Source organism: Pelodiscus sinensis, chromosome 4 (assembly GCF_052426305.1).
Source record: "Pelodiscus sinensis isolate ZL-2025 chromosome 4, ASM5242630v1, whole genome shotgun sequence".
Classification (NCBI taxonomy): Eukaryota; Metazoa; Chordata; order Testudines; family Trionychidae; genus Pelodiscus; species Pelodiscus sinensis.
This window is the reverse complement of record NC_143055.1, coordinates 65261013-65405191: the sequence shown is the minus strand read 5'-3', so window position 1 is coordinate 65405191 and position 144179 is coordinate 65261013.

The following is a 144179-nucleotide window of genomic DNA, read 5'->3' as shown; positions in this document are numbered from 1 at the left end:
TCAAACCTTTCTTTGGGAAAGGCATCCTCAGAATTTTTGCTGAAAAATGTCATTGGAAGCATCAAATAAAATGTTTAAACAATGTTGTAGCCTCAAATCAGTGTTAGTAATAAACACATTGCTGAGTACAATGTTTTCAGTGTCCATCAGGACAGCCCAAAACTTTACTTCAAAATGTACACAAGGAGATATTTTATCCTCAAATCATGGGTCAGAAAGTACTAGTGGCATATTAAACTTATGTATTCCAGTTCAAGACCTGTTCTCTATGCTCATAGCCACTCAGCATCTGCCCACTGAATCCCCAGTGACTGCATACATATTTAGTGATCAGATTTTCATAATAGTCTGTAAACATTACTTTTCAAATTCCTACCTCAAACTATAACTAAGCATAGAGTATAGTTTGAATGGTCACAAGCTGGTCATGAGTGGTTAGATATAGTGATCAGAAAAGGAGTTTGGTCAAATCATGGTCAGAGTTCCAGACAGACCAGAAGTTAAACCAGGAAGCATGAAGCAGGAAGTACACAGTGATAAATGTGGGATCTGAGAGCACACTCAAGTTTGAAGCCATGCAGAAAAGCCTGTATTGTTGCTCAGACAACTCCTTGTTATGGCTCTCTAGCTTAAGGACCAGTGTCAGCCAATCACCAGGCTGTGAGGAGCTGTCATTTAAGTCCTACTGGGTGGTGCTTCTTCCTGGGCCCAGTCCTTCTGCAGGAGCATCGGGGAAGTATCCTGTGGCAATGTGGACACACTGCCAACTTATAACACTAGTTCCTGGTTCTGGCCTTAACAGGTTCCCAGTGAGGTGTGGGAAACTTTCTGAATCCCTCTAGGGCTCAAGGAGGAGGCTCAGACTCGTAGCTCAGACTTGTCAGGACTGTTTTGTTCATGTCCATCACTGGGAATTTAGGTGCCTACAGAATTAGGCAGCAGCTGAGCAAGGGTTTTGCAAATGCAAATAGTGCCTAAGTGGTGGACTCCAGCACCTAAGGATGCAATTAGACACCTAAGTCTTTATGAGTCTAGTCTAAGGCAGCTTCTGTTTTGAAAGTTCAGATCCACATCTGTCTCTTGGTATCTTCAGAATGATACATTTTTCATGACAGTTTTAATTTGGTCATATTTTGGCTTTGTCTACTGTTTTTCCCTCAGGCACAATATTTATTTTAGTAAACTCTGATTAAAAAAAGGCCTCAATGTGATGTTTATGCAACTTCTATTTCTGTCTTAATCATGTTCCAACAGTGCTGTTACACTTTGCACTACTTGAGTACAGGATTATGAATTCTTGGTTTCTGGCATTTCTCTTTAGCTATTTGACATTAAGAAGAAGGAAGGGGGAAAAAAAAACCCAAGCAGAGACTCTGGAGAAGGTCAACAGTTTACAACTTTTTATATTGTTTGACAATAATGGGTTTATAGTTTTGACTAAGTTTAACTGGTCTGAGGAGCATTTTCCTTTCACTAAATCGATCAGAAAACTAAAAAGGGATATATAATTTAGGAAACTTTATCAATGTTTATGGAAAATAATTGTGCAGATCTCATGTTTGCTCACATTATCCATGTTAGGTACTTAGTTGATTATGAAATAATTATCACTATTTATATACTATATAAGAGTATACGGGATACTTGTGTCCAGTCATAAAAATTAAGCAAAGGAAAAAGAAAGAGTCAGAAAATAGTGTCCAAAGGTTGCCCTCTTCTCAATGTCTCTGTATTGCTGCTCTGCTGGAAGAAGACAGTAGAATCAAGTGTTTCTTCTACTATATATTTGCGAAAGTCTGTCTGTGAGCAAGTGCGTGAGTCTGTCAGTCCATCTTTTTGTTCAATAACTCCTTCCAAACAGTAAGAGCCAGGACCACCAAATTTGGTATGCATCTTCCTTTTATCATAACTTCAAGAACAATAAGGGTTTGGTTGTGCATGGGCGAATAGGGAGACTGAAGCTCCCCCCACCATATGAATTCGTGGCCACATAAAACCATACATAAAAGAAAATAAGAGGTTGGCTGGAGGTGCACCTCCCTTATCTGGGACTGCCTGAACCCCGAGTCTCCCCCCCATTTATATGGGAACATTGCTGTCTGTTTTCCCTTCATCAGGGAGCAAAGGGAAAATGAACAGTTTGCTGCATTCCTCACTCTGGCTGGGGAATGCCGGGGGCAGACGAACATAGACCTGCCCCAGCTGGGGGACATGCATCCTTCCCCTGGCTGTGCCCATTGAAACTGCAACAACCATGGAGAGGTGCTTCTCATGCAGCCCCAAGCTGCTGCAGTGAGAGAGAGGGCTGAGGTAGTTCTCTGTCCTCGGGGCAGCCTGCATACTGCACCCCTCATCCCCAGTCCCACTCCAGACCAATGATTTAAATGAAGAAAAAAAAACTTGAGACACTTCCAATAGCTTCATAAAGTTTTAGGCCAGAAGGGATGATTAGATCATCCAGTCTGACCTCCTGTATATCACAGGCCATTACATTTTATCCTATTACCTCAAATTGCCTACTCCTTCTGATACATCCAACAAATGCATTAGCCATTTTTGCCACAGCATTCCACTGATCCCTCATATTCAGTTGTTTGCCCAATATGACCCATAAACTCTTTCCTAAGTCAGTGCTTTCCAGGATTCTGTCCTCCCCGCCTTTCTTGTAGGTCTGGCCAAAATTGCAGAGGAACCTCACTGAGCATATTTTCTATAATGAGTTTGGATTTTTCTTAGGTGTGTGTTTCCCGGCTGCCCTTTGGTGTTTGGAATACTATGATGACAAATCAGTTATACATTTTCTGCAGAATTATACATGCTATTTTGGGATAACATGAAAGCATGGATTATATATGGTAACTCACCTGGCAAAGAGGGTAACTGCATCGCAGCTCACTTTATTATATCATCCTAGTTACCAATAATAACACAATTAGCTCATGCCACCAGTGGATTCCATCTCTCTAATTACCTATATAATGCTTCCCATACCCGACTGGACTCTAGACAACTGGCAAGTGTTACACACAGCTCTGAAATAAACTTCCCTGTTTATGAAAATGCATTGAAAGGGAGAAGTTATGAATTGTGGAGATTAAAACTTAAGTTTCCAGCTTTCCAGACAAGGGATTAGTTAAGAGCAAAATGAACAGTTCCACTAGTTCAAGCCAGCAGTGACTTCTTTATACTTGACTCACAAGTTTAACTGCTAACAGCAGTGTAGTTGGTATGCAGTACATGAAAACAAACAAAACCCTGGAATGCATGAAATAGGATTTGGGTTGAAAATACATAATCAAACATACTAGCTTGTAATAAAAAAAATTGAATGAACACCACTGACATGGGGGTGTGACCCAAGCAGCTGTAAAAAAATAAATCAATCTGTGGCTTACTTCTCAGAGTATTGATAGGGCCTCATCTTGTGAGGTGCTGACCTTGAATTCTCAAAAGTACCTTAGGAAGATAGGCACTTAGCTCCCCTGAACTTTAAGTGGCATTAAGTACTTAACTCACTTAGGTGCTTTTCAAAATCCTCACCTGAGCACTTTTGTGGGGTGCTGACCTAACAACATCAATGGTCACTCACCCCACTGAAGACTAAGCACCTTCCAGGATCTGCCGTGAAGAGATGATCAACTGAAACTAGCTAACATCCAGGCATGCTTACAAAAGAATGTTTAATATATATTACACCTTGACTTCATGAAAGCTAATACGCCCTGTGGAGTGCTTTTTCTAGGAACTGTTTATAGAAGTTGACCTGCCAGTTACCTTTTCTCTAAATGTAACTAATGTAGGTGCCCAGAAATACACCATAGAAAAGCCAAGCAAAGTGATCTTCTTGTTCAAGTAGTTAGAACAGCATTAAATGGGAACATCAAAAGGCGAAATTAGAACAAAGGTAATTTTCAGAATGCTACAGAACTTTTCATCTCTCTTCTTATGCTAATAACATTGAGATATATCTGGAATCTGACACATAATTAAATCTTTGATGGATAAATTATATTTTCTGCAGTTCTGAGTTTTATTTTATTAAACTTTTGCCAGCATCCTCATCTCATTTTACCTTTTTAATCTTCTTTAAGCATGTGTTCTTGGATTTCTACTGTTGTGATTTTTTCCTCCGATAAGCCTTTTTCATTACAAGGTAGTATTAAAGGCTTTACTCTACAAAACATGTACCTGTGATACAACCTTCTCATAATATCTTTTCTGTGAGTGCTGAAGATTTCTTTTTCATGCACCTGCCTTCTAACTGTTGAGTCAATTAAACATAATTTTATTTCAGTAATCATTGCTGCGTTTGTGCTGACTTCACTGCCTATTCTGCACAATGTAAACAGTTGCTACCTAAAAGATCTAATAATATTGAATTCCTGGCAGTTAGCTCTGTATTGCTAAGTGCTAGGCAAGCAGATCAGTAAATTGAAGCATCCTGCAAAACTGCTGCTTTTTTCTCAAGCATTTTCATATTCAAGAGGAATATTTCAAGAGATGGGAAAGACTTAAAAATAAATATAAATAAATACCACCATAAGATTTTATCCAAAATGTGGACTCAGAGATGATGTAGCAGACGCTGTCATGCGAATAGGTGCTAATCCTGCCCTTTGAAAGTAGTTATAAAAGATTAAAATGTAGTAATGTGCATAATCAATTAACAGTGATGGAAAGAATATGCGATTAACTGCATTATTCTAAGATGTTACAATTATACTGCAGCATAGAGATTTCCTGAAAAACAACATGGGAAATATAAAAAAATAAAATAAAGTACGAATGTGCCCATGATTTTCAAAGTTAGAAGAGATTTAAAGCTAATGTAAATTCTCCCTAATGTAGAAAAATTCATCCTCAAACTCCAAGTTAGAACTCTCAGAGAAACATTTTCCACACTGGACCAGGTAGTGAGAGGCTAATGTGTGAGATAGAAGTGGGGCTTGGAGAGCTCACAAGCAGGCTGCCAGAATGGCCTAAACAGCAGCATGTTATAACAGGGGTCAAAGAGAAACATTTTAATGGATGGTGCAGCTTGCACAGGTACCAATCACTTCTTGAGGCACAGTCCCACCTGAGTAACTTATGGTCTATACAGTTCTGCACCCACCAACCCACTCTCTAGCAGCCAATGGTCAAATGCCACATTGTATCCCAGTGGATAAAGGTTCTGTGGTTGTGCATAGACGGTGAAGTGGCCTCTGTGCTGCTAACTAGACCGTCTTCAACCTAGTGGCATGGCTCCCTGGTATTTATTTGCCTGCTGCAATTGACTGCACACTTCTCTACAAAGGGGGCTAATTGCTTCAAAAGGGACATCCAAAATGCAATTTCTTGAAAATTTTAAATTGGATTGGATAGACACAGTAATGTGAACTGTAAAAAAGGTTAATTCTAATTGACATGATTTGAGAGAAGGCATCTGGGGAAGTATTGCAGAGATCAGCATTAGGTCTTGTAGGCAAAATGTTCTTAGGCTCTCTCTCCTTTTTACAAATTAGGGATCGAGGCACATGGATTAGGAACCGACTCCACTGCCCGTTGCAGTCAACAGAAAAGATCCATTGACTCCAAGGCCTTTGGATCGAGCTGTGAGGAATTGGTGGAAGTTCATATTGGAAATTGATAGCAATATCTGGAACTGAACCCACATGTTGCTAATCCCAGTCTAGTTGGTTGACCACAAAACCATTTTGTCATAAAGACTTCTTTTCTTTCAGGCACTATAAAATATTTTAAAATGTATAGATTGGGCTATTATGACATTGTAACCACAAGCCCTTCCTTCTTGTAAAGTATGTAGACTGGTAAAGTTTCCCCAGTTTTATCAAGGGAGAATATATTTTTCTTATTTTGACAAATCCTCGTGTTTTAAAAATACCTTTATTATAAAATTTCATGGCAATGCCTTGTAATTCTGTTGTAAATATTTGTTTAACTTCTGTGCAATGAGAGAGCATTTACTCATATCTACCAGTAATGTCATTTGAAGTATTTTAAATTCACCTCCTAAGACCTTTTGCAGAATGTAACTCAAATGAAATGGAAAGTCAAGAAACTTGGAAGGTGCACAAGACCTTGGATTTCACAACTTTAATATATACTAACTCAACATCTAATTCTAAGAGAAAGAGACAGACCAGAAATGCCTCCAAAAGTTTCAGATGCTTTGCAGCAACATGACACAGAGAAATTTTTTAACCCTCCCCCTAAAAACAACAATTCATGGTGTCTTTCTCTCTGGCTAAGATGGAAAGTCAGAGGAGAGAGACTGAAGAGGAAAAAGTTGGCAATGATGGGCCCTGGCTGAAATTAGTAAAACTGAACCTTCTTCCTTGCATACTTCTTCATTTATAGAGGTTTTCACTCGCACTTGGTTTTGCTGCCAGCTGGATGGAAAACAGTGCTACAAAACTACTTGCTCTCAAAAACAAATGAGATTTCATTGAAGGACAAAGAGCAAAAGAGAGATTTGTCTGTCTGGCAATTCACTTGATTAGCTGAATGAAATACATTTTGTCACGTTTTTCTTACATTTTTTTCTGTACCTCCTTTCAGATCTTGTATCTTTTGTTCCAGATGTTTCTCATTGTCATCGCTCCCTTATGAACAAAAAGGGTTGCCCATGACAACTTGAGTTTATTCATTTATTTTGCTGGTACATTTTATATTAGTCTGTTCATGTATTTACATATGCTTTTTTCCCAGTGCACACTGGAAAATATCAGTGATCCATTCCTGCCCACTGCTAAGTGTAACCGCCAACAATTCTAAATTACAATTTGATAGCTAGAATGAGAAAAAGACCAAGTGAGACATTTGAGAGAAGACTTACTAGGAGTGCCAGTACAGATAACAGTCACCCAGAGGGGATACGGTATTTATCTGCATGCTTGTCATTGTACAGAGAGCTAAGATTTCAAGAAAAAGTGCTCTGGTCTTCACATATTGTTAGGATTAGTGTTTATTTCCACCAGCAGTTCCATTTAATTTTCACCCCACTTTACTGCATTGAAGTCAGTGGGATTTTTACACCTTAATTCAATGAGATAAGGATTTGATACCCTGATCTGGATTGTGTTATTTGTATTGACTTAAAGGCTAAGTACTGCAAAGATTGCTATGAGTAGTGCTGACTCCCTTGAAAACATCCCAGCACTTTGTGAATAGTGCAAGTAGCACATCTGTGAACAAAAATAACAATCTAAGTACTAATTCTGGCAGAGAGAGTTTGTAAGATTAGGTCCTCAATCATATGCAAATGTAATTTTCCTGGTTTCAACAGGAGTGAGAATTTTTCGCACAGTTCTAGAGGTGCTAACAAGGCTAGGTCTATACTGCTGCTTTTTTCGGAAAAAGCTACGCAAAATGCGCTCCCTCCAGTATCCCAGAAAAACTGCGTAGTCTAGACGTAGCATGAGAGAAATCTCCCAACTCAAGATGTATGCAATTTATTCACAAACCTATTTATAATCTTGCTGTTGAATGTTTGAAGATCATTTGGTACATCTGGTTTGTGAACTTCCAGGAATACAGTACAATAAATACAAAACAAAATGGATCATTGAAACACCTTTGCTAATATTCACATCAAGTTGCTTTGCTATATAGTAAGTAACTGCAGTAATTCTTTAAACCATTTGCAAAAATTTTAAAAATGCAAAAGTCTAACCTTTTGGAATCACAAACCTTTTATTTTAAATCACAAGTTAGAGAATTTTAAAGTCCAGTGGTGCATTTAAAAATGGCATTAGCACTTATCTCATTACAAACATACTTCCTGTTTTTGATAAACGTAGGCTAAAAATTATTCTCAAATTGATCATGGACCACTGACTTTGCAAATAGAGCTAGCAAGTCATCTAGTAATGGCTCACTTCAGCCTGGAATTTAAAAAAGTAAAATAAAAAACAATCAGAGACATGTAGGGCTAGAAAGGACCTTGAAAGGTCATCTACACTATCCACCTCTGTTGAGGCAGATTCAATTATACTTAGTCCATCCTTGACGGGGATTGTGTAACCTGCTATTAAAAAACCTCCAGTAATGGAAATTTGGTAACCTGGAAGTCTGTTTCAGTGTGTAACCACCTTTATAGTTAAAAAGGTTTCCCTAATATCTCACTGAAATCTCCCTTGCTGCAGAGTAAGCCCATTACGACTTGAACTACGTCTACACTGCTCCTTCTTGCAAACCCCCCCCCCCCTTGCACAAGAGCCATTCTGCCTGAAAATAAGCAGCAGAACGGCTCTTGCACAAGAGGGGAGTTTTGTGCAAGAAGGAGCAGTGTAGACAGGTTCTTCTTGCGCAAAAGCCCCTTGTGCAAAAATGGGGGTTCATTAAGTATGCAAATGAGGCATGTATCAGCTGATGGTCAGGGCAGTGTGTGTGTGTTACACCCAAGTCTTCAACTGCTGGGACGCAAGATCCCATCGCAGTGGGCAGCCTAGGGAGGCTGACAGGTGCCCTGCGAAGTTTAACAACTGTGTCTTTGACCGCTAGGACCAGGTCCCTTTGCGGTGGGCAGCCAATAGGCTGACAAATGCCCCAGAGTTTACAGGGAGCGCTTATTACACCTCAGACTTTGACTGCTAGGATACAGGATCCCTTCACAGTGGGCAGCCTAGGGAAGGCTGAGAGACTCCCCTACGAATCTGTCCTCTAGAAGCAACACAATCCAAATGCCCAGCTCTGCCTGTATCTGTCCCTTATGACCGGCTGGAGTTTTTTAAAATTGTGCTTTGTTCTGTTACAGCAACTGAAGGAGTCAGGTTAAAGCTTAAACAGTTACAGGTTTATTAAAGAAGCTTATAAATCATATGGTTACGGCTATTTCTCTATTTCTTAACTGCTAGCAAATATAGATCTTAAAAATGGTTACAAAGAAAATAAAGATAGAAAATAGAAATAATGGTACCAAGTAACAGCGTAATCTTTAAAGAGCTCTAAGTCTATGTGTACACTTAAGACAAAGGACACATACAGGTACATTTTTTACTCCCTTCTGTGCCTCTCGACTCCAGTGTGTCAGGCCAGGGCCGGTCCCTCAATTCCTAGGAAAGATGAATACGAGGTGGGCGTCCCTGTGGTACCTCGGGAGGCCAATCACCTAACCCGACCAGCAGATAGATGGTAGATTGATGCTTAGAGTAAGTGTGCTGCTGGACCCATCTTTATACCCATAGGGGCCCGTATTCTCTTTCTTATCTAAGATGCCAAATTGTGTTGGTCCGTCTTTGTGACGCCAGTTCTTACAGGGAGTTTCAACTTAATTTACACTTGCAAGAGAGAGAACTAAATTGTGAGTACTGGACATTTTTTTACTGGTCAGGAGATTTCTCCCCCTCCCCAACGGACGAGTGTGTTCGTATCAATATAGGTTTCAGTCAAGGGCACTCCTCGGCAGCCTCGAGGTCAACAATTGGCGTATCTCTGCTTACAGCCATCCAAGGTCACAGCAGCCAGCATATCTGGGCCTTCAGTCAAGGTATCAAAGACTATGCTGATTTTACTGCTCTGTCTATGCCCTGTGTGCTCCAGGCAAGCAAAGATGGATGTTACGGGGGGGGGGGGGAAAGAGGGGCGATTCCTGTCTGGCTACAGCATGGCGATATTCATCACCATGCCTCATTTGCATAAGTACTTGCACAAAAGAGCGCAATGTAGATATAGCCTCATTGTTTTTGTTCCTCTACTCTGGACACTCTCAAATTTGTCTACATCTTAAAGTATGGCACCTGCCACTAGATTCACTACTCCAACTGGGACCTCACCTATTACAGAATAATATGACAGTTTTCTTATACATCCCGCCATATGAGCCTGTTCTGCAACTGCATCACATTATTGGTTCATATTCAGTTTATGATACATTATAGCCTCCATATTTTTTCTGCAGTTCTACTGTCTAGTTAGTCATTTCTCATCTTGTATTTCTGGAGCTGATGTTTCCTTCCGAAGTGTAGTACTTTGCACATGTCTTTAATGAACTTCAACTTATTGATTTCAGATAAATTGGAGAATTATTCAAGGTAATTTTAAATTTTAATCCTGTTCTACAAAGTTCTAACAATGCTTCCACAAATGTATTTCCACAAAAGTACACTCAATATTCCTTTGTCTAAGTGATTTATGAAAGTGTTCAATAGTAGTCGACTCAGGATAGAATACTGCTGGACTCCACTAGATACACCCACCTAGTCTGAGAATGAACCATTGATGTATAGTTCCTCAGCCATTTGGGCATCTACTTTATAGTAATTTCATCCATATCACATTTCCCTCGTTTGCTTATGAGACTCACAGAAGTGTAGGACTGGAAGACACCGTGAGATGTCATCTAATCCAATCCCCTGCACTCAACCCAGAACTATGTAATACATTAAAACATTCTTGACAAGTGTTTATCTAACCGTTTCTTAAAAAGCTTCAATGATGGAGATTCCACAACCTCCCTAGGTGCTTTATTCTAGTTCATAACTACACTGACAGTTAAGCAAGTTTTCCTAATACCCATCATAAACTTCCCTTGCTGTATTACAAGCCCATTGCTTCTTGTCCTGAAATGTGCCACTCAGAACTGCACACAACACTCCAGCTGAGCCCTAATCAGTGCTGAATAGAGTAGAATTACCTCGTGTGTCTTGCTTGCAACATTTTTGTAAGTGTTATATCACTGTGCTCATGTTTAATTTGAGATCCACTATAAACCCCAGTTTTCTTCCTATAATACTCCTTCATAGGCAATCATTTCCCACGTTGTATGTGTGCAACTGATAATTCCTTCCTAAATGGAGTACTTTACATATTTCTTTATTAAATTTCATCCTATTTACTTCAGACCATTCCTCCTGTTTGTCTAGATCATTTTGAATTATAATCCTATCCTCCAAAACACTTGCAACCCTGCTTTCCTCAGTATTATCAAATAACTTTAAAAGTGTACTCACTATGTTCCTATCTAAATCACTAATGAAGATACTGAGCAGAACTGGACCCAGAATTGATATCTGTAGGACCACACTTTATATGCCCTTACTGTTTGACTCTGGACCACTGATAACTATGCTCTGAGAACACTTTTCCAATTATTTATGCAACCTTCTTATAGTGGTTCCATCTAGGTTGCGTTCTCCTAGGGTACGTCTACACTTGCCCCCTACTTCGAAGTAGGGAGGCAAATGAAGCATACCGAAGTTGCAAATCAAGCCTGGGATTTAAATATCCCGCGCTTGATGTGCATGTTCCTGGCCGGTCGCCATTTTAGAAATTCACTAGCCCGGAGTAACTGCCCGCGTCTACACGCGGCAGTGAAACGGGAGTCTGATTTAAAGTCCTAACTTGAATTAGCTGGCATTCCTCCTGCAATGAGGTTTACCAGCTAATTCAAATTAGGGGCTTTAAATCGGACTCCCGTTTCACCGCTGCATGTAGACGTGGGCAGTTACTCCGGGTCAGAGAATTTCTAAAATGGCGACCAACCGGGAACATGCAAATCAAGCGTAGGATATTTAAATCCCAGGCTTGATTTGCAACTTCGGTATGCTTCATTTGCCTCTCTACTTCGAAGTAGGGGGCAAGTGTAGACGCACCCCTAGTTTGTTTATAAAAGTAATGTAAGACAGTTTCAAAAGCCTTACTAAATGCTATCAGTTCTAAGGACAGAGGGGCCATTGTGATTGTCTAGTTCAATTTCCTGTATAACACAGTCCATAGAACTTCCCCAAAATAATTCCTACTATTAATTATTTTAAATTAATAAAATAATCCATCTTTTATTAAAATATCTTATCTAGAATTAAAAAGTTTATACTGATATAGATTCCACCCCATAAATAATTTATTCCAATGCTTAATTACTGCCATTGGATGATGTTATTCTTATCTTTAACAGATTGGAAACACAATTATTAAATATTTGTTCCCCAAGTAGATACTGTACAACCTGCTGAAACACACTTGACATGTCTACACTAGGACATTATTTCAAAATAACTTATTTTGAAATAATTTCTCCCAAAGTAATTATTTTGAAATAGCTTGTCTACACTACAGGCAGTCCCTGGATTATGTACAAGATAGGGACTGTAGGTTTGTTCTTAAGTTGAATTTGTATGTAAGTCGGAACTGGTACATATTGTAGGGGAAACTCTAGCCAAACATTTCCCCAGAGCTCAGTTTTATTCTCCCACACCTCACTTCCCTCAGTCCTTTATTCTCAAGCTGAGGTGTCTGCTGAGAAAAGCCGCTCCGTGTCTCCCTGGTCTGCTGGGGGGAAGCAGCTAGTGTGAGGTTGCCTCACCCCGTTTGTAAGTAGGGATCCGACGTAAGTCAGATCCATGTAACCCGGGGACTGCCTGTATAAGGAAGCCTCAAAATTAATTCGAGGGAGGCTCCCTTAGGCTATGCCTATACCACCAGGTTATTTCAAAAGAAGTTATTTCGAAATAACTCCAGAAATAATTATTTTGAAATAAGCGTATTCCTCTTCACAAGCAGGAGTTATCATTTCAAAATAACAAGCCCATTATTTCTAAATAACAGGTTTGGTAGCATGGGTGCTCTGCTTGTTATTTTGAAATAAGGGGAGTTATTTTAAGCCACATTATTTTAAGCTACATTAAGCCAGTGTAGGACAGGGCCTAATTATAACGAACTTTGGGATATAATGAACCCTGTTTCTGGATCTCATCTTGAACTCTTCAGCTCTGTCGAGGCTAGCAGTTCCTCCTCCACACCACACTCTCCCCATAGTGGGACTCTTTTGCTATAATGAACCCCTTGCTATAATGAATAAATGGCTTGGATTCTGAAGGTTTCATTATAGCAAGTGGGGATTTTTTCTACTCACAGACTGTAATCAAGTCAAGTCACCCTTTAATCTTTTCCATGTTAAGGTAATTAGATTGAGCTCCTTGAGTGTTTCTAATCATTCCTGTGGCTCTTCTTTGAGCCCTCTTCGATTTATCAATGTCCTTTTTGAATTGTGAAAAGCTGAACTGGACATAATATTCCAGCAGCAGTGCCAAATACAGAAGTAAAATAACCTCTCCACATCTACTTAAGATTATCCTGTCCACGTTGCCAAACACTGTATTTGCTCCTTTAACCACAGCCTTGCTCTTGGAGCTCACGTTCAACTGGTGTCAGTGCTCCTCCCGCATATTTTCCATCATTGCTTTTCAGAATGAAGTCTCCCATTCTGGAAGTGCATCCTACATTCATTGTTCCTACATGCATACATTTACATTTCACCATACTGAAATACGTGTTATTTTCTTGCACCCTGCTTCCTAAACAATCTAGATTGACCTGTCCCCTTCATTATTTACCACTCTCCCAATTTTGCATTGTCTACAAATTTTATCATGATGGTTTTATTTTTTTCTTGCAGGTCATTAAAATAAATGTTCAGTTGAATAGTGCTAAGAATGAATCCTTGCAGGACCTCACTATAAATTCCCCATTAACTTACATTTTGAAAACAATCAACTAGCTAGGTTGTAATCTATTTCATGTGTGCTACATTAGTTTTATATTTAATCATAATGTTGTTTCATACCAAGTGAAATGCTTTAAAGAAGTCTAATAACATATTACCTCAATGCTATTACTATTACCAGCTAAAATTATAATTTCATCAAAGAAAGATATCAAATTATTTCACAGGATCTATTTTCCTTTAACCCATTTTAATTGACATTAATTATTTTGCCCTCTTTTAATTCTTCATTAGTTGAGTCCCATATCAGGCACTCCACTCTCATGCCAAGGACTGATGTGAGACTGACAAGCCTATAATTATCTGGGCCAGCCTGTCTGTATCCTTTTAATTATTGGCACAAAATTAGTTTTATTCAAGTCCCCTGGAACTTTTCCAAAGATCCAATACTTATTGAAGAAGAATCAACATTAATGGGACAGCAAGCTCCTCAACCAGTTCTTTAAAACTTTTGGATATAAGCTGTCTAGACCTGCTTATTTTAAAATGTCTGGCTTTAGCAGCAGCTGCTGAAGAGCCTCCTGGGATTTTTGATGGAATGAAGAGAGTGTTATCAACCTATTGTATAACTACATCATCTGTTTCCCCCCAAATATAGACAAGAAACATTTATTGAATGATTCTGAATTATTATTTCTATTTCTATCATTTTAGTCTAGTAACAGAGCAATACCATTTTTAGGATTCCTTCTCCCTCATCCTCAATATACTTAGAAAATACCCCTTCTTTATTGTCCTTAACTCTGCTGGCTACAGATTTCTCCATGTGTCCTTTTGCTTCCTTTATCATTTTTCTATAACTCATAGCTTCTGGTTGCTGCTACTCAATTTCCTTTTTCTTCCAGTTGTGTTTTTTTTTTCTAATTTCAATATCACTTTTTCTCTAAACCAGATCACTTTTAAAACAATATGGCCTTCTTCCCAATTTTTGTTTCTTTTTTGGGGGGGAGGGGGGAGGGTAGGAGGTTCTTAAACAATTTGCAATTATCATTCACATATTTTTCATTAAATTCTTCTTCCAAGCTGATAGAGATCGTGATTGTTTTAAGCTTTCTGAAACTGGCCCTTTTACAGCAACAAGTACATGTTTCACAGTTATGGACTTAATTTTGTCCGTACCTCATGAATGTGTTCAGGCAATAATCACTTATACCATCAATTTTTAAAACAAGGCCTCTCATAGAATTTCCCTGTGCTGGCTGCAATACTTTTTGAGTTAGGATATTGTCATCTATAATATATTAAAATTCAAAAGATGTTTTAGTCCTGATAGCCTGAGACTTCCAGCACGTGTCATGATTATGCAGCTTTTCCTCTACACATTACAGTTGTGTGTTCAATGAGCTAGTCATCCTGTTTCTTAGTCTGATTTCATTGTCTATGTCAAACATCAACCAATACCCCATCGTTTTATGTTTTTACCTCTAAATGAGGTAAAACATCCATAAACATTTCCTTTTGAGTTACCATTTTTTATACAGAGTACAACTCACTGATCAATCCTTCCTAAATACAGGCAGTCCCCGGGTTACATGGATCTGACTTACATCGGATCCCTACTTACAAACGGGGTGAGGCAACCCCGCACTAGCTGCTTCCCCCCAGGAGACCAGGGAGACGCGGAGCGGCTTTTCTCAGCAGACACCTCAGCTTGAGAATAAAGGACTGAGGGAAGTGAGGTGTGGGAGAATAAAATTGAGCTCTGGAGAAATGTTTGGCTAGAGTTTCCCCTACAATATGTACCAGTTCCAACTTACATACAAATTCAACTTAAGAACAAACCTACAGTCCCTATCTTGTACGTAACCCGGAGACTGCCTGTAGTTTATAACTATTGATTTTAACATTCTAGTCATGGGACTCATCTCACCAGATTTCAGTAATATAAGCTAGATAGAATTTATTCTAATAGCTGAGCAACTTCAGTTTCTTTTGATTGTCACTCAGACTCCTAGTATTGGTATGTTGTAAATTAAAGAATTTCTTCTCTTCATGGTCGTTGGTTCTTTAATTTTATGCCACTAAGTAGTCATATCTTCCCTCTTTTTACCCTTTCTTTTTGTAATTGGTTAATTACCTCCTGACTACTTTAGCCACCCTCCCTGAAGTAGATTGGCAGGCCTCCACCTCAGTAGAAGGGTGACCAAACACCATAGTTCCCTCTCCCAATGGGTGGTGGACAATGTTGTACAAAACCAAACCCTTCCATTCTTCTGGAAGCATGTTTTTGAGGTCCCATATTTGCTGCCCTCCCTATCTATTAGGTCAGTAATCCAGTCAGGGAAGGAAATTAGGTTGATTTGGCATGATTTGTTCTTGAGAAATCCATGTTGGCTATTACTTATCTCCGTATTATCCTCTAGGTGCTTACAAATAGATAGTTTAATAATTTTGCCTAGTATGTTTCTGGGTACAAAAGTTCGGCTGACTAGTTTATAATTCTTGAGTCCTCTTTGTTCTCCCTTTTAATGATAGTTTCTATGTTTTCACTTCATCAGTCTTCTAGGATTTCACCTGTCTTCCATGAATTCCTGAAGATATTTTCTAGTGATTCTAAGATTGCTTCAGCTAGTTCTTTAAGAACCATGAGGTGAAGTCAGTCAGCCCCTGCCTACTTGAATACATCTAACTTATCTAAATATTCTTTAACTTGTTCTTTCTCTGTTCTGGCTTGTCTTTCGTCTCAATTGTTAATATTGTGCGAAGCATCTGGTCACAGCTAAATTTTTAAATGAACACCTCAGCTTTTTTAGCTTTATTCATTATTAATTCTTCTCCAATAAGCAGAAGAGCTACATTTCCCCTTAGTTTTTTTCTAGCTTCTAATGAATTTACAGAATTCCTTACTACCTTTTATGTCCCTTGTTACATGTAACTTATATTGTACCTTAACCTTTCTGATTTTGTCCCTAGAATGATTCTGCCATTCTTTTGTACTCATCCTTAGACATTTGTCCACATTTCTACTTTTTGCAGGATTCCTTTCTGATTTCAGTTCATTAAATTGGTGTCTAAAATGAGTCATTAACACTAGTGGCTTGTCTATAATTAGAAAATTAATTCAGAATCAGGTAGCGTGTGAATTTAAACCACAACAGCTATGCCCGACTAACCCAATAGGTGGACATTTTTTTTTCTGGAATAAGTTTGTCTACACAAAGAGTTATTCAGGGATAGCATTTCCATAATAGCTATTTCTAAACAGCTATTATAGAGTCACTTCACACTGCCAAAGTAGAGTAAAGGAGCCTTTCTACAAAAGACAATTTGTCCTATTTAGTTTAGTGGAAGCAGCTGGGTGCTCAGCACTTGAAAACCAGGCCATTTGTTTAGATACCTATATATAAATTTAAGAGCCTAAATAGATGCATGTGTTTTGAATTTTTGGCATATAATACTTTCCTGATATCACTTTTCTATATAAGCAGTTCCAGTATTTACCACAGGGATGCTCTTCAATTGCCATGAGGAGGGATGTGGTTTGTGCAATTATGAATATGAGATTTACAAGCAAATCTTTCTATTAAGATGTGGTCCATGCTATAAAAAAGTTTGAGGACTTCTGATATACAAGCTGGAATATAATAAGAAAAGTGATAGGGCAAATAAACAGAAGCAAGCCCACAAAGGACCTTGTTGATTAGTATAGAAAGCTTATAGAGAGCTAATTAGCTAAATAAAGATGAATGAGGATGAGTTTTTGTTTTTAGAGCAGTTTGATATGATTAACCTTACTAAACATTTATTAAATGCATATTTTGAGAGACCAAGCATTGAGGCATGAAATTTAATCCATCAAGTGAAAACACTGACGAAACATGGCAATATTGTTGATGAACAAAAAATTAGGTGCTATAGAAATACAACTAAGATAGACTCACAATGTGTCAGATGACCTAAGGATATCACCAGTCACTGTTTCAGCTGTGATGTTAAAGGAAGATATAACTAACTCCCAATTTTCTGATATTAGACTCAATAGGTGTATCACAGGGGTGGTCCTTTCAGGCTCCACTGAAGGGACTAAGACAGTCCAGGTCCATTTAATTGACTATATAGCTGGATGGCAGATAAGCAAGTAAAGAAAACCTAGACTTAATAACAAGCTCAGGAGAACTTGCTGGAAATTCTCCTGAGAAAGAAGGAAGATCCAGAGAAGGGGAGCATCCCAGAAACCTGACCTTCAAGAGTTCCCTAGGTAGAGAGGCCTGGGAAATACCTTGAGTAAACAGGGGAAGACTGCAGAACAATTCAGGCTGTGGAGAAACCTAGGGCCTTACATAAGAAATAGCTACTGCTGGAAATTAAAGACATTTGTTTGAGGATTCTCTTCTATAAGCTAGGTTCCCTCATCTGACTGCATCTGCCATGATTCACCACAGCTGGGCACTTCCAGATGCAACTGCCCTTCCTCTTCTTAAAGAGGGAATCATGTTGCATCATGGGAGATGTAGTCAGACAAGAGAATTTCTAATAGGGGGAGAATTAGACACCTAACATACAACTCTCAAGAGTCACCACCAGGCATTTCATAATGTTGTGGCCAAAAAGATAAAGTTATTTTTATTTATTTAATTTTTTCATAGGGTGGAAAAACCCAACAAACCCTTTTTGCCTACCAGTTCTAGTTTGGAGTATGTTATTTTATGATCCATAGTGTTAGTGATGTAGCTGCCTGAGACTGAACAGTAGTTTTAAAAAATGTTATATACTTAAGGGCATAGTTTGATTGTAGTGTCACTAACATTTTTCATCAGACCCAGATGGTGCAGCCTCATCTTAATCAGTAAAAGCGGCGAGGAGTCCTGTGGCACCTTATAGGCTAACCGAAGTGTTAGAGCATAAGCTTTCATGGGCAAAGACCCACTTCGTCAGATGCATGGGTCTTTGCCCACAAAAGCTTATGCTCCAACACTTCGGTTAGTCTATAAGGTGCCACAGGACTCCTCGCAGCTCTTGCAGATTCAGACTAACACAGCTACCCCTCTGATCTTAATCAGTATGTCACGGACACTAAGGCCTGGATGAGGGCTAATTAGTTGAAGCTCAATTTTGATGATACAGTAGCGGTGCTATTTGGCTGAGGAAATTACCTGGATGACAACATTCACAATCTAAGGTTCTGATTTGACTTTCAATTATCAGTAATGTATGGTTGGCAAAAAGAGGGGGAAACTTCCCTCTTGAAGGTTCATAAAGGTGGGTGAATAATATAAAATTATTCATGCATATTTTAATAAATGAACATAGAGACTTTGTCTTGCTGATCATGAAGTCAGTTTTTTCACTATTTGAAGAACTTGGAAAACCACTAATGAATTTGTGAAAATGCAATAATTATCCCTGCCTAAATTACTGCAGAGTGGAATACTGCAATTTGATCTGCACTAGTAGAAAACATTGTTCCATGTTTACTCTGTACAAGTGTTTTGTGCTGGATGTCATTACATTAGTGCACTACAGGATGACCTAATTAATCATTTGCTTCCAGATGAAATTCAAATTTAATTGATTAACCCCACTGGTTCTCTCAGAAACAACTTCTGTGCTTTGGTTCCAATCTGGTGCTTGAGATCAGAAGCCTACTGCCTGAAATTGCTCCCAATTAAATCCCAAAGTTCATCTCAAGACATACAAAGAAAAGCTGTTGGAGATTGCATTTTAGGTAAGTTATCAAGCCCATTAGTGACATTTTGTCCCTTCTGTTCATGAATAAATGTGGTTCTATATTATATATAAACATGAAATAGCAACATTTCAAAATCTTTAGGTTGAATATCAGGCAAATCCTACTGACTAGATGTGTTATTCTGGTATAGTCTTCCAAGAGGATGATGGAAGGCCTGTGCTTTAGCTTTTGAAAATTATATGGCACTAAACAAATTTCCCCAAATGCATTGTAGGGAACATTATCAATTCATTATCCAATGGGTTATTTCCACCTCTAACATCTGTGATTCTAGGAATTTGTAAACTTTCAGGCTAGAATTTTTGCAGAAGTAGAAGCAAAATCTCTACCAGTTTCTTCTATCCAAGCTAACATTTGGGGACTGGTGTTTTCTCTTTGGATGGAATTGAAAAATTATGGAAGTGTTTCTGCACTTTCTGTAGCACTACAGCTGAAGTAGTGGACAGAAGGCTGAAGATAATTAAATAGAATAAATTGAGAGACTCAGACTATATTTCTTCCCTATTTTGAATCCATTTTAAATGAAATGTCACTAATTTGATATTAGACTGTCTCTTTCATCTGGATATTTTTAATATGCATTGGATTATGGCTATGAAACATATAGACTACGACAACAGTGAATGTAATGCATGGAAAAACAGAATCAGTACATGTTATTAAACAACCAAGAAGGAGAGCAAGATAGGATATTTTTCATCTTTGCTTATGACCTTGCCAAAAACTAATTAAAATAATAAATTGCTTCCCACTGGATTAACTAAAATATTTACAGCAACATGATAATGCATATCTCATCTTAACTTAGCCTTTGCTACTGTATTTATGTCTAAACTTTAAAAATGTAAATATTAGGACAGAGTAGCACGACTCCCATTGTCCTGAGTAGGACAATTAGGCAGGAAACAGAAAACAAGTTAGTTAAAATATTTCCATTAATAGGGAAACAAAAGTTCTTGAACTTCAGAGTTGCTAATCCTCGCCTAAAGACAGCCCTGCCCCAATTTAAGCAAATCCTTTCCAGTAGCCACACATCATGCCACAGATATGTTCTCTCAGGAACCTATTCCTGCAAAAAAACCCATTGCCAACTCTGTCCACATATCAATACGAGCGACACCATCACAGGACCTAACCACATAAGCCACAATATCAGGAGCTGTCATGAACAGAGGGAGTGCTGACCAGCACCTAGTGACTAAGGGGCTAACTCAGGTACCTAGCAAAAGTGTCAAGATAGAGAACCAGTCAAGATAGAGAGTTGAAATATGAATTGCATAAAGGTTCCCTCCCTGCTTTCTTTGTGTGGGAGAGTTGCACCAGGAGTTGAGACACACCAAATCATTTAAACCCAGGCAGGACTACTATGCCCCTCCTTCCCCATGGAATTCAGGGCATGGGAGTGGATTGAACAAAGAGAAAATTGGAAGTGAGTACCAGGGAAATGTGAATCCAGTGGCGTTCAGGGTAATTTTTCCTTATTTTGTGGTTTGGTTTGAATTGCTCTGGGTGAATCTATGCTTCCCCTCCCCATTTACTACCATCGAAGCTTTGTGCCGAGACTTTTCTCTGTTTTTTAAAATTTGTTTTCCTTGGTTGCTCTGTAACATCTAGCAACCAAGTATACTGTATCAAGTTTATCTTTTGTTTTATAATAAAAATCACTTCTTTTAAAGTGATGATTTGATTCTTGTGTCCTGGAAGGTCTGTATCTGCATGCCTCTGAATGAGGGGTCAGCTACCAGAAACTGCAGGCTGTTATTCTCTTTTCTTTTCAAACTCTTTTGGGGCAAAAGAGCTTGGAATATCCATGGGGGTGGTTTCAAGTGTTCACCCCTGTGTTTTAGGGATCAAAAAGCACTTGATGGTGGCAGCAAATTCCCCAAAATCTGTGTATTAGGTTTCTGGGGGAAAGTTTTTGTAACCAGTGCCTATAGAGGCAAGGTTCTGAAGCTCTCTTGTGGGGTCCCACCTTCTGCATTCAGGAGTTCCAAAACAGGGAACAGACTTGACAGGGGCTCATACATCTGCATATGCACTAATGTGATCTATGCTACCAAGTGCCAGCAATGACTTTCTGCCACGTATACTGGCCAAACCGGACATTCTCTACACCAAACGATAAATAGGTACAAATCAGACATCAGAAATGGTGACACACACAAACTTGTAGGGGAACATTTTAACCTCCCTGGACATTCAATAATGGATTTAAAAGTTGCCATTCATCTACAAAAGAATTTTATCACCTGATTATAGTCTGATGGGGGGGGGGGGACGACATCTGAACTGGAGTTGATTTACAAGTTCAACACTATCAATTTAGGCTTGAATGAAGTTTTTAAGTAGTTAATGCATTACAAAAAGCAACTTCCCTGCCTTTGATATTTGCATTTTCAAATCACATGCTATGAATGTGACACATCTAGCCTGACTTAATTAGCTTCATTAACACAGGTCCTACAATTGATAGGTGACTTCTCTTGCTGTGGTATTCTGGATTCTGTAATTTCCACTCCAACTCATCTGAGAAAGTGGGTTCTACCTACAAAAGCTCATGACCTAATACATTTGTTAGTGTCTAAAGTGCTACAGGACTGCTCATTGTTTTTAAAGTTACAGACTAACATGGCCATCCCTTTGATACAGATTCAGTTTAAGTAAAGTTTCTGGTACAGCGTATGAACTAAAGTCAGTTTGTAACTTGAGTAGATGAATAATTTATTTTCTGTTCACTATCAATTTAAAAAAAAAAATCGGGAAAGGTTTACTTTGGGTTGAACCAAATTGAAAAAACTTTGAACTATTTAGAAACATCATTCTTATAACTTTCAGCCAAGTGGATAAGGCTGAAAGATGTAGAAGATCCAAGTTCAAATCCCCAGTCTGCAGCAGAGATCTGAACCCAACTCATCTTCTTCCAAAGTGACTGTCCTTACTACTCTGCTAGTCTGGGGTCTCTCTCAGTCTTTCCTGTTGATGTATTTCTTTCCTGCATAAATAATTAAGCATTCACTAAAACAGGGATTCGTATGTAATTACCCCACATCACAGCTCAGTGCCTATAGCACCACACCAGGCAATCATTCTCAGGCCCATGATGACTTATTGTATGTTCTGTTAAGGCAGTAGTTAAATATTAGAAATTGACAGTGTCGTTACTCTTGAATCTGGAATGGCATTAAAGTAAAATTTGACCCATTTTGGTATGGTGCATTTATGCTTTTTGAAAGTTAAAAGAAGCAACTATGCTCAGACATAGTTTATACAGTAACTGAACCTACCAGTCAAAATCACATTTTTAAGAATACTGGACAGTGCTCAAATAGATGCCACTAATACTTAAAATCATGATCCAAAGTGTACACAACTGTTGGTTCTTACAATGATTTTCATGAGCCGGAGGGGATTGAATAGGAGTTAGGTTATCTAAACAGAACTGTTACTTTAGCACGGTTCACTAAATCACTCACCATGACTCTTTAAAGCGCACAGACTCCTCCAAGGCGTTTCATTTTTGGCACTGACACAGATTTGTGTACATCTTAATAAAAGTATGTGATGCTGGGGTGAAGATTTGGTCCCAATGATGTCAATGGAAAAACTCCCATCAACTTCAGCAGGCCCAGGATTTCTCTTTAATAGACAATTTGTAAAAACAGTCACATAAGAAATGTAGAATGTAAATTCTCATCTACATAATTCTAAATAAAAGGTGCATAACGTGCAAACTGCAGCTGCTATCATTCGATTACCATTTTCTGCGACTGGGGGATAAAGGACAATTTTGCCTTAATAGAATAGAATGCATTTGTCATGGACAAAACAACCCATGTGGTGATCAGGCCAGTCATTATCCTGCTCATGCACATTCTGCCCTCCCTTTGTTCCTGGAATAACACACGTGTTGAAAGCAAACAGTCTGCATACATTTTAAACTCCCCTTTTCAAGCACAATTACAACTTTTTCTATGTCCTGTATTGTCACATTGTCATTTGCTATGATGGGCTTGAGTATGACATCTGAATTGAAAGCCATGTTGGTATTGTGAAATCTGAGAAAAATTTCAGTTTCATAACCTTCATAATACATGTCACCTAATCAAAGGAAAAAGTAAGCTGGTGTGACCCGGTGAGGTGCGCTGGTAAGAAAGTCACTGGCTGGTTTTGGGGCTCTAATCTAGCCCCCTTACCCTTGTTCACCCTTTCCCTCCCCCTGCCCAGAACTGAGGCTGGGAGCAAAGCCCTGGATGCAAGTAGCTAGCAGCTGGGACTCCAGCATGCAGGGCCATCAGGAAAGCTCTGGGTGCATGGGGCCAGCAGCAGAGCCCCAAGCACATGGAGCCAGAAGCCAGGATCCTAGCATGTGCAGGGGCCCAGGGTTGTGCAGCACACGCTGCATTCTTAGTTCCCTTCCTGTGGCTATGGGCACTGCTGCTCCCATAGCTCCCATTTGGCTAGAAACAGGAGCAGCATGGGGCAGAGCCTCCAACTGGGACTGCCCCAGTACTGAATCCCCCCAACCTACACTCCACCCTACAAACTTGAACCCCCCACAGCTCCATTCGCCTTCCCTGATGCCTGTATCCCCCACATCCTTCCTTGAGACCTGCACAGTCTCAGCCTCCTGCCCTGAGCATCCACACACCCTCCAACCCCCTGCCCTAATCCTACCCTGCACTCAATCCCACAATTAAATTTCTTACAGGTATTGTCATATGGAAACCTCTCAGCCCCCTACCTTGAGCCTCCCCACAAGGGAAGTGGGTTGCAGTATAACAGTACCTATAATACTTTCATCCCTGAGAATAACTGATCTTAGTTGTGTGCCACTTGGCTGTGCAGGTCAGAAAAGGGAGGGGTTCAATAGTGTGTGTCAATTTTGGAAAGCCCAGATTCCTGAAACATGACATCCAAGTGTTGACTGGGCGACCGTCTCAAATTTCAGTTTTCTAAATCCCATCAAATGAGTGCCATGCAATTAATTCTATGTCTGTGGGATGAGACATTAAAAACAGAAATCCTGTCTAGTTTTGGTTAACTGGTGGGGGCTGGAGCAGGCAGTGCTTCTCTGCAGGCAGGAGCAGGCCCAGCCCCAGTTGATCTCGCCAGCTAAAGCAGTCCCAGCCTGTGGAGGGGGACTGCTTCAGCCTGGCTGTGATGAGCAGGGGCCACTCCAGCCCAGTCAGGTTGGAGCAGCCCCCCCACCCTCCACTTGAAACACTGTGTTTAACTGGTTAATCAATTTAATGGAATTTTACACCCTGTGATGGACAGGAGGAGTGCTGGTCAGCACTCAGTGACTAAAGGGTTTAACTCAGGTAGCAAGCAAGGATATTGGCAGGGGGCCAAAAGAACCAAGGGGATACAGTGCTAAAATCTGAATTGGATATAGATACCTGGTCTGCCCTTCTTTTGTGAAAATCCTAAGTTAAGGGCTGTGGTACCACTCTGGATGTAACAAGTGCTTTGTTCCTGGGTTCAAGAAGAAAGGGGTTTTTCTTTTGTTTCACTTGGTAGTGGCAGCTACCTCCACCCCCCCAAAAGTCAGTGAATCTGTGACTCTGGGGAATTTTTGTAAGCAAAACCTATAGAGGCAAAGCCTATAAAGTCTCTTGCAGGCCCCCATCTTCTGCGCTCGGAGTGCCAGAGTGGGAAACAGCCCTGACACACCCCTAGCCCTGTCTTTTCTCAACAAAGATCCCATTTTTCTTGGCCTCTCCTATTTGAACTCACTGTGGAGCCATTCATACAACTGGGGATTGAAGAAATTCTGGCTACATACCTTCCCTCAGGCACACCTCCAATGCACACTGCACCCGGTAGGAACTCCCCCATGATGGAATGATGCAAAGGGATCAAAATGTGGTGCAGTATTTAAAATAGAGAACATTAGTTAAAATGTAACTGATCCCTGCTCTAATTACAATGTATATAACATTCATAAAGGACCTCTGATTGCTATTATACAAGTGTATTGGTAATAGTATTCTTTTATCTGTTGCTTCACCTTAGCACTTATTCCAGTAATCCATTTTTTCCTCGAAACAAGAATAATGTAGCACAATTTTAACCACTGCATAAAGTTAAGAATTAGATTGTATACTGTAATTGTGAATAGGAGGGACCTTTCGAAGATCTTAGTGTCATTCAGATCTGTCAAATAATTCTGTAGTGCACATTAATATAAAAACACTATGAAACCATGATAAGATAATGCAATTACTGTTAGTCCAGTACATCATACATAAAGGAGGTAATGTGTGTTATATTACTCAAAATGACAAGATAATAAATATCTTTTAAATGGATTGATCAGATTAGGTATAAATCGACACTTTTCAGAGTTAACTGAGGTGTCCATGATTATAGAATCAGAGAACTGGAAGGGACCTCGAGAGGTCATCGAATCCAGTCCCCTGCCCTCACGGCAGGACCAAACACTGTCTAGATCATCCCTAATAGATGTGTGTACAACCTGCTCTTAAATATCTCCAGTGATGGAGATTCCAACTCCCCGCCCCCGAGGCAATTTATTCCAGTGTTAACTGCCGTGACAGTTAGGAACTTTTTCCTAATGTCCAACCTAAACCTCCCTTGCTGCAGTTTAAGCCCATTGCTTCTTGTCCTATCAGCAGAGACCAAGGAGAACAATTTCCCCCCCCCCCCTCTCTGTCATACTCTTTAAGATACTTGAAAACTGCTATCATGCCCCCTCTCAATCTTCTCTTTTCCAAACTAAACCAGCCTAATTCCTAATTACATTGCCATTTTTAGCACATTAGCTCAAGCAAAGCAAGTGCGGGGAGTCATAAGCTGTGAGTCGTATCTCAGAGTTCAAGTTTAGATGAACTTTGTCTTGATGTTGAGAGAAGTTTTGTGCAGAGATGCAAAGAGTGAGGCTATAGGAAAATTTATGGCCCTTCAGTTATGTGATCGCTACAATTAACCTGGATGATGGTCATCCAGATGTTCAAGCTGAGGATTCAGGGTAGCCTACCTAAGATTTGCAAAGCCCTGCTTGCACTATTGTGTCCTCACTGTTTCTGCACTTGCCTGTGGTGTGTCAGGGGACATAGTACATGATTCTTTATGCTGAGGTTCCCTAGTATATTTTCCTCAGTCAGTTGGGAAGAATAAGTCCAACTCACAGGGGGAATTGTGGGAAAGGCACCAAACGACTGTCAACATTCGTGTGATTTTGCCTGCATCTTTGCTGCATAGTTATTGGGTTCCAACCTGTTAGAAACAGGGCCCAGGCACTAACCCAGAGTCCATTTGTACAATCTTGCCCTTCAGATTTGGGTTAGAGATTTTTTTGGGTGGATGGTAAAGAGTTTGTGACTAAAACCCAGCAAGAGCCCCAGTTAGCTGTGCAATGGAAACATACTCTTAAAAATAATGTCTGTGTACAATAAGGATGCTTTCTGATACTGAAATGGTGCTGACTGAAAAACTGGAGTTGTATAGAATTCTGGTAGAGTAAAAAGCAAGGATTTTCTCTGCCAACTCTAAATAAATGGAATAAAGATTACCATCTTGATTTCTGAGAGAACAGGTCATCATCTGCTTACTGTTTTTAGCCACCGAACTGCAGATTATTTATCTGTATTTATTTATTTAAAGCTTTAAGATAAAAAATGTATTCAAAACTCTAGGTGCTAAGTTTTAAAGATATTTATGAGCCTAAAGATGTCGATAGGTTCTTATGGGGATCCTTAAAGTTCATGGGATTTAGGAGCCTAGGCACTTTTGAAAATCCTACTAGACATCTACTTACACCATTAGGCACCTAATAATTTAAGAATCTGTCCCTCTTTTCTCCATCACTTATAATATATATAGCACCTTAAAGAATCTCAGTCAGCTGAACCATTTGAATAATACATATGCAAGATACTACCCTATTCTGCTTCAGACTCACTCCCATCTGCTGTATGTTCCCATACTTCTCTAAACTCTCAGTATATAGATTGGTCCCAAATAAACAGAATGTGCTGCCCTTGAAGGCACATTGCAAGGCTTAAGAGGGAGTCCTTCATGAGGATCCCACAACTTCAAAGCACTCTCCCCGCAGCCTTCCCATATCTAACTACTAGGAAACTCCAGCTGAAGTACCTCCATTGAGTGCATCACTGACAGTGTAGTACAGGCAGTCCCCGGGTTACATGGATCCGACTTATATCGGATCCCTACTTACAAACGGGGTGAGGCAAACCCCACACTAGCTGCTTCCCCCCAGCAGACCAGGGAGACGCGAAGCTAGTGCTCCTCTCTCCCCCAGCAGACCAGGGAGACGCGGAGCGGCTTTTCTCAGCAGACACCTCAGCTTGAGAATAAAGGACTGAGGGAAGTAAGGTGTGGGAGAATAAAACTGAGCTCTGGAGAAATGTTTGGCTAGAGTTTCCCCTACAATATGTACCAGTTCCGACTTACATACAAATTCAACTTAAGAACAAACCTACAGTCCCTATCTTGTACGTAACCCGGGGACTGCCTGTACAGAAACAATGTGGTCTTTAAGCAACCAGGCCCCAGATCAGGTCATCTGGATAAGAGTCCAGATCCAAAACTTATAGTTATTCTTCAAAGCTGAAAGAAAGCTGTTGTACTGATCTCTGTCCCATGAACATTATCTTCATCCCAAGTGCAACAGCAGAAACTTCACTAGTTCCTACCAAAAGAGATGCTGGACATACATTAGGGCTGTCAAGGGATTTAAAAATTAATTGCAATTAATCACATGATTAAACACACTGTTGAATAATAATAAAATACCATTAATTTAAATAGTTTTGGATGTTTTCTACTTTTTTCAAATACATTGATTTCAATTGCAACACAAAATAGAAAGAGTACAATGTTCACTTTATATTTTATTTTGTATTACAAATATTTGTACTGTAAAAAATGAAACAATATTTTTCAATTCACCTAATGCAAATACTGTATTTTTCAATTCACCTACTGCAAATCTCTTTACCATGAAAACTGAACTTTCAAATGCAGAATTATGTAAAAATAAGTATTCAAAAATACAACCATGTAAAACTTTAGTGCCTAAAAGTCCACTCAGTCATACTTCTTATTCACCCAAATCATTCAAACAAGTTTGTTTAAATTTACAGGAGAAAATGCTGCCTACTTCTGGTTTACAATATCACCTGAAGTATGCCCATTAATATTTTGAGCACCTTTCTAGAGGACACACATCCATGTTCATGCTGGATTCTGCTCAATAAAGATCCAAACCATTGAGGACTAATGTTCTTGTCATTTTCATCATCTGAGTCATATGCCATCAGCAGACAATATGCCAGTGCAGACAATAGAGTTTATTCAGCCTCAATTATGCACTGTGCAAACAAATTATAAAATAAATTATATCTTAATTTATTTGTCCTATTTCTTGTGAAAGGAAGCAGCTTGATGTGCAGGCACAAATTCCCATATAAATGTATGGACATTTCCATTTATTCTCTCTGATGCCAGTCCAGGTGAGCACTTCAGCATATATTTTACTTTAAGGATATGAGTAAGCCACATGCAATCCATGGGGGCTACTTACATGCTTTAAGTTAATTGCATACCTAAGTGCTTAGCTGGATCAGTGCTTAATGATCCTGCAACAGTTCAATGTGGGAAAATCTCTGCTCTCACATGGAGTGTCTGTATAATTATTAGGGATCAGAGTCGCTCTTCAACAAACGAAATTGGCAATTGTTATATCCTGATAATCAGGAACATCATTTCAAAAAGATTTGGTGGAGAGGGGTTCTATCATCAGAGAATCATATATAATCATATATAATTCTCTCAGTCCTACAAAGTTGGGGGACAGGGAGAAAACAAGAGAAAGACATAATGGAGCATATGGATGTATGAAAAGTTGGGGGAGAAGGGAACTTTCCCTCTTGTACCACAGCCAACGATGTTCTAGCTGACTACTGTTGAAAACTGATTTAGTATTTAGTCTCTGCTGAACAGTTAGAAACTAGGCAGCTGGCTTTGGAAAGTATACATGCATGTGTGATTTTGACAAGCCAAAAAGTCTGGTAATCCAAATAAGAAAATAGCAAGCTTGTGTCTATGGGTGCACTAAATATTGTTCCACATTTAAATAACTCAAGATGCTGCTTAAAATATTTAGATATACTTTCCCAAACTTGTCCAGGAACCATCATCTTACATTTCATTTAGAACCCTTCACTGCTGGTATTAAAAATAAAGCTTTCAAACTACACACTCAGACTTCCAAATCTCCATATTTTTAAATAGGATTATTTTACAAATAGAGTGCCTGTAAGCAATCACTTTTAAAAGTTTCCAAGACTTCAATAAGAAGGAAATACTCACTATTGGAAAATTATGATCTATTGTACTAAGAACAAAATTCTTTTAAAGTTTGCATCACTTCTTAGGAGTTTTGGCAAACTACAACTATGTTTAGTTCATTTATGCTTACTTCTAAGTTCCAAAATATGCTATATTTTCAACACAGATATCACAATAAATTGTTACCAAGCCAAAAAAAACCAAATATGTAAAACTATTAGGTTCAACATCCTAGGTAGGGTATCAAAGTAGGGTACCAGAACATGACAGTGACACTAAACCTTAGAAGAGGAAGATTTCAATAAAACTAGATGTTAAATCAAAAGTGTCCTAAAGTAAAAGTCAACAGCAGAAAAATTGTTGGAAGTGTTACGGATAATATTTTTGAAGTAGAGTCTCTGAAGCCATACATACCACTGATTAGACATTAGAAGGGCCAAAATTGATTTAAAACAACAAATAACTAAAGGTGTAAAAACAAGCCAGCGATCCTTTAAGAGTATAAAGGATCAGAGTATAAAGGATTCAGCCGCCTTGAATATTTTATATAGAAAGGCGGGATAAAAATATTTAAATAAGTAAATATAAAATAAATAACTATAAGTAGAAGAAATTGTTTGAAAGATTAAATGGGCCTGCTGAATCACTATGGGTTAAAATAAGCTATTAAAGAAGAAAAATACATTGATGAGAAGCTAAGTGATTTCTCGGATCAATCTTCATTTCCAAGGATGTTAGAAAAATTCCTGCCCCAGACCTTCTCTGTCTAGGAATAATGAAGTTTACTCCAAGACTGAACTACCAGATGAAGAGTTTTTGGAGCAAAAAGATAATTTAAAATGCATTAAGTTACCAGGCCTAGAGTTCTGAAGAACTTCAAGTATGAAGTAAGTGACTGAGATGCTAACAAAAACATGCAATCTCATTAAAAACAGCTGTGGTTCCAGTTGGTTGGAGGTTAGCAAATATATTGATATTTTCAAAAGGTTCTCAAGGTGATTCAGACCTGTAAAAATCTGTACTTAGAAAATTGGTTGAAATGATAATTAAAATAGAATTAAAAAAGCATCTGGAAGATCATGATCTGATAGGATCTAATCAACTTGGTTTCTACAAAGCAAAATTGTGTCTCACTTATCTTTGAGCACTCAGCATAATAGTGGATAAAGGAGAAACAGTTGTCCTAATTTATGTAGATTTTTAAAAGGACTTTGACAAATGTTCCATACAAGAGCTAAGTAGTCAAAGGGTACAGATTAAAGTATCAACACTAATCAAAATATGGCTAAGACATTGAAAGCAAAGAGGAGGATTAAATGGTTCATTTTCATGGCAAAAGGTTAAAGTCAGGTGTCCCAACATTCTATTCGAGGTCCAGTATTTATATGTATTAATGATTTGGAAAGACATGGTTACTAGAAGAATGGCAAATTTTGCAGATGACAAGGTTATTTAGGTCAGGACAAAAGAGCACTGAAGAACTTCAGCAACACACAACAGAAGAAGGGGACAGTCAGTGATGCAGAAAGGCACCAATTTTAAAACTGCATAATTAGATCATGGAATGGACTGTCATAGGAAATTTAGGTCAAGCACTTAGCAAGATTCAGAAAGGGATTAGATATTTTTATGGGTGTCAAGAGGGGAAGGGATATTATGCTTCACGGTTGAATTGAATTGCTAGCAGGGGGAGAAGTGGGGTGTAGGAGGTACAGATTTTCCAACACATGATGTTCTTCTATAGTTCTCTGAAGCATCTGGAACTGGGCACTGTCACAGACAGGATATAGGATTAGACAGACCTTGGATCTGATCCAGAATGTCAATTCCTAACTTCCTATTACATAACTTATACAAGGAACACATTTCACAAGTATCAGTGAGTATGATTCACTTTTACATAGCTTCCCATTCTGTCACCTGCACTTACCATACAGATCTCTCTGTAGATTCAAGTCTCTGCACCATCCTATGTAGAACCAGTGCTTTTTTTGTGATGGTACTGCCCAGTATACAGTACCAGCACCTCCAGATGCAGTACTAGCACCTCCAGTCAGAGCTCAACAATTTTTCCCCTGGAGTACTGGCACTTTTTTTTTTTTTTTTTTTACAAAAAAAGGACCATGTAAAATCAACACAGTAAGTCTAATGGAGGCTAAGGCAATGGGCCACAGAATCCACAATTTTAAAGAACCAGTAGCCTCCAACACACTGGACAACTGTCATGGATTGGGCAACGCAATTATTCCAGCCCAGAGGTTCATTAACCTGTGGTTGGGATGTGCATGCATTTTACTTCACTTAGTCTAGGTATCCAGAACCAGTGCAAGCAGAGAGGATTTCAGACTAATTGAATAAAACAACACAGTTTATAAGGAAAATGCTAACTAAACTCCTGCATTTACTCCAGAATTTTTTCCCTAGAAACCTATGAAATATTCTTCGTTATGTTAGTTGAGCCTATTAGCTTATTTTGTGTAGAATTTCTACCCTACGTCTGCCCCAAATGTGACTTAAATTGTATAGTATATTATGGTATTTGCAAGACAAAGAATTGCAGCATCAAATTTGTCTTTGAAAGCTCTCTTCATTTCGCCTGTGGGACTATGTGGCTGGGTAAAGATCTGGGAAAATAAGGATGTTGCTTCCTTCAGTGTTTTCACTTTTCCTCCCATTGTGTCTGCTGCTAAGAGTCTCTTAATGTGATTTAAAATTGTAGCAATAAATTGTATTTCATATTTTGTTCATTTTAGTTGACCCTTTGGCAAGACTCCTGCATTTATTCACATGTACAAAGATTATCAGCTACTTCTAAATCTAACATGGAGGAAATAATTTACTACAGGAAAGCTGTGAACTCAGATTATTCTCCTCCTTTAAAGACTCTGAATATCTAGATATTTTTGGCTTGGATTTGGTTTTCCATCATACCTATCAGCCTGCCTGATACTGTATTATATTTTATAAATGCCAGTTTAAATTGTTTCCATTCACTGGGAAGGCATAACTTTCCACTTTATTCATCTGCTGCTTCACTTGGTTATACATCCATCCAGAGAATGTGTTATTGTAGGTAAAGTCTCAAGTTTGTATTCCAACAAAGTAGAAATCTGTTTAAAGGCTTCCTGTTTTGGTACATGTACTGACTTAAAAGTATGGAGCTTTCCCAGCAAGAGATGCAGAACAAGATGGCTGTAGGATTTTTTTCATGAGTATATGAACACCGCCTGAGATTTCAAAAAAATTGCCCATCCCAAATTAGGACAAAGTTGAAATCTCAATTTTTTACAAACAGAAAATCTGAAAAAAAAATCAATTGAAACATTTTGTTTCAATAATTTCAACATTTCAATTTTTGATCATTTTTAATTTTTAAAAACATGTATTTAGTTTATATGTTGAAATGAAAAGCAATTTAAGATTGGAGAACCAGATTTTTTTATTTAGAAAATATCCAAATATTTCATTCTAACAATTTCAATTTTTTTCAACCCTACCTCCTCCCCCAAAAAACACCCCTTTAACAACAAAACTAAACCTTTCTGACAGACAGTTTTGATTTTCACGCAGGCATTTTCCAATGGAAAAATGTGTAATCAGAAAATTTAAAATTACCTCCAATTATGAACTTGTAATCAGGAATATTCTTGCTGGTAGTCTGAGTTTATGAGTTATCCTTATCCACTGAGAGAACAGAAACATACCATTTGACCTGCACCGCCAATCAACATAAAACAGCTTGATTTCAAATACCCAAATATTCATAGTGAACTGCTCACAAATAATTATTAATATAAGAATAAGAATTATTAGAAGAAATTGTCTTGTGAATTTTGAATACAGACTAAATACTAAATACTCAAAGTTCACAGTGTCTTTGAGAACTAGAAAAGGGATTGAATTAATAGATTTATTTACTTAGATTTATGGTGCTAGATACATAGGTGTGCAAAAGCAATATTCTAGTGCATCTATAGATAGGAATGAAGCAGAATTATTTTACTTTTACACAATTCCAAATTACAAGGATAATGGAGCTGAATGGCTCCTGATGTAAGGCAGATAACACACCCCCTCTCTGTTGGACATACTGAGCTCTGGCTTTGCCCTGGAATGTTTCACATACTGAGGGGAAGGCCAAGAGAAGATGGCATGGGGGAATCCTCTAATATAGGCTCTAGAAGTGCCCACAGGATTATGGATCTGACCCTATTTGCTTACATCTAATGAATACTATTATATATTTCTGCAATAATTGGGTAATTACCTTTTTGTGGTCTACTATAAACATTATGCAATCTGCCCAAGTTCATAATATGGAAAAAATTATGGGCAGGCCTATTTAAGTAATTCTAGAGCAAAGGAGTTTCCTATTAAAGTCAATGAACTCATAAGGACTGTACGAGCCATCATGTCATTAAATCGTAGTCAGTATGTACGTATAATACCAAATTTCCATAACATCGGGCTCACCACTTAAGGTTAATCATTACTAAGTGATTAAAGAATCAATAGTTCTTGTATCACTATGTTGTAAGTGATGAGTACACTTCATAAGACAGCATCCCTGTGAGGGAAAGCAGTTCACTGAGGCCTTATCTATGCCAGAAAATTTAATATTCCAACAATGGGCAACAACTGTACAGTTGCATTAGTGGTTTTTGGACTGTTTCAGCAGTAGCCAGTAGCATTGTTAGAATACAGGTACAATTTTTTTCTAATGAAGATTCATCTTTTACGTGAACATGTTCATGTAGATTAACTAGAACTATTGCATACAATTTATTAAAAGTGCAACTGATGCACTAAGGTATAAGATTATCTTCTACTTGGTATCAGCATGAGCCAGTGTATCTAATCCAAAAATTTGGAACTATACCCCAGAGCAATGGCAACAGAGTCTACACTACCTTGAACTGTATCTAAGATTTTCCTCCACATATAGAGTGTGATCTCAAGGAGAAAAAAAAAGAGAGAGAAGGTTGTAGTGGCAAGTGGACCAGAAAAATGTGTAAAAACATTTTGAAAGAGACCACATACGTGAGGTAGTATCACTTACTGGATCAAATACTGTTAGTGGAAGATCTGACCTGAAGAAGAGATGTCCCTTGCACCAATAGAAGTTGGCTCAGTAAAAGATATTACGTTGCTGAACTTGTCTTTCATATCCAGTGACCAACAAAGCTATTACAGCAACACTAAAAGACATACAGCCGGTCCCTGAGGTACGAACGCATCGACTTACAACCGTTCGTATTTATGACCAGTCTCCTATATAGCCGGTCCCCGAGTTACAAATGAAATCCACACTTATGAACAGAAAGGCCGTACGTAAGCGAATGTAATCCAACTTACAAACAGATCGAGTTACGACCTATTGTGTGGTACATAACTCATTCGTAAGTCGGAGACCGGCTGTATTGGTTGTCTTCCGTACAAACTGCAGCCTCTGAAAGTGTAAGCAGAAACTCACATGCTATCAATCTCCTTTGCGTCTTCTTTATTGTATGTCTGGCCTACAAGTTCTATACTTACCACTGATACTCTTTTGACAGGTTATACCATTAAAATAATTAGATTTTACCTTCAAACGAAAAAAAAATAACCCTGCATTCTCTGCACTTTATTCTTAGCACAGGTTCTCCACTCTGGCACTCAGAGTGCAAAAATGGGGGCCTGCAAGGGATCTTAAATACCTTGCCTCTATAGGCTCTGCTTACAAAAACTCCCCAGAGTCACAGATTTATCGACTTTGGGGGGCAGCTGCTACTATCAAATGATTTAACCCTGAAAAAACAGGAACACTTGAATTCCTTCCCCAGGGGTACCCTAAGCTCTTTTGCCCCAAAAGAGCTCGAAAAAAGAAGCAAAAAAACACTGAAAAACAAACTGTATCTCTGATAGCTGACTTCCAAGGCTAGACAGAAACACATAGGCCTCCTGTTACCTTCCAGGATACAAGAATCAAATCATTGCCTTCAAAAAGATGATTTTTTTAACAAAACAAAAAGATATGCTTGGTAAAGCATACTTGGTTGCTAGGTGTTACAGAACAACCAAGAAAGAAGCAGATCAAAGCCACAAAGAATTATAGTTCGTCGCTCTGTAACTTAAATGGTGAGCGGGGGAGGGAAGGCATAGATTCACACAGAGAAAAGTTTAACCAAACTACCAAAATAAAGAAAAATACCCTGATCGCGACTAAATATACATTATCCCTCTACTCACGATCCATGCTGATCTGTATTTCAAGGCTTAGTTCACTGCCATGTCCAATATTTCTTATAGGCATGGTAATTCTGATTACTTCATCTGCTTCCTCAAGCCCTAAACTTAGAATTTTTTCACAAAGAGAGCAGGCAAGGTATCTAACTACAATTCAGATTTCAGCACTATATCCCCATTGGTACTTCTGGCCTCCTGCCAACACGCTTACTAACTACTTGAGTTTAACCTCTTAGTCACTGGGTGTTGGTTAGCACTCCTCCTATCCATCACAACAGGTAATATCACAGCTGTGACCCAATTTTGCGAAGTGCTGAGGAAACCACAGTGTATCAAGCAGATTTACTCACAAACTTTCTGAATTCACTTTTTAAGTGCAAAGTCCAAATTACAATAGTCTAGAAAAATGTGATGTCAATATCATCTTTGTCCTCTCTTTTTGCTTTTATGCTACTTACTCACCTTTCTCTGACAGTTCCATTTTATATGACGAAATACATGATCATGTTAGTAAATGGGCGATAGCTTTGGAATCAATGCTGTAGATTACTGACAGCCAACATTTCAGAGTTATGAGTGACTGTGATGTGCACACCATGGGAAAATTGTGCCCCATTAAGGCACCCAAAATCAATAGGCACTTGAAAATTTGGCCTATATCTGTGTGCACTGTATTGCCTAAACAAGGTAGCAAAAATAGGCAAAACAGTTTTTAATGGACAGACTACGCCAAAGTCTGCAATTTAAATTCCTTGATGATTTAGACCAAATGCTTTCAGTCCCCTCATTGGTGGAAAGGTGATGAATAAATTAAAGAAATGGAGACTCCAATGGTTCAGAATTATATGAGATATAGTGAAAACCAAGTGTTTGCTGAAACAGGCTACTGCTTTCATCTATGTATGCTAAGTAAGAAATAATACAATAGTTTTAAAATCTATAATGCTTTTTTTCACAACTCACATTTGCCAAAAATATTATGAATTTGACAACAGACTTTGTAGCTCTTAAGTCTTCAGTCTTTTTAGGTAGCTAAAGAATTAAAATTTTGAAAGATGTTAATGGTCATACAGTCAAAATAAATTAGCTTTTTATTTTCTTGAACAACTTTTTGTTGTCCATTGCCTTTCATGAGTTCTAGAACCGTAAAAAAGAAGGCTGACTCAAATGATGGGCAGTTGAAGGGAAATTAATGCACTGTGTAACTGACAAGAAAAATAACAACAGCACTTCTAAGGCATATCTGCAGTTGCCAAATCACTGTTATATTTCATTGTGATTAATCATGAATGCCTCTTTCTATAGGCTTAGGCATCAGTTACAAACGCAAAAAAAAAAAAAAAGTTTTGAATAAGCACTCTTTTCCAAACTATTATTTAAATAGTCATTGTAAATCACATTCCACATCAAAAAACGGAAAACACACATTGATTACCACTTCCCACAGACAGTGGGGTTATATGTCACATTCCATAAAAAATTATACTTTTATGAACAACCTGATGAGATTGTCAGCTGGTGACAATAAGCATAGAGCCTTGGTAGTCACTGGAGCTATATCTGCTTATACCAACTGAGAATTTAGTCATATCCGTCTCCACACTTTGAGGACATACGCTCACTGAATTTCTATTTGTTTAAATTGCATAGAAGAAAGAGAAGTGTCCATATAGTTGTAAATAGAACAAAACTCCCCTACTCTTTTCTCTTTCCCAGTGCTGAAAAAGTTGATAAAGCCCTTCAACACTTCCAAGAACAATTAACAAACACCCCACAGAATCAACTGCAATAGATATGGTACTTCTACCACTAGATGGAGTTTGACATTGCATGTGTTAGGCAGATTGGTTGAAAACTTTGTAGGGCCATGTCATTTACAATCATTGAAATGAAAAGAAATGGGAATGTTTTGAGGCAACTCGAACAGATTGTTGGACCCAGTTGCTAAAGAAGCATTGTTTTAAGTAGGAAGTTACATATAACTATGAATAATGGAGGGTGTACAGTGAAAATAGACAACTTTACAATATTTTCTTTTGTCAGTAATATATTTGAAGAAAAGCCCTGCCTGGCAATGTAATCTGGCTTTTCTGGGTTAGAAACTAATTTTATTCATTTTGCTTGATTGCCATCTCTGAACTATTCTATTTGTAAATTTAATATACAAATTGTATATTAAAGAAAACGTAAAGTTTTCAAAGGAATTATTTTTTCCTTTGTACCTGGATTTGTTTCTAAAAAGCAAATAAATATAATTATATGCATAAAATACTCAGACCCAGTGTGTGATGCAGTCAGGTCCTGATTCTTCAGCAAGCTCTGGTTGGGCACAATTCTGTAAGCATTGCAAAAGTAGGCCTTATTACAGCATTTGAGTTACTAGCAAATAATAAGGAATGCAGCCTTCCACCCCATTGTCTGACATTTAGGCTGTGTCTAGACTACATGCCTCTGTCGCCAGAGGCATGTAGATTAGACACATAGGCAAAGGCAAATGAAGCCGCATTTTAAATGATCGCGGCTTCATTTACATTTACATGGCTGCCGCGCTGAGCTGACAAACAGCTGATCAGCTGTTTGTCCGCTCAGCGCGCTAGTCTTGACGCTCCCCTGCTGACATCAAAGCCCCTTGTCGGCAGCCCCGTTATTCCTCGTGGGATGAGGTTTACCAGGGCTGCCAACAAGGGGCTTTGATGTCGGCAGGGGAGCGTCCAGACTAGCTGATCAGCTGTTTGTCGGCTCAGCGCGGCAGCCATGTAAATGTAAATGAAGCTGCGATCATTTAAATCGCGGCTTCATTTGCCTTTGCCAAAACAACAAATCTACATGGCTCCGTCGATGGAGCCATGTAGTTTAGACATACCCCTAATGTTATATGTTTGTGTGCAGGTATATTAAACAGGTTTAACTGTTGATTTAAATAATTTCTTAGCCATGGGTACAAAAAATATCTATGTAATTCTGATTGGTTAATACTTTCCCTTGTAATAGACTTGGTACTGAATGTGAAATTTAGCCCAGTTTTGGAAAATTTACTCTTATTTGAGGAGAAGTACAATCATTTTCACCAATTTAATGAAGTCTTGATGTTTCTGTAAAGGGTTTTCCCTGCCTTTAAATTGTCTTTCATTAGTAGTAATAAGCTATTGTGAAACTGCACTCATGAAAGAAAAAAAATTATATGAATTTCACTTAGGAAACTTTTTTAATATCTCTATTTACGAGGGAGAGTAGTACAATGCCAAGGTCAGGGCTGGTATATGAACTCTCTAGTCAGAAGGAACAGTTTTGGTGCCTGTACTTAGCTACCATAGGTTCCCACACAGCTCTACTTCTGAGTCCTGGATGTTAACTTTTTAATAATATTCTTTTAATCTAGGAGTTTTCAGGGGAATAGTCATAACTACATTTGAAAGTGCTATCTAAATATGAATTCCACAGCACTTACTTTTGAAAATTTTGTCTGAAGTAAATTATGATTCTGGTTCTCAATTGCTTTCTGGTGGTATGTTTAATGATACATTTTGTGAACCAGGCAGTGGGGGACTGGAGTGTTAGAAGGGAGTCACTCCATGGAAAGATCTCTCCTATGGATTGGTTCACAGAATGGAACAGCTGGCTATTTACCTTATTCAGTAACTAAAGTTCAAGATGTGTGGTCCCTATGTATATTCCATACGAGATGTGTATGTGCTGCCTGCATCTGAGACCAGAAGATTTTTCAGTAGCAGCATCCATTTGTTCCACTTCTGTGTCCTTTTGTTCTAAACTGAGGGTATAAAAAGCAGTACAAACTGCATTGTCAGTCCCTCCTCTTCCATAAATTATCTTCAGAAATATCTGTAGCAGTGGAGAAGTAAGGTGGGTAATGGAATAAAGTACCACACACTGAAGAACAACTCCAGTTATTATGCAAGTTTTCTTCTTAGGATGATGGTCCTTATATGTATTCTTCTCAAAGTGACTCATAAGCAGTAATTATTGAGAGGGGAGGGTGAGAGGAACACTTCTGTTCCACAGATGCTGCTGAAGGATTCATTTGTTGAAGAAGTTTGTACTATAGCTTAATGTCTTGTAAAGGTGTGTTCAGAGCCCTATGCTGCCACTCTACAGACCTGTAGAAGAGGACATCTTGATGTGAAGCTACTGATGTGTCCTGGGCTCTGGTCAAGAGGGCTTCACACTTTAGAAAAGAGGGGTTGCTGTTCATTCATAATACAGCAGGATGCAACCTTAAATCCATTTGGAAAGTCTCCTTGAATAGATTGCTGAAGGCATGTGTCATGGCTCAATTCCACAACTTGGCACTTTGAGGAAGATATGGGGGAGCTGGCTACCAGAATAAACTTTGTAAGAACCTGTCTCTATAACTTCCAGAGACAAAAGTGTCCAGTCTCAGTTTCTCTGAGACCCAAAAGAGAGACAATCGGTCACTGCCACCACCCAAGTGAAGTTGAAAAAAATATAAAACAAACCCTTTTCTAGGGAAGAGATCACTTGGGAATCCCCTCCCTAAGGCAAAACTCTCCCCCCTGCTGCCCTAACCTCCATTTTGCTTAGAGTTGGGAAAACAAACAGAGGGTATCTGCAGAGAACAATGGGGCTTTGCTCCTCCCAGGTAACTTAGGCACCTAGGCTTAAGGACAAAACAATCACCAATACTGTTTAATCAAAACAAAAAGGAAAATACTTTTATTATCAAAACAAAACTACTGTTGCAAGCATAGTAAATGACTGGGTGTTAAAAGCCATGGCCTGAAACAGACCATGGGGAAATCCCTGGGTTGTAATCCTTAGTTACAAAAGAGAAAAACAATTAACCAGCTCAGACATGATTTCCAAACCCCCAAACAAGGAAAACAATAAAATCTGATGGACTATCTAAACTTTTCCCTACTTATACATTTCAAGGAGTCCAACTCCCTCGTTACCTGAGAAAACTGCTCTCAGAGCAAAGGGAGAGAGGAAAAAAAACCTCTCTCTCTCTCTCGCTCTCTCTCTCGCTCTCTCTCTCTCTCTCTCTCGGTTTGAAATTCCTATCTTCATTTCATTAGCTGAATGCCCAAAGACCCCTCCCTCAGGTGTATCTCCAGTTTCTTAACCCTTTACTCACTCTCCAGGTAAATCAGACTCTCTTTAGCAGCTCCTCTTCATGACAGCAGGAGAGGGAAGCAAAGGAGACAAACAATTTGGTAGATTTCCTCAAGGGTTTTGTCCTCTGCAGGTAACATGCTAAGGATCAATGGATATCCAGAGAGTGTAATTTCCTGTCTTCCCCAGTGGCATGTGGTTTCAGATAGAAGGTATAAAGTGCATTTTCTGGCTCAGGTGGATTTCTGAGATTTTTTTCTGGGCCGGTTTTGGGGTGTATCTTCAAGGAAATCTTGTCTTTATCGAAGGCATTGTAAGGTGGATCTTCCATTAGGTCATCTAGCTCACCTACTCTTCTGCCTGTGATGGCTACAATTTCAATCCGGAACTAAGAAACAAAAGCTGCAATATGTCTGGCAGTGTTTGGAAGTGGTTTCAAAGGCTAAACACTAAATTCTCCCAGTATAGTGGAAGTCTATAAATACATTATGTAGCATGCGTTCAACTCCATTTTAAAACTCTTTCAGTGTAGGTGAAATTTACCCACTGCAAACGACCAGTGCAAGCCCAGTACAGCACCTAAGGCAAACTGATGCTCTCAGAATACAGCCTGAGTGGTACTTAAGTAGTGCATAAGGTCTGTGTTTCCTCACCACACAGAGTGAATTTTACGCTACAAGTTTCTTTAGAGTTAATTCTGTGCCCCATGTGCACATTCATAAAATATTCATTAATGGTATACACAAATATTCTATAATGTGATATTATCTGTTAAGCTTCCATCAGCTTGTTGCAAAGAACAAGCTTGCAATTGAAATAAGATTAATAAAGTCATGACTGCTTATCCAATTGCAGTATCTTAACCATTTTAGAAATCTCCCAAACACAATATAAACTACACAGGAAATTGAACTGAACAGGAAAAGAAAGTGAGGAAGAAACACAGTTGACAGATTAATATAATCTAGCTTTTGACTATTTTTGCTCATTTTTCACATAATATTGATTTTATACTTTATAAACAGGAGATCTAAATGTTTACTTCTTGGCTCCATCCAACACTAGGATTACAGGGAATGGGTTACTTGGCAAAAGAATTCTGTTATAATTTATCCTTCATATTCAGCTGTATTATGCTGAAAACAGAAAGTATGTTCACATACAATTTAAATAAGTACTAGATATGTTACAGAAAAATCAGCTCTGAGCCTCAAGAGTTTTGAGTGTGTGTACAATATTTCATCAGAGACTGCAATTTGTCTCAAAGTCACTACTTTAAGACAAGGCAACTGTAACAAACACTATCCAACAAAATGTATGTCATTAAGTTAACACTTCATAGCTTCACACTTGAGAAAACAACTGATTTGTTCAAGTTTTATTTTGCACTGAGTGTGCAGCAGCCACAATGGACATTTTTCCTCTTAGTATTCTTCATTTAATCATATAACCCACATCTGGTGGTTTGACTTTGGGATCTGTGCCATTGTACTGCTATATCTATTACTGCTTTCTTGGCAAAAGCCTTCCTTTCTACCATCTTTCAAAAATGGAGTGCATGATTTTTATACATTGTGATAAATATGCACTTTAACTCCTGATCTATGCCAAGAGGAAAAGACATGTTAACTATTCTTATGGTTTCTTTACCTCTGAATAAAATGCTCACCATCCAAGAATGTTATTGAACTTGGTTTCCAGGGAAATGCAACAAGAATTGAATGAAATATTTTGAAAGCTCAATCTGGATTGTTTTATGCAATACACAAACAGAGGGGCATTGGACATTGCATATTACAGTTTGCATGCATTCTATTGATAACTTGCAAATGTACAAAATTCAGTTTCCACTTATATGTTATATATAATAAATATTTCAAAGAGGAAACCATTTAAAATGGGGTGGAAAAAAGTTGGGCCCAGTTCTCCTTGAATCTTCTTTTCTAATTATTTACTCCTGTGTAAATTGAATCCAAAATACTACTGTTCTAATATGTAATGGTTAAACTCTTGACTTCATTGAGTCAGTGGCATGACTCCCCATTGACCTCGATGGGACCAGGATTTCACGTTTGTATTTATGTATATATTACAGGAGCACCTACAGCCCTGAACTGATATCAGCACCCCACTGTACGTACACACACACACACACACACACACACACATAGAAAGAGATGGCTCTCAACCTCAATTGTCTTACACTAAATAGATAAAACAGACAGAGTGGGAGAAAAGAGAGGCAATGAGGTGCAGTGAGATTAGGTGCTTTGTCCAAAGTCATATACAAAGTCTGTGGCAAAGTCTGGAACTGAGTCCAGATCTCCAGCCCTGAGTCTTACTCACAAGGCCATACCGAATACCCTCTTTGCATAATGCACCAAGCAGTGAGAATCAAGTCCATTATGTTTACTATGCCTTTTTAAAAACTAGATGATTAAAATAGCCTTTTCACATTCTCCCTGTATGGAGCTATACAGCTTTAGTGCCAACTGTCAAATGTAACAGGTCACAAATACATTTCTCCTTAGTTTTAGGCATGAGTTCATTTACATACTTAAATTCTGAGTTAGAGCCCTACTGAGATCAGTGACGCTACTTGTCTGCGGTTGGCATTCAGGATTCACTGAAGGGCTTTGCTGCATCAGTACTTGAGTGCTAATGGAACAATAAAATGGGCAGCACTAGGAAATGAATGCTACATAAAGAGAAGCAGTCAGAGGAGCCAATAGCCATGCCATGAATCTGGGCAAGATGGGCTGGAGGGGGCAGGGATAGTGAGCATGCCATCTCCTCCCCCGCCCCAGGTCTCAGCCCTGCCTGGAGTGTGGTGTCCTCCCCCCTCTCCGAGTTCTTAGAGCTTCTGGAGTGGCCACACGGCACACAGCATACTGGTGGTTATTTAAAGGGCCCTTTAACAGTAGCAGCTGTGGTGGCCAGAGCATCAGGCCTTTTAGAATCACCAAGCCCCAAGGGAATTGCGCCCTTTACTCCCCCCACTGGTGGGCCTGGAAGCAGTACAGGCTCCCAGGCACTGTTGGAAAAAATGCCTTTTTCTTCTAGACAGATAACCTTTTACCTATTAAGGGAAATTTTGTCTTTTCTATACACGTTAAGTTTGTGTGTGAGTACCAAGAAGTGTGTGTGTGTGTGTGTGTGTGAACCTATGTCAATGATCACAGAAAATAAGAATTTCTGTCCTGCAGACAATTCAATATCTTGACATTTGTTTTCATTTTGATTTGGGATGGAAAGTTAATTTTTTTTTCCAAAAATGGAAAATTCCAAGAAATTTCTAATTGGAAATACTAAAATGTTTTATTTGACATCATTTGAATACAATTATATATTTCAATATTTCTGTAATCAAGAAGTTTCATTTCACTTTGGTTTCACATTGTGCTACATCTGCCTGAACTGCAATGGAGCCTTATATCCCCAGTTTGTTCTATGACAACATTCCCATAATGCACATGGTCATGACTCCCATGATGTATTTCACTATAAATATAAAAGAGACTACAATGCATTGTCAGAGATCTTATTCAGTCAAGGAACCTTGCTCATGGATGAGAATGGGGGCAACTACAACTGCCAATAAGCACTGTAGCATCTCACAGGGACACAGATTATTGATGAACGAACTTGAAACCAAAACATTTTTGGTCAGGAGAACCTGAATCAAAATGAAATATTTCATTTTTCTTTTCTAAAGAGAAATCAGGTCTTTTTTTTTTCTAGTTATGTGACTAAATATGGCTTTAGAGACCAAACTTTAACCACCTCGCTTTGAAAATGTTATCTTTGTTCTTTTTGGATACAGCTATGGATACAGCTAATCAAAGTTTCAGCCACAGCCTCATATTTTATAAATACAAAATTTAAACACTAGTAACCTAGACAGATTTAAGCACTGATATAGAAATGAAATATAGCATGTCCCAATATTAATACTGTGAGCAACCTATGGTATTATTATTAAATACTTAAATTGCAGTATTCCCCTGAAAGAGCACATTATGCTAGATGCTGCACAAACACATAAAATAATACAATCCTTGCTCTGAGGAGCTCTTCTCCTATGTTTTATTATTTTGGATGTGTTAAATTTTCTCTCAGCCTTCCATTATCCTTCAAATGTGTCTATGTAGTTGCAAATGCAGCTCCTTCATTTCCATGTATGATGTGGATTTAGGTACACTAGGTGCATAATTGCTACATTTGTTTCAGTCTTTGTTAATGCAGACTATAGAGCATACTTTGGTGTAGATATAATTTTGTATTTATAAAATATAAGGCTGTGGCTGAAACTTTGATTAGCTGTATCCATAGCTGTATCCAAAAAGAACATTTTCAAAGCAAGGTGGTTAAAGTTTGGTCTCTAAAGCCATATTTAGTCATATAACTAGAAAAAAAAAGACTTGATTTTTTCAAGCTCCTAAGCAACCCAGAACTTCTACTGGCATCGATCACAGTTCCTTTGAAAGTCAAGTCACTGAAGTTGTAGGTTATCTATTGTGTTCAGACACAAGGGTTTTGTTTGTGAAAGAGGGTACATGATGCCCCACATAATTTCTTGTTCACAGCTGTTCTCTTCCTTATCACTATGTTATTTAGTGTGATGCTAAGAAAAATAATGTGTTAGGTGATGGCTTAATGTTCCATGGAACTGTTATAACTGTGCTTGATGTTTAATTGCTAATGTTTAACAGAGAGAATGGAAGATAATCGGTTATACTTTTTGTTTACTTAGCAGCTTTATCATTTAACAAAACAGTAATGGGCTATAATTGCTACACAAAAAGACAGAAAAAATGTTAGGCAAGAAACAATTTTTCAGGGAGACTTTTCTTTGCCCTTTAAAAAATATTAATGTAATGTTGCAAGCAAATGCATTCCACATGCAGCTTTTCAAGGGAAAACAAATATTTGGTGTATTTAGAAGAGATTTTCCATGGGCAAATCTCCTTTTTTCCTTGTATATGTTCCAGTGAAGTAATAGTTTACAGTGCAGTGATCTACTTATGTCACTATTTTCTTCTGTCTCTATGTTATAAATGGGCACTCATCTCTCGAGCAGCTCCTGGTGGGCTAGTGTGGAACTGTATGTACATCCCAGCCTTAGTTTTCAGTGAGTTTCATGATTTTTTTCTATAGAGAACAGTAGTCTTTCAGAATCTAAATGCATTAACCCAATGCCAAATGTGGTACATAAGGAAGCCTTTCTGCTGTGCCCTAGCTGGTAGATGGAAAAGTTAATCTTAGTTTGTTCCTGCTTAAGGCCATCTCTCTCTTCCACCCAGGCTTTTTACTAATAAGATCCTCTTAATCTTCTTTTGTAGTCAGACCTCCTTCTGTCACCTAGAGTGGGTTCCATCTCTAGACTCAAGGACCCTTCAGTGTCAAATTGCTGTGGACCTTCTCTGGGGTACCATGTAATTCTCTAGTAACCTGGATTTCTTTTTGCTCCCTGATAAGATTGTTAAACTGGGACTTTCTAAGGCTTTGACATTTGTAGCCCTTTTGGAACCTGGTTTCTCCATGAACACATTATCTAGGCCCCCTTTCCTGGTGAGCCCTCTAACCAGCTCCCTTTAGAAGTCTCCTGCTTCAAGAAACAAGAGCTTCCTCTCTGTTTTTAGGGGCCTCCTGACTGAAGCCTCATAACTTGTTATTAGGCCCAGCTGTTCCTTAGCTAATTAACTGCTATCCCACTAGCTAGGTAATTTAATTGCTCATATATGGATTGGATTGGCTCATTCTCCTCAGCACCTCTTCTGACACCTCAGAAACCAGCTACTCTAAGGGTATGTCTACACTGCCACCATAGTTAGAACTAGAGTTAAACCTCCTTGCAGGAGGAATAATGGTAATTCGAATTAGGAGCTTTAATTCGAACTACCTAGTCCATGCCACGTGTAGCCGCTGGCAGGTAGTTCAAACTATGGGGCATTTAAAAATGGCGGCGCCCGAGAACACACAAATGAAGCCCGGGATATTTAAATCCCTGGCTTCATTTGCAAGTTCAAATGCCTACTTTAGCCACCCTAGTTCGAACTAGGGTGACAGTGCAGACATACCCTAAGATACTGTACCACAACTACACTTAAATTACATTATACAGCTCATCTAAAAATTAGTTCCAAATAAAGTATAAGAATGAACAGCAACAACTCCACAGAGTTTTAACCCAGCACAAGGATGTATGTGCTCCATTCTACTCAAAGACAGAACTAGGGTTCTGTGTCTATGTTAACAAATACTCTGTGCAAGGACTTCTGTCTCCAAAAAGTTATTATACACCCACACGTAAATTCCTTGCCAAGTTATCTTGAATCGGAGTCATATATTTGGATTTAGTTCTATTTTTTATATTAAGTGTACAATCCTGACCTCAGTGAAATAAATGGTGAAAGCCCTGTTGATTTCAGTGAGCCAAGATTTTGCCATACTTATGCCAGGTTTCCCTTCCCCCGTGAGCGATAGAGGCAAAACACTTTCCTCAAAAACATTACCATCACATAATGTTCATGATAATTCAATATAATGACTCTCCTTTAAACAAGAACATCTTAAACACATAAAATAATTTCCCCCCTCTGCTTTCTTGTGGATGCAGCGAATGAGTACCCCCATGAATAAGGAGTACATTACCAGTTTATTTAGGTACTGTGTGGGGAGTAATTATAATAATTGTACTTCCAATTCAGAACAAAGCTGCCCTGCTTTGAAGCAAATTATTTTCTATTTCACTAATAGGTGCTAATCATAACATAACCAGATCCAGGGTACTGTAGTAATCTAATCTCAGATGTAAAGTGACATTTGTGACATTAATTGATTCACTATGTAAACAACTGAGATCCTGTGGCTTTCTAATGTAAATAAAAGAAAAGCCACAATAATCCTTATGGTTTGTGCTGCAGGGTTGTGGATATATATTGCATGTGTGCCATGAAATTTACCGATGAATTCATAGAAAAAGAGTTTGGTATTGTTTAACTATAATCCAACACAACAGGTAGCTCCTGTTATTTGCAAAGGCCATATTAAAAACCATGCACATGTCACATTACTCATTCATTAGATGCATTGGCTGCAGCAGCAATGTGGCTTCAGATGTTTGGACTTTGTTAGTAGCCATGAGATGCCTGCTGAATGTCACAAATATCTTTACTTTGTTAAATAATAAAATATATTATAACAAATTAAGCCAAATTAAATAGATTCTTCATTATCTTCAAGACACATGGATTAGCCTCTCATGTGAGCAAATAATTACATTGTCAAACTTTTCCCTCCCACATCCTTCCCTGAGTTGCTGTCTCCTGGTTTTACTTGTTTCAATTCAGATTGTAAACATGCCATGTAGGGAATATGTCTTTAAAATACAGAAAATGCTGTATGCGCATTCAGTGAATAAAACCAAGTAATTATTATGATTATTAATACCTGAAGCTGAGGCAAGAAGTAGTATGGTATGTAAGTCAGTGAAAAGCCTTTATACAAGTAATAGCAAAATCACTCAAGGAAGCATCTTAGCAATACATACAAAAAGCTATCAGTGTTACTGTGCTAGTTGATGGATGCAGTGACAGATCTGTAGTGAAGCAAGAGGAAATGTATGTCAGATTTGAGCAGCATGGGAAACCTTGCACTCTGTTTGCTGACATACAGAGTTGGATTTCTGGACAGCTGATGGAATCAGATGGGAGAATAAATAAAACAGGTTTTGAAGTTGTGGAGATGAAAATGAGAGGTAAAAGCAAAACTTGTTGGTGTAGTTTTAGATTTAGCAGAATAGAACGTGGGCAGTTCAGGTATATGGCCAATTTAGGTACATGGTCACGTAGAGACAAGATATTTCTCTTCTTGTTTTTATATACTGCATCAGCCACAAACATGGGCTTGCTGGATCTCAGGAAATATTATTCCTGAATTGAAAAATTATGACTTAATTTGAGAATTTCCTATTTAAATCCCAGAAGACAATGGCAACTGTCAGTTCTTGTTGATGCCTTTGAGCAACATTGAATCATTTTGAAGGAGTCAACTTCATACACTGAAGACAATGTACAGGGCACTGAAAGAAATGACCATGATAATCCCTGTATCACGCTTTGCAATGTGTTACAGAAACTAAGTGAAGGGCTGATGCTGGCAATGTTAGCAGCATTCCTAAGGAAATCAGTACAGACAAACTACTAGGCAAAATGTATTTCATGAACTTATCACTATTATGATTGAAGTCTCTCAATTTTGGCGACTTTTTGCCATATGAATCTTTGCAAAAAGCTAAAAATATTTAGATAGAACTCATAGCAATGAAAGTCAATCCTGGGCTTCACATCCAAAAACTTACCCTTACCGAGGACATATTTGAAGGAGTAAACATTCATTTATCTTTAAAATTAAGCCACAGAAAGTTATCTCCTCAAAACTTCTACTGAACCTGCAAGCATTACTTTCACCAGGCTCACATAACTAACATTGTGCGAGGTTTCAATTCTTTTGACTCTAGTGATAAAAAAGAATGAGCCAAATTAGAAGAATATTCAATCTGCTAAACTCCTTTATATAGGTTTTGAGTGAGAAGGAGAAGAAAACGGCTACATCTCTATCACTATTTAAGAGGCTACTTCTGAAATCACACTGGAGTGCCATCAAATCTACAACAAAAGACAGTGTACATGCATACTTAAAGTTGTAGCAGCAACAACAGGCAGCACTACAGAAGAAGGTGATTGCTTCACAGGTGATATCAGATTTCAAACCAGATTGATAGTATTCATAATAATATTAGTATAACTTTATTTGAATTTTTAAAAAATGATTGTATAGTCTCAGTTCTGACTCAGACTGCAAGTGGTCAGGAAAGTGACATTTTAAATCATCCTAAAGGGAGAATAGCTAAACATTTAAGACCATACGACTGACACATTTAAGGAAGATAAAAATGAGAAACCCTGTCATAATCGCCAAAATCAGAACAAGAATGCAAAAAGAAAGTGCTTTTCAGCCACAGCAACAACAATCTCTCGTTATAATTTGCTCAATAAAATGAGAAACCTGGGAGAAACCTGTGGACTGATCCCCTAGAAAACTGTCTTCTGCACAGCCTGACCCTTATTGTTGAAAGCTCATTGTGCCAGAGGAGTGGAGTTGTCAACCACAGCCTTCATCCCGTAGCTTGAGGAGACATGCCTCACCTTTAAGATAAGGACCACTTCATCTTGAAGATGAGGACAGAGACTTTGAATGTGATGATATTCTATGGGAAGCTAGCATAAAGCGTAGAGAAGGTGTGATGTGCTCATAGTAACTTGTGTTGCTAAGGCCACAAGCTGCAGAGTTCTGTATTTGTTGGAATTTCCAAAGGGCAGATGACATTATGAGCAGGTATACTGCATTGCTATACCAGACAGGAGATGATAAAGACATACATCATTGAAGACAGGCCAGTATCCACCAGGATGTAGTAGAGTCTCCTAGGGTATGTCTAGAATACATGGCTCTGTCGACAGAGCTATGTAGATTAGGTTTCTAGACATAGGGAAATGAAGCAGTGATTTAAATAATTGCCGCTTCATTTACATCAAAATGGATGCCACGCTGTGCTGATCAGTTGTTTGGTGGCACAGCGCAGTAGTCTGGATGCTCCACGGTCAACAAGGGAAGCCCTTGTCGATCACCTCATTATGCCTCATGGAATGAGGTTTACCGGGGCGGTCAACAAGGGCTTCCCCTTGTCGACCGCGGAGCGTCCAGACTACCGCGCTGTGCTGCCAAACAGCTGATCGGCACAGCGCGACAGCCATTTTGAAGTAAATGAAGAGGCGATTATTTAAATTGTTGCTTCATTTCCCTTTTTCGAATACACTAATCTACATGGCTCTGTCAATGGAGCCATGTAGTTTAGACGTACCCCTCGTCATCCAGAGATGACAGAAAGTGTTACTGGTGAATGGTGCTATATGTTATCTTAGCATAAGTTAAAAATCTAGGACTCTGAAACTGCGGACTGTGGTGGTAAGTCTAAATAGCATTACTAGGACAAATTACTTTGATTATCACAGATGAGATATTCACTATTCAGTACAAAAAGCACAGAAAATAAAGTAGCTAAGTTGTTGTACTTTTCATGGGTGATCTTCAGAAATGTGTCTTTTTAATGTAACAGTTTCTTGCATAGAACTTGTAGGACAGTTATTAGGATGTTATATTTTTATCTTTCTGGGAAAGTCACCATACTGAATCATCTAGCAGACCAGGGGACTACCACGCCAATAACTCTAGTTTCTTTTATATTCTGTCATAAAATTTCTCTGAAGCATTGAATGGCTGATAGATTCTAAAATCTGTACTGTCTTCTTTTCTTGTACAACTTAGTGCTGTTCTGTGAGCCAGTCCTTTGTTATGATCTGAACTAAACTGACATTTATTTATCCAGAAATCTGATACTATTTTTCTGATATAAAAAAGGACAAAACCCTCAAAAGACACAATATACTTTCTATCATATGCCTGTGCAGCAGAGCAAGATAATCTGTTTTGCTGTTCCTAATGTTACAAAAGGTACCTACACCACCTGCAGGCCCAACAAAAAAAGGAAAAATATTAAAAGCAGGTTCTGTATTTTCCTTACTCTGGACTGTACTTGCTGCTATACCTTTCCAGTAAATTCTTGCAACTATGTTTTAAAATACCATATTTGCAGATTAATTATGTAATGTATCCTCCCTCCTCTGTTTGCTGTTTCCCCTCCCAAGGATATTCTATCTTCAGACTCAGTTGTTTTATTTTTCTTCATTGTGGAAATATGATAGAGCATTTTGTTATGTCTGGATTCTAACTTTCACTTTTCTGCTAGTGTAAGTCCAAAAAACATAACACAATCCTTTCCTAACTAAGGTGACTTCCGCATTTATGTTAACAAGCAAAAAGACATTTCTACACTTAATATTAGAGCTCTGAAACTCAATATTTTTCCTGTCTATGTTTATCTTGATTTTATTTAAAATATTGAACATGATTATTGAAAAGCCATATAGCTTCTGAACATTTCTCTTGCCAGTGGATTTTGACATAATTGTAGACTGTATTAAAATAAACATCTTGGCATTTAAAAGCCAATGGTCTGCTGTCTCTGAAAGGAGACATTTTCACTTTGTCAGTTTTTTTTTAATTGTACTTAGTTTTCTGAGAATGCAATTTTGACAAAGGTTAACATAGTATTTTTTTTTCCAGGAAAATAATGTTGTTACATGTATTATGAGAATGCCCTGACTTGTAATTTTCCCAAAGTTCTATTCTCCAGCAGCCACTGTGCTCCCATAAATTCAATCTGCTGCAATGGATTGCAGAAGCAGAGAAAGACTAAGACAATTAGACTCCAAGCCAGTATTTTAAGAATTATATTCAAGATGTTGATTTGTATACTGGGGTGGGAAAGATGAAACAATGGAAGGAACAGAGTGATGGGCTACTGCATATTGAATGAGCTGTTGCAGCCACAAAGCCTTAATAAATATTGCAGTAGTAATGTACTATAGTAGGCTGGTAATGACAAAAGGGTGAATCATGGGGCTGTGTCCTCATCAAAAGGAATGGGCAAAATCTCCTGGCCAGTTGACGATGGAGAGTGTCTAGAGTCCTGTGACAACAAATGACTGTGAGTCTTCAGAGTTAGGGGTACAGAGAATTTTGCAGGATTGCACTCTAAATATTTGCCCAATCTCTAGCCATATATTAAATTCTGTTGGGATTTTTTTTTTGTCTAAAACCCATAACCCCACTGTCATCTTAGTGCAGAATCAGGTGGTTAAACAATGTTTATGAATGTGAAAACAATTATCTCAGCAATAAGGAGTGTGGCAAAAACAATAGGTGAAGCTGTCCTGAGTTATTTATCATGGCTCTAGGAGATTTTGAAGTTATGATAATCACTTAATCTCACTTTTCAAATATTTATGTACTGAGTGTCAATGGGAAATAAACTATGAATGCTGGGTCATTCAGACGGTTGCCAAGAGGAAAGGGTTCTTTTAATAATCTTCCTGTCTCAGTGGTGCAGGCCACCTGAAGCCACATGTGTCAAAGAGAGCAACTTTTCACAAACACATTTCTATCTAGGTGTCACAAGAGAGCGTAAAGGTATTCTCCTACATTTGCAGTTCTCCCACGAATCACTTGTTTGCTCTGCCAAAAGCTGCTGTGTTACTGTACCTTTTGGCTTCATTTCTGTCAGCATGTCTGCTCTGTTATCCTGACAGTGAAATTTGCTCAAGGGAGCAACATGTGTGGCTGGGAAAGTGAATCAAATCATATTCTTCAATATGAGACATCAGAGACATATAGCAAAGAGCTGCAGAGAACTGTGCTAGGAACTTTAGTTGAATACATATATTGTTCTTTTGCTTGTTAGATTAGTACTAATGCAGGATTGCAACTGGTTTATAGCCCCTACAGCTGGTAGTGGTGTTAGCCATTTTATTGCTGTATAAAAACTGGAAGAGTGATGACATTTAATGACACACACACAGTATTTATAGTATTTATATCACATCACCAGCATCATATATTAGACACAACCCTGTCAGATGTGCCCTCTATAAAGACTAATGCTCAATCAACCTCAATCGAAATCTATAGGTGGGTTCTCTTTCAAACTAATAGAAAATTAATCCACAAGAAAGGCAATGAAAGCAGAATTTATTGATCTAGCTCCTTAATGAAACATGGATATTACTTGAGGTCAGTTACTTCATTAGACTAAATGAATAGGAGAGCCTCATAAATATATCAACCATGCAGAATGTAGTAAAAGCTCTATGTTCACGTGATTTGGACTTGAACCAAACTCAAGCTATTCTGATGCCAACTATGCCACACTGAAGTTCAATTAGTGTACTCTCCTGCAGTATATTTTTCAGATGTGTATGGCTATTATTTAAAAGGTCACCACAGAACATAAGAACGGTCATATTGGGTCAGACCAATGACTCATTAAGCTCTGTCTTCAGACCGTGGCCAATGCCAAGGCCTTTAAAGCAATGAACAGATTAGGTAATCAATGAAATCTCCCTTGTCACTAATAGCCAGCTTTTGGGAAACAGAGGCTAGGAACACTTCAAAGCATGGTTTTGCATCCCTGTCCATCCTGGGTAATATCCTCCATGTACTTATTTAGTTCTTTTTTGAACTGTGTAATAGTTTTGACCTTCACAGCATTCTCTGGTAAAGAGTTCTATAGGCTGACTGTGTGTTGTGTGAATAAATACTTCCTTTCATTTGTTTTAAACCTGCTCCCTATTAATTTCATTTGATGACCCCCTGCTTCTTGTATTATGAGGAGAAAAAATACGTATTTACTTTCTTTGGACCAATCATGATTTGTACACCTCTATTATATCTCCTCTAAGTCATCTGTTTTCCAAGATGAAAAGCCTTACTCATTTCTCCTCTGATGAAAGCCATTCCACAACCCTAATAAAAATAATTACCCTTTTCAGGATCTTTCCAGTTCCAATATATTATTGTTTGAACAGGGACAACTAGATGTGCACATAGTATTCAAGATATAGACGTACAATGGATATATATATATATCCAAAAAATGTACCCTGGTTGTGCCAAGCTGTTGCCCTCTTTGTGCCAAGTCTTTCATCACATTCCACTGAAGCCAAAGATTTGTACATCCAAATAAAAAAAGAAACTGATTGAAGAATGGTTACAGAAAAAGTTACAAATTACACTAGAAAAATCAAGATCTTCTGCAGCTGGATTTGGAATCCATTTTAAATTCAGAATATTCTGGTGGATTCTGTTACCTCATCAACAATTATTTTTATAACAGTGACTATTTAGCAAAGTTAAAAAGACAAGTCACATCTCCTCTTTCAAGACACTCAAATCTATACCAGTGCTGAGAGCAATGAGGACATTCCCACTCCACCCTGAGTAGGGCAGGGAAGGGGATATCAAGCTAGAGTAGATGGTCAGAACCCTGTGTGCCTCCTCTCCCACCTGATGGCCTGGAATGTGTGCAAAAGATGCTTCTTGTTCTCTCACTCCATCCCTTCCTACTTTTGCGGGATGGTGGTGATTGAGTTTCTTAAATAGAAGCTGCATCCTGGAGCTTTTCCACCTCACTCCTGCTGCCACTGGGCAACAGGGGACATGATGAACCAACAAAATTGCTTGACCCTTCTGGAGTACCAGAGTGGGGGGGAAAGGATAGCATCTGCCTCCTGTTGCTGCTGCTGCTGCTGCTGCTGCTGCTGCTGAGTATCCAGTTTGACTCTGTTTCAGACCCACCCTGACCCACCTTAATCCAGTGAGGTGGCATCTAGTATCTCATGATGGAAGGAGCAAGGCTGATTGGCACACTCTGCTTGCAGTCTGGAAGGGATCTTCTCAATGAAAAAAATAGCAAACTACCATTTGAGATTTTTCTCATTCCATCCATCATCACAGGAGTTATGGGTTTGGGGTTTGAAATTACATTGTTGTAACTTGGGTGGGTTCCAGTGACATTGGGGGCTACCCTCATTATGGAAGAGGGGAGTGGGCTAGGACCCTGGCTTCCAAACTTAGTTCCTGGGCAGGCCTACGGGTGGAGAGTGGGTGTTACCCTCAGATCGGGGTGTGGAATAAGTGTCCAATGGGTTGGATGCAGTTTGACAGGGTCATTCTCTAGCAGGCCACCAGATGCTGTATATACCTGAGTGTCTGCAGGAAAGCCTGTTTGCAGCTCCCAGTGATTGTGGTCCACCATTCCTGGCCAATGAGAACTGCAAAAAGTGGTGTGGGCTGGTCCATCACTTTTCAGAGCTCCCATTGACCAGAAACGGTGAACTGCAGCAAACAGGAACTGTAGGGCTCCATGCCTATGAACGCTATGATAAAAGAAAGCACCTGGTGGCCCACCAGGAACTAACTCTGACAATCCACATTTGGCCCACGGGCCACTTTTTGCCCAACCCTGCCTAGACACATCCAGGATCTGTATTTCCTAGTTGAAATGAGCACTGATACAGCTCTGCCAGTTACATTGGGGAGTGTTCCATTACAGGCAGCCCCCGATTTGCGACACTATTGGTTCCTGGGAAAGTATTGCAAGTCGGGGGCGTCGGAACTCGAACCCGCATTTACTCTAGGTGCCATGCGCTGTCGTAAATGCGGGCTGAGGACATAAGTTGGGGGGTTTTGGCCCTGTCCACACTTACAAAAATGGTTGTAAGTGTGGGGGGTAGTTGCAACTCAGGCCATCATAAAGCGGGGGTTTCCTGTAATGTTTTAAATAAAGTTGCAGACTGCATTTAACCACACTGTGCCACACAACTCATTGTTTCCATGTCCCCATAAATGCCTGGTTCCCAGAAAAAAACCTCTGCCTCAAGAATGGATTCTAATCAAAGACAGGCAGAAGACATACTCTCCTGCTGCTCACATAGCTCCATGCCCAAAGACCACAGCCTTTATACACAACATTACATAACCAAACAATGACAACAGTCTTCCCAGGATGGAACATTTCCTCTCACACTAAGTAAAAAAGCATGGCAAACTTTGTGTAACATTACTACCATAATGGCTGTCATAACAATATTCATATCCAAAAACTGATCTTCAAAATCTGCAACAAATGTGATCCTCCAGGCAGTACAAGACTCCATGAAAAAGGCACAAAATCCCCATTAGCATCAGTACATTTGAGCGCACATAAACAGACAAAATCTCTACAGTTTGTAAGCACGTTAGCTAGCTCTTTTTCAAGTCCTTTGCAACAGTGCAATTTGATAGTGCATTAACAACAGGTGAAATGCTCAAATAATAAGTTTACATCAGAAACATTTTAAACGCGCTCCTATTTTGATATAATACTATTGCACGTGGCACAGATTTCAAAGACTTTCACATTAGATCACCAGATTGTACGATAAAAATTCATCACTGGAATAAATAGCACTAACATAGAAGAAAACAAAATCAAATAGTCTGTATAAAAGACTGATTGAACTCTGGCAAAACAGTTAAATGATGAAGTATTAACTATAGTTTCATTATGCATACAACTGTCAAGGTCATTTAAATGGTCTGCAGTGGGAACTATGAGTTCCACCGACTGGATGACTGAAACCCACACTGCTGGGTGATTTGGTGATATTGACTGTACGATAATGAGCCATATGATTACTACTGTACATTTTTTTACAGAAGCCAAGGACCAGATTTTTCCAAACACCTCAATGCCCACCAGCTCCCATTTAGGCACATAGATAACTAGCTCAGTGGAACCCAGTGGGTACTGAGAGCTTTTGACAATCTGCTTTATGTAGGTTCCTAAATGAGAGATGATCTCTTTAGTGACTCTGGTCCTACTTGTGAGTGCAGAACATTCTGAAATGTTCTTTGCATTGTGCTAAGGTGTACACCACGTGTCACTTGCCTGCATGCGATGCTAATGTTCAATTGTTCCTTCATGGGAAAGAATAAATCCTGACACCTACCAAGAAAGGAAATAAAAATGACGTTATCTATATTGTACCATATCTTTTAAGCCATTACATTTCAACACAAAGCTTTTTCTTGATATCCAAAGCAGAAGAGTTTACAATAGAAAGCAAACTAGTATAGGCAACTAATTATTTACATTTATGCCCAACATTTTAAAAATTATTGCAAAGAGTCATTTGGCACCCAGGGGGCAGTACAGTCATAGAAGAGGGACAGTGTGGTACTCACAGCATCATTAAGATTTCTGTGTCCTAAAGCAAGGTCTGACCAACTTCTGAATGGGCGCCATGCCAGACAAACAGATGGGCACCAGTACTGGCAGCAATGTGGCCCTGCATGTGGCTGTGCATCACAAAAATGTGTCTAAGGAACGGTTTAATCCAAGACTGTACCAACAGCTGTGCATCCTGAGATTATATGCATATCATTAAGGAGGAGTGTCACCACTAATCCATTTTGAACAAGATTAATTATGTTTTTAAATGAAGGTGAAGTGGCTGTTTGGTGAACAGAGTGAAGGCAGAAACAACTGAATGAAATACGTACATGAGCACATCTTGACAACGTGTTCAAGTCTATCAGTCAAAGAAAGGAGAAGCAAAAGGCTCTGATAATCCCTGACACAAGCGGAAAAGCTGGTGACCCTATTCAAGCATGAATAAACTCAAGAACAGCGTCATTTAACATGTCTCAGATTGACAGTGCCAGACGAGTACCCAGGAATCTGCTTCTTCAAGACCAGCCCAACAAGAAAAACAACAGAACACCACTGGTCATCACCTACAGCCTCTATCTTAAACCCCTCCAGTGCATCATTAACAATCTACAATGTATCCTGGAAAACAATCCCTCACTCTTACAGGCCTTGGGAGACAGGTCAATAAGCCTCATCTACAGAGAGCCCCCCAACCTGGAGCAAATCCTTTCCAGCAGCCACACATCACATTACACCTCAGTCATACTCACCCAGGAACCTATCATTGCAACAAACTCTGTTACTAACTCTGTCCACGTATGTATACAAGTGACACTATCACAGGACCTAACCACATAAGCCACAACATCAGAGACTCGTACAACTGCACATCATCTAATATGATGTAAGCCATCAAGTGACAGCAATGCCTTGCTTCCATGCATGTTGGCCAAACCAGACAGGCTCTAAGCAAAAGGATAAATGGACACAAATCAGACATTTTCTATCAAGGAATTTCAATCTGATTAAATGGATTTTACCCACAAAAGCTCTTGATAAGGTGCCACAGAACTACTCCAAGTTTAACATAGTTACTGATATTCTAGCTGCTGGTGCCAGTATGCTTTCAGTTCTTTAAAAGTGGTAGGTATGTCGACAATGCAAGGAGGGAATAATCTTCTTCAAATCTGCAATTCCTACTGTCAGAGGGATCTTTCCCAAAGTTTCTTCTCCTACTTTCACTGCCTGGAAGCTCCTCTTTGCTCTTCTTGCCATGTAGAGGACAGGAGGAGGGGAGGAAGCTTTAATACCAAATTTGATCCCTTAGCTGAAGTACAGTATTGGGAAAAAGATGAGGGATTTGATGAAAGAATTTTCCTATCCTGTAGCATCCATTTTGCATGTTTCCTCTCAGGCTGAGGTAAATAAATTTGTGAAAAAGATACCTAAATCCAATGGAAGAGTGAAAATCTGGAAAATTTTCATCTTTGCTGTAGTGTGTCTCAAAGATTTCACTTTGAAATGTGAGAAAATTGAAATAAGAAACTGTTGTTAAAGTTTTAGACTCTGAGATGTATGAACACCTGCAGCATATTGGGTGGGTGTCAAGGACCAGACTTGCCTAATGTTATCGGCAATGCACTACTTGCTTTTGTATTGAGGTTTGCTGAATCAGCACCTATAGACTGCTGTCAATGTAAAAGTCTCTACTGGGTGACTAACAGATATTGGTTCTAAATCCTTGGGATGATATGAACCTATGAGCCTCTGACTTCATAGACTCCGCACATTTAGCTCACTGAGTAACTGTCTCTGTGAAGTTTGCCGATTCATCACCTCCATATGTCAGAGTTAATGTCAAAGCCTCACCTATTTGAAGCTGACCTCATTTCTGGTTTTTTGGCACGTATGCCACAAATGTCAACCTCTTGAGCAGTACAAAAAGGTGACTACTAGTGGGTAAAGGATAAAAAGCCTTTCAGATGTGGGACACCTGAGGCAACAGCATTAGGTCAGAAATCAGTCTTTTCACCCAGCCCAAGTATGCTTTGTTGAATGGTGCTAAGGGATACAAAGTCAATGCTGGTAAAAGGAGTGGAGATTACACATTTCTGTGGCTCAGATGAAAATGTGGCACAGAAGTGGCCATTGGAGTAGTGCTTACTCTCTGCATTCAACTTGAGCTCGTATATGTGTAAGACAAATGTGTTAACTGCTACACAATAACAATTTGGTTAATAATTTCTCACACATGGAATGAGGAAGATTAATGCCACTATATCACATCCTTCACAAGGCCCCATTTTAGCTATTGCTCCATCCAGTTTTTTTTTTAAATTCCAGGTCTGTCCTGTGTTAACAAGAACAATGAAGTGAAACGAAGCAGAAGGGAGACAATGCTTCCATCTATAAAACACTGTTCCCTGGGGAAATATAGGAATGGAAACATTTGGAGACAGGCTATAGTTTTACTGGTGCCCTTCATGGGATGCAAAGAACTTTCATTTACATGGCATTTGTGGTTCAGTTTTTTTAGTTACAGCTGCCACTCAGGAGATGTACGTTCCCTTCATATCCAGTAAGTTGGCATCTGAACTGATTTGTTGATTTTTCCCGAAATTACTTTGATTGGAGTCCATAATGAAGCTTGTTTATCTAAACTGGTATTGTGTATATGGAGTGACAAAAATCCTGGTCGGTCATTGTATTTGCCTTTGCCAATATCTGCCAGGGCTCTGTCTTTAAATAGACTTTGGTTAAAACAAAAATGTACTCTGCTGCTAGGGTGGCTGTTAATACAGTCTTCTGATACTCACAGGAAACTTGCAAGTACTAAATATGTGCAATTTGTTTTCAGGAGCAAGAACACTTACAAGTTCCTTTAACCACAGGTCCTCCCATACAAATGAAATTCAGGACCCATTCTCTTCATGTAGAAGACTATAAAATTAATGAATATTTAAGTGAAAACCATATTTCCTCTTATGTAGTTGCTTGGTTTATGCCCTAAGAGGCACATTTCTTGTTCCAATGAAAAGAGGACTGAGATAATGCAAAGTTCACAAAGTTCTCTTATTTGTTCTGTTACACCACTGAATCCTGATAGGTGGTACAATCACATAATAAAGTTAACTTGCATTAACAGTGTCCTACTCCAGGAAACTAATGGACTTTTGGAATAAATCCATCAATAAGTTCATAAAATATATGCAGCATCAAAACAGTCAACTTCTTACTAAGTTAATTTGCTTGGTCTCTGTTGAATTTCCAGATAACCATGTCAGATTCCAAATTCAGAATACAAAACTTTATATTTTAAAATATGATATTATGGCTTAATTTTTTTTAAAAGTAGACGGAACCTAGCCAATTAACTAGAACAAGTCTGAGGACATCATGCTATTCCTTTTATCATGATGTCAAAACAAATCTTAGCCACCTATCAATTTTGTGTTTCATGAAAACTCATTAAAGACATTTTACAAATAAAAGTCCGGCAACAAAACCTAGAGTCTCCATGTAGTGTTTTGTTCCATTGTATAAGCCATGACAATTACAAATTAGTTTGGAAGAAGCTCCTTCTAAAGACAGAACATTTTCTGCCATATTCATTATTTTCTGTTTTCTTAACAATCCTTCCCATGTAGTCTTGAAAATACGAATGCTTGTGGACTTGGCAGTCTTAACAGGTTTTTTTCACAAAAGTAGCCATTTAAAATACTGTTAATAATACAACTCCATTGGTGTTGACACAGCTATTCAACAACAGCAACAGCAGCATCACCACAATAAAAAGGGATGGGTGGGGTGGAGATGCTGATCTCTCTGTTTAATATATGGATCTATACGCAGCACAACATGTATCTATTATTGCAGCATTGGGAGATGGAACCAAGACTTCACTTAATCCTCACTTTCCCTCCCCCTCCCCCTCCCCCTCCCCCTCCCTTGCTTGGGAATGGGACTTAGCAGCTCTGCTGAGCCTCCTTCGCCTGGAAGTACAGGTAAGACAGAGTACCACTGGCTGGCACTTGGTCTAAATGGTTTTAAGTTTAATCCATACCCCAATGGAGTTAGCAAGAGTCTTTCTACTGATTTCAGTGAGCCTTGCATTATGTCCTTTATGTCTCCTACAACTTGTGATGAAAGTATAAATGACAGCGGAGCCAATGTCATCTTAGGGTATGTCTACACTGCAATTAGACATCTGCAGAGGACGCACACCAGCCGACTCAGGCTAAGGGGCAGTTTAACTGCTGAGCAGATGTTTGGGCTCTGGCTGCCGCTCAAACTTTGAAAGCCTCCCACCTCGCAGCATCCTAGAACTCAGGCTCCAGACCAAGCTTGAAAGTCTAAACCACAGTTAAACAATCCCTTAGCCTGAGTCAGATTGCACAGGCTGGGCCAGCTGTAGCTGTCTAACTGTAGTGTAGACATACTATTAGACTAAATAAATACAAAAAAAATGAACAATAGTCTATCCAGCTTTTCCCGGAATATGAACCTCTCTAATCCTATATGTCATGTCGTTTGTTTTTCAAGTGAAATGTGATCCTGTAGTAAGTCAATGAAAAATTATTTTCTGCAGACCTGTGCACACCGCAGACAGGCGAGTTTAAGAAAATTGATTTGAATTGAGATGCAAGCAGTTTCAAATTTACTGAAATTGCCAAGCAAGAAACATTGTATTTTTCACCTAAATATTTTTCACCTAATAGTTGAAGCATTAGGTCACTATTTCAGTACCTTACAAACAAAAGCCTCACTGTTCCTCATTATTGAGGCCTTAGTTATTTTCCCAATGACAGTTGCTGTGTTTGAGGAATTACAATATAAATAAGAGGAAGAAAAATTGAACATTTGAATTCCAAACTACAGAAAATTTACATAAAACAAATACATCAAATAATATTTAAATATCAAGACCCTATGAAAACTGAAACTGAAGAAGAGGTCTGCTTGAAACCTTGTGGATTACAACTACATAGTTTTGTACAACTTTCAGTTTTAATCCCCTGAACATGACAGACTATAATAGAATTTAGTTTAATCTGGCAAACTTCAGCCTTTAAAATGTTTGCAAGTAATAAATCAAATATCAGTAATGAAGTGACTATATAGGCAGTTGTGGCAGACGTGATGGTCTTAATAACAATATACATACAGATGGATATTGGAATTTCTTTTACTTAGTGGAAGATTAACTAGAGAGGGTTATTAGGGCTGAACTGTATTTACACCACAGTAACTTCTCACCCATTGTGAAGGCTTAGTCATGAACAAGACATACTGAAAGGGCAATGGGAGAATGTAACCTTTGCAAGATTTTGTGGATTAATCTAGGAATTCAGTTTCCAGATGTCACCTCTGATAAACACTAAATGGACTAAAATATTGAATTATTATAATTTAAATGATAGTACCTAGAGTCATCATCTAAAACTTGGGCCCAAAGTCATTAGATACCATACAAACACAAAGTAAAAACAGTTATTGACCTAAAGAACTTACAGTTTAAAGAGACAACAAAGGATGAGAGAAAAATATCAAAATCCCTATTTTATAGATGGAGAACTGATGCCTGGAATGATTAAATGCCTTACTAAGATCACAGAAGATTGGCAGAGGAAACACCTACGGCTAATACCTTAACCACAAGACCATCTGTCCTCTTTGAATTGTACATATTGGCTGTGTCTAGATTGCACCGCTTTTCCGTAAAAGGGATGCAAATTAGACACAGAGCAATTGCAAATGACGCAGGGATTTACATTTCCCCCGCTTCATTTGCATAAACATGGCTGTCGCTTTTTTCCGGCTCGGGGTGTTGCCGGCAAAAAGCGCCAGTCTAGATGGGGATCTTTCAGAAAATAAAGCCTTTTCCGAAAGATCCCTTATTCCTCCAGCAGGGCAGAGCAGGGCAGGGCAGGGCAGGGCAGGGCAGGGCAGCAGCAGAATAGCCAGCAGCAAAAGCAGAGCAGCCAGCAAGCCCCAACCCCAGAGATCCCCAGCAGAGCGCAGCAAAAGCAGGGCAGCCGGCAAGCCCTGTCCCCGGAGATTCCCGGTTGGGCAGCAGTGAAGCGGGTCCATGGCAACTGGGGAGCTCCATCCCCAGGTATCCACAGTGGGCTGGAGCACAAGTCCAAGTCCTGCAGGTGGGAGCCCAGTGACAGTAGGGCTGGAATGGAGCCAGCCACAGGAAGGGGGAGTGTACTGGTAGGCCAGTGGCAGGATCCCCCTGATCTGGTAAATTTTCTCATTTAGTATGGGTCAGGTTCTGAGCATGCCAGACAAGGGAGGTCCAACCTGTATGGAAAGATTATATATAATTCAGCTGCAGTCCTCTAACATTGATTCTATGCTTTCATTTTGAATCAGATTCAGATCAGAGGGAATAGACACAAAGGTGGCTTACATCATATTTTCCCAAAGAGAGCCAGGTTTAATACTTTGCTCCAGTAAAGATTTTGTGTATGAAGCTTGGTTTAGCTTTGTTTAGCCTCTCTAATAGGGGATAATAGTATTTTTCTACCTAATAGAAGTGTTGCGTGTAAGGATAAATGCATTGTTTGTGACGTACTCTGCTATAATGGTCATAGCAGCCAGATATGGACCTATGACAGGTTTACATTCAAATGGGGCTAGTGATAGGATATCTACAGGGGAAATCCTCTTTTGTCAGCTAAACTGATTTTAGAATTCATTTTACTGCCAAATGGGCACAAAGTAGCATTTACAGACTAGAAAAATTCATCTCTAAAACTTGTTAAGGAAGGTGGTAAGGGGAGAGGAACCTGAATTGTGATTTACCTGTTTTCTCTGAAGTACTGCTAAGTATTTCAGCAATGCATGAATATCTTGTAGTAGAACGTTAGTCTCAGACTCAGCTGTGTTAGATTAAAGATGTTGGTGAAAAGGAGACTTTATGTGAGACCTAGAATAAACAATAAAATAAACATTATTAATGTTATTGTTTTCAGCTTACTCACAGTTACTATTCTCATGTTCAGTAAATATATTACTCATCTCCTTTCTGTCTTTCATAGAAGCAAAAAAGGTATAAGCATTTGGTTTGACCTGCTATCTGAGCTTTCAAAAGAACATGACATAAATATAGTGAACATTGCTTTTTATAAAAGCATTTTCTGAGGGATTCTTTTTAAATATTGTATAGGTTGAACTTCTGAAGTCTGGCATACTCTGGACCAAGAATATCTGTTGTCTGGCAGGACCATGGATACTGCTGGACCAGAGAGCCTGGCTGGGAGCAGGGGCTGGCCAGTGTCAGGAGTTGGAGCTCTGGCTGGAGGTAGCAGGTCTGGCGGGCTGGTGGCCGGGAACACATCCTGGGCCAGCACAGTAGGGAGTGCAGCCTCAGCCAATGGCTGGGAGCACGTACAGCCCTGCCTGGGGCCAGAAGCAGCAGGGCTGGAGGAGCTTGGTGTGCAGCCATGGCTGGGACTGGTGGCAGAGGGGCGGTGTGAAGCAGAGCAAGCCCAGTGACCAGGGCCAGGAGTGGAGCCCAGTGGATTGGTTGGCACCTCAGAGTGAGGCTAATAGCTGGGAGAGGAGCCTTGACCTCCCCTGGTCCAGCAAGTTCCCTGGTTCAGGACCGCTCAGGTATATTATTGTCTGTCTGTCTCTTTGGTGACAAAGAAGAATTAATTTAGCATTCAGATATCACTCACATTAAATAGGGACTATCCAAGTTCACGAAACTGACATTTGTAAGATTGTATTCAGACACTGTATTAATAGAAGTGCACTTCCTCTGATTGCTTCCAAAAATGTTGAGCTTAAAGGTTACTGAAAGCCTAAGTTAGTTACTGGTTGCAGAGGAGTGTAACTGGTTTCCCTGTGGATACAATTCAGAATCAACTGTAATCCAAATAAACAACAACCCTCACTAGCTTTGACAATATATCTCTTATTAAAATGGAAGTTTCTGCTAGAAGTGTAGTTCCTCCTATTTAGTTAGTGTTTCCATAGCACCAATTGTAAAAAAGTAAAATAAGAAATGAAGGGTAGAATTTCAAAAATATTCAATGTTTGTATATTGTTTTTCCCACTGAAGTAAATATTTAAACTGTCATGTCAGGAGAGCTAAGACAGCGCTGAGAGCATCTAATTACCACCCTATAGCAAAAATTAAATTAAAAATTAAACTCAATGATTCTAACAAACCCCAAAGCATGAGCTAAGCTAAAAGGCGAGGCCCAAATGGTCAAGGTTTAATTCTGTTCTATTCACCTTGGCACTAGTTAGAATGCCAAATCTGACTTGAACTGAAAGGCCATGCATCAATATTTGACAGAAGCGGAACCCTTTTGCGTGGTGAATATGCTTGAGAAGGTCCCTGATATACAAAGGTCCTACTGCTCCACCACAGTAAGAGAAAACTTGAGTTTTGGATATAATTTGGATGTATGTAACTAAGTAAAGAAGCATGGCAATGTTAATGAATAACTACTATGATGCCACATAGTTTGAGAGATTTGCATTCAAATACCATGGGCTTAGTCTGTAAAGAAACAAGGTCAATATTTGCAAGATCAAATGCATAAAGTTATTCACAAAAATCCATATTTCAGCACCTAACTAAAAGTATACTCTGTTTACTGTATTAGGTGCCTAAACTTCACCTGATGTTTTTGCACGAGCATTTAGAGATGGGGGTGTTGCTTAAGGAGCAATGTTAGGAAACAATGTTGGATTTTTTCTAATTTTTCTTGAGTTATATTTTGTTCATTATTTCTATAAAGATTAATGACAGGTTATAGTAAAGCAAAACCATGGCAGAGCCTCAAAGGCCAGGATCATTGATCAGTGAGGGTATGTCTACACTACAAAGTTAATTCGAACTAACAGCCATTAGTTCAAATTAACTTTCATAGCGTCTATACATGCAAACCGCTAGTTCGAACTTAAATCGAACTAGCGGAGCACTTCACTCGAACTAGATAAACCTCATTCTATGAGGACTAATGCCTACTTCGAATTAAGTAGTTTGAATTAAGGGCTGTGTAGCCACTTAATTCCAACTCGTTGGAGGCTAGCCCTTCCCAGCTTGCCCTGGTGGCCACTCTGGGCCAAGCCAGGGAAACTCTTCTGCCCCCCCTCCCGGCCCCGGAGCCCTTAAAGGGCCACAGTCTGGCTACGGTGCCTGTGCCAGGTACAAACCTGCCAGCACCCAGCCAGCAGACCCTGCACCTGGCACGGCATGAGCCAGCCACCTGCTGCCACTCAGCCCTCCACTTTTTCCCAGGACCAGGCTGACATCTCCCAGGAGCCTGCCCGGGGCTGCAAGAGGCGGGCGCCCGCCTGGTCTAGTGCGGAGATCGTGGACTTCATCCAGGTTTGGGGGGGAGGCCTCCAACGACCACAGTCTCCACTCTAGGCACACAAAGGTGGATGTCTAGGACAGGATAGCTGCCAGCCTAACCACCAAAGACCACATGCGAACCGAGGAGCAGGTTTGCATGAAAATAAAGTTGGTCCAATGAGACTCCCGATCTTGAGCCCTGAGCTTAGAACATAAGAACGGCTGTACTGGGTCAGACCAAAGGTCCATCTAGCCCAGTAGCCTGTCTGCCGACAGCGGCCAACACCAGGTACCCCGGAGAGGATGGACCGAAGACAATGACCAAGCCATTTGTCTTGTGCCATCCATCTCCTGCCTTCCACAAACAGAGGCCAGGGACACCACTCCTACCCTCTGGCTAATAGCAATCCATGGACCCAACCTCCGTGACTTTATCTAACTTCTCTTTAAACTCTGTTATAGTTCTAGCCTTCACAGCCTCCTCTGGCAAGGAGTTCCACAGGTTGACTATTTGCTTTTGAAGAAGAACTTTCTTTTATTAATTTGAAGCCTGCTACCCATTCATTTCATTTGGTGTCCTCTAGTCCTTATATTATGGGAACTAATGAATAACTTTTCTTTATGCAACCTCTCCACACTACTCATGATTTTATATACCTCTATCATATCCCCCCTCAGTCTCCTCTTTTCTAAGCTGAAAAGTCTCAGTGTCTTTAGCCTCTCTTCATATGGGACCTGTTCCAAATCCCTAATCATTTTAGTTGCCCTTTTCTGAACATCTTTTTTGAGGTGAGGAGACCACGTCTGTACACTGTACTGAAGATATGGTGTATCATAGTTTTATACTTTCCCTCCTCCTTCTTCCCCTGGCTTCCCCTTCCAGCTCTCTCCTCCCAGGTCTCCCACCCTCTCTCTTCCCCTCTCCCACCTCCTTTTCCCAGTCTCCCCAGAGGTTAATCCCTCCCTCTTCCAATTTTGTTCAAAAATAGAAACTCTCTTTATTTAACACGTGTCCTTTATTTTTTACATCAGGAAGGGGGGCTAGGGAGGAGTAAATGGAAGGAGGTGAGGGAGGAATGGGGCACGAGCCCCCGATGGGGAGGACTGGGGTGGCTCTGCGGGCTCCTCAGGATGGAAGCTCTCCTGCAGGGCCTCCTGGATCCTGATAGCCCCCCGATTGACCCCCCCCCCCGGATGGCAGGCTGCGGCAAATGCAGCCCGGCTGATGGCTGAGTGCTGTGATGTGCTGAGTGTGGGCACTCAGGGCACTCCAAAACAGGACTGCTTTGCTGTCCCTCATCGAGGTAGACATGCAAGCAGGGAACCCTGAGAACTGTCTGTCCAGGGTGGGGGTCAGGTCCCTTTAAACACAGTCCTCGGCTAGCCTGAGGCAGCAGCTCCACACTCTAAGTCCTAACCTGATGCCCTGCTGGCACTGGTTTCAGCCAGCCTTAACTTCAGTTCAGGGTCCACTCAATGTGGACATGCTGTTCGAATTAGCAAAACGCTTATTTGAATTAGTTTTTAGGTCTAGATGCACTGGTTCGAATTAGCTTAGATCAAATTAACTAATTCGAATTAACTTAGTTCGAATTAGAGCTGTAGTGCAGACATACCCTTTGAGACCATGGACTCCAGGCCAAACCTGAATGTCTACAGTGCTATTTTTAGTCATGCAGCTGAGTCACTCGACCCCTGGTTGTCGAACACAGAACTACAGATTTTTCTTTGCTCAAAAAAGATATTTTGGCCTTGGAAAGGGTTCAGAAAAGGGCAACTAAAATGATTAGGGGTTTGGAACGGGTCCCATATGAAGAGAGGTTAAAGCGACTGGGACTTTTCAGTTTAGAAAAGAGGAGACTGAGGGGGGATATGATAGAGGTATATAAAATCATGAGTGGTGTGGAGAGGGCCAATAAAGAAAAGTTATTTATTAGCTCCCTAAATAGAAGAACTAGAGGACACCAAATGAAATTAATGGGTGGCAGGTTTAAAACTAATAAAAGAAAGTTCTTCACACAGCATGTAGTCAACCTGTGGAACTCCTTGCCAGAGGTTGCTGTGAAGGACTCAGCAGTTTTGTCGATGTATGTAAACCTCATTCTATGAGGAATAACTCCTTTTGTCGACAGAGTTCTGTCAATAGAAGGCATTATTGCATCTACACTGTCCTTTGCATCCACACTGTTATATCGACAAAGCGGCTTGCTTTGTCGACAGAACTGGATGTAGTCTAGACGCTCTTTGTTGACAGAAGCTTTGTCGACAGTATCTGTCGACAAAGCTTCTGTCGACAAAACCCTGTAGCTAGACATACCCTTACAGAGTTTAAAGAGAAGCTAGATAATTTCATGAAGGTTAGGTCCATAAAAGACTATTAGCCAAGGGATAAAATGGTGTCCTTGGCCTCTGTTTGTCAGAGGCTGGAGAGGGATGGCAGGAGACAAATTGCTTGATCATTGTCTTCGGTTCACCCTCTCTGGGGCACTTGGTGCTGGCCACTGTCGGCAGACAGGATACTGGGCTAGATGGACCTTTGGTCTGACCCAGTACGGCCGTTCTTATGTAGACATACCCTAAATTATCACTAAGGATGCCTAGAATGTGGGCTAGGTTGCTTTTTAGTTTATTCTTATAAATTAAAATAAATAAAAAAGCAAATATTAAATTAGCTATCAAAGTAATATTTGCCTTCACTATATGTAGCAATGTAAGATAAGGAAATAAAATGGTAATGAAATATCATACTGCAGGGCTTAACCTGTAGATGTCAGGAAAACTTTGTGACCTGAATATTGCAATTCATAGCTGAGAGAGGTGCATTTTGCAGAATTCTCCTTCCTCTGAAACAGAAACATCATGAAGTATTGGCTACTGATAGAAGGCCACATCATATTATCAATCTTTATTTAGAAGCTCCCAAAGTAATCAGTTAAGTTTTTCCTTAAATAGCAGAATTTGACCCCTTGCACAGGTTAATGTGAGATATGATATAGCAAAACCTTTATTCCTGTTCTCTGAAATCTACGTACTAATCTATAATATCACAAAAGTCAGTCTTGCAATCCTTATATGACAGCTGCCTTCATGGATGACACACCAGGGAAGAACAGGGGATCTCCAGAGCTAAACTCATGAGCTGCAACAATTTGACTTAAAGAGCCAAGCCTGCAGCTAGAACAACTCAAAATGTCAGTGGACTGGCACAGAGAGAGACTTATACCACACATTCATCAATGGGTTATTCTTCCTCAAGCAATACTCCCATTGGGCACATATTTAATAAACAACAAAATTAAGTTATTTGTGTGAGAGAATTTAAGATGTCCTGTAATCTCTGAAGGTTGCAAAATAAGAGGGTAGTTGTGAAAACATGATGAAAATAGGCTATTGTGTTTAGACTAGGGGAATATTTCACAACTCAGAAAAAAAGTTACATGATTAGCATTCCTAACCTTGATCTATGTATATAATAGGCTATAGCCAACATCAAAATAATGTTTATGCTATATTTCTAGCATTCGTTAATATATTAAACTCTAAATTATTCTGTGAATAAATGTTTATTATACATAGTATCCTACTAGCAACATAATACTCAGAATATTATTCTATGCCCAGTCTCTGGGTGATCTTTTCTGCTTCACTTGCCATCTGTATGCTGATGACTCAGATCTGCCACTCATCTAGATCTGTCATCCAAATTCATATAATGACCTGTCTTTCTGACATCTCAGATCATTCTGATTTCCTGCCCTCAAATTAAAAATTGAGCTCCTGATCATTCCTCTGGTCTCTCCCACTTTATCACCATAGACAATACTATAATCTTCCTGTCACTAAGACCTGTACTCTGTTTGTCATCTTCAATTCAGTTGTCAGCCTAAACCCACAAATCCAGATCATAGCCAAATCTAGCCACTTTCTCCTCTATAATATTTTTATGATCTTGCCAGTTTTGTTTGTACAGGTTAGCAAATCTCTGTTCACTCCAATTACTGTAATCTTCTCCTCTGTCACCCTCAGAGCTGTCCTGTCCATAGGATGGTTCGGGGCAAACACCCTGTGCTTTGGGAATGCAGCCCAGAAGACTTGTTCAACGACAGGAAGTGGAGCCCCTTCTGCTCCCCTGGCTTGCAGCTGTGCTGCTCAAGGGTGGGGACGTAGGTGTAGAGGTGGGACTGTGCCCACACTCACTGGCAGCAGGAAGTGGAGCAACGTGGCTGAAAGCCAGCAGAGAGGGCTGGAGCTGGGTTGCTCTTCTTCCTGCCACCGTGGGTGACTGCAGGGCTGGGTCTGTTGCTGGCACTGAGTCCCCCTCTGTTCCTCCAGGCCATGTTTCTCTGAGGAGGAGCTTGGGAGGGAAGGGGTGGAATTTGGGCAAGGAGGGAGTGGAGCAAGGGCTGGAAGAGACAGGGTGGGATTATGCCAGGCTCCACATCCACCTAGGGATGGCCCTGATCACCTTGATCCCTCTTATTTTGCTCCTCATACTCATTAGTGATGCTGCTGTTAAATTTATATTTCCAGGCCATTATCCACCAATTTCCTTCAGGATATTGGACAACACTTTACTAAAACATATGTTTAAGGGCCTCAGTGAATGGTATACTTTGGGCAACCTGCAGGTTGGATGTGGTTCGCCAAGGTTAGTCTCTGGTTGTCTGCCAGATGCTTTATTTGCCTGCTCATCTACTGGTATGGCTGTTTGCAGCTCCCAATGGCAGAAGTTCACCATTCACGACCAATGGGACCTACAGGAAATGGCACAGACTAGGGCACTGCTTCCTGCAGTTCCCATTGGCTGAGAACGGTGATCCATGGTCAATAGGAGTTGCATATCTGTGGATGCGCAGGTAAATGTAGCATCTGGCAGCCCGCTAATTTTAGCGAACTGCATCTGGCCTGCAGGCTGCTTATTGCCCATCCAGGGTGTACAGGCAACCCTAAATCTGGAATTTCCTAACTTCCAAGTACTTGATCCAAATACTTGATTTTGCATCTTTAATGTTAATTTAGATTATTTTTTTATGTATGCCCGGTACAATGTTGTTGTCCTCTGACAGAAATAAAAGAGATATAAGACTAAACTATACAAAAAACTATCATCACGACTCCTAACTGAAGTGTGGTTTTTGATAAATCCTCAAAAAATTATTTGAGATATAGGGCTGGATATTTCCTGATATTATGTGCTATTACGCAGCAAACACCTTTAATTAGAACACACACACACACACATATATATATATATATACACATATCTGCTTGCCCATAGGCATACACAGCTCACTTTTTAAAATACATACTTGATTTTTGACCACGTAATTGTTAAATATCATGAGGATGAAGAATGAGTGGCAAGGAACAAATAATTATGAGAGGGCAGCAGAGCTGCAAAGCTTGAATGTAGATCCAGACTCAAACTTGCCCAAAGTCTGGATTCTGGGAAGGTTGATTTATACTATCAGAAGCTGGGCTCAGCTGTTAAGTTTTGTTTCACATTCAGATCCATACTTTCTGAACTTTGGAAGTTTTTCTTCTGTTCCACCTCTATTTTTTGTTTTTAAAGATTTGTTCAAAACAGTCCACAGAAAAGCTTTGAAATGTATTCCAAAGAACTTCACTATTTTCAAAATTAGAGCTTCAGACAGTCAGTTACTTTTTAACAATTTTTTTCTGCAGTGGAGAGTTCTTCTGACCCATTCCCAATCCTTCTCTGTCCTAAACTCCTGACACCCATTGTCTTCTTACAATAAAGACAGCATTTCCCTCTTACTGATGTTTTAATACTGAAGTTCCCCAGGTACCTGGCAGGAATTATACATACCTCAGCATGTTTTGTGAGAGTCTGAATTAAAATCACTGTACAGCTGTCATGAATTTCTTTATTGCTTTGCTGGTGGCATGAAAACAAACCAGCATGAAGAACAAGGCAAAGATTTCATAACTTTTAGGCAACCTTGGTGACAAAGTATGTACAGTCGGACAGTCATTTGTTCTCTTTTAAGCTTCAGGGGGTAGCCGAGTTAAGTCTGTACAGAATAAACAACAAATGGTCTGGTAGCACCTTATAAACTAACAAAACATGTAGATGATATCATGAGCTTTTGTGGACAAAGCCCACTTCTTCAGATGACCATGGCTTTCATCTATAAATTACCCAGTTTTGTTATTCATTTCCTACTCTTCAGCATGTTTTAATCTTCAGGTACTACATGCCATTTATGTCAATGATTCCTACTTTTTTATTATTGTTCAACAAGTTCAATAATAACTAGCACCTAGTCTGTTTCTAAGGATCATAATTCCATTCTCTAGTTGTTTGGAATATTTAACATGAAGGTTTGCTTTTCAGGCTAGAGGGAAGACAATCTTTTCACTTAGATTCATAGATTTTCAAGCCAGAAGGGACCACAACAATTTCTAGTCTGACCTCCTGCACATTGTGGCACATAAAATCTTGTTAAAGAAACAAATGAGTTAAAAAAATGTTCTTCCCTACCTAGTGCTCTGAAATCTGTTTACCCAAATGCTTTTACAGATGATTATACTGCAGACTGCTTTGCTACCTATGGGCACGCACTAGCTATCTCAAAAGTTAAAAATTAAAATGGCTTCTTTTGCATTTTGCTGTGTAACATGAAATAATAGTGGTAATATGTGGCTCCTTTGTAACATTTTCCATTAGTAGAACTGTAAGAACTTTACAACGTCCTTATCTTCATTATGAAGATGGGGAAAATGAGGCAAAAAGATGTTAAGTGATTTGTCCAAGGTCACTGTAAGGGGATCTACAAAACCTATAGGCTACGTCTACATTATGCTCTCTTGCGCAAGTACATATGCAAAGGAGGTGTGGTGATGAATATTGCTGTGCCTCATTTACATACTTAATGAGCCACCATTCTGCACAAGGGGCTTTTGCGCAAGAAGGAGCAGTCTACACTACTCCTTCTTGAGCAAAACCCCCCTCTTGTGCAAGAGCCGTTCTGCCACTTACAATCAGGCAGATATTTTCACGATATTCATCACCATGCCTCATTTGCATATATTCTTGCACAAGGGAGTGCAATGTAGATGTAGCCATAGGGTCTACAAACCCGATACTGAGCACAGAGAGGAGTGTATTTCTTATTTAGAAGCAAGCAGAAAGTTTTTCTTAATATCTAATCTAAATCTCCTTTGCTGCAGATTAAGCCTATTACTTCTTGTTGTACCTACAAATCCTCTTGACAGACGGCATCTATCTAACACTTCTTAACATATATGAAAACTGTTATCAGGTTCCTCCTCAGTCTTCTTTTCTCACTACTAAACATATCCACTTTATTAACCTCTCCTTATAGGTCAGGTTTCTAAATCTTTGACCCCCCCCCTTCTCCCCCCCAGACTCTCACCAATTTGCCTATATCCTTATTAAAATACGGTACCCAGAACTGGACACAGTACTCCAGCTGAGACCCCTCCAGTCAGAGTGTACAGTTACCTCCCATGTCTCACATATAATACTTCTGTTAATACAACCCAAAATGATGTTAGCCTTTTTTCGTGAATGCATTGCACTGACAACTCACATTAAATTTGTGATCTATAATCTCCACCCTCTCTTCACCCATACTCTAATCTAGCCAGTTAGTCCCCATTCTGTAGTTGTGCATTCGTAAGTACTTTGCATTTGTCCTTACTGGTTTTCACCTTGTTGAATCCACATCACTTTTCTAATTTGTCAAGATCATTTTGAATTTTAATTCTGTCCTCCAAAGTTCTTGCAATTCTTCCCAATTAATGCCATCTCCAAATTGTATAAGCACACTCTTCACTCATTATCCAGGTCATTAATGAAAATTCAGCATGATATCAGACCCAGGATTGACCCCCCAAGAGAATTTCCAATATGTATGTCCTCCCAGTTTGACTGTGAAGCACTGGTAACTGCTTTTTGAGTATATCTTTCAACGAGTTGTACACCCACCTTATAATTATTTCATCTAGATCACATTTCTCTAGTTTGCTTATGAGACTGTCATATGGAGCTGTATTTAAAGGCTTATTAAAAATCAAAGTATAAATATTCAATACTGCCATGTAATACATGAATTTTTAATTTGATATCATGGACTATAACTATAAATGAAATGGAATATAAATATATACAGCCAAATTCTTCTCTGAGTGTGAATTGACTGTAATGGAATTTCAGGGCAGAAAGAGCCTCCATAGACTATACATTGCAAATATTTTTGCTGAATTCATTTTTAAACATAAATAGCTCCCTTCCATCTGCATGCAAGGTTTGTTTTAAACTTTAAAGATCGCGATGGTCATACCCATCAAAAATACAATAGATCCCAATAAAACTTGCAAAATACTGCAAACGCGTTCTGCAAATGCATATTTTAGTGTCAATTCTTAGGGGTATATGGTTGGCAAACAAGAATTTACATAATTGACATTTAAAATATGAGATTAACCTGAGGACAATCAATATTTCAAGGTTTTCATTCAGCAATTCAGGAATATGGATATTTACAGCTATATGGCACTTCACACACCAGAGGTCACTTTAATTGAGTTTGTATATTGAAAAATATCTACATTCAAAATCAAAACCTCATTTTATTTTAAAGGTGAAGTGTTAACCTTCTCCGTGCACTTAAAAAATATCAGCTATATTGCCATGCATTGTCAGATTTTTTCCCATTTAGAATTTTACATTTACATTTGTTATATGATTTTAGCACAACGCCTTCTGCAAGATTCCCATCATGGAAAAACAGCATACAGATTGTCTAAATGCAAATGCAGGCATGCACATAAAAAGGAAACCTATACGATTATTTATGAGGAGACGTTGTTCTATTGCATTTAACATATGGCTGCTGCCCATGAGGAGACAGCAATTGGGTAAAAGTAAGTAGAGGTGATGTGGTCCGCATAGAGATTGTGTGGGGGCATTCATTCTTGTTATATTTGTTGCTGCAATATTTGATGTGATCAGGAGTCTCTTCATTTATTGCTGTATAGTCTTATTTTAGTTTTGATAAATTCAAACAACATAAAATAACTGAAACCTTTCATGTTTTTAGAACTGATCTTTAACAAGTATATTTTGAATACAAAAGATACAACAACTATTGTATGAAATAGTTGCCTTGCTCTCACAGTACATGATTCTGATCTAAGCCCCATGCCAAATGGATCTTGACTTTCTCATGGCAGAACCCAGGTCACCCTGATTTCAGTGGGATTTCAATGGGATTTTTCATATAGGAAAGGCAAGCACAATTTGGCCCTTGCTATTGGGTGAGTCAAATGGCAAACACAGACTATTCACAGTATTTAATTAATGGTCCCAATCTTTTCTTATCTAATCTAATATTTACCTATAAACAATTATAATATCCCTAACGTAGATGCTGAAGTATAATTCTGCACTACAGTGCAAGAATCTGTAGCTTGTTTGAGCAGCTTTTCTATCACTTCCCTCTCTACTGTTATGTTCTTTCAAATCAAATACAGGTGAATGGAACATCTGGTAGCCCACCAGTGGCATGTTTAAGAGGGTTTTCTACCCAAACTTTCTGAGTTCATAAATTAAATTAATCCTGGATGATGCCTTAATAAACTGCAATAGCTTTTTTCAGTTCACATGATTGAAGCAGTTGTGCTTAGGGTTGTGCTGTTCTAACATAGAACTCTTGTTCAGGTATGGGGAACTAACTCAGAGAGACATAGCTAAATATAAAGTGGAACAGACTGTTTAGCATAATTAGTTAACACATTTCAACAGGCCATTTAAAGTGAAGTGATCTGCTTATACCCCTCCAGTGGTAGGGAAGGAAGGAGAAAGGGGTTGCTAGTGGGTTATAGATTGTTGCAATATACCATAAATTCAGGATCTCAATCAGTCCATGATTTTCATTGTCTAGCAAAAATATTAATTTAAGCTCCAAGGCTTGTCTTTTGAAAATGTTATGCAGGTTTCCTTTGAGGATAGGGACTGAGCTGTCAGATAGGGTACATCTAGACAGTGGGCTATTATGGGATACCCTGCGTCTTTTAAACGTGACCATTATTTTGAAATATTTTTGAAGTAACGAGCATGCTACTCTGGCACCCCTGTAACCCTTATGCTATGAGGGTTAAGGGATGTCTCAAAATAGCACGTTATTTTGAAATTTGGCACTGTATAGATGCACCAAATTTCAAAATAAGCTTAATATGGAGATATAGCATCTCATAGAACTGGAAGGGACCTTGAGAGATCATTGAGTCTAGTCCCCTACCCTCACAGAAGGAACAAGTACCATCCCTGACAGATTTGCTCCAGATCCCTAAGTGGCCTGCTGCTCAAGGATTGAACTCACAATCCTGGATTTAGCAGGCCAATGCTTAAACCACTGTGCTATCCCTTCCCTCCCAGCTAGTTGAAATACAATCATAAGAAGATACGCCATTTGCGTAGGGCTAATAGCTAATCTTATTTCAAGTTCAGGGTGCTGTGTAGATGCACCAGAGTGATCACTTAGTGAAAAGTGTTCACCTATAGATGGTATGGTATTTTTGTCTTATTTTCCTGTGTGAGTTCACAGGAAAGAGTAGTGACTGTCTGATTTCACCCACAGAGTTGCTATTGGAGTATACAGTGCGTGGTCAGAGAAAAGGTGGTATGGAAAATATTTCAGCGCAAACATCACAAATATCAAAAGAAAGTCCAAGTAATGAATGGACAAGGAAAGTGAACTCCACTCTCACATTAAGAAATGGTCATTACCAGGGCTGGCCTTAGGCCAATTCCCCTGATTCCCCCGAATCGGCCCCCGCGCCTAAGAGGGGAGCCCCGCGCTTAAGAAGGCCCCACGCCCAGGTGCGCGTTGCATGCACAGGCCCCGCCCCCGTGAATAGGGCCCCGCACTTCCTAAAGCCAGCCCTGATCATTACAGATCAGGGACGACGTAGGTTGGTGGGACAACACTGGGGAATTTATACGGTAGTGTGTGGTCTGTGCTGTACTTGTTCTGTACATTGACAACCTTGGAAACTGAAATGCTCCATCTGGCACACATCTACAGTCATTAAAATAACACTAAAATTCAGAAATTCAGAATTAAGTCTATAATTTAAATTCTACTTCACACCAGTAGGTTCTCATAACAGTGGCATTTTAATATACCATATGTTCTACAATACTTAAAAACCACTGCTTGAGCTAAAAGTAGTTTCATTTAATATTCTTTCTTTTGAGCTTAAATTAGACATGTAGCATACATTTAACATTTTGAATATTTTTGCAAAAATGGTTCAGATTATTTTGTTTTACATCCAATTATTAGTTTTAAGTTCCAGCCATGTCACAAGGTTTAATTCCCCTTTTAAACATATAAACATGCTCCAAAAAACCAACAAACCTCACAACAACAAAACAATAATCACCCATCAGATAAAATATGTAACCAAAAGCCAATTTTTTGAAATTATTAAAAATAAGTCACAAGTACTCTCCTTTGAGGTATTAATTTCTAGTGCATAGGAAACTACTTTCTGAAATAAAAGCAGCATGTCAAGATGTGGTCTGCATGTGTAATACCAAAAAACACTGGTTGTTGACGAGCGCGATCTAACCTGGGAACTTCGGAGCTAAAGACAAGGGATTTTACTACATGACCTGAAAGCCACGGGCCATCAGCAAAGGCTGTAGAAGACTCATTAACCTCTACCTGGACTTAGAGAGAAAAAGAACATGAACCCAAGTCTAAGCAGGCCAGGGTTACACATGTATACCACTGTATGTCTTCTTCCTCTCTGATGCACTCTCTACTGAAGATGGCTCAGTGTATGAAAGAAATAAGCAAACAGGCACAACAGAGGGTTCATACTTAATCTAGGGAAAATAAAAGTTATGGTGCTTAGAGGGAAAAATGGAAAAATTGACTGATCCTTGCTCCCACTGAAGGCAGATGTCCACTAAAGGTATGTCCACACTGCATATAAGCCCAGGACACATACATTGCACTAACCCAGGGCTTGGGCCCAGGATCCTAGGACCCCACTGCAGGGAAGTAAAGCCTGGACCCAGGGCTCAAGCTCTACTGCTCTAGAGTTTAGATGCAGCCCCACTAGCTTCGTGCCCTGAGAATCTGCCAAAAGTATCTCACAATCCTACTGGCTGACATTTTTTGTCCTTTGGACAGTCAAAGTTAGCGAGCAGTCAAGTTTGCCCCTACTATGAACAAACAACGGCTAGAGTGGCCACATTTTGGGAGAATGTTAGGATGTCTGGGATATGGTGGCTGGACTCAGTCCCTCATAGTGTTGTCTAGATGCTGGAGCTCTCAGTTGGGACCCATCATTCAACAGTTCCTGACCTGGGATTATAAACCAATGGGGACATTCATATGGACTATCTCAAATGGACTAGAAGACCAAGACTTAAGCTTTTCAGGTAAGAACTTTGCTTTGTGATCCATGTGTTTGTTCCCACAGATTAGACGGGGGTGAGCAATAAGTGGCCTGCGAGCTGGACGCAGTTCACCCTGCCGGGTGATTTATTTACCTGCATCTCCACGGGTATAGCCTCTCAACTCCCATTGGCTGCTGTTTACCATTTCCGGCCAGTGGGAGCTGCATCAAGCACCACAGGCTGGGCCACTGCTTCCAGCAGCTCCCACACAGGCCGCAACTCCCTGCAGCAGAGATGTAGGTGAATGAATCATCTGGTAGCCCACCAAGTGCTAAGTGTGGTGACCTGCATCTGGCACATGGTCCGCTTACTGCCCATTCCTGGACTAGACTTTTATATCTCACTCTGTGTAGGACTGTTTGTTATTGCTACTTTGAAGCTGCAACACACACGAGACAGGCCTACCAACTAAGAAAAGTAGGCACAAGTGAATCGTATCAAAGCGATGGAAACTTAATATTGTTGCTTTATCCTAATTTTTTGTGTTTAAATTAATTAGTAATACAGGCTGACACTCCGTAATCTGGGATTCCCTAGGCTGGCAACACCCCTGGTCCAGGATTGTCAGGGAGACCCCGTAGGGCCAGGAGTGTTGACAGATGAGGGTAAGCAGAGCGTGGAGTCCTGGGCGGCAGCAAGGCCTCTTGGCGAAGCACAGAGTCTTCCTTCCTGGGTGGCAGCACAGCCACAGGGCAAAAGCGGAGTCTTGGGTGGCAGAAGAGATGTGGGAAGAAGAGGGAGAGCAGAGCCCCACACAGCAGCAGGACAGCCAGAATGAAAAGTGGAGAGACCCCAGTGCATTGACCTCCCTGACTCGGCAAATTCCCTGGTCCGGGTCCAGTCAGATCCCGCATATGCTAGACCAAAGAGGTTCAACCTGTATTAAAACTGCAATCTTTCAGTTATTCTGATGGGGTATAACAAAGAAGAAATAAATACAATACATTAAATATAAAAGCATCTAATAATAAAAGCATGTTCCATAAACAATGAATCCAAGAATACTGATATGTCATGAACAAGCGTTGAAAGAATATTGATTCATTCACTGTGAAATGTATCAAAACTAGGGGCTATGGAGAGAGATTCCATTTAAAAATACAAATACTTTTAATTCTCTTTACATCTGCAGAACTGTGCTATTTAATAGATTACTGTAATAACCTCAGTGTTACAACTCATTCAAATAATGTTTATATCAGATGACAGAAATAATTGCCCACAAATCATACTATAGCATTTATGCATGCTGCATATTTGGCTTTCTGCTCTTGGACCAATTTTCAGTGTCATTAAGTAGAAAGCATATCATTTCCCAAAGAACTGGGAATGAAGTACGTATAGAAACGGATTTGGCAATTTTTTACATAAACTTTCTGTTTTAGATTTGGAATATTTATATAACACTAGATCAAAACAATACTCTAGAAACATATCTGTGGTGTCAATTCATTTCCCCAGCACTGATGTTCTACAGGGCTTTACCTGGCTGTGAAAACTTGTGCCTGGGACTTCTTTTGTTGTTTATAAAATGTTATTTTTCTTCCCTCAGATTGTTATTTTATTAGTTTTTAAAATTCCTTTGGGATAACAGATGCTAAACGTTAACATTTACCAAAATACTTGTAAATTACTTTGCACTCTGGGAATAGATAAAGTTGTTTTGGTTACCTGTCATCAAACACAATCACAAAGCCAAACCAGCTACTTTTAGCCAAATCTCTATGTGCTAGAAAACTGATCTCAGCTCAGTACAATGCATACAAATGAATTTGTGCCACTGTTTCCCAGGAATAGTATGAAACTCCATGCTTATCTATCCAGTCTTTTAATTTATGTTGCATATCGCCATGTTCTGGAAATAGCAGAGATTATAAAAAATATATGGAAGAGCTTTGAAGAGGTAGTTTGGTTTTGGAAACCATGCAAAATAAATAAAGGTTGAAGTTATATAATTACTCCCTGACTAATATTAGGCATTTTTCCACATCTGAAATAATTATTCATCTCTAGAGCCACCAGCCAGTAGAAGCTATTGTAATTACCTCTGAAATACTAAGTTTCAATAGCTTATGCTCAGCATCCCAGTTAACAATGCCATCTGTGACATCATAAAAAAAGATTTTTAAATCATTGCATTTCTTTCAATACATTTTGGGATTATTTTATGTATTCCAATAAAGGAGATTGCTGCTTTTAGATAACAGTTTGGTTGTGCCAGAACAATAGGATGTGCCTCTAATGTGATTGTTTCTCATAAAATGGAAAGGGAAAGGTCTGCTAGTAGGAACAGCTGTAGAATAACCACAGGAGGTAGCACGGGACCAGAGATGAGGACTGACATGGGCAACAAAATGGCAAATGAAATTTAATGTGATAAATGTAAAGTAATGCACATTGGAAAATATAATCATATGTAAAATATGATGGCAATTAATTTGGCTACAACTACTCAAGAGAGAGATCTTGGAGTCATCATGGATAGTTCTTTGAAAACATCCATGCAGTGTGCAGCGGCAGTCAAAAAAGCAAATAGAATGTTAGGAGTCATTAAAAAATAGATAGAGAATAAGACAGAAAATAACTTATTGCCTGAATACTGCGTACAGATGTGGTCACCTTTTCTCAAAAAAGATATATTGGCATTGGAAAAGGTTCAGAAAAAGGCAACAAAAATTATTAGGGGTTTGTAACGGGTCCCATATGAAGAGAGATTAAAAAGACTTGGACTTCTCAGCTTAGAAAAGAGGAGACTAAGGGGGGACAGGATAGATGTCTATAAAATCATGACTACGGAAAAAGTGAATAAGGAAAAGTTATTTACTTATTCCTACAATAAAAAAACTAGGGGTCACCAAATGAAATTAATAGGCAGCAGATTTAAAACAAACAAAAGGAAGTTTTTTCTTCACTCAGTGCACAGTCAACCTCTGGAACTCCTTGCCAGAGGATACAGTGAAGACTAGAACTTTAATAGGGTTCAAAAAAGAGCTAGGTAGATTCATGGAGGTTAGGTCCATCAACAGCTATTAGCCAGGATGGGTAGGAATGGTATCCCTAGCCTCTGTTTTTCTGGAAGTGGATGATAGGGGAGGGATCACGTGAGGATTACCCATTGTGATCCCTCCCTCTGGGGCATCTGGTATTGGCCACTGTCCGCAGACAGAATACTCGGCTAGATGGATCTTTGGTCTGACCCAGTTTGGCTGTTCTTATGCTCTTATGACCGGGTTAGCTATAACCCAATTGGGGCAGCATGGGACTGAGGTGGAGAAACTGACAACTATCTAACATATATGAAAGAGTTTGTCTGGCTGTCGGTGTGTCTGTCTCCCAGCTGGGTTACATGCATCCCTCTCCCAGTTGTATTTAGTGCACCTGCATCAGCCATGGACCTGGCCCCTAAGCTGCTGTGGTAAGAGAAGTCTGGGATTGTCCTCTTTCTCCCTGGCAACCTAGGTAAATCTTCTAATTCTAAATAAAGGGTGTATTACGAATGCACAGACTTCAGAAAGTTCATTGGTAAAAGTAACTAAATTGTCCCATATTTACTACCTGGCTGGTTAGTCAGAGCTTCTGAGAGCAAGAAAGCCCAAATGTGTGTCAGTAAAATAACCACATCAAATATTATTCTATATATTCCACACATTTAGCAGGAAAAGCTACTTTAGAAAACTTTTAGCAAGTGTTAGACTTTTTTCATATAAATCTGCGACTCCCTTATTTCCATGTGTCCAGCTGTACTTACTTTGAGAGGAAAAAATAAATAAATTGTAAAAATCGTTACACCTTTTCTGAAATAATTGTTCACTAGGTCTGGTGGAAATTTTTCCATCAAAAGTGTTTTGGTACAAAAATGGTATTTCAAAGATTTTTTTTTTTTTTGCAAAATATTTAATTTCACCCAGAAAATTTAAAATTTTCATGGAAAAGCTGAACACCAAGAACCTGAAAAATTTCATCTTAAAGCCAAAATTTCTATTTACAAATGCCACCATGGTGCCTCATTGAAGTTGTCTTTCATGTGTCTCATTACCCCATTCTCTTCTGCAGCTGAAGCTCCTAAGACAAATTACATCACCCACAGGCAGAGACTCCCTTGAAGCACCATGGTGGCTCCCAAAGAGAGAAGACCATACTTCATAAGGAGGTCCAGTCAGGAAGCCTGGGTCCACAGAGGAGAATGATGGCATGAGGCATTTGAATTGCTATTCCTGTGAGGCACTGCAGTGGCATTTTCAAACAAAAACATTTGTTTCCTATCTAAAAGTTTCTGGCCACATTTTCCCCCCAAAGCTGAAATTTGTTGGGAACAAAATAATATTCTGAGCATTGTACTTTTTCAGTGTATAGTACTATAGCTTTCGGCTTTTGATACCATGAGTCTGTGCACTTCTAAGAGCAAGGTCTGGGATTCTCTGCTTTTCATAATATGTAGTTGTTATTTCTTGCCCTCATGGTGATGGGATAATTGGCCCTTAAAATATGTAAGGTCCCATATCTTGGGACCCATAAAGGCTAAATATAGTTTTATAACATGTAAAGCCCAGGCTCCCCCATTTTAATGGCATAAGGGTTTTATTTCTAGCCATCTGTCTGTCATCTTTTAAGTAATGGGAGATGCTCAGTACTTTGGTGATGAGCCATATAACTATCTGGATAAGTAATGTTCTATTGCTCTTCCTTCTCTGACACTAACTGGTCTTGGCAAATGGCAACAATTTACAGCTTCCCAGAGTAACATAATGAAATATGGGAGAAAACTTACCCAACCAATTTCTATGAGACTTTATGTTTTTCGTTTTTCTTCTGGGACCTGTACAGTAGCGAATAAAAGACAAGCTTTACAGAAAGGTCGGAAATAAAAGTACCACCAATAACATTTTGAAAATTTTGTTTACATCCATTCTAAACAAATGTCCTGTAAGACAGGTAGAGGAAGAATCTCTGTCTCACTGCACTCCCTATGTACTGCTCAGGTGACACATAGGCAGTAGGAAACAGTTTAGACACCCCCTGCTAGGATTTCTCACTAGGGAGCTCCCCAGTAAGCAGAGAGGTATTTTAGCTTTGCCTCCTTCCTTGCACCCTGGCACAGTGGTGAAGACGGCTGTTTCAGAAAGGGTGAATGATTCGCTACAGCCCCTTGAGAACCATTGCATGATTATGCAAGTGAGTGCAGTTCTCAAGCTGCTCTATCTTTGGACATAAGTGGCTTCCTGACAACCCTTCACTCCGCTGCAACCATCAAAAAACCTGCCCTGTGACAAATGTAGAACACAGTATGATATTATGAAGTATAAAGCAACTAGATTGTGCTGTGTGACTGGCTTTCTATAAACACATAAAATAGATAGACATAACAGTTTTATTGGCACTCATTGGGGATGGCCTGCATAACTCATATGTGACTCTGCCAGTACATCTAAGAAACAAGCTGCCTAAAACACAGGGCAGGAAGGAAAAATAGATAAATAGGAAAACCATGATGGAGTTTTTGGACCTAATACACAGGGATGTTTTTGACTAAATAAAACTAGATGAAATGGAGGCGCAGGAATCTTGCAGTGAACGGGGTGACTTGTTTTTTCCTGCAGCAATTTGGGTTTGAAATGTCAGTCAGTCAATCCACAGTTGCTGTCACTTGAAAACAAGTAAAAGCAAGAAGCCTTACCTATTGCCCACAATTGTTGCTACTCTAAAATAAATTAAATGGATTTAATTAGGCTGTTATGCTACAAAGTAAATTACAAATCAACATGAAACATTCTTAGATATTTTTATTGTTGAGCAAATGGTCACAAATATAAATAGCTGAAGAGTGTAAAAATAGCTACAACTGCTTATACACCACAAAAAGAAAATCAACACATCAGGTCTTGAGTGTTCATGAGAAGATCACCCTTGTTATTCTGTAGCATACAGTCGGTCTGCCCGTTAATGCAACACATCCCTGTGACAATAAAGCTAGTTTGCAAATCTCTCAAATTAATTAATAACAAGCCTAATCTAGGTCTCTACCAGTTATAGAAGACTTCTCAGAGTACAGCCACTAAGCCATATCCATCACAAGTCAGAAATGAATCAATGATGAAGGCAATTAAAATGTAATTTTCACAGCAGAAAGTTACTTAGCTTAAGGCATTTCCATCAAAAGCTTCCAAAGCCACAAGTGTTACAGGAAGTCTGTACTCATACACTAGGCTGAAATATCAGGCACGTAAAACAAACACTGGCTGGTTCAAGACTTGGGACATGGAGTTTTTTTAACACTGGCTGCATTTTTTTGTTTCTGCTTTTCTAAAGGGATTAAGAGACTCTTTTTAAAGAAGGGCAGATAGGTTTTACAAGGCTAGCTCTGATCCTGACCTGTTTTATGTTCTGCCAAATAGCTTCCATGCTCATGCGAATGAATGGAAAACACTTCTTTCTCCAGTGAGCCATCCCCAACGCTTCCTTTAACATGTCATTTTAAGGTGAGGACAAGGTCAGATTCTACACTTGGCTGGACAACAGAACCCTTTCACAGCCTCTCTCTCAGTGTTTCATCTTTATTCAATTTTTCAAAGACACTGGAACCAGGTGTGTAACTTTCACTCCTTAGAATTTTGTTTGGTTGCTTATTGGGAATATAATGGTTATGGTGAAGCAATCTTAACTGTGGTAAAAATGTTGCCTAGCCATTGAGTATCACCCGTGTTGCATGTTTTCGTCTCCCAATACATTAATCCAATAATAGTGGAGACTGTTCAGCATCATGCAGAAAGTATTAAAAAACAAGGATAGGACTGCACTGGAACACCAGCTATAAGCCCTCTTGAACTTTACAGAAGTTCAACTCAGATCCCAATCTGAATCTGAACTTTGCAATTTAGATCCATCTTTCATTCAAAAATTAAAAATGGAATCTTATGCAGAATCTGGTCTCCCCAATAACTATGATAAGAAGAATAATCAGCATCTTGATCATTTGAACCTTAATTCTTTTGCAAGTCTGTAGAGTCTAACATTATGGCTGTCTCCCTTTCAGTATCATAACCCAGCATGGCACACTGCAGATATTACCAATTTCAGCATCAAACATGGTTAGGGATTGGCTACGGTATTAAGTGCTGAGGAATTATTTTTTCTTTAATTAAAATAATACACATTTATAATGTCCCTACTTTATATTCTATCCAAGACATGAATTAAATATAAGCCTTAGGATGTTACATAACAATATACAAGCTCCAACCAGGCAGGATTTAACATACCTCTACAGACATTATCCAGAAATGGTGGGGAGCCATCAGCAAGAGACAGCACGTTGGAGTGTTACTAGCGTTTTGGGGAAAATAGACTTCCAGCACCTCCACAAGAACCAGAAAGAAGTGTGACAAATGTGCTCAATATCCCCTTTACTTTCCTTGTGTAGGGCATTCAGCTAAAGCTGTAATTCTAAAACTCTGATGTTTGTAAATGAATCAGTAGATTTCTTTAAGCAAACTTTTGGCAGAGTGATTTCTGTAACAAAAATGGCATTCCAAATTCTGTGGTGACACTGGCAGCAGACTTGCTCCCACATTCTCTGCAGACTACAAATTAAACAATAAATATAGTGTTGGCAACATTGCTTAAGACACAATTTCAAAAAAAAGGAAATTGTAGCCATATATCTCTACCAGTTTCAGACACAGGACCTTGGAAACTGGGTCACTTAAACAAAGTAACAGAGATTAATGTCACCTCATGTTTCTCTCCACGTACAGTGGGCCAATTACAACGGTGGTTCAACCAGCAGAGTCTAATATATGCTTTATTCTAACACAAACAACCAAGCTGTTATTTTTGTGCTGTGATAATTATTAATAGAAAGTTTCTAGCTCCTCCTTGGTTCATTCCTTTTCTTACAGCTAAAATCCCAAGAAAATGACAAAGCCAAAAAAATCTTAAAAGTTAAACATCCAACTCCTTTAGTGCCAAACTATGCCTTTGATGCTTGTGTACAGTTTCATTTGGCTTCAATTGGTTACAGTGCACATTAATGCAGAATTTGGATTCCGATCCAGCAAAGTACTTAGGTCCAGATCATCAAAGGTATTGAGATACCTAACTACCATTAACGTCAATGGGAATTAGGTGCCTAAATATCTCTGATGATCTGGGCCATAAGAACATGCTAAACTTTTAAGTATGAATAGTCTTATTGACTTCAGTGTGTCTAAACACATGCTCATAGTTAAGCACATGTGTAATTGCTTTATTGGATTGGGGCATTGGTACTTAAAGACCAGAAGAGCAAATTAAAAATGGTTCAGTGTAATGGTAATTTGTTTCAAGTAACTTTTTTGCTTCGGCCTGAGTTTTTTCTAAACAGAAATAAAGAGCGTGCTGAGGCATCTTTGAATGTGTTTCCACACTTTGAATACATATACTGCTAAAAGGTGGGCAAGTTGCATTAGGGATGAATTTGGCTCACCATTATTAGATATTAAGCTAGCATTTAGATGAACAGTTCTGTGAAATATCAAAGTGTACTCACCTTTGTTGGTTCAATTGTAAAGCTCAATACATTGCAGATGGTGCTCTGCTATTTTAACACAAATGTAATATATCACTGCCTTTCTCTAAGCTTTTTATGACACTCTGCTAGATGTTTAATTTTTTATGAATGAAGAAGCAGTCTTTCATTCTGACAAAATTTCAAAAGAAGGCTTCAAGAAAACCAGTGCTGAGGAATGTGAGTCTGAGTCCATTCATTTCAGTGGCTTTGAATCAGGCCCTGTCTTCTGAACATGAGTGGCAGAAAGCCAAAGTGACACTAACATCATTTTTCATTGCTGTACAGTAGCAATGGATTAGTCTCCCTTTGCTGTATATATATGGAGTGTTGGACAAAAACTGTGCTTGGAGGAAAATGGAATTGGCAGAGTGCAGGACCAAAACCAAGCCAATGCTAATGGTGGGACATGTTTGAGAAGCTGTAAGAAAGAAAGTTGCAGAGTCTGCAGAGTAGCAGGTAAGCCGTGATGCAGAAACTCCTGTGCAGAGCTGTTAAAATGATAAGGAGTATGGAGGGTATTTGGAAGCAGTGAAGGGGCTTAAAAGGGAGGTGCCAAGGTCAGAGCAGCATGTAGGAAATTTGAGTTTGACGGTGTTTTCATTTGTATGGCCTGGAGAGGAGCCAGGTGGGTATTGGGCAAGCCAGAGAAGGAATTACAGTGGGAAATAATCAGGGCATGAACAGGAATTTTGGCAGTAGGGATAACATTTGACATTCTGTAGGAAGAAATGACACGATCTGGCAACAGCTTCTCTGAAGGACAAAAAAAAAAAAAAGAAGTCATCAAGGGTGATTCTGAGACTGCAGTCCCAACGAACAAGGAAGATAGTGGTGTTATTTACCCTGGTGGCAAAGACAGGTTGGGGAGGCAGGACTTAGTGAAAGTTGAGGAGTTCAGTTTTGCCAGATAACATAGATTTGGATGGTGGGACATGTGAAAGGAGCTGCAAATGAGATGGCTACAAATGTGGTCTTTGTGAGAGCTCTGGAGTGAAGTGGGCTTTTTTTTGGCATGCATCTTCCCCATGAATCAGAAATTGTGATACCTAGTGGCGATATTAGACTTCCCTTGCAAGCTCAGAAACAGAGGCTTTTATGAACTACAGGAAAATTTAATTGTCCCCTCTCTCAGTTCTTAATTATGCCCTTGCTCCAGATATGCAAATCCACATGCAAGTACAAATGTTTGAGTCAGGAAAAAAAGGAGGTAGAATCCTCCACGGTAGGATTTGGAAACTGATGGATAAAAATACAGATGAATGGAGAACCGAATGAATTGGGCCTTATATTCCAGATCAGTTGTTAACTTATTGGGACTCTACCATAAATACTGGGTACAAGATGCTTGAAGTAATTATATACAGACAACAATAACCAATAGTGGAATTGGAAATAAGGGTAACTTCTGGGTAAGAAGATCCCTGCTTTGGAAAGGAAACATACAGAAAAGCCACAGATGTGGCCAAAGGTATTGTGAGAAGATTGAACTTTATATACCATATCTGACACTTGTACTTATATATCTTCTTTCTTGTATAGCCAGAAGGAAAAAGGTAATGTAGGAAATGATTGTACATTAAGGCAGCTCTGGGAAAACACAGAGTGACTAATCATCTGGAAATAATATACCAGCTATGTGCTGCACTGTGTGCTGAAGTGCTCTTGATCAGTTCAATATGGTTCAGTTCATGACTGAGATTTTGAATTAGCATGTACCCAATCAAAACTGACACTGAAAAAATAGCAGGCAGGGGACCGATCTTCCTTTCATTGTGGACTGTGCCTGATTTATGCACCATACTTTTGAAGGTGACATACGATATATACCCGAAGACATTTTTTCTGCTTGTTGTACTATGTTTTATTTGTCTTTTGCAGGTCAAGTTCTGCTCCAAGATATTTAGTGGAAGTTATATATATATCACTGCATATGATATATATGCATATGATACATGATAGCAGACTAACTCTTAATTAGAAAATAATAGATTGTGAAAAGGGAAGAAAATACCTAACACAATAACCCAAGGTGCAATATTCCTGAAGGACTGTAAATATGAGTAACTGAAAGGGATATTAATTATTGCTTGTCACTACATTCCAGGTCCCTTAAGGCTACATAGATCGATGTGCTTTGGTCCAGTGAATATTCTTTATTGGGATGTCCTTAGAGGACCTTAAAAGAAACTCATTCTCATGAATGTGTCAAGCAATTCAAATGTGCTTGATCCTACAACCTTTATGAAGCCCTTTCTGCATAACTTCAGTGGCAGTTACATATGTGCTTTGCTCAACAAATAGGGTATGTCTACACTACCCCGCTAGTGCGAACTAGCGGGGTAATGTATGCATACCGAACGTGCAAATGAAGCCAGGGATTTGAATTTCCCGGGCTTCATTTGCATAAGCCGGCCGGCGCCATTTTTAAATGCCGGCTTGTTCGAACCCCGTGCCGCGCGGCTACACGCGGCACGGGCTAGATAGTTCGAACTAGCAAGCCATTCTGAACTATCTGTGGAACGAGGTGTACAGATAGTTCGGAATGGCTTGCTAGTTCGAACTATCTAGCCCGTGCCGCGTATAGCCGCGCGGCACGGGGTTCGAACAAGCCGGCATTTAAAAATGGCGCCGGCCGGCTTATGCAAATGAAGCCCGGGAAATTCAAATCCCGGGCTTCATTTGCACGTTCGGTATGCATACATTACCCCGCTAGTTCGCACTAGCGGGGTAGTGTAGACATACCCATAGGGACTTAAAATTGTTCTTAAAGTTAAGCATATAAAATGGTTACACAGCTTCTTACAATGTCTGTGCTTCAAGATATGTTGCATATGTCCATTATCTTTAGGTGTGTCATGCATGAATGCACAGAGTTGACCTCTTCTTCATGGACCTCTTCTTCATCTTTGAGAGCATGAAGCTATGGAAAGAAAACTGGTAAGTGTATTGACTGATCGAGGTAGATATCAGAAACAATTTTGGAAAAAAACATAAGGTGTGACTTAAACTACACCTGTTCTTATAAAAAGTATTATAAGAGGGATCTGTTACAAGGGCATGCTGCTCTCCCTTTGTCCTCCCAAAAGTGATTGCAATAAGGAAGGTGACTTCTGTCGAGAGATATAACAAGGAGCCCCAGTGGCTAAGGGCTTGAAACAAGGCCCCACAAAAGCTGATAATATTAAATTCAAGTCCAAAGAAGGAGTAATTCTCTGGTAAGTGAGTACAACCTCTCCAAGCTTTTTAGGAACCTGGTAGTCATGAGATTAGAACATATACTTCTGCCCATAATATGGGAGGTGTGTGTGAAATGTGAAATTGCAGCTAGATGCATTTTGACGGAGCAGTCAGACCAGACTCTTGAAGGAATAACTTTGATTAAAGATGTCAGATTTGTAAATGAAGGCAAGAACTTTGACACCTATAATCAAGGGTTGAACAAAGACATGAACTGTATGGGCTGCTACATTCAACGCCCTAATGACATCAAAAGCTAAGTACCAGGCACTTACAGCCCAATATATTAGCCTCATTTAGCACAGACACTCCTTTTTTTCCCTTTCTTGTTCGCTCGCCATCCTTTTTTTTCTGCTATTTGTACCTCTGGAATCCTTGCTCCATTCACCTGAAGTAGTGGGTTGTGCCCATGAAGGCTCATAATGCCATCTACATTTTTGTTAGGCTCTAAAGGTGCTACAGGACCATTCATTGTTTATGTTTTTTTCAGTTACAGTCTAACACGGTTACCCCTCTGAGACTTCCTATCAAAAAGATTTTTATTTTTTTGCTTTCCCTAAACAAAAGTGGGCATTCATTGCACCATTCACCTAAGCACTTTCAAAAGTGAGAGTGAAGATCACTTTCAGACACTGGTTTATGACATGCAGAGCAGGGCTTCGAGATAGGGGATTTTGGCGTAAACATCTTTTGTACCAAGTAAAACTTGGAGAAAAAGAAAGAGAAAGAAACTGCAACTTCTTAAGCTGTTTTGTTGCCTGGTGAGAGTTTTAGTTCAGATATCCTCTCTATACCACTATTCCATCCTGCTGAGCCATATTTGAAGAAACTTGGTTCATTTGTAGATTTCACTAGGCCAAAGCATGCTAGAAAATTACTGATTGGAGACAAGAAGAAGAAAAATGGAAGGAAGACAGGTTAACTTTGTTGCAGATATTTTTCCATTTTGTAAGTACCAGAAGTGCCAGTTAGTGTGGAACTTTGTACTGAATGTCTCATTTTTCTTAACGATCTTTGTCATATTACTTATATTGTTCCCCTCTTGGACCACCACTTGGCACTATGTAGTTTTCTTGTCTTCACCTTTATTATTATTATTTGTAATGTTATTTTATAGAATGTTTTTCATCAATTCAGTAGCATTTCCTGTCCCATTTAACTCCAAAATTTACATACGGATAATGTCATTCCTGTGTTCTCATTGGAATAATCTGAATAAAGTCTTGAAAAATGCCCGAAATAATGAACCGTTTTCATCACAAAGGAAAGCAAGAAACAAAACATGTAAAATGCATGACAAATGTCTGAAGGAACATCAGCTTGTAATCTTATGACAGCTTGATTTTATAATGTGCTCTCTACATTGTATGTTTTTGATTTGAGAGGTGTTGGCTTGAGTTACAGTATTTTTCATTTTTCTGACCTCTCTTAATTTAGTTCACATCTAAAAAAAAAAAACCATTAAACATTGCTAACGTGGCACTCTGCTACTTAAAGCATCAGTCAGACTGCCTCAAAACTGCTTAATGTTTTTTTTACAAACAAAAAAGAGGATGAAATCAGAGAATCTGAGATGTAAATAAGATGACCTCTTTTCTGTGACAATGCTGTCTAGTTATGAAGAAAACAGGACAGTGGATTTTGTTTCCATTGCATTACATGAGCACTTTGACACTAACTTCAGCAAGAGTAATGAGCCTTAGAATAGCACAGATAATCAGGAAAGGAGAAAAAAAAAGCAGACAGCGAAGACCTGGACATTCAAAGGAGCCCAATGAAATTAAGTACCTAATTCTCATTAACAGTCTGTAGGAGTTGGATTCCTATTTTAGTTAGGCTCCTTTGATAGTGCCAGCTCTGAATTTTGATGAAGTTTTCTTGTACTTTTTTATACTGGTTGCTCACATGCAAGATTACACTTATTTACCTTATTTATCTAAACTGAGTCACAGTTTCTTTAAAATTTCAGAGATACATTTTGGCAATATCATCACAGTAAAGCAACAAAATGGGAATAACATGCTTAGATCTGGACTCCATCTTTCCTTTTAGAGCTCTGTGCTTGCTACCATTATGAATATACCTTACGTCAAGGGCCTTAAACTCAATTTACCTTAGGGTCAGTGCCAGTCCTCAAATCCTCCTTGTTGGCCAGCAGGCACCCCCTTCTGGCAGGACTCCAGGGTGTGTATGTGTTTTCACCCTTCCCCTCCAATCACGTGTCTCCTGGCCTGCCTGTGAACCTGAATGCTCCCCGCTTCCATGTATTCTCTGGCCCTGCCTGCTGCTCCTGGGCAATTTACCCTCCCCCCTTCTCCCACTCAGTGTCACCTTTGGTAGCACAGCAGGGCTAGAGCATCTTCCAGCTACTAGCTCTATGCCACTGCCGGCACATCCATGCAGTCTGGGGGAAGGTTGTGTGCAGAGCCATCTCATTCATAGCACAGTTCAGTGCAGCCACCATGGGCTTCACAGTAGCCATCTCCCAAGCCAGCCCATGCTGGGATTGGGGTGCTTTGCTTCCCGCTGCCATGCTGAAGCGGAGACACCAGTCTGTCCTGGGAGATGGCAGCGGAACAGAGCTGAGGCTACTGCATTGCTCCGCTTCCCCACACAGCGAGTGTGGCAGACCAGAGCCCTGCTGCCACCCCATGTCAGGCCTCCCAATAATCCCTCAGGCTGTATCTCTCTGGCAAGAGGACTTGAGGGAAGGAGTGCAATGGGGAGAAGGCAGAGCAGGGACAGGAGGAGGTGAGGTGGGGGAGTGGACCAGGCGCTGGAGTTGGGGGAAGAGTATGGACATATATCCCCAAGGCTACAGGGACACTGTGTAAAAAGTTCAGTTAATATTAAAATCTGAGGTGTTTTTCCTATGCTGCTCATTAATACACTGATCCAGAGAAAAATAATAAATTATACACAAGGCAAGATAAAACACAAAACACAGCCAGAGTAATTTTTAATGAACAAATATTTTAGAATAATTAAATAATCAATCACATAAACAAGCCATAAACACATCTTGATCATAGCTGCTATGTGAATTGTTCTGTAATTTGGAAAGATATCTGTCTACGAAATATTGATCACTGGATCTATGCATTACTTTCAAAAAATGGCAAAAACTATATTTGAAACGTGTAACTATACGAGGTCATTTTAATTGCTTTTTGAACTAACTGGGATGAAAATCGGTATGTACTATATTTCAAAACTAAAATATGAGCTACAATTAATGGTTTGCAATTTAATCTTGTATATTTTTCAATATATGTATTTGGCATTCCTTCTTGTGATTCTACTTCTTTCCTCTCTACTCCAGTTTCTTCAGCATTTGTACTCTGTAAAAACTCAGACCTTTTTCAACTGAGAAAATAGTGGTCACCCCTGTCCAACCCTCGTCAGTTAAGTCCTAAATTTAGTCTTCCAGATCCCATCATCAGAACCCAGTCAGTTCAGATCCCTCCTCCTCCTCAACTCCCCCTCCCAGCACTCATCACATGTGCTCAGATCCTACCATCAATACAGCTCCCCCCCTCTCATCAGGTCCCACTATCCTCATTTCAGCTCCCCTGCAACACCTAGGCCCTCCCAGCCTTACCTTTGCTCCTCTTAGGGTTCTTCATCCACCCAAAGCAATGCTGCAGCAGAGCTTTAAGAACTCTCTCTTTAAAGCCCTATTCCTTTTGCCCTCCCTCTGGGCCACTGATGGGGGCTGGGGTGGGACAAAAGGGTCAACAACTGGGGGAGCAAGGGCTGCTGAAGGGTGGGGGAGAGCAGCTGCCTCAGGGCTCTGCTATTTAAAAGGACCTGGTGGACTTACAGCAATGGCCGGAGCGTTGGGCCCTTTAAATAACTGCTGAAGTCCCCAGCCCCACCCCTTCCACCTGAAACCCCACCCCTTCCAGGGGCACAAAGCTAAGCCTGTGTACTGGAAAGATTTTTAAATTACTTTCACCCCTGTGTCCAAGGCTCTGAGAGGAGGACCAGGGAAGGAAGGACAGGACCTATGCCAAACTGCTGTGCTCTCTGCATCCTGTTCCTTTCCCTCCTGTGAGAATGGCAAGCAGAGAGAAGACAGATGGGCTTCTGGATGAACTTGACAAGGGGCTTGGAGCATCTCATGTCATCCTGAGACAAACTCCGGTACCCTCTGAAATCCTATCACTCACAGAAAAATCACAAGAGCTGGCAATACCTCAGACAATGACCTGGAAAATTTTGGTTACAATTGGAAAATATAAAAGCAACTGCAAAAGGATTTTATTGTCAGGAAGAAAGGCTTGCAATTGGAGATTGAGCTACCTAGTCTCAAGATCAGACAGTCTGATGGACTGAGTCAATCAGATCTTAGAGCAACATCTGGGTCTGTCTGCTACCCTATGCAAAGTTTGCCTACAATAATTCAGCTCATGCTTCCATATCACAGAGACATTCTATGCCAACTATGGCTTCAACACATACTTGTACCTAGCCATGCCCACAGGTTCCCCAGTACCAGTAATGGTGGATCTGGGGGAAATGTAAAGCCTGCTAAAGGAGCATATAAAACCCATATTGTTTTTGGCCAGCAGACCATCCTTGATTACTCCAGGTCAGTAATCAATTCAGAACCTCAAATCAGCCTACCCATCGGCCAGATTGGATCACCAATACTTGTTCCCATCCCAAATCTGCAATAAATCAACCCAGTAACATTTAAGTTGCAGCTCCTAGAGATGCTGAAGAGTAAGCTAGTATTCCATATCTCCCCCTTAAAACCACATGCAGAAAACCAATTTAGAAGCTCATTCCAACTGTGCAGCATCAACTGTAACCATTCAAAGACAAAAGGAATACCTGGGTCCAGCAAGTCCTTGATCCCTATGGCTACGTCTACACTGGCGCATTCTCATGCAAAAACTCTTTTGCAGAAGAGTTCTTCTGCAAAAACTCTTCCAGAAGAGAGCGTCTACACTGGCATGTGCTTTTGCGCAAGAGCATCCATGGCAGTGTAAACGCTCTCTTGCACAAGAAAGCTCTGATGGCCATTTTAACCATAGGGCTTTCTTGCGCAAGAAATTCATCTTGCCTGTCTACTCTGGCCTCTTGTGTAAGAATAGTTGCACCAAAGGGCTTATTCCTGAGTGGGTGTGTCAGAGTTCTGGTGCAAGAAGCCCTGATTTCATACATTAGTCAGTTTACTTGCGCAAGAACACGCAGCCAGTGTAGACAAGCAGCAAGTTTTTGCTCAAGAGCGGCTGCTTTTGCGCAAGATTGTGCCAGTGTAGACACAGCCTATGAGTTTATGGTAAGCGCCACTGCTTGATATATTGGGAGGGCTATGGTCCACATGACCAAACCTGGGAATTGGGGGAGAATAGTCATGTGCTGGACATACTGTGAAATTTTCACTGAGCTCACCCCAAGAAGCAAAGCCTTGGGTCATCTAATAGGAGCCCTTAAAAGGGGAGGGGAGTTCTGTCAGGAACACAGACCTGCAGCTGAGCTGAGGACTAGTTAGCTCAGTCTCCAGGAAGACTAATGGTCACAGGTGAGCTATAGAAGAAGCAACTGATAGGCTGGAAGGAACTACCAGGTGTGCTCATAAGCCCAACCACTAACAGCAGGTTGTTGGCTGCTCAACACTTACACACACAGTTGAGTTCACTCTTGTGCCTCCTTTGCTCCTAATCTAACTCTAGGCCTACTCCTACCTTGTTCCCACCCTGGTTCCAGCTTTAATCCAGTCTGCTCCAACCCTGCTCAGTTCCTGACCCTTGTTCTTACTGTTGGCGTTGACTCTAGTTTTCTGACTCCAACTCTGAACATTTGTGCTGTCCTTGGTCACTGGTTGTTGTAGCTTTGACCATTAGACATGACCACCCATGACCTAGTTGCTAACACAAGTGTCCAGCAACCTTAATATAGACAATCCTAGTAGACAAGCCTAAAGAATATGTACGTCCAAACCATGGTCAGTTTATGAATATTAACTCTCGTAGCAGTAACTTTATGGGCTATGGTAAAGATTACTGCCACAATACTAATGATGGGAAAAGGTGGTTACCGAAATGTTATGGAAATGGTTAAAAAAAGAAGCAAGCCATCTCTTTGTATAGGAGACAGTCAACCTAAATTTATCACTATTTGTCTTTGCCCCTTCTATCCCCCTCACCCAATACCTCTTAATTATTTTACTTTAAATATCCTGGAATTATTTCCATTATGTTAATCATTTGACTGATATGTTTACTAAGCATGGCTGAATGTAAAAGAGCAGTCCTTACTCACATGAATAACTCCACTAAAGTCAATAGGATCACTCAGTTGAATTACTTATTTGAGATTACTTGAATTACTTATTTGATGCATCTGATGAAGTGGGTCTTTGCCCACGAAAGCTTATGCTCCAACACTTCAGTTAGTCTATAAGGTGCTACAGGACTCCTCGCCGCTTTATTTGAGAATGTTTGGCAGAGAAGACCCTAAATGGGGGTTTAAACAAATAATTCTCAAACACTATATTTTTAACTTTACTTAAAAATATAAGACATTAAATGGAATTTCTACAGTATTGTACATTGCTGGGGAAAGAAAAAAAATGTGTTTAATTCAATCTGAATATAATTGATACTGTTGGATACTCTTTGTCACTCTATATAAAACCCTACGAGCTAAATACAGGTACAATTCCAGATGCGTAGTTGTAACAAAATACATTCTATTCATTTCTACTATGGCTAATCTTTAGCAGGAGCATCTTTTCTGCTTCAGTGTAGGTAATTTTGCAGGACTTCAAATTATGCTTTTGGTAAGACTGACCTCTGTCAGCACCTAATTTATCACATTTATTTGAGAGCTGTAAGGTGAAAGCACAGAAACAAGAGTCATTTGACCTCACTTACCCAAACAGACCTATAACCCAAGTGCTTCATTTGATCTTTCAAAACAATAGATAAGGAGCATAGTGCATTAGCAAGTGATACTTCTTGTGAACAGTAAACATACACTGTTTACCCTATGTGTCCCTTTCATACCACAAATGTTAAATATAAAACTTAATTATATTTGAGAGGAAAAGCGCAGAACCATTTTTGTAAAAGATAAAGAGACACTGAGATTCAAACTAAAGAGCTACTGGTTCCACAATTAGTTAATCTTTAGATTTACATGTTCAAGCAACAGTTGGGAAGATTCTCAAGACATCCCCTCTAAAGAGAGAATTCAGCTAAAAAAGCCACTTTTATGAAATTTATAGATTAAAGATTACAATGTTTTCCCATGCGACTCCACTCCCCCTGGAAAACTTCAGATGAAAGTTCGGCATATGCACTACAGAGATGGCAGTTTCCAATAATGGACCAAACTTCAAAGAGCCCATTCCAGCAAGATTCTCACAGAATTGAATGGAAACATTCCCTGAGTAAGAAATGAGCAAAGATGTTAGGATTTGGTGCAAGATATTTCTAACACTACTTTACACATACACAGTGCTTTTTTACACCTCGTATTGACTACATTGGCCCAATTTGGCAGTGATTATTCACTATGGACAATGCCTAGTCATAGCATCCTTCAGGGTAGGGGAGTAGCTTTTGGTGTTATTGTGCCTCCGTAAAGTGTAAAGATTGACTTTCATTGTTCCCTCACACTCAAAGTTAGTGCCCTTTTATAACACTGTCCCCTCACTGGCTAGCCAGCTCAGATAGCAGATGCAAGAAGCATAGTTTTGTCTCCTTTCTGCCTGTCTAGCATGGTTTGCCTCGCCTGATGAAGATGACACTTGTGGCTGTCCTCAGTGAAAATAATGACAAGTTGGGGAAAGGCTATTTGTAGTGCCCCATAATTTATCATAGTTCATGGTACACCTGTCATAGACAGATTGTTCCTGCTGTAGAACAGGTGATAGGGCAAGCAGATCTACATTTCTCTCAGCTTGTGATTAACATTCTCCCTTGTAAAACAGAAAAGTTATGTCATTGCTTAGCAGTAGTCCATAGCACCTATTGCCTGGGATGTTTTATAAGATGGAGTAGGGATGACCATTTGTTTGCTATTAAATATTCCAATACTAATGTTTTAAAAACAGAGTCCATTCTTCAACTGTTGTAATAATGCCTGAACACTGATACTGTCTTAAGGATATCATTATTATCTTATTTTGTCTTGAAAGGGTTACAATGAAAGGGAAGTGTATAAGAGAAAATACTTCTGTGCTGACAGTGAGTTGCAGCCATATCCCCAGATGTCTGCTCTCCAAAACCAAGGAGAACTGAGCTCTGTGTCAGCACTTGGATAGAAGACTTCCAAGGTTGAGATTGGTAATTGGATAGGTGACACCTTCAGGTAACTACACAAAGTTCTGTAAGTAATTCAGAAAGCAGAAGAGGAAGTTACTCACCTCATGCAGTAACAACGGTTTTTCAAGATGTGTATCCTTATGGGTGCTCCACTGTTGGTGTCGGGTTGCCCCGGTGCCACAGATCAGAGTTTTCCATAGCAGTAGCCAACCAGACCGTGCATGCACGGTAGGCTTCTCATGGCATTTGCTCCCTTTTGCTCATGTGCATGGTTGGACTCCTGCCAGTTCCTCTTGTCCATCTGAGTATCTGAAAAAAACATAATTAAAGAGCAGAGACTCCAAAGAGGGGAGGAGGACAGGTAGTGGAGCAATCATGAGGAAACACATCTCAAAGAACTATCATTATTGCATGAGGTGAGTAACTTCCTCTTCTTCAAGTGATGTCCCCAAGGGTGTTCCATTATTGGTGACTTCCTACGCAGTACTCGAGAACACAAGGAAGGCAGGTCTCGGAGTCATGGTTTAATAGCTGTTGAAAGTACTTCTGAGGCTACTGAGGAGTCAGTTAAATGATGCAAGACAGGGTAAAGCTTCATAAAAGTATCATTGGAAGACCATGAGGCTGCGCAGGAGATGTCTCAGAGAGGAACCCCCTCATGGGAAAGCCGTGGATGTCACTATGGCTCTAGTGGAATGAGCCGTGGGTGTTACTGGAAGTGGCTTATTTCAGATGGCATAACACTTAGTGATACATGAAACTATGAGTCTAGAGATACGTTGTGATGAAAGTGGTTCACTCTTGGAGTGGTCCACTAGAGAAACTGGTGAGCACTGAGAGCTGCAGAAAGATTGAGTTCTGTCTAATGTGAAAGTTGAGTGCTATATGCATGTCGAAGGGATGCTCTTATGTTCTTATGTAAAATAAAAATGACATGCCCTTGGCCAGGACAAAATACTTTTTGTCTGCTCACTTGTTGGTTGGTGGAGCAGAGGCTGGGTCTGCCAAATTTCACTGGCAGCCTCCATAATGATCTCTTCTATGGGCAGTGCAAATTTGGCCCATTGGGAGGGTTGAAGGTTTTTGAGAAGGCAATATTGTTTCTCTTGTACGTCAGTTAGCTGGACTTCCTGGCTAGTGGCCACTCTCAAACAAGTCCTGAAACTGTTTCATGTCATCTGTGGGTGGAATAAGTGCTTCGTCCAGAGACAAAGTGGACTTAGTTCGAGTTAACGTTTCACTGCCGTGTGTAGCCACAGGCAGTTAGTTCAGACTAAGGGGATTTAAAAATGGCACCCGGACAGGAAGATGTAAATAAAGCCCGGGATATTTAAATCCTGGGCTTCATTTGCAACTTTGAATGCCTACATTAGCCTCCCTAGTTCAAACTAGGGGCTAGTGTAGACATACCCTGTGTGAATAATTATGTAGTATGGCCACCTAGGGGATGAGTGCCTAGAGGAGAAGACACTCCTATGGTCCTCAGGATAGGATGCATGTACCGACAGCATCGGAGAGTGAGGCAGTGTCACTGAGCCCCTTGAAGAAAGGGGTGGAGACAGAAACGTGTCTTAATTGGGCACCACACAGAAATACGTGATCTGGTGCTGGAGGTAGTGGGGAGACTGATCTGTGGTATCTCCTATGTGAGGGGAGATCGTGCATAGTTCTCAGATGTTGCATAACCTGTGACCCCAGTGCTGGCAGCAAAGGTGACAGTGCCGAAGAGAAAGTCTGAGATTCTGGGCTAAGGTTCCAGGACTTGTTGGATTTGGTACGGGCTTTCATCAATGCCAGTGGTTTGCTGGATGCATCCAGTGCCAAAGTAGGAAGCTGAGATGGTGGTTCCAGCTGTCTATCCTGAATTGGTGTGGTAATTAATGCCAGTGACACTATCGGTGCAGTTGCTGGTGCCACAGTCTTTGTAGCTGGGATTGCTGGTTCCGCTGTTGACGTCAGTGCTGGATAGTGAAAAAATGCCTCTGCTGTTGGCACTAATGGTGGCTTGTGTTGTGCTTTTGGTTCTGGGACAGCTTTAAACCATGAAGGTGCAGTGCCAGATGTTCCAGGCTTGCCCTCCATACTGATTAATAGTAGAAACCAGCAGAAGGGAACACGCTGGTGAGGTGTGTTTCTTAGCCGAGGACCCCGAACTTGGGGAAGAGGTTCTCAATTTTTGAGTCCTGATAAGGTCTGAACAAGTGGTGGATGATGTAGAGTCTGATGGCTGAAGTGCTTTATCAAATAAGAGCATGCAGAGCCACATCTCTATCTTGGTGTGCCCTCGCAGTCAGCTTTGAGCAGTGCGAGCATTTCTGAGGTACATGTGCCTCGCCGAGGCACCTAATACAAGAAGAGTACCCGTCGGAGGCAGGCATGGGCTCACGACAAGTGTTGCATTTTTTGAAGCCCAGCGAATCTGGCCTTGTGAGGGGGTCTTCTTCTCCGTCTGCCCCCACTTTTTTTTTTTTTGAGCTGCGGCCTTAAAACAGCCAGTAGCTATGTTTGTTTGTTTTTTAAACTGAACAACTAACTTCTAAACACTAACTATAACTACAACTGACTATAAATGACTAAACTATTAACTAACTACTTTTTTTTTTCTAAAATACTTGAGAAGAGCTTTCTCATTCTGTGGCTGAGGGCAGCAACAAAGGAACCGGTGGGAGCTGGATCATGCATGTGAGCAAAAGTGTGCGATGGCGCGTGACGCCTACCGCACATGCATGGTCCAGCTGGCTACTGCTTTGGAAAACTCCGATCTGTGGCACCAGGGTGACTGACATCACTCATAGAAGAACTCTTCCTTTTGAATCAGTATTGGTCCTACGTTCCCCTAGGTGGGGAAACAGGTGGTATATTGCTGAAGGTACTGCCTGCTCTGCCGAGACATAACCTAGGAAAGTCAAGTTAGACATTAAATGACCTAGGCTTCTTTTTCTTAATGCAGATTTCACTGTATCTGCAAGAAAAGCTGTAATATTTATGTCTAAACAATACTCTCACAGAAACAACAGTGCATTGTTGATTCGGTATCGTAAACTCTCTGGACACTCAGGTTACATTACTCTCATGTAATCTCAGAGTGAGAATTTGGCTAAAGAACTGTGACTTATGCTTCACACACTATGCTAGCCTGCTGTGCACAAGACAGATTCAGATGAACACTTGATAGATAGTGCCTTTAGACTAGCATGCTTCTTAGACTGTACTTATGAGATTATTTTCTGAAATATAGTGTGAAGTGTTTAAAATGTAATTGATTATTCAATTAAAAATCATACCACAGAATATGTCACCAATGCAGTTAAGGCACAATTCACCTCTCACTGAATGGGATTTCTTCCATTGATTTGGTAGGAACTGGATTCTAATAACAATAGAGAATATTGATGTGGTTTACTTACATCAGATGCAGTTTCAAAGAGAAAAATTGTGAAGATAGTGTTAATATTCATCCACAATATATATTCCCATAAAGATATATGAATCAGTCAAAATAACATTTAATTTGGACTTCAATAGTGCAAAGGCCTACTCCTGGCCCACTAGCATAGTGTGAATTTCACTCACACTGAGATGCGAAAATACATATTAAAAGGCAAGCATTTGCAGATTCAGCACCTAACTGACAATGTGCAAGTATGAATTACTTAAGTCTTGTAACCATACTTAAGACATTTTTATTATACTTTACTTTTGCAAACAGCCATTGCTGTGTATGGTGCTTTCCAGAGAGTAAAAAGAAAGTCATTGCCATGAGTTTACAATTTAAAATGTCAAGAATTGGATTATTTTAAGTGCTTCCATCTTATCAGTTAAACAAATGAATCTTTAATGAAGCCAGCAGAACCTAATTCAGGGCCTGAACCAACTCCCACTGAAATCATTGGGAGACTTTCTATTTAATTTAATTGGATCTGGATCATGCCTATAATTAGTACTGTACATGGTTTAAGATTAAAAATCTTGGAATTCATTATACAGTTTAGTCATGCCAGTTCTTATCCTCCTAGCTGGAGTGACAGCTGGAGTTTAAACACATGAATGTTGGATTCCATAACAGGCTAATTAGTTGGATAAAAAACTATGCAGCCTACACACATGCAGTTACACCATGTTATTTTTTCCATGATGTTCAAAGACATTAAAGGGGAAGTGGTCAGTGGTAATAAGGTTTTGAATACCATTCAAGGTGCTTCTTTTGACTTGTGATGTTCTTCTGAAAACACACATTAGCTTTCTGTCTAAGTTTAGTTTGAAGTAGTTTTAATTTTTCAAGGCACTAAGCATACTTATACTTTACTAGAAGATTTACCCAGTGTTCCTTGGGTCCTTAACTCAATTAACTCTTGTTTTTCTTCATTCAAATCATTATTGTGTGGGAAAGCTGGTGATGAAGGGTTCAATATGCTGGCTGTCCTGGGGAGAGAGGACTCTCTCACCACAATAGCTTGGAGCCAGGTGAGAAGCACCTCTCCATGGTCACCACAGCTCCAAAGGGCTCAGCCAGGGAAGGGGTGTATGTTCCCTGGCTGGGGCAGGTCCAGGTTCATCTACCCCCTGTATTTCCTAGCCGGAGTGAGGAATGCTGCAAACTGTGCACTTTCCCTTCTCTCCCTGACAAAAGAGGAACTACCAGCAATGTTCTTGTATAAATGGGCAGGGGACCTTCAGCCCACTCCACCCTCCCTAAAAGGAATCTGAGGGGTGGGACGCTCAGGACTGGGGCAGTTCCATGGGGGGGGGGGGGGCGGTGCCCCAGCCAGTCCATTTCACCTGCCTGGTAATTTTGTCTCTTTTCTGTGTGGTTTTATGAGAAGCAATCCCATTACAGCCACATCCCATTTCCCTGGCATAACCAAACCCTTATCTTGCTTCAAAATATGATAGGAGGAAGCTGTATATCAAATCTGGTGCACTCGCTCTTACCGTTTAGAAAGAGTTTTGAACAAACAAACAGACTCCCTCAAATATATAGTAAATTTACTCAAATCTAAAACAAAGTGCATTGTTCCCCATTTCCTACTGAAGTCCATGCTTCTGATTGCTGCCCCTCAATTCCTCACTGTTCAATACCCAGGCTAGCAAGTGCTCTGACAGAATTTTATCTGTCATCATAAATGAAAGACAGAATACATTGTGCAGATTCTAAATGCCTTATGGCAAGAAGATAAAAATGTGAAGGTTATCACAGTGACATCAGCTTTCCCACAGTGCACCTATTTTAAAAGAAGGCACATATTTAACAATGTAACAAGTAATACAAAAATATGCCAGGGCCCTGATTCACACTGACATTAAGTCACCTTTACACAACTCTGGCAGTGTAAAAAAAAAAGCCTTCACTTGGGTATAAAATTATTTATACTGACTGTACAATGTTATAGGATCTTATTGTAAAGAACAATCAGGCCTTGTTTGCATAACATGGATGAGTTCAGGTTACATTGTGAACTTTAACTTTTCCATTTCCTGACTTCTGAATATTTAAAGCTCCGGTGAAGACAACAAAATTCATGAGAGTGGACTCTTGCACTTGTGTAGATCTCTACTGAAGTTAGGAGAGCTTCTCATGGGTAAAGGTGTCAAGTCTATTTGCAGGATTGCAGATTAAAGTTATAGCTTTAATGTTATATTAACATGTGTTTCAGTATTTCTTATAAAAGAGACTAGAACACAAATCTTTCTAAAGCTTTCACTGTGTGCATTACCATAGTTGTACACATATAAAATTATCAAATTCCAGTTTGAAATGGCAACACAAAGCCATCACTCCAACACAACTATCAGATGCTCATCTATTATATTTTCTGTACCTTCTCCAGATTGATGCAAATAGCACAACTTAAGACTAACACAAAATTTTGTGCAAAACTAAATTTTCACATTTGGAAACTGTGGTCTAGCTTCTAGAACATGGGAATCAAGAAATCTGGGGATCTACCATTAAGTTACTGTGAGCAACTCTCAATCTTTCTTTGCTTCAGTTTCTCCATCTGTAAAATATAGTGTGTGATTACTTTTATCTTTTAAATAGTATTCTATATTGCATAATATACCATTATTTTAAAGGAAAGATTCCATATGTAGCTTGGAGACTAGCTTTCAGGGAGGATTAACAAATCAAAGCATTTCATTTGACAAATCTCAGAGGGGTAGCTGTGTTAGTCTGTATCTGAAAAACATGGAGTCCTGTGGCATAAGCTTTCATGGGCAAAAACCACTTTGCCAGAGGCATCTGATAAAGTGGTTTTTACCCATGAAGCTTACCCACAAAGCTTATTGTTTGTGCATTTCATTTGAGTTTTGTATGCATACACAAAATTCTCCCCTCACTACGCAACACACACATTCTCACATAACAAAAAGCCAAAAGGAAGGATTTTGTAAAAGGTATATGCATGTGAAAATCAGCTTAAAATGAATTTTTTTCCAGTCAATGGAAATACAAATATTTTTTTCACCATGAACCTAATAACTCAACACATACACTGGAAGCAAAAGTCATCCTAGGAGCACGCAAACATCATGCTCAGATATCTAACTATTCAAGGTGCTTTACAGAGTCCATCACCGTGACATGAGACTCACATGGTATCCCTTTAAGTATGACTGTCAGAGGCCTTCATAGTTATAAGGAGAGAATTAAAGAATATTTTTTTAAGAACTAGAAAGAACAGAAATGGAATAGAAATGGCTAGAATCTCCAGACAGGAGTGGGGAGCAGGTTTGTATCCTTTGTGGTGATTCTCACACTTCTAAAAGTGTCAGATTAGTACTGACTGGAAAACAATACGCATACAAAATAAACTATTAACTAAAACACATTAGTTGGATGCATTTTGATTATATTGTTAAAGACAGCTGCAAACATTTTTACTATGTCAGCGAAGGACTGTTCATCCAGTGATCCTTATCAATTTATGTGTAATCTGGATATGGATTGTACTAGGCTGGCCCAGATCCACAAAATTTTATAACATCTAGGAAACCAAGCTACATATCATTTGTTTTAAGAAAATCACAAGAGACTGACTGTCAACAGTTTTTTTCATGTTGTCAAAAGAATGGTTTATGTATTTTGTTTCCAAAGTAGCTGAAGAAACATAAACATGCAGAGAAAAAAAAATCTCTGCAAAATGAAAAAGATTGAGGAAAACACAGGATTTCACTGTATGTGATGCTGTCAAGGGTATTCAGTGTAAAAACAGTCTTCTTTGCTAAGTAACAGAAGTTCACATAGAACTCAAGAGGTTTTCATTGAAATTAATGCTGACTCTCTCTCATGCTATTTTGTGGCTCCAATGCAAATGACCCAGTTCAAAATCCTTACATGCCAAGTCACAGCATTTGTATTTGGTTACCTACAAATAATACAGTGTTTTGTATTATATAAAGGGAGATATAAGAGGAGCTAGATGTTGGAAATCACTGTTGTGATAAAGTAAAGTTCATAAAAGAACAGCAATTGTTTGGATGGTTTTTGTAGTGTTTTCTAAAATAAAAAGATATGGCTGAGTTTTATTAGCAAACAGATTTAGGGTTTTCTGATGAAGCACAATCATTACATCAAGAGCAGTCTTTGCTCATCTGGGCCCACTTTATTCTCACTTGATGATTCCAGGTCCTAACATATATTGGGTTTTGTAGATCTATTTCCGCAGTCCTTGTTCAAAGAATGTTCTTTCATTAACTTCCCCATGGACTTCAGAATCAGATCATTGTTTGGAGAAAAGGCAAACACTTGACAATTCATTGGGTGTGTGTGTGGGAGTCCGATAAAGATGAAGAGAGATTTACAAGCCAGGGTGATTAATATATTAAAAATGTAAATATAATTAATGAAATGAGTGCAAATTTAATAATTTACTGACACAATATTAAAACCATTCCATTAAAATAAATTAAAACTATGACTTCAGACAAAGAATAAAATATAAAGGTGTAACTACCACTCTGTCTTTCAATGAAAATTCTATAAAAATATGGAAGATTCTTACCACTAGTAAGAGTAAAGCACCAAAAATTTGAAATATATAGAAGGCTTCTTGAATCTCTCTCTAGATTTTCATTTGTGTCTATACAGTTGCACAAAGTTTGACATTATGAATCTTCATAAACAAGCAGCATTGTAATATGTTGTTTTGACAATTTATTGATGTATTAGAGCTCAGAGAACCCAGCTCATAATTTAAATGTTAAGTAAAAAGAGAAGTCTTTCAGTAGAGGTACCATATAAGATTTAGGTTTGAAGTTTTGGGTTTTTCACACTAAATTAAAAATAAAATTTAACTTACATCTTTGAATGACACGGGAGGGAGGTTCGAGCCCCTACACTTTGTTCATAATTGCTGTGCCATGTAAGCAAATTGAGTAAGAGCAGGGGACTGGATTCGATGCTCTCTCATGGTCCCTTCCAGTTCTATGATTCTATGGGTGATACATAAGTCCTGCATTTGGGAAAGCTAGGGTTGAGTACTAAAAACTCCACTGAAGTGTAGTGGAGGGCCATTGGGGCCTGGACCATCACCCTGCCCCTGCTCTGCCCTGGGGACTGCTCAATTTGGCCTCTTCTCCATAAGGCCCTGCCCACAATCCATCCCAATCTGCCCCAGGCATACCTCCACTTGGCTCCTTCCCTAATGGCCCCATTCCACTGCTTGTGCCACTCTGCCCCTCTCCTGATGCCCCACCACCTACACTCTCTGCTTCCTTCTCCAAGGGTTCTCCTTGCCCATCGCTCAGGGGACAAACAGGTGCATGTAGGGAGTGGGCAGAAGCCTTAGGGAGGGGAGGAAGAGAGAAGGGCAGGGAGGCTATACAGGAAGTGGTGAAGAAGTATGAGAGGTGAGTGGAGAAAAGGGGCAGAGAAGCATGACTGATGGACGTCTCAGGGAAAGAGACAGACTGGGGGAGGGAAGAGGAGCCGCATTCCTGGGGCCATGGGAAAAGAGTAGGATGCTGGGTCAGGGCTTCAGGGTGGAGCATGGGCAGGTGCCCTTTCAGCCGCCCTACTCCTAAGGTGAGGCTGGTGGTGTCTCTTGGCATATTATATATTCCGCCCACGTACGTTACATGTTGTGGTCCTCAAGCTTCCCATCTTTCAACTTTTGATTCTTCAAGCCTTGTGACTGAATGATGCCTATAATAATACCCTTCGTTCTGATCTAAATTATCAGACAAGATGATGCATGCTTTGTCTCAGCAGGAAGAGGCGGCAAGGTTTAGTCACTTCCAATTCAAACAAAATTTGATGGGAACTGAAAGGTCAGGAAATTAGTGACAGGACACAGAACTTTTCACCTCTAAGTCATCAGTACAAAGTTGACTCACACTGGTAGCAGCCAAAAGTCTGGTTAGTAGCCTATATGAAAGGAGATAGTGGTCTCAATCTAGCTGCTTGGTCAAATGAGATCCCACATGGCAAAAAAACACAATCCCAGTTGGCACTAATTGGCACCTCTTTTACCTGCCAAAGGAAAGACCAGACTGAACTACTTTCTCACGTCTACAGGCAATGCCAGTTAGTCAAGGAGGAATCACAGTGTATAGCATGATTGGGAAGCTTTGTCTGCGATGCCTTCTCTGTGAATAAATAAACTGGATAATAGGGATCTCAGTCAAATGCCTCCCACAGTCACCAAAACCTCTTCAACCTTTAAAAAGCAACTCCACCCTGAACTCATTTGCTCTTACGTGGATATTTTAACAGGTGATGAACAATGCAATGTAAATATATATCCACTGACCATATTTTCTTGCAGCTAGTGGATGCTGGTATAACTGTTTCTCATGAATTTAGTATTTTGTTATAAATCTTTAAACCATGTGCTGTGCTTTTGGGAACTGATTCATTATCCCACTCTTTGTCTCCACTTACTCTGGCCAATGTCCTTGAAGAATTTCTGTAATGAATACTGAACTGAAATACCTAGGGTCATTATAAAACAAATGGAAAGAACGTTTCTAAAAACACTGAGGATTTGATTTCTGCTTGGGTGTTATCACTAAAAGCAATACCTAAGGCAGCTGTTAATAATCTATGATTTACAGCAAGTCTAGTAGTGGCCGAAGACTTTGATAACTAGTTTGGATTTCTTCCATAAAATTCCATCTACTCTGAGCTATCGGGCTTTTATAAACTATTTTAATTAGACACTTGGGGCCTGATTTTCTAAAGATTACTGCACACTTGACTGTACATTATGAATGTTTGCCTAGTTATTCACTGTCTAAGCTATGTCCTTAACTGGAGACCTCCTTGTTTTCATCCAAAATTAAGTTCTCAGCAGCTGCAGTCACAATTTCAAAAGAAAGAAACATTCCCAGAGGTTAATCATCTTTGATTAGTAACAGTCAAGTGGCCTATTTATTGTGAATTTTAGAGTTCAATCCATCCCAATTCACTACAGGAATTCAACCATCTAAATGTCTGCTACTTGGCCCCTTTTTCTCCAGCCTAGAACAATGACAACATTTGCTCTTACGTGGATATTTTAACAGGTGATGAACAATGCAATGTAAATGTATATCCACTGACCATATTTTCTTGCAGCTAGTGGATGCTGGTATAACTGTTTCTCATGAATTTAGTATTTTGTTATAAATCTTTAAACCATGTGCTGTGCTTCTGGGAACTGATTCATTATCCCACTCTTTGTCTCCACTTACTCTGGCCAATGTCCTTTTACATTGTGCCATTCATTACTTATTTGTATAATTCAATAGACAAATTAAAGCTAAAGGTGTTTCATACACAAAAAAAAGTACTCACACATTTCAGATGAGACAAGTAGAGACACAAAGAGTAAGATTTGGTGCTACGCCTTCAAGGGAGAAGAACACTCAATTACAGCCAGGATGAAAGTGGAGGCATTAATTCTTTGAATTCTGGGTAGATGGATGCTTGGAGGGGCTACTTAAGCCCTACTCAGTGCCTAAGCCGGGGAAATCTCCTGCAATTAATTGTGGGTTTTTCTGGCCTCTATAAGCCACCACAGTGGCATGAAGGGTCTGTAGTGGGGAGAGAATCCCCCCCAAAATCTGGAAGTTTGAGGTTGCTGTCAGTATTTATATTATTTCTAAGCTTCTGTTCAAGAGCAAGAGTAGATTTGGTAGAGAGAGAACAGAGCATGTAGCAAAGGAACTGGTGTGGCAGATTGTCAGTTGCTGTCTAGGGATTCAGACTTCTCTCTTGAGGCATCTTCATATGGGGTACTTGAACTCCCTAAAGAGGTGAAGGAAAGGATTGGTCCTAGAGAACTGCCACTGTGCTATGGCTCCTTTATACCTGTCAGCCAGCTAGATGCTGCCTTTATACCTCAGGCTAGGGATTTCTGTCACTTAGCCCACCTACCTCTGCTATTTTCACTATAGACAGATCCTATCAGATATTGGAACTGACATTTTCTTCACCTTTGTCTTTCCCAAGCTGTACAACATTATCAAAAAAAGATGAAATTAGGAAGCATTTAAAAGGTGATTAACCTGCATGTATAATAATCAGATTGTCTCTCTTCAGCCACAACACTTGGTATGGAAAATGCCAGGCATATAGGTAAACAGTGCATCTGACATACAGAATGTAGTACTGCCTGTGCTCCCCCTTTGCAAAGATATACTGGGGTAGCGCAAAGGTTGCATCCACTTTGTGGGGGTCCAGAGTTTCCAGTGGTACTAAACTCATGTAAACTGTTGCTCCCTGAGTTTAAGAGCTATTATTATATTTAGCACCAGCACTCCACTACAAGACAGAAGAAAGGTGTAAGGAGTCGCAGGTCTAGAACGTAGTGTTGCGGGGTGTTAGAAAACTTACTTTTCCATGTCACCACTAGGGAGACAGGTAAACCAGCACCCAACAATTGGAGAGTCTGACACTTCAGAAAGTATTGTCCAAAGATGCCAGAGTGACAAGCCCCTTTGGCTGCCTATTTAAGCCAAGAAGTTAGTCCAGGAAGCTATCTGAGTAACAATGCAGACTCTGGCTTGCTATTGCTACAGATTTTGCCTTTCACTGTGTCTTGCTCCTAACTTCTATCTTTGATCCTGGCCTGGCTTGATCTCAGTATCTGTCCCCTTCCATAGCTTGGTAACTAATCCCGACTCTAGCCTTTGACCCCAGCCCAGCAGATGCTATCAGCCTAGCTGCCTATGCCTTGATTATCAAAAGTCTTCATAACCTGTCCTTCAAACTATTGTGTCCAGTCTTGCATGGCTGCACAGTCTGCTACGTCTAGACTGGCATGATTTTCCGCAAATGCTTTTAACAGAAAAGTTTTCTGTTAAAAGCATTTGCGGAAAAGCACTTTTTGCAGAAAAGTGTCTGTGCCAATCTAGATGCGCTTTTGCGCAAAAAAGCCCCGATCGCCATTTTTGCGATCGGGACTTTTTTTGTGCAAAACAAATCTGAGGCTCTCTACACTGGCCCTTTTGTGCAAAAGCTTTGCGCAGAAGGACTTTTGCCCGAATGGGAGCAGTATAGTATTTTCGCAAGAAGCACTGATTTCAGGAAGTCAGTGTTCTTGCAGAAATTCAAGCAGACAGTGTAGACACCTGGCAAGTTTTTCCGCAAAAGCAGCTGCTTTTGCGGAAAAACTTGCCAGTCTAGACATAGCCTCTAGGTTTAGTGTCTAAAATAACATGAACTTTACCTTACATTTATACGTCTCAGAGGGTTAGTCATGTTAGTCTGTATCTACAAAAACAACAAGGAGTCCGTTGGCACCTTAAAGGCCAACAGATTAAATTTATAAGCAGTTTTTACGATACTTGGAAGTTTACTTCTTTCTTAGAGCTCATTATATATGCTGCATGCATTAGCCTCTTTTTCCCTTACTATGTGACCTGAATTAAATTACATTTTTACATACATGTTTGATGCTCATCTTGCAGCATATTGTATTTCTGATCTCTGTTTTCAATCAGTGCAGCATTATTAAAACCATATTTGTGGAGGCAACAGAGCAATTTCCAAAGTGATAGTCTTTTTTCTTCATTAGAGATTCCAAATGCCAATTTATCTCTGCAGAAACACTTATCTCAGTGGGTATATTAAAAATGCATAGATATGAACAATTTTCTGCATGTCAAAAAAAATCAAAAGATTTAGATACAGAATTACAGGTTCCAAGAAATAAATAATATTTTCATTTACAGGTTTCCTTAGTCTTTCTACAAAAACAACTATTGCATCTAAATGTATGTAAATTTAGGCTTCAAATCTCAAGCATAAACTAGTGATTTTGAGTGTCTCAAATGTTTGGTGCTCAACTTGGCTATGTCTACACTACAGAGTTTTTCCTGGGATACTAGAGGTATGTAGACTCTTCCGAAAAAACAAGTGGAAAAAAGTATGCACAATTTACGTATCTTTTTCCAACCCTCTTCCCCCGTCCCCACCACCACTGTGTGCACATACCCCAGAGACATCTTAGAGGGGGCTGACTTTCAAAAAGTGCTGAGCACTTACTCTCAAATATCACACCCTTTAAAGTGTCTCAAGTTGGCTATCCAAAAATAAAGACATTCAAAATAACTAGTTACTTTTGCAGATTTAGTCCTGGATGGTTTCCAAAATTTAATACTCATCTTTACCATGTTCCATACTGCACAGAGCAAATGCATACATTGCAGAAACTTATAATTCATTTTCTGTATTCAGAGAGGGCAACTAACATTTCTTTTGAAGGTAAGACCATTACAATGTGAATATATATTAAAAATAACTTTTAAAAAAGAGAACAGCCATATTGGGTAAGACCAATAATAGCCCATCTAACCTAGTATCCTATTTTTAGTGAGTGCCCAATGCTATAGAGTGAATGACAACAAGAAGGCAATTTCAAGTGACCTATCTGTTGTCCTCCTAACTCAGCTTCTGGCAGTCAGAAGTTTAGAATATGTTGTTGCATCCCTGGCCATTTTGGCTAATAACCATTGATGGACCTACCCTCCATGAACTTATCTGATTTTTTTTTACCCATTTATAATTTTGGCCTTTACAACATTCCAATAATGAGTTCCATCATCCCTGGCTGACTGTATGATCTGTGAAGAAGTACTTCCTTATGTGTTGTTTTAAACCTGCTGTATATTAATTTTATTAGATGACTCCTGGGTTCTGTGTTATGTGAAGGGATAAAAAATGTTTCCCTATTCACTTTCTATAGATCATCATGATTTTATAGACATCTATCACTTCAGTTATCTCTTTTTTTTTCTAAGATGAAAAGTGTGAGGATATGTCTACGCTACCAAGTTTTGTTGAGGAAACTAATGCTGAAATACAGAAGTCACAATGGATGGGAGGGACTGGAAGATTATGGGGGTTTGGTGCAGCAGCGACAGCAGGGTTAGTCCTCCCCCACCCCTCTTCACCACACAAACAGCAGGACCCTGAGTGGCTTGGCAGCCTGCTTTGCTCTGCCGCACTGCCCTCTCCGCCCTGCCATACTGCCCTCTTTCAGCCCACTTTGAGTAGCTTTTCAGAGGTGCCAAGAAGCAGAGTGCCCTGCCCCAAGGAGAACTGAGGCAATGCAGGCCAGGAGGGCAGTGTAGTGGGGCAGAGCACGCTGCTGGGCTGCTCTGGCTCCCTCCACCCACTTGGTGAGTGGCATGGTGAGGCAAACCCTACTGTCCCCAGACCAACCCCCCCGGAATCCTCCAAGCTAGATTGTACAGAGAAGTGGGCAAGAAGGTGGGGTGAGGGCAGAGCAAGGATGGAGTTTGCGGGAGGGGTGGGTTGAGGATGGGTAAGGGGCCGGGCCGGTGGTGGTGGGTGGGAGGAGCTGCCTCAGTCCCTGTGCCTGGCGTACTAGGTGGGGTTGTTCCAGGCCCTGTGCCCCCTCACACCAGCCTTGCCCACAGCGTCTGGCAAATCATTTGTCACTAGGCATTGTGGGACCATGGAATAAAGCATAGGGCATCCTGGGACCATGCAAAATGTCCCATGAGGCACCACTTTGTTCAGGAGCTTTCAGCATCCTTTTGTGCCCTTTTTCCAATTGCCCTTCTGTACCACATCTGCAGCGAGAAAGAATGGATCCTGCACTTCTCTTGCATGTTCTGTTAACTGCCATTAGAATCTCAAGCATGGTAGTGGAGATCATCTTGAAGTTACTGACAGAGGAAAATGACTCAGAGGAACTTGACAGTGTACATGTTATGGACAGTGGCAACCTGACATTGCATTTGGCACTCATAGAGCATCTGTACAGGGCTGATCATTACCCCTGAGATAGGGACACCAGCAGTGATTGGTGGGATTGCATTGTCATGCAGGTATAGGGTGAATACCAGTGGCTACAGGACTTTCGGATGTGTAAAGCAACTTTCCTAGAGCTGTGCGCTGAGTTGGCCCCTGAACTGTGGTGCAAGGACACCCAAACTAGAGCTGCCCTCTCAGTAGAGAAGTTTGTGGAAATTGCTATGTGGAAGCGATTGGGTGTCACCAGCTACAAGTCAGTTGTGAATCATTTTGGAGTGGGGAGGTCGACTGTTGGAGCTGTACTGCTGCAAACGTGCAGGGCAATTAACCGCAATCTGCCCGTGATTCTGGGAAATGTGCATGACTTAGTGGCTGGCTTTGTGGACATTGGATTTCTCAACCATAGCAAGCAAAAATGGTACACATATTCCGATTTTAACACCAGTTCACCTTCCCATTCTGTACTTCAGTAAGAAGGGACACTTCTTGATAGTGCTGCAGGTGCTTACGTATCAACATGGGCATTTCTCAGGTGGTCTGGAAAGCTGTATGATGCATGAATCTTCAGGAGCACTGGCCTCTATAAAAAGCTGCAGGTGGGGACTTTCTTTGCAGACCATAAGATTACAGTGGGGAATGTGGAAATGCCCACTGTGATCCATGAAGACCTGGTTTACCCCTTGCCACCTTGGCACATGAAACCATACATAGGACATCTGAATAGCAGTAAGGAGCATTTTAACAACAGGCTGAACAGGTGCCACATGGTGGTTGAATGCACTTTGGGAGACTGAAGGCAAGAGGGATATGTCTCTATGGCAGGCTAGACCTCACTGATTACAACAGTCCCATGGTCATCACAACTTGTTGCACTTTGAATAATTTGTATGAAAATAAGGTAGACTTGTTTGCTCAGGGGCAGAGCACAGTGCTTGGCTATAGAGTTTAAGCAGCCAGACACAAGAGCTGTCAGAAAAACTCAAAGGGCTGCTGTCAACATCAGGGAGGCTTTGAAGGTGCTCTCTGAAAATAAGGAGCATTAAAATAAACCTCTGTTACACTTACCATGCCCCACCCAGCCACTCAATGCTACACATACTCAGGGACATGCTTTTCATGTCTGCACCTGGGATCGCAGGGACCTCTTTGTGACATTGTTAAACAGTAATGAAAAGTGTGGAACCCTACTGAAAGTGTGCCTGTATTCCTCAGAAAGCAGTGCACTGATTATTCAATAAAGCAGCACCTCCCTGCCCTCGCTGGTAAGCAAGATGTTAGCAAAGGGTTACAACTCATAGATGTGTGTAGGTCCACGCACCATAATCAAAGTTGGCAGAGGGAGGTGGAGTGCATGGGAAAATGTGGGCTCCAAGAAAAGAAAAAGGAATATGAGGGCATGGAGGGGGGAGAAATTTGCTGGACACAGAATTTTGAATCTGCTGCATGAGAGGGCAACCCACATTGGTTCACTGTACTGCTTCAGTGAGCACTTTAAGATCGCAGTCTATTGTATCATGACCCTGATCATGTATTCTGTGGCCTGCCTGGCAAATGCCTGGTTGTCCATGTGATTCCTCAGCTCTTAGCAGCGGAGACGGGGACACTGTCAAAGAGTGTGTCCAGCTCCTTATAGAAACATCCGGTCTTTAGTGAAGCTCTGGAGCAACTAGAGAATTGAGAGCCACTTCCTGGAGCCCAGAATCAGCAACAAAATGCCTTGAGATATCCATACTGCATGTTTGTCAACAACACAGGGAGGAAAAAAGTCAAAAGTCCCTTGTGGAGCTGGAAGGTTTTTGTTGATGAAAACAGGCTTTTTTTTCCCACAACAAAAGTCATGTTGTAGTATGAACACTAACACAATTATCAACAAGATGCACTTTTCCTCAGCAAAACTTGCCAGTGTAGACAAGCCTTAAATCTTTTTAAATCTCTTCTTGAAAAAAGAACTGCTTTGTGTCTTTATTTTATTTTCTAATTTAGGGTATGTCTACACTTGCCGCCTATTTCAGGATAGGGCTGCAAATGTAGGCATTCGGAATGGCAAATCAAGCCCGGGATTTAAATATCATGCACTTGATTTGCATCTTCCTGGCCGGGCACCAATTTTTTGAAATTTACGAGCCCAGAATAACTGCCCGCATCTACACGAAGCAGTAAAACAGGCGTTTGAAATAAAGCCCTATTTCAAACTACCTGTTAAACTTCATTGAGGGAGGAATAACAGATAGTTCAAAGTAGGGCTTTTTTTCGAATACCCGTTTCACTGCCACATGTAGACGTGGGCAGTTATTCCGGGCTTGTAAATTTCAAAAAATGGCGCCTGGCCAGGAAGATGCAAATCAAGCGCAGGATATTTAAATTTGCAATTCCGAATGCCTACATTTGCAGCCCTATTCCGAAATAGGCCGCAAGTGTAGACATACCCTAAGATTGTGGCTCAATTAACACGAAGGATGACAACAAGAATTTGCTGAGGGATGATGGTTTTTGGATCCCTGAAAAATGTGCTCCCTACAACTGCATGCAATGAATTATTGTCTGGCTGATTTGTTCTCTGTTACCCTTTTAAGGATTCTATCTGCAAGTTGTAGCAGAGGGAGAGGAAGAGGAAATTTTACCTGGATGAAGCAGAAAGTGATAGGCTCAAAGTCTAGTGTAGGAAGAACTATTCTTTCAGATGATCATAAAGGGAAGGTAGAATTTATACCCTGGCATTCCCATCTTCCCACCCATGGAATTTAAAAGAGCGCTGGATTTCCTCAGTCTGTTGTGGGTGTAACACTATTTGCCCCTTTTCTCCTTGGGGACCCAGGAAGGAAGTTTTTTCCTCATTGCTAGATTGGCCAAGGTAAGATAGGTTTTTTGGCTTTCCCATAGCAATTTTGGGACCTGTTGAGGTAGGACGGGGTATTACAGAGGTGCTGGAATAATGTTTATAGTGCAGGTGCGGAGCACCATTGAACAAATTGGTAAACCCTGTGTATAATGGAAGCCACTTCAAGTGAGGGGGTGCTGCTGCACCTCTGGCCTCCTGGTTCCAGCACCTATGGGGGCTAGATTATAATGTTGCAACTTCATACATAAAAGTTACAGCAGATCAAGATGTCCAGTGCAGGTACTCAGGAAGAGATGCAGTTATCAGATAAATACTTTCCCAATCCATTTCAAAGGAAAGCATCCCTTCAGAGAGCTGAAGAAGGGGTAGGAGGAGGTTCAGGATTCTTATGCCTGGTACAGTAGGTAGCCAAACCTGCCCCTACTTTTCTAGTCTGCATAACCTCTGTATGGGAAGGGCAGTGAGATGGCTAGGGCCAAGGTGGGAACAGGGAAAGCTGATAGCAGCCCTTCCAGTGTGATAAAATGATAAGAACCTGTATAATACAATTTATTCCCAGGTACTTCAGATAGTTAAAGTGAGTAAATTTGTTGCCTCATTAAATAACCAGTTTTTCTTCTGGAATGGTCAGAATTTAAGGTAAGCAGTGTCTTGTGTATGCACATATCATCAAGTACACAGAGAAGGGATGGGATGGAAAACTATGTTGATCACCTGGGTGATTAGTTGACTACAAATTATCACATTCCTGTGGCATCAGCCTTTTGCATTTGTTTTTAAGGATGTGAAACTGCAATATTTACTCTGTAACTAATTCAGTATTCTCATCGCCCATTAATCTTCCCTTTTCTTACTCTATTGCTGTTCTCTAACTATACTTCTTGACATGGTACCCACCAGCCTGTACTGTCTAGAGACTGCCCAACATCTATACCACTAAACCAAAATGAAAAATCTTCTATCAATCTTCCCTGCTCTGACCCTAATCCCTCTAAAATATGAGAAAAAAAAAACAACAAAAAATCTGAGTGGTAGTAAAAGACCTAGACAATTTAAAAGCTCACTCTCCCTCCCAGTCTTTTAAGAAGACTTAATACTGAGATGTGATTGGGCTTTTGTTTGTTTGCTTGCTTTTGAGATGACTTACATTTAAATTTGAACAAACAGAAGTTGCTCAAAAGAACTCAGAGCAGAATTTTCAAAAGTACTCTGCATTGGCCTAATTCTGCTCTCACCGAAGTCAGTAGTAAAACTGCAATTAGTCTACCCAGTCATGAGCATTTGTACATTGTTTAGAGGCAGGTCCTCAGCTGATTTCAAAAGAGCTATGACAATTTACATCTATTCCATGGTTAAAACTGTCAGCAGTAAAATATGAATGAAAGGAAATCAACTCTTTACATGTTGTTTCTCCTCCCATGCCAGCTTTACACCAGTAAAACTATTCACTTCAAAAATTATTCCAAATGTATGCTGGTATGGGAGGAAAATCTGGACCATGTTTCTGAAGCAAAGAGGGAATTTTCATCTTCTACTAAGATCTATGTATTTAATCTAGTCCTAATCACATTTCCACAGTATTTTTTTCCTCAACATTAGCAAAAAAAAAAAAATCATTTACATTTGAGAATGGGAGTATGGTGGAACAGTCCACACAAATCTTTCTCTGAGTATTGCATATTGTTTATGGATCACTATATGTGAACAATGCCCTCCCAAAAAAGCATTTCTTGTATTGTAAGAGCGAAGAAAGTCTGTTTCAAAATGCTCTCTGGAAACACTTGCAGAAAAACTACCTAAACAATCAAATACAGGGAATGCTTAAAATTAGCAAGTGATAGAATGAACAAGCTATTATTAATTAAAGTGAAAAAAATGGATGACTATTTGGTTTGTTCTGATTGATATAAACATAATTTAAATCCACATATAGATAATTTTTGCCTAGTGCCCTGCTAGAAGGCCCACTGATATAAACCATGACTTGAATTTTCAGACAGACATATTAATCACAAGATAGATGTTTGCTGCCTGCAAGGTCACCAGCTCAGGAAAGAAGAGAGGCAAAATGAGAGAGAGGCTAACCACACTTGACAATATCTCCAGTAGGGCTACCTGGCACTTTGAACATAATCTAATAATGACAGTATTGATTTGGGAAGTGAAGTACTGATTGAAGGGAAAACTTTATTTAGAGGTCAGTAGTGAGGGAGGATGACTCCCATGCCAATCCAGCAAAAAATGCAGACATTTCTAGGCAAGTGTACTCTCAATGCACTTGACATGGACAGTGTTCTTCCCATTTCATAACCAAGAAAATGTTTGCAATGTTTTAATCTTGGCCTTATTCTGCTTTTAGTTTTATAAAGAGAAAGAAGTTAGATTATCTATGTTTTCCTTTTCTAAGAAATAAAAATGTATACTATAATAAAGGGAAACACCCAAGCTAAATGTTACATTGTTATCATATGGAAAATTAAAGGGAATTAGCTAATTTACTTATAAGAACTAGCATGTAGAAATAATCATGCAGAATTAGAAGAAACCATGTGGATAAATCAAGCAAGATCTAATATAACAAGAACTCCTTTGTACTCATTTCCCTTGGTACGGAGTAAGTTCAGTCAAAGCCAAGTTTCAATTTCTTTTAAAGTAATCATCTTAACAACAATTGTTAAAATATTAAAGTTATTTTTTCACTTTGTGGCCAGTTTAATTTGAAACAAATAAGCATAAGTAAATTTGCCTGAAATTTACATAATTTCTTCACATTATATTTTATGGTCTTTATATATATTATGTATAGAAATAGCCAAGACATTAATTCTGTAAAAAAACATTAGAAAAGTGATGCAATTTTGGCTTGTTATGTAAATGAATAATTCAACACTGTTCACTATTTTAAATTTTTATTTTCCAAGTTCTCTCTCTTCTCCCCCCACCCCTTGCAATATTTAATATTGTGTTAAAGTACAGCCTCTGGGGTGAAACTTGTTGACCTATGAGTCAAATTGTCTGGTTATTCTAAGGTAAATTATTAAGTAAATTCAAACCTTACTAAAATTGATAACAGACTCCAAAGTCTCAAATCGGGCACCCAGAATATGAAGGATTCCACAATTAGTTCCCAACCATGAAAATTTTGATTTAAGTAATTTGTCTAGCATCACAAATGAGGCAAATGTCTTACAGACAATATCCTTCTTCATTACATACATCTGATTCATCCCTAGAGAAAGGCCATCCTTTGCACAGAATGAGGCTATGTTCAAAGGGCTAATTTGGTTGCACAGGTAAGCATAATTCGGGCATTTGCTATCTTCTGAGTGCTTGATTTAGCAACATGTAGTTTAAATAACATAGCAAGTTATACACAAAGAGCCAACTGACAAAAAATGAAAATCTATTCTGTGGCATCATATAGACACCCATGTGGTTCTGAAGAAGAACAGGAGCAGCAAACAGGAAGTTTTGAGAGGGAGTTATCCAGGTAAAGGAGGAGTAAATATGGGACCCTTGAGGTAAGTGGCTCTGTAGTGTGTGTTTGTGTTTGCGGATTACTTGCTGTTTGCTTAGTTGAAACAATAGTAAAGAATAAAATTGTGAGGAATGTAGAAGAACATAATTTGTTGGACAAAAGTCAACATGGTTTCTGTAAAGGGAAATCATGTCTTACTAATCTATTAGAGTTCTTTGAAGGGGTTAACAAAACATGCAGACAAGGGGGATCCAGTATATATAGTACACTTAGATTTTCACAAAGCCTTTGACAAGGTCCCTCACCAAAGGCTCTTGTGTAAATTACATTGCCAGGGGATAAGAGGGAAGGTCCTTTCTTGGATTGAGAACTGGTTAAAAGACAGGAATCAAAGGGTAGGAATAAAATGGTACATTTTCAGAATGGAGAGGGGTAACTAGTGGTGTCCCCCAAGGGTCAGTCCTGGGACCAATCCTTTTCAACTTATTCATAAATGATCTGGAGAAAGGGGTAAGCAGTGAGGTGGTAAAGTTTGCGGATGATACCAAACTGTTTAGGATAGTCAAGATTGAAGCAGACTGAGGGACTCCAAAAAGATCTCACCTTACTGAGTGATTGGGTAACAAAATGGCAAATGAAATTTAATGTGGATAAGTGTAAAGTAATGCACATCGGGAAAAATAACCCCAACTATACGTACAGTATGAGGGGGGTTAATTTGGCTATGACAAATCAGGAAAGAGATCTTGGAGTTATCGTGGATAGTTATCTGAAAACTTCCACGCAGTGTGCAGCGGCGGTCAAAAAGGCAAATAGGATGCTAGGAATTATTAAGGACAATGTAGCACTTTAAAGACTAACAAGATGGTTTATTAGATGATGAGCTTTCGTGGGCCAGACCCACTTCCTCAGATCAAATAGTGTCGACACTTGCCAACAAGGACTTAACAAGTCTTTGAACTTTCTCACCCATTACCAAGACAGTTTCCCCAATTATCACCTGTAATACCATTAACTCACAAACATCCCACTCTCCCTACCTTTAATATCAGCAATTCACAGACACTTACCTTCCTTCCTCCCCCTTCCCACCCCCCCGCATCCCCCTTCTGTTCTGCAATGTGATTTGTCCTTTTCATATTTGTTCATTTTTTTTAATTGTATCCTTTGGTATATATGGTTGTGACTACTTTCTTCCACTATTTGATCTGAGGAAGTGGGTCTGGCCCACGAAAGCTCATCATCTAATAAACCATCTTGTTAGTCTTTAAAGTGCTACATTGTCCTGCATTTTGCTTCAACTACCCCAGACTAACACGGCTACATTTCTATCAGGAATTATTAAGAAAAGGATAGAAAATAAGACACAGAATATCTTACTGCCCCTGTATAAAACTATGATACGCCCACATCTTGAATACTGTGTACAGATGTTGTCTCCTTACCTCAAAAAAGATATTTTGGCCTTGGAAAGGGTTCAGAAAAGGGCAACTAAAATGATTAGGGGTTTGGAACGGGTCCCATATGAAGAGAGGTTAAAGCGACTGGGACTTTTCAGTTTAGAAAAGATGAGACTGAGGGGGGGATATGATAGAGGTATATAAAATCACGAGTGGTGTGGAGAGGGCCGATAAAGAAAAGTTATTTATCAGTTCCTATAATAGAAGAACTAGAGGACACCAAATGAAATTAATGGGTAGCAGGTTTAAAACGAATAAAAGAAAGTTCTTCTTCACACAGCGTGTAGTCAACCTGTGGAACTCCTTGCCAGAGGAGGCTGTGAAGGCTAGGATTATAAGGGTGTGTCTAGACTACAGGGTTTTGTCGACAAAAGTGGACTTTTGTCAAGAAAACTATAGCTGCGTCCACACTGCCTTTGAGTTATGTCGACATAACGTCGACAAAACTCAGCAGTTTTGTCGATGTATGTAAACCTCATTCTACGAGGAATAACGCCTTTTGTCGACAGAGTTCTGTCGATAGAAGGCATTATTGCATCTACACTGTCCTTTGCATCCACACTGTTATGTTGACAAAGCGACTTGCTTTGTCGACAGAACTGGATGTAGTCTAGACGCTCTTTGTTGACAGAAGTTTTGTCGACAGTATCTGTCGACAAAACTTCTGTCGACAAAACCCTGTAGTCTAGACATACCCTTACAGAGTTTAAAGAGAAGCTAGATAATTTCATGTAGGTTAGGTCCATAAAAGGCTATTAGCCAGGGGATAGAATTGGTGTCCCTGGCCTCTGTTTGTCAGAGGCTGGAGAAGGATGGCAGGAGACAAATTGCTTGATCATTGTCTTCTGTCCACCCGCTCTGGGGCACCTGGTGCTGGCCACTGTCAGCAGACAGGCTACTGAACTAGGTGGACCTTTGGTCTGACCTAGTATGGCCGTTCTTATGTGTTTACGTGCTGAGCTTGTGTTTGTCTGTTTGGTTTGTTTGTTTGTTTGATTGTTTGAAGGAGTGTGTGCTGTGGCTGGCAGTTGGAAGCTGTGAGGTTCTAAAGGTTTGAAATCTAGAAGCCTCTGTTAATTAGCTGAGCCTTAGTCAGGGGGTGGGGCTATCAGGAAGGCCAGGGCTTTATAAAGTAGTGAGTCAGAGACCAGGGACCTTTGCAAACAGGAGCAATAAACAGGGAGTTTTGAGAGGGAGTTGGGAAGGGGCCAAGGTACACTTGCCATTCTTTATAGTTTAGTTTAAAGGTTTTAATGAAAACTTCCTGATATAACAAATACCCTATCAATAACCTATGTAGCTGTAGGAGGGAATGCAGGCAGAAGCCCAGCAGCAGAGTGGGGGCTATCCTGTTTATTACACTCAGTGTAACATGTATGATTACCTGCCCTATGGGAAGGTGGCGTATGTCTGCATTCGGTGCAAGGAGCTCCTGGCCCTCAGAGACTGTGTACGGGCTTTGGAAGCCAGAGACTGTGTACGGGCTTTGGTGGCTGAACTGGAGGAGCTGAGGAATGCAGAGAGGTACATAGATGAGGCTTTCTGGGACACTGTAGAATTGTCCCCCTTCTGGTCAGATAGCCCCTGTGCTGTTAAGGAGGATGTAAGGGTCAGGGAAATAAAACAGTCAACAGGAGCAGAGGGAAACCTGCCCATAGTTGGGACCCTCCTTCCAAATGTTGGAGTATCCTCTCGTACTGAGGTTCTCTCTCTGGGGGAGGGAACTCCTGTCAGTAGGAAAAGGCAGGAGTTAGTAACGGGAGATTCGATCATTAAAAATGTAGATAGCTGGGTTTGCAATGACTAGGAGAACCATATGGTGACTTGCCTGCCTGGTGCGAAGGTTGCAGATCTCTTGAGGCATCTAGATAGGCTTACGTGTAGTGCTGGGGAGGAGCCGGTGGTCATGGTACATATAGGTACAAATGACATAGGGAAGGATAGCAGAGACGTCCTGGAGGCCAAATTTCAGGAAAGAGACTGAAATCCAGGACTTCTATGGTAGCATTCTCAGAAACGCTTCCAGTTCCATGCACAGAGCCAGGTAGGCAGGCAGAGCTTCAGAATCTCAATGCATGGATAAGACAATAGTGTACGGAGGAGGGATTTAGATTTATAAGGAACTGGGGAAACTTTTGGGATAGGGGGACTCTATACAGGAAGGATGGGCTCCACCTAAACCAAAGTAGATCCAGACTGCTGGCACTTAACAGTAAAAATGTCACAGAGCAGTTTTTAAACTAAGAGATGGGGAAAAGCTGATTGATGCAGAGGAGCTCGTGGATTGGACAGAGATGTCTCTTAGAGGAGAGTCTATTGATAGAGATTCTCTAGGTTTTAGTCAGAAGGAGAGGATGGAAGAGGATAAAGTATGGGCCAGATCAGACGAATAACATTAACATAAAGAATCTGACACATCAGAAAAGGGCAGACAAATAAACAGTGAAAATTTTTTAAAGTGCTTGTACACAAATGCTAGAAGTCTAAAAAATAAGCTGGGTGAACTAGAGTGCCTCATGTTAAAGGAGGATACTGATATAATAGGAATCACAGAAACCTGGTGGAGTGAGAACAATCAATGGGACACAATCATTCCGGGGTACAAAATATATCAGAAGAACAGAACAGGTAGTGCGGGTGGGAGAGTGGCAAAGTATGTGACAAAAAATTTAGAATGAAATGAAGTAAAAATCTTAAACGAATCAACATGTTCCATAGAATTGCTATGGATAGTAATTGCCTGTTGTAATAAGAATATAACAGTAGGGATCTATTATCGACCACCTGACCAGGACAGTAATAGTGACTATGAAATGCTAAGGGAGATTAGAGAGGCTATCAAAATAAAGAACTCAATAATAGTGGGGGATTTCAACTATCCCTATATTGACTGGGTACAGGTAACCTCAGGACGAGATGCAGAGACAAAATTTCTTGAATCCTTAAATGACTGCTTCTTGGAGCAGCTGGTACAGGAACCCACAAGGGGAGAGGCAATTCTCCATTTAGTCCTGAGTGGCACGCAGGATCTGGTCCAAGAGGTAACTTTAACAGGACCTCTTGGAAATAGTGACCATAATATAATAACATTTAACATTCCTGTGGTGGGAAGAAAACCTCAGCAGCCCAACACTATGGCATTTAATTTAAAAAAGGGGAAATATACAAAAATGAGGAGGTTAGTTAAACAGAAATTAAAAGGTACAGTGACTAAAGTAAAATCCGTGCAAGCTGCATGGACACTTTTCAAAGACATCATAATATATACCCCAAATTAAAAAACATAGTAGAAGAACTAAAAAAGAGCCACCGGGGCTTAACAACCATGTAAAAGAAGCAGTGAGAGATTAAAAGACATCTTTTAAAAAGTGGAAGTCAAATCCTCATGGGGTAAATAAAAAGGAGCATAAACACTGCCAAATTAAGTATAAAAATGTAATAAGAAAAGCCAAAAAGGAGTTTGAAGAACAGCTAGCCAAAAACTCAAAAGGTAATAACAAAACATTTTGTTAAGTGCATCAGAAGCAGGAAGCCTGATAAACAAACAGTGGGGCCACTGGACAATCAAGATACAAAAGGATTCACTTAAAAGTTGATAAAGTCATTGAGGAGAAACTAAATGAATTCTTTGCTTCAGTCTTCACCGCTAAGGATGTTAGGGAGATTCCCTAACCTGACCCATCCTTTGTAGGTGACAAATCTGAGGACTTGTCACAGATTTAAGTGTCATTAGGGGAGGTTTTGGAATTAATTGATAAACTTAACAGTAACAAGTCACCGGGACCAGATGGCATTCACCCAAGAGTACTGAAAGAACTAAAATGTGAAATTGTGGAACTAACAACTATGATTTATAACCTATCCTTTAAATCAGCTTCTGTACCCAATGACTGGAAGATAGCTAATGTAACACCAATATTTAAAAAGGGCTCTAGAGGCGATCCCGGCAATTACAGACTGGTAAGTTTAACGTCAGTACCGGGAAAATTAGTTGAAACAATAGAAAACAATAAAATTGTCAGACACATAGAAGAACATAAAATGTTGGGCAAAAGTCAACATGGTTTCTGTAAAGGGAAATCATGTCTTACTAAGGGTATGTCTAAACTACAAAGTTAGTTCGAACTAACAGACGTTAGTTCGAACTAACTTTCCTAGGCGCTACACTAGCGCTCCGTTAGTTCGAACTTAATTCGAACTAAAGGAGCGCTTAGTTCGAACTAGGTAAACCTCATTTTACGAGGACTAACGCCTAGTTCGAACTAGCTAGTTCGAACTAAGGGCTGTGTAGCCCTTTAGTGCGAACTAGTGGGAGGCTAGCACTCCCCAGGTTTCCCTGGTGGCCACTCTGGCCAACACCAGGGAAACTCTATGCCCCCCTCCCGGCCCCGGACCCCTTAAAGGGGCACGGGCTGGCTACGGTGCCCGTGCCAGGTGCAAGCCTGCCAGCACCCAGCTAGCAGACCCTGCACCTGGCACGGCACAGAGCCACCCACCCGATGCCCCCCAGCCCACCCCCTCTTGCCGGGACCAGGCCGGTGGCTCCCGGGAGCTTGCCCTGGACCGCAAGAGGCGGGCACCTTCCTGGGCTAGTGCGGACATCGTGGACCTTGTCCACGATCTCCGCACTAGGCACAGGAAAGTGGCCGGCTAGGGCAGGATAGCTGCCAGCCTGGCCACCCAGGAGCAGGTGTGCATGAAAATCAAGGGGGTCCACTGAGACCCCCGACCCTGAGCCCTGAGCTTACAATGGCTGTACTGGGTCAGACCAAAGGTCCATCTAGCCCAGTAGCCTGTCTGCCGACAGCGGCCAACCCTAGGGACCCTGGAGGGGATGGACCGAAGACAGTGACCAAGCCATTTGTCTCGTGCCATCCCTCTCCAGCCTTCCACAAACTTTGGGCAGGGACACCATTCCTACCCCCTGGCTAAGACTACTCCATGGACCCAACCTCCATGACTTGATCTCACTTCCCTTTCAACTCTGTTCTAGTTGTAGCCTTCACAGCCTCCTGCAGCAAGGAGTTCCGCAGGTTAACTATTTGCTTTGTGAAGAACAACTTTCTCTTACTAGTTTGAAGCCTGCTACCCATTCCTTTCCTTTGGTGTCCTCTAGTCCTTCTTTATGGGAACTCAGGAAGAACTTTTCTGAATGCACCCTCTCCACCCAACCCCTGCTTTTAGAGACCTCTATCCTGTCCCCGCTCCATCTCCTCTTTTCTAAGCTGAACAGTCCCAGTCTCTGTAGCCTTTCTTCATCTGGGACCTGTTCCCAACCCCTGATCATGTTAGTTGCCCTCCCTTCTCCCAGCCTTTCTCTTCCCCTCTCCCACCTCCTTTTCCCAGTCTCCCCCAGTTTTTTTCAATAAAGACAGAGTCAATGTTGGAAGAAATGTTATCTTTATTTTGTACATCAATAAGAAGGGGGGCTAGGGAAGGGTAAGTGGAAGGAGGTGAGGGAGGAATGGGGTACGAGCCCCCGATGGGGAGGACTGGGCTGGCTCTGCGGGCTTCTGGGGGTGGAAGCTCTCCTGCAGCCCCCCAATTGCCCCCTCTCCCCAGATGGCAGCCTGCGGCAAGTGCAGCCGGGCTGATGGCCGAGTGGTGTGATGTGCCCAGTGTGGGTACTCCGGGCACTCCAAGCCAGAACTTCTTTGCAAGCGGGGCACCCCTTAGAACTGTGTGTCCGGGGTGGGGGTCGGGACCCTTTAAGCGCAGCCCTCGGCTAGCCTGAGACAGCATCTCCATGCTCTAAGTCCTCCTCTGATGCCCTGCCGGCACTGCTTCCGGACATCCTTAAGCCCTGTTCAGAGTCCACTCAATGTGGACTTGCTAGTTCGAATTAGCAAAACGCTAATTCGAACTAGTTTTTAGTTCTAGACGCGTTAGTTCGAATTAGCTTAGTTCGAATTAACTAATTAACTAACTAAGTTAGTTCGAATTAGCGCTGTAGTGTAGACGTACCCTAATGTATTAGAGTTCTTTGAAGGGGTCAACATCACGTGGACAAGGGGAATCCAGTAGATATAGTGTACTGAGATTTCCAGAAAGCTTTTGACAAGGTCCCTCATGAAAGGCTCTTACGTAAATTAAGTTGTCATGGAATAAGGGAGAAGATCCTTTCATGGACTGAGAACTAGTTAAAACACAGAAACAAAGGGTAGGAATAAATGGTACATTTTTCAGAATGGAGAGAGGTAACTAGTGGTGTTCCCTAAGGGTCAGTCCTAGGACCAATCCTATTCAACATAGTCGTAAATTATCTGGAGAAAGGGGTAAACAGTGAGGTGGCAAAGTTTGCAGATGATACTAAACTGCTCAAGGTAGTAAAGACCAAAGCAGACTGTGAAGAACTTCAAAAAGATCTCACCAAACTAAGTGACTGGGCAACAAAATGGCAAATGAAATTTAATGTGGATAAATATAAAGTAATGCACATTGGAAATTCATGGAGGTTAAGTCCATAAATGGCTATTAGCCCCAACTATACATATAATATGATATGGGCTAATTTAGCTACAACTAATCAGGAAAGAGATCTTGGAGTCATCGTGGATAGTTCTCTTAAGACGTCCATGCAGTGTGCAGCGGCAGTCAAAAAAGCAAACAGGATGTTAATCATCATTAAAAAAAGAGACAGAGAATAAGACGGAGAATATATTATTGCCCTTATATAAATCCATGGTACGCCCACATCTTGAATATTGCGTACAGACGTGGTCTCCTCATCTCAAAAAAGATATATTGGCATTAGAAAAGGTTCAGAGAAGGGAAACAAATGATTATGGGTTTGGAACGAGTCCCATATGAGGAAAGATTAAAGAGACTGGGACTTTTCAGCTTGGAAAAGAGGAGACTAAGGGGGGATACGATAGAGGTATATAGAATCGTGAGGCTACATCTAGACTACATCCCTATTTCATAATTGCTCATGAAGCGGGGATTTAAATCTCCTCCGCTTCATTAGCATAAAAATGGCTGCCGCTTTTTTTCCGCATGGAGCTTTGTCAGAAAAAAGCGCCAGTCTAGATGCTGATCTTGCAGAAAATAAAGTCTTTTCTGAAAGATCCCTTATTCCTTATTTCCAGTATGGCCATTCTTATGTTCTTAACCTTTAGTTTCATAGAACAGATCTTTTCCCCAATGGAGTAGGAGAATAAGGGATGCCGATTACACCAAATGAAACAGACACCATGGAGTATTTCTACTGCTACTCCCCAAGATCTGATACCTCACACCTGATCAGCAGCTTGGGCTTCAACGTGGGCTTGGAATTTGCTCGTTAGAGAACATGACAGACCTGAAGCAATATGAGTATATATTATCATTATTATAATGTTGTATTAGTGATTTGGTTTTTAAATCAGTTAATCCTATTTGATTCATCTATCCCCCCTAAGTTCAGTTATTACCCTTATATAGACAGTAATGCCTTTCATGTTTATTAATCACATTCCAATAGTGCATACAGGCAGTCCCCGGGTTATGTACAAGATAGGGACTGTAGGTTTGTTCTTAAGTTGAATTTGTATGTAAGTCTGAACTGGTACATATTGTAGGTAAACTCTAGCCAAACATTTCTCCAGAGCTCAGTTTTATTCTCCCACACCTCACTTCCCTCAGTCCTTTATTCTCAAGCTGAGGTGTCTGCTGAGAAAAGCCACTCTGCATCTCCCTAGTCTGCTGGGGGGGGGGGGGGGGCTCTAGCTTCGCGTCTCCCTGGTGTGCTGGGGGGGAAGCAGCTAGTGCGGGGTTGCCTCACTAGGTGCCAATTAGGGCCTAGGGATCAGGGCACGCAATACACAGAGTCATTCCTGGTGGTTGACTAAGCGCCATGAGCCCAAGGGTGGGGAATGAGGGTATGTCTACACTACAGAGTTAGTTCGAACTAACTTAGTTCGAATTAGTTAATTCGAACTAAGCTAATTCGAACTAACGCGTCTAGAACTAAAAACTAGTTTGAATTAGCGTTTTGCTAATTTGAACTAGCATGTCCACATTGAGTGGACTCTGAACAGGGCTTAAGGATGGCCGGAAGCAGTGCCGGCAGGGCATCAGAGGAGGACTTAAGAGCGTGGAGATGCTGTCTCAGGCTAGCCGAGGGCTGCGCTTAAAGGGTCCCGACCCCCACCCCGGACACACAGTTCTCAGGGGTTCCCCGCTTGAAAACCAGTCCTGGCTTGGGAGTGCCCGGAGTGCCCACACTGGGCACATCACAGCACTCGACCATCAGCCCGGCTGCACTTGCCGCAGGCTGCCATCTGGGGATAGGAGGCAATTGGAGGGCTGCAGGAGAGCTTCCACCCCTAGAAGCCCGCAGAGCCAGCCCAGTCCTCCCCATCGGGGGCTCGTACCCCATTCCTCCCTCACCTCCTTCCACTTACCCTTCCCTAGCCCCCCTTCTTATTGATGTACAAAATAAAGATAACATTTCTTCCAACATTGACTCTGTCTTTATTGAACAAAACTGGGGGAGACTGGGAAAAGGAGGTGGGAGAGGGGAAGAGAAAGGCTGGGAGAGGGGAGGGCAACTAACATGATCAGGGGTTGGGAACAGGTCCCAGATGAAGAGAGGCTACAGAGACTGGGACTGTACAGCTTAGAAAAGAGGAGATGGAGCGGGGACAGGATAGAGGTCTCTAAAAGCAGGGGTTGGGTGGAGAGGGTGCATTCAGAAAATTTCTTCCTGAGTTCCCATAAAGAAGGACTAGAGGACACCAAAGGAAAGGAATGGGTAGCAGGCTTCAAACTAGTAAGAGAAAGTTGTTCTTCACAAAGCAAATAGTTAACCTGTGGAACTCCTCACTGCAGGAGGCTGTGAAGGCTACAACTAGAACAGAGTTGAAAGGGAAGTGAGATCAAGTCATAGAGGTTGGGTCCATGGAGTGGTCTTAGCCAGGGGTAGGAGTGGTGCCCAAAGTTTGTGGAAGGCTGGAGAGGGATGGCACGAGACAAATGGCTTGGTCACTGTCTTCGGTCCATCCCCTCCAGGGTCCCTAGGGTTGGCCGCTGTCGGCAGACAGGCTACTGGGCTAGATGGACCTTTGGTCTGACCCAGTACAGCCATTGTAAGCTGAGGGCTCAGGGTCAGGGGTCTCAGTGGACCCCCTTGATTTTCATGCACACCTGCTCCTGGGTGGCCAGGCTGGCAGCTATCCTGCCCTAGCCGGCCACTTTCCTGTGCCTAGTGCGGAGATCGTGGACGAGGTCCACGATGTCTGCACTAGCCCAGGAAGGTGCCCGCCTCTTGCGGTCCCGGGCAAGCTCCCAGGAGCCGCCAGCCTGGTCCCGGGAAGAGGGGATGGGCTGGGGGACATCGGGTGGGTGGCTCTGTGCCGTGTCAGGTGCAGGGTCTGCTGGCTGGGTGCTGGCAGGCTTGCACGTGGCACGGGCACCGTAGCCAGCCCGTGCCCCTTTAAGGGGTCCGGGGCCGGGAGGGGGGCAATAGAGTTTCCCTGGTGTTGGCCAGAGTGGCCACCAGGGAAACCTGGGGAGGGCTAGCCTCCCACTAGTTCGAATTAAGGGGCTACACACCCCTTAATTCGAACTAGTAAATTCGAACTAGGCTTAATCCTCGTAAAATGAGGTTTTCCTAGTTCGAACTAAGCGCTCCGCTAGTTCGATTTAAATTCGAACTAGCGGAGCGCTAGTGCAGCGCCTATGAATGTTAGTTCGAACTAACGTCCGTTAGTTCGAACTAACATTGTAGTGTAGGCATACCCTGAGAGACTTTTCACACTCCCTCTGCCCCCAGGCCAATCAGGGCTGAGGGGGGGACGACGACATGGAAGTGTCCTGGCCTTGCCCATTCTGCCTGAGGCAGCAGCCTGGGGCCATTTCAAAGATTTCTGAAGTGTCATCCAGTGCCTTTCACCTTGCTTACTCTGAGAAACCAGAGTAAGCTAGACAGCTAGATGACATTCTTGGATGGACACTGTCAGGAACAAGAGCCCACAGCACAGGGCCTCCGGGTAGCCTCATCAGTACAGTTGACCTAAAGCAGGACAACTGACTGGTAATAGTGCCTGGCCATCTGAGAGGACAGCAGGCAGCTCTTTAAACTAGCAGAAGCTTGCTGGCTGCCCAATGCTCATACACACCACTGTGCCTGCTCCTGTATTACCTTGTTTCTTCTGGTCTTGCCTTACATCTAGGCTTATCTCTGCCCTACTCCTACCGTAGAATGAATCTTTCTATGATACCCTGTTTGGTTCAGTTCCTGACCTCTGGCTTCTGACTACTGATTCTGGCTTGATCCTCAGCACTAGTACTTCTTGATCTCTGGCTTGACCTTTGGCTCCAGTTTCCAACTACTGGCTCCACCTTTGATTCTAGTCTTTGCTTCCCAATGCCTACACTGCCCACTAGGTATGGTGCTTGCTCCAGCCACTAGGTTTGACACCTAGGTTTGACACTAGGTTTGACACCTCTCCAGCCACTAGGTCTGACCACTAAGCCATACTACTTTAATTCAAGTCAGTCATGCCGCTTCCCTTGGCTGGAAATGGTGAATGCTCCATGGATGAGGGTTGGAGAAAACTAAGGGGTCTTGAACAGGGGTCTTGAGGGGAGGGATAGCTCAGTGGCTTGAGCATTGGCCTGCTAAACCCAGGGTTGTGAGTTCAATCCTTGTGGAATTAATGTGTGTGTGGAAAGATGGAGGGGTGCTTCCATTTACCTATGTAAATACTTCTCCATATTGTTCCCTGACTTCTTTTGGGTTGCATAGTTCACTTATGGCTAGGCTGCCACTCAACCCTGACAGGATTAATTCCCGGTAGAATTTCCAGTACAAAAAAATGTGACCATTTGTCACAGTACAATTCCCTGAGAAGTAGGAGGGATCCATAGTTGCACTGTTCTCCAGATTATCATTTTTTTTCCAAAATCCAAGGAGTTTTAGTCACGTGGTATTCACAGAGAACTTGGACTCTCAAGAATCTTCCGACAAGAGTTACTTCTAAGAACAGATGTAAAAACATGCATCTATTGTTTTTGTAGAGTGGCTATAACTATGGAGCACACATAACCATAGCATCAACATAGTTTAAGTTATCTGTCATTGTTAAAGTTAGCCGTTCAACAAAATACTCCTACCTGTCAGGGCATTGTGCTTTGGCAAATGATCGCCTTTTTCTACTGGAAATTCCACTATGTATTAATACTATCACGGTTGAGCCACCGGTGGCAGCTTGGCTGTCAATGAGCTGTGCAACCTAAGGGCACATCTACACAGCAGGGCGAAAGCCAAAATAAGCTATGCAATTTAAGCTATGTCAATTGCATATCTTAAGTGAAAATAGCTTATTTTGGCTTTTGGCACTGTCTACACAGCAGGATATCTGAGAAAGAGCACTCGTCCTCAGACCTCCCTTACTCCTGATCTAATAAGGATTACAGGAATTAGAGTAAGAAATGCTCCAGCTTGACAGTATGTTGACATTAGGTTGAAATAACTGCTTGTAGTGTAGACGTGGATTATGTTATTTCAGAATAATGTCAGTTATTCTGAAAGGCTATGTCTACACTATGAGTTTTCTCAACAAAAAATATGCTAATGAGGGACTCATTTGCAAGAGTCATTATCTCATTTGCATATTTTCTGCTGATCCATTTTTGCACTGGGGTTTTTGCGCAAAAACCCCAGCACAAAAATAGATCAGCATAAAATATGCAAATGAGATTGTGACTGTGAAAAGGTCCCTCCAGTCCAGGCCTCTAGTCACTGGACCCTACAGGGCTATTACCTATTGGCTACTGCAAATACTGCTCTCATTACCTTGGATAAGGCACCTTGGAGGAGGGGAAGGGGGACTCGGGCCCACCCTCTCTCTGAGACCTGACACAGGGCCCTAAGGTAGAGGGAGCGTTGTGGCTCCCACGTGTGACCTGACTGGTGGGGCGTACCCCTTAACTCACCAGTCTGCGGGCTTACCTTCCTAGCCCTGCCCTGGGCCGCTTCCTTCCCCTCTTGGCTCACCCAGTTCCACCACTGCTGGGCATTCTCCCTCTGGTGTCCGAGCATCGCCACGCTTCTTCTTATCCGGGCTTGCTCTCTCCCCTGACGCTTCTGGTCCAGCTCCTTTTCTAAGTCCTCCTTCCCTCCTTTCTCAATTCTCTTCCTTTCCCATCACGTCTTCCACCCCCCTCCTACCTCCCCTCTTCCTCCTTTTATCCGCCCGTCCTCTGCCCCAAGCCACCCTGTGATGCCTCCATTGATGTCACCTGACCCGTGGCCAGCAGGTGACGTCACGCGCCATCCAGCCATGCCCTCCTGCGCAGTCCCAGACATGCCACCACTTACAACTGGGACAGTGGGTGGTTGCCCAGCAACCCCAGACGAGGTGGCCCCTGGTGCGGCGCCGCCACTGCCGCTGCCACCCACATCTCCCTAGCCGGCCTTACGCGCTCCAGCCCCATCAGCTGGGGTGGCGTCCGGTTGTCCAGCAACCTCGAACCAACTGGTCTGTGGCGCGGTGCTGTTGGCGCATGTGCCATCTGGACACTCTAGCCCCGCCACGTGAGGTGACAGCCGGCATCCCACCGTGTTCTGCGGCTCATCCCCCAACAGCGAGGCAGAGCTGCAAGTGTGGGGCTCTGCCGCCCTGTCACAGTGACTCATGCAAATGAACCCCTCCTTAGCATATTTTTTTCTGAGAAAACTCGTAGTGAAGATGTAGCCAAATAACACTGCTGTGTAGACATACCCTAAATGAAAGCAGGGAACAAAAACAGAGGCATGTACATGGGTAAGATCTGTACAATTATACCTCTGTAATTGGGGAACTTAGTATTTTTTTAATGTTGATAATCATAATCCAGAATTCATTCTCTCTGCCAGTTTTCCGTACAGCATTCATGAAACTGAATCACTCAAGTTAAGAGCAAGTACCATTTTGTCTCTATTACAATTTACTAAGTTTCTCTTATCAAAGTGAAGCCTCAAATGTATTAACTCAATTAACTCCTCAGGAAGAAGAAGAATTTAGGAGGAGAAAAAAGCCCCACAAGGTCTTTAATGTTAATATCCCATTCAAATTCCTTGTATAAGATATATGTGGAAAACAACACTGACATGAAAAGTTATTGTTCTTATAGCCTGAATACATATTTCCTATGGTAAGAATTTAATAATTTGATGCATTAGTACAAAATACTGTATCGGCTTGTGCAGACAATGTCTATTATATTCAAAAATCATGATGTGAGTCAGTTTCTAAACAACTCATTCTTTCTGTAATTATCCAAAAAGTCTTTGTGCTATGCATGCATATGGGTAAATGGACACAATTTGTCACAGGTCCCTTCTCCTTGTACTTTGCCTCACTTTTTGTCTAATTCTAGAATAAAACTGAAAGCCACAAATAATGGAAAGTGTAGGCCAATCCAACCTGATTACTTCTTACATTTAAAACAGCTGTTCCAAAATGGCTCTGTAAAGCTACAGAATAAAGTGTATTAGTTCAACTAATCTATCCTACATGACTGAGATACATGAGAGCCTGTACTTAGTTTTTCTTCAGCTTTACAGATCTCAGACTTCAAAGTGATTTTCTTCTGGCTAATAAGTTTCCAGAATATCCATGTAATCCTTCCAGGAGTTTATCTAATTGGGTCAGCCTTTCTGACTTAATGTTGACCTCTCAGATCACTATGCTAAAGTATGTTAAGTACCAAGATTTCCTGATATTGACCCCTTGTATAAAATGTATAGTGCAATAAGATTTACATGGCCACAATAAAAGAGGAATTACTTAGTAGCCTATAGACTGCAGAACCATAGTTAGCTTTGTGCTCCTATTAACAGGAATAGGGGTATTTAATGCTGTAAAAGTTGTGTACTGTACAGAATTTGTAACGGAGAAAACTGCAGAACATATTTTCCAGCAGAGACTATTTAAGTAATATATTATGACTCAATTGGTTCATTTAGGGCTTAACCTTAAGAGCAAAGCGGTGCTGCAAAGGGTATGTGGAAGGGCAGACTATTTGGGCTGCTGAGTGCTAGAGCCAGTTTTTTTTTTTTTGTGATGTACTGCCCTTTACGCAGTACTGGCACTTTCAGTCAGAGCTCAACAACTTTTCCCCTGGAGTACCAGCACCTTTTTTTTTTTTTTAAACAAAAAAAGCACTGGCTAGAGCAGTTTCCCAACAATCACTATCACAGATCATGGGCATCCTACTCTCTGGCTGCTAGTTTAGCCCCTGAGCATAAATGCATATCTATTGGCCACATCTCTGGCTGAGCCCCCAAAACATTTATGTTGCTATTGCTATGTATCCTGAGAACCCACCCTGCAGTTGCTTTTTGTTTCCTGTGTAGAGTAACCACATTGCTTGCATTGCCTTTGAAGACCTATGGGCTCACTTGGAGACCGTATGACTTGTGGCAGGAAGTGAAAGGAGCCTGGGAGGTGACAAAATGAGAGGGAGCAAGATTTAGGTTCTAGTTAATCTTTCTAATCTTCAGAAATATTTTACTAGATTAGGATATATTTTATTGCAAAAATCTCACTGGCAGAATTTTTGATACTTCAGAATTTTTTGGTCCGTACAGAGAGTAAATCCTTATGTGATGTGCGGTGTGTGTGCTGAAGCAGCTTAGCTTCTCTCTCCTCTTCCCCCACCCCCCAAAGGATATGAAAAATGCAAACAACCCCAACTATATCCTTATGGTACTTTGAGCCACACAGAATTCCAGTCTTAAACAGCAAAGAGCTACTCTCTGAAAGATTAAGTGCAAGGGTCTTATTGGTTTCAACTTAACACAGGAAATTGTGTTCTTAAAGGTTATTGTGTAACTGTCAACCACATTCCTGATAACAGAATTTTAGTAAAAGTAATTTTCTCAATTAGTTGCTTTCTATGTCAGCTGAATCATTAAAAAAGAAAAGAAAATTAATCAGATTTCATGGAACCCAGCACACAGAATAATGGGATATACAGAAATGTAAGATGTATGAATAGATGGTTACTGCTGATCCATCTAAACCTGGTTTCAGTTTTCTTCATGTCGAAGGATACATGAAAAAAAACCAAGTTCAGTCTAAATACAAAGTTTATTTCAACTGCATAAATTCCAAGGGGAAAGCAAAGTTCCTAGCACAAATCGGCAAATTTTTATTTCCATTTTTGTGAAATTTTGCAAAGGTGAAAGGCACACTCCCTATGAATCTCATAGGCTGGGCCAAATAATTGTGTACAATTCTAAGGTGGGGGTGGGAGAATTTTAACCCTCAGTAAGCTCTTTGCCAGATCATCAGCTGTCAGCTCCAACTACAGGTAGAACTTAGCTAGTCTGGCACTCTGGTCTGGCAAAATTTTAATTAGCCAGATGTGCACTTACCAGGGTGTGGCCAAGTTTTCGCTGGTCCCATACAGTGTTTATAGTCACCAGTCATGGCTCTCAGTGTTCAGAGTGGTTATTTAGCTCTAATTTATGTGTGAATGTCTTCTAAGAGTCCAATAAGCAGTGGAAGTGTTGGCAATGATGCTAGACAATATTGACCTCTTTTGGTTCAGCAAATTCTCTGGCTCGGCCCTGGTCCAGTTCTGAGGGTCCGGACTAGAGAGGTTCAACCTGTACATGATACAGTGATCTTCCCGGTGGGCAAGAGGAATGTCACGCAGCCTAGGACAGTGTTGCATACAGTTCAGTCTATGGCCCAGTGAGGAAGAATTTGGAACTTGGTTCACTCACAGTTCCAAATTTTTCTACGTGTATCTGACAATTAATAATAGTCAATTTTCTTTGTTCCTAGATGACTACCAGCTTTGGATACTTGTACAGCATGTCTATCCAGTAAATTATGTATTTAAAAATATTTCTCAGGGGACGGGTGAATCATTTTAATGCGTATGTCAGGCCTTTTTCTGAAGTTTAGAGTGACTCTGTTCTAAATTCAAATTCATACCCTTGATTTGTGTATTTACAGGTTAATATTTGTATTAAAATAGGTCTTACAGCAATGTGCCATAACATATTTTATAGTACATGCCTTATTGCCACTGCTTTGTGTTTATAAATTATTAATACTCTGCACTTACATACTGTTTCACATGTGTAAAATGCAGTACAGCATTAACTAATGCATACTCCCAAGTACTGTATCTAAATATTGTCCCCAATTTACATGTGCAGAGTGTGAAAATGAACTACCAACTTTTAACAAGAAGATCCTGCAACAATTTCCTTTTAGCCTATGATAAACTCTGCATACTTGAGGAGAGTATGATTATAACGATCAAAAGAGGGCACCAAAGGAATCTATTTTTTCTATTTATTTAAAAACACTTTTTTAGTAAGCATAAAAAAGGGCAGTAAAACCACTTCACAAACAAATATGTGCACTTCTCCCAAAAATATATTCACAGACTATGACCAAGTATATATGCATGTATAGACCTTATAAATAAGGAGCTATTCTTTAATGGGAGTGAGAAGAGGGTTAGGGCAAATATCTGACTTTTTGCTGTAAGGAGAACAGCAAAAGCAAACAATTCACTCTTCAATAATATTTTTATTAGATTGAAGGACAGATCCTTGGAACAGATAATTTAGAATTTCACTTTTCTGAAGAGTGCTAAAAGTTTAAAAAAAAATCCTTCATTCCCTGTTGAAAATGGATCTGGAATTTTAACAAGCAACATCTGTGAGTTCCCAGGATGCACCTGCAGCATATCATTGAAAGAGAGCCTAAGAAAGATGTCCAAGGTTACACACAAAGCTGGTAGTGGTGTCTGAAGTAAATGCTGCAGTGCATTGTTACCAAGTCATAATTGGTAGGCTGGTCCATACTGCCTACCAGAATAGTTTCTTACTGAAGTTACAGTAGATGAACAATGTTTATTAATTTAATAGTGTTTGAAAGTACATTGGTTCGTCTATAACACTGAAAAAATAGTGACAATAGTAACAATTACCAAGGTTGTCCAAGAAAATAACTACTATCCTTGACCCTTCTGTGCAAGTGCCACTATTGTTAGTGGAATTAGCATATGCAGAGCAAGGGCAATATGTTACACTTAATTATTGAACATGGCTCCTAACTTGAGCAGATGTTTTATCGTATTATATGCAGTGGTTTTCAAAAAATGCTATGCAAGACTTGTAAACAAAGTATACATGTTTTACCAGGATTCTGTTACAGCTCACAAAATGCCTTGATCTTAATTGATTGTTCTGCAGGATGAAGGTTACGTTCTTATAAACAATATGATTCCCATGTGACTCTGATGTTAAGTACTTTCTATCTAAAGTCACATCATCCTAATGGTAATAATAATAATAGAAGATATATACCTTTCTTTGAAGGGCAAGTAAGCTTGCAAAAGGAAATGTGTGGCCAAATGTTAAGTAAGTTTTCTGAGAGCAGTAAAACAGTAACAAGAAGTTTTTTTTTTAAATGAACAGTTCTTTAATATTGAAAGGAAACTCTAGATGCACTCAAAGTCTCACTTTTCTCTTTTTTAGAGTATTTATTTTGTTTGCTTCCAAATATACTCTCTTCATCTATACAATAAAAAGTTTAATATCTTGCTTGATAACACAATATAAATTTCAGTTGTTTGTCTAAGAAACATTTGTGTCTCTCCTCAGATTAAGTCTAGAGTAGAAGAAACAAAAATCTTGTGAGTGGAATTATCTGGGGCAGTTTGATAACTAAGAATTATTCTCTGCTCTTTTCATAAGCCTTACACTTTCTAAATCAGATGTGTATTTAAAAAGGTTGTTTCTGACTGCTGATGTGCTAGAGGGAACTATGAAGCCATTGGTAATACATGGCTTTAAGTATTTCATTAATTTAAATAAAATCTAAATTGCTTTTCATGCACAACAGTTATTATAATAATGTATAATCTTTAACTTGTGTGAAAATTTATGTCCCTAATCTTTCTGGCACAAGTATAATTCCATCTAGTCTACATAATGATCTTACATAATAATTAAGCAGCACAATTAAGTTTAGTTGTGTTTTAGTTCATGAACTCATGTCTCCCTCTAGTGCCTTATCCCAGCAATTATTATTTGTATTATAGTAGCACACAGATGCCCTCATCGATATAGGGAGACCATTGTGCTAGGAACTCAGTAAAATGTGGTAAGAAACACAAAGATCTTAGAGATGTAGGATAAAAAGGACAGGGATGAAAGGCAAGCAATAAATGGATGAGAAAGGACGAATGAAAGTAACAGCAATAGATGTGTTTTCTGCACCCCTGGTTGTTTTCTAGGTACTCTGTTTTGTTTGGCTCCTATTTTTTTTTTTTTTAAAGTTATCTTTTAGTTCAAGTAATAGAGGTACTTTTAGTACCTATGGTTATCCAATTTTATCCTTATTGATTACCACAATGGGTATGTGTATCAGTATGTGGCCAAAGTTTATTACAGTTGTAAGATTTATTGGTATCGCTCTCTTTTTCATTTAATAAGGAAAAAATTATGTTAAGAGGTTGTGTGCTAGATCTCACCAGAACTCATGTGGCACCTATGCAAATACATTGTATTACCCAGAAATGTAGATCAAACTTCAAAAACTCATGTTTGGATTCAGCTAAACCACACAAGTTTGGTTTTGGAAGACTTTCCAAACCAGAAACATCTTACCAAGGAAAATATAAACAGGCCTAAAGAAACTTGGAGGAAACAATTTTTCACCCATTACCTTCAAATCCTACTTAACCTAGCACTTAATTGTTCAGCATCACACTCACCAACCATGTCTCACTTGGCAACAACAGATCTAAGGAAAGACTGGTTCAAATCAACTGAAATTTTGTTTCATTGTATCAGGTAATGGGAGCTGACCAACTAAAGCCATGGGTATCAATTTAAGAGACCTCTTAGGATTCTACTTTCCATAGTAAGTGCTCTCACAGAAATAGTTGCATGCAGTTTCTACAACTCATCTGTGTGGTTTCCTGAGCCATTAATGTTTTATATCTCTTATGTCTAACAATTCCCAGAGGGTCATTTTAGCATCCCAGAGTTTCCAGTATCGAAAGTGTTGATGTACAGCTTACAATAATATGTAATTTTATCTTCTTGTGCACATTAGCAAAAGTACACATGGCTGTTAAATGTCTGATTCTCCTTTGAATCGAATCTAAAATTTCTTAAGTAATTTGTCTGGCCTGATAAAAGACGTGTATCATACTCATGTGTTTCATTCTTTTGCAAGAAATATTTTTGAATGTGTGTCTTACAATTATTTGCCCCAGCTGTTTGAAGTATTGTATGAAAAATGCAAAAGATATCATAAATAGTTATATTCAGTCTAGCAAGATTGTTCATTTTACACTCCAGCATGTTTCTTTACATATATCAAAATGTAGGAAAATGAGGAATGTTCTTCCTGTGCCAGGATAGCATTCTTTTTCCTGTTATTTCTCTGTTACTTGGTGGTCTCAATAGGGTGAAATTCATCCCACACAGAAAGCTAGTTCAAGGCCTAAATGTTAGTGGGATTTGAATAGACCTTGTGCTGGCCCTCTGTGCAGGGTGAATTCCACCACTTTCTGTTTTAGATTTCAGTAATAATGATGGAGCTTCCAACTTCCCAGGATGAGAGGGAGATACCTAAAGATTCCTAGATTTAAGAAAATATAAATCATCATAAAGTGTTCCTGGGGAAAAAACAGCTCAAGTCACTGATGTAAAACTTGGGGAAAAAATTAAACAATGAATCGTCCTGCAGCATCTTAGGACACATCTGTACAGTAGGGCTAAGGCCGAAATAAGCTATGCAACTTGAGCTACGTCAATTGCGTAGCTTAAGTTGAAACAGCTTAATTCAACTTTTGGAGCACTCTACACAGCAAGAAAACCGAGAAACAGCACTCTTCCTCCGAGTTCCCTTACTCCTCAGAAAACAAGGGTTACAGGAGTCAGAGTAAGAAGTCCTCCAGCTCCATATTATGTTGACATTATGTTGAAATAAGTGCTTGCTGTGTAGACGCAGACTATGTTATTTAGGAATAATGTCAGTTATTCTGAAATATCAGTGCTGTGTACAAAAATGTAAATGGTATCACAAGCTTTTGTGGGCACAACCCACTTCTTCAGATGAATTGAGCAAGGGATCTAAAGAAAGAAAGAAATAGCAGGAAAATATCCCCTCTTTTTCCAGTATTTATTTGCATTCCTGGACCCCTTGTTTCATTCATCTGAAGAAGTGGATTGTGCACATGAAAGCTCATGGTATTATCTACATGTTTTGTTAGTCTCTAAGGGTATGTTTACACTGCATGGCTATTTTGGGATACCACCCTGAGTCTACCCAAGCTGCCTGTTATTTTGAAATATTTTTGAAATAACAGGTGCGCTATTTTGAGACATCCCTTAACCCTCATTCCACAAGGGTTAAGGGATGTCTTGAAATAGCATGTTATTTCAAAGTTTGGCACTGTGAACACATGCCAAATTTCAAAATAGCCTATATTGAAATTCAATCAGAATAAGATACTTAGTTTGCATAGTGCAAATTATCTTATTTTGAGTTTAGGGTGCTATGCAGATGCACTCTTAGATGCTGTAGGACCATTTGTTATTTTTAAGTTTCTTCAGTTATGGTATGTCTACACAGCAACATTATTTTGAAATAACTAGCTTTATTTTGAAATAACATAGTCGACAGCTACACCACAAACATTTAATTTTTAAATAATGTCAAAATACTGTCAAGCTGGAGGACTTCTTACTCCGACTCCTGTAACCTTCATTGTATGAGGAGTAAGGGAAGATGGAGGAAGGATGCTCTATTTCAAAGGAAGTGCTGTTTAGATGCTCCCAATTTTGAAATAAACTACACGATTGTTGTAGCTCAATTAGTGTAGCTTATTTCGAGTAAAGACCTGCTGTGTAGATGCACCCTTACGGACTAACATGACTACCCCTTAGATTGTTGTAGATCTTGACCTTTAAGCTACTCTCCTTTTCTAAATGATATTTAAACTGTAGGTTGAATACAATGAACTAATTTAAACAGATATTGTTGATAGAATCTGTTTTGCAGCAATTTGCATGACCAGAACCTAATCTACCTCAACCTTGATATATTCCCTCATCATTTGTATTTGTCACCCTCTCAATATATAGAGAAATTGAATTTGTCAATGCAAACTAATTAAAATGTAATTAAAATCTAAGCCATTTAATTTTTAATTACTATTAAAGCATTAAAAGTAACAATATTTTCAAAATGATTAATAATGATTAATATTTGCCTACTCACTTTACAGCTCCTGGATACAAACCACAGATGCAAAACAAAATTAGTTACCAGACTGTAAACGAGCCAACTTGAACTGAAATGTTGGACAGAAAATACTTTTTGACAAGTAATATCACTACCTGGTTTTGTTACCTAATTTTAGAATGGGCATCTGGATTACAGTCCTTTTCCTTATTTGAAGTGCTCGTTTAGAGATGGAAAAAAATGAGAAATTCTATTCTAAAATTGAGCTAGTTATATATATGCATTTTCTGGGATCCTATTATATGCCTGATCCCAACCTCATTATAGTCAAAAGAAAGACTCTAATTGATTTCAATGTGCCTTGGAATGATTTTATAAGTCAATGTCGGTTACTGCACAATGCCAGAAGGACTAGCGGAGTGACAAAATCTTCCTTCCCAAGCAGTAGGAATACAAAAGAACTATTCTGTGATTTTTACTGAGACATCAATGCTTAATTTCCCCTCATCTCCTACCACAAGGAAGTCAATCAGTGAATCTTTTTGGGAACAGAGACTATTAACACTATAGCTACACTAATATAGCAAAAA